The sequence below is a fragment of the Heptranchias perlo genome, chromosome 26, assembly GCF_035084215.1.
Source record: "Heptranchias perlo isolate sHepPer1 chromosome 26, sHepPer1.hap1, whole genome shotgun sequence".
Lineage (NCBI taxonomy): Eukaryota > Metazoa > Chordata > Chondrichthyes > Hexanchiformes > Hexanchidae > Heptranchias > Heptranchias perlo.
The window spans coordinates 32,597,605-32,741,783 of record NC_090350.1 but is presented as its reverse complement, the minus strand read 5'-3'; the positions used below and the strand labels follow the sequence as shown (position 1 = coordinate 32,741,783).

The 144,179-nt window shown below is 41.8% G+C and overlaps 2 protein-coding genes and 1 long non-coding RNA gene across 5 annotated transcripts; 1 reads left to right on the top strand and 2 right to left on the bottom strand.

The window, feature by feature from the left end:
- Nucleotides 1-6,414: 6,414 nt before the first annotated feature.
- On the bottom strand, nucleotides 6,415-20,350 carry ctsl.1 (cathepsin L.1). Its single transcript, XM_068006728.1, has 8 exons — nucleotides 20,284-20,350; nucleotides 20,085-20,182; nucleotides 16,301-16,443; nucleotides 15,401-15,592; nucleotides 14,724-14,915; nucleotides 12,425-12,590; nucleotides 11,050-11,155; nucleotides 6,415-7,169 (listed from the first exon to the last, which is right to left on the bottom strand). Exons 2-8 carry the CDS (start codon nucleotides 20,179-20,181, stop codon nucleotides 7,070-7,072), a joined length of 996 nt encoding a protein of 331 aa, XP_067862829.1. The 5' UTR covers nucleotide 20,182; nucleotides 20,284-20,350; the 3' UTR covers nucleotides 6,415-7,069.
- A 35,606-nt stretch (nucleotides 20,351-55,956) lies between these two features.
- LOC137342665 (uncharacterized) lies at nucleotides 55,957-134,680 on the bottom strand. The gene is made up of 4 exons (XR_010967317.1): nucleotides 134,620-134,680; nucleotides 133,906-133,986; nucleotides 84,858-84,894; nucleotides 55,957-58,152 (listed from the first exon to the last, which is right to left on the bottom strand). It is a non-coding gene; the product is annotated as an uncharacterized lncRNA (long non-coding RNA).
- Nucleotides 134,681-134,808: 128 nt separating this feature from the next.
- On the top strand, nucleotides 134,809-141,591 carry vgll2b (vestigial-like family member 2b). 3 transcript variants are annotated; one of them, XM_068006725.1, is made up of 4 exons: nucleotides 134,809-135,094; nucleotides 136,665-136,932; nucleotides 139,774-140,220; nucleotides 141,074-141,591. In XM_068006725.1, exons 1-4 carry the CDS (start codon nucleotides 135,005-135,007, stop codon nucleotides 141,115-141,117), a joined length of 849 nt encoding a protein of 282 aa, XP_067862826.1. In that variant the 5' UTR covers nucleotides 134,809-135,004; the 3' UTR covers nucleotides 141,118-141,591. The 3 variants fall into 3 exon arrangements, with proteins under 3 accessions (XP_067862826.1, XP_067862827.1, XP_067862828.1); XM_068006726.1 differs by having other exon boundaries at nucleotides 134,810-135,094; nucleotides 141,180-141,591; XM_068006727.1 differs by lacking the exon at nucleotides 134,809-135,094 and adding an exon at nucleotides 135,095-135,160.
- The last annotated feature ends 2,588 nt before the right edge of the window (nucleotides 141,592-144,179 follow it).

The following is a 144,179-nucleotide window of genomic DNA, read 5'->3' as shown; positions in this document are numbered from 1 at the left end:
TGGAATTCAGCTTTTTGTCCATGTTTGGACCAAGGCTGTAATGAGGTCTGGAGCCGAGTGGTCCTGGCGGAACCCAAACTGAGCATTGGTGAGCAGGTTATTGGTGAGTAAGTGCCGCTTGATAGCACTGTCAACAACACCTTCCATCACTTTGCTGATGATTGAGAGTGGACTGATGGGGCGGTAATTGGCCGGATTGGATTTGTCCTGCTTTTTGTGGACAGGGCATACCTGGCCAATTTTCCACATTGTCGGGTAGATGCCAGTGTTGTAGCTGTACTGGAACAGTTTGGCTAGAGGCACGGCTAGTTCTGGAGCACAAGTCTTCAGCATTACAGCCGGGATGTTGTCGGGGCCCATTGTCTTTGCTGTATCCAGTGCACTCAGCCGTTTCTTGATATCACGTGGAGTGAATCGAATTGGCTGAAGACTGGCTTCTGTGATGGTGGGGATATCGGGCGGAGGCCGAGATGGATCATCCATTCGGCACTTCTTGCTGAAGATGGTGAGAACTCAGCAGCGGGTAAATGGGAGACTCTGATGTTGGATAAATGAGAGTTCTTGGGCATGTAAAAGAGGAGCAGAATGCAGTAGGATCCACAAAGCTAACATTAATAAGAAATAGAGTTTCATCACACCAGGATTAGAAACTACTTCAAAAATAACTAGGAATCTGGTTAGTTCAGAACAAACGAAAACAGATTGAGGGAGTACAAATGAATAAGTGTAAGTTAGACCTTGTGTGCAAATCGCCTACTTTACTCACCATAATAAAAGTGACTACAATGTAAATGTAATCATTGGCTGTGAAGCACTTTGGGACATCCAGAGAACATGAAAGACATTATATAAATGAACATTCTTACTTTCTGTCTACTTTAATTTCTAATGAAATTCTTTTACAATTCCTGCAGATGGAGCCTGTAGATTAGGAATAGCGATTCGTTAAAGAATGGATTCTTTGTTAATGTCTGTTTGAATGCTATTATATATTTTTTTCTCCCATCCAGGCTGATGTTAACATGACTGGAATTTCAAAAGATAAAATGAGGTAAGGCTACATTTTAAAACTTATTTTTAAAATGTTTAAATAATATAAATGAATATACTACATATTAATGATAATTGGAAAGTTTAGTGGAGAAATTAGCTTCTCTGTGTGTTTCAGTTGGGACTCCCTTTTTGTTAGGTCAGTCACCTTGTGGTACAATAACGTCCTTCTTGAGAAAATGTGAAGAATTGATTTTATTATGCGTGTAGTTTTTGTTGAATAGAGCAGTAATGACTCTGAAGCTTGCACTCATGAATAATTATACAGTAACTTGACTGCTGTCGCCTATGCATTTCATTTTAAGTGCTTTAACTTCTGAAGTAATTTTGCAATATTTGGTTTAAGTAATTATTATAAGCAAAGCTTTTTCTGATTCAACCAAAAAAAGTTAATGGCCCATCGTCTATTAATGGGACCATTTGTTTAAAGTGAACATTTGATTAGCTTTAAACAAATTCACTATTAAATCTCATGGGTAAAATTGCTGAGTTTCAGGGAAAGTTGTTAGCCAGTATTTTTTAAACCAAAACAGCAGTCTGACTTTCATTTGATTAAAGTTAATCAAGTACAGTTAACCTTTGTGATGAGTGTTCCTGATATTGGAGTTTTCATGAAAAAGATGAAGTCTAGCTGGCATGACTGGATATACTTTGCATAGTGCCTCACAATCAGTGCCATTAGGTTAGAGTTTTTTCAATACATAAAAAAATTGAAGTGTTACATTTAAATTTCAAGTCACTCTAATATTCTTACATGGGCACCAGTCACATTTTGGTACCTCAACCAAGTGACCATTCTTTATATGGTGAGCTCGGACAATGAATGTCAACAGGCTATTTGACCATAAGGGGCATCACAGCTGAGCCAAGGTCCTGTCCTTACCCAAAGTCCACGCATGCTAGTAAAGATCACTGGATAACAATCAGGAGTTGGAACGCTTGCTGATTTTCACCTCCAAGTCTATTTGTAGCGCCTTTTCTGCTACCCCGATTAAGATCAGCTAACTCAACATAGATAGAATTAAACCTGGCACCTTCCCGCTCTCTGTGGCTCGGTAACCCATTGGCTTTACCAACTGAGTGAGCTGGGGAACTTGATTTTTTTAAAACAGTGTACTTTTTATCTGCATTTTCTCTCCCTTTTGACCTCTTAGTCTATCCATACAGGCCTCTGGCCAAGAGAATGGACAGGTGACTATGGGCATTTCTGCAGCTGCTCTGTTCTAAGTAGGGAGCACTTATGTAATACCTGAGCTGGTAGCCCTGATTCCCTTTCGTTTTTGTTGGGCTCAGGACCTCATCTGTCCTCCATGCTGCAGCTGATACTCAGCTGCGATCTTCTCCTTCACCATCTGGGAAAAGTTGGAGCGCTATCAGCTGAAGTTGGAATTCAGCACTGGCTCTAGTGGCCTTTGGTGCAGATCACTAATGTATCACACCACCTGGTTCCCTGATTTTGATTTTCAGGCTCATTTGTTTTCTACTTTCTGCAGTTCATCTGAACAAATTGAAAGGCAACATGAAAGTGACAGTGAAATATAGCACATTTTCTGGAGCGTGCTTTGCCTAAAGTCTTTATAATTACAGCTTGAAATGCTATTTTATCTTAATATTTTGATTGCATTATTCAAAGAGGGGTTCACTAAGTATTTGACAGCATCGTTTTTTTAATCGCATGCCATAGAAATCATAACTACATTTTTTGATGTTAAATTATTCATCAGAAAAATTCCACTGCTAGGGAGGTCTTATTCTTGGACCTCAGTGTCCGAAAGCACTGTTCAGATTCACACATAAAGAACGGCTACTTGGGTGAGTGACCAAAGGGTAAACAGTCCGTGTGGGATTTTTCCTCAGGAGGACTCAACATGGTCAAGAGAGGAGGATGGAGGAAAATTTGCAAAGCAAAAAAAAAAAATCTACTATTTCATAAACAGTCAAACAGAATGTCAGCCTCACAGAGATAGCATCAAGAGCGAAGGTCATTTGAAAATGAAATTATTGAAGCCTTACTTTACCACTGCTGAGTAAGAAAGTACTGCCAAATCCATCATAATTATTATTTTAGATGACCTCTCACGGTGTTACTAACAACAACTTGCATTTATAAAGCACCTTTAATGTAGAAAAACATCCCAAAGATCTACACAGAGGCATAATCAGAAATTGGGCACCAAGCCAAAGAAGGAGATATTAGGAATGGTGACCAAAAGCTTGGTCAAAGAGGAGGGTTTTAAAGGGGGAGAGGGAGGTGGAAAGGCAGAGGAGCTCAGGAAGGAAATTCCAGAACAAGAGGGCTAGGCGGCTGAAGGCACAGCTTCCAATGTCGGTTGAAGGGAGGGGAATGCACAGGAGGCCAGAGTCAGATGAGAGAAATGGAAAGCTTGGGAGTGGGGGGGGGGGGGCTGTTGAATTAGAGGAGGTTACAGAGATAGGACAGGGCAAGGCCATGAAGAAATTTAAACACAAAGATGAGAATTTTAAATTTGAGGAATTGGGGGACCGGGAGACAATGTAGGTCAATGAGAATAAGGGTGATGGGCAAGTGAAACTAAATAGGATATGGGCAGCAGGAGGTGGGTCTCATGGACAAGATGAACTCAAAGAGGGCATAAGCGAAGATAGGAGAATAACTCGTGAAAGACGTGAGAACGGGGCGAGGGCCAACACCTCTCCCTTGCTGTCTATATTAATGTACATAAGAACATAAGAAATAGGAGCAGGAATAGGCCATAGGCCCCTCGAGCCCGCTGCACCATTCAGTCAGATCATGGCTGATCTTCGACCTCAACTCCACTTTCCCGCCTGATCCCCACATCCCTTGATTCCCCTGGAGTCCAAAAATCTATCCATCTCAGCCGTGAATATATTCAATGACTCAGCATCTACAGCCCTCTGGGGTAGAGAATTCCAAAGATTCACAACCCTCTGTGTGAAGAAATTCCTCCTCATCTCAGTCTTGAATTGCCGACCCCTTATCCTGTGACTATGTTCCCTCGTTCTAGACTCTCTAGTCAGGGGAAACAATTTCTCAGCATCTACCCTGTCAAGCCCCCTCATCATCTTATTGTTTCAATGAGATCAACTCTTATTCTTCTAAACTCCAGAGATTATAGGGCCATTCTACTTAACCTCTCTTCATAGGACAATCCTCTCATCCCAGAATTAATCTAGTGAACCTTTATTGCACCACCTCTAAGGCAAGTATATCTTTCCTTAGATAAGGAGACTAAAACTGTAGACAGTATTCCAGGTGAGGTTTCACTAATGCCCTGTACAACTGTAGTAAGACATCCTTACTCTTGTACTCCAACCCCCTTGCAATAAAGGCCAACGTGCCATTTGCTTTCCTAATTGCCTGCCTTACCTGCATACTAACTCTTTGGGCTCGATTTTAGCGTCGGGTTTCCTGCGGGTGTCCAGCGGGGGGGGCCCCGAAAATCCCGATATCCAGTCACGTGACCGGATCGCGCCGAGATCCCGGCCACTTCCGGGTGCCGCGCTGACGTGCGGGGCTGCGTGCGCAGGCCCCGCTGGTGGGAATCCCGCAGGCAATTAAAGCCAGCGGGGTTCCACTTGAGTGTACTTACCTTGCTTGTTGAGGTCATTAAATGAGCTGAAGCAGCTGTCAAAACAGGAAGTGTGGGATTTTAGCTTCAAGGCAGTGAGTTTCACACACTGGGGGAAACAGTCTCCCTTCAACCGGTCGTGTTCCAGCCAGCAGCCTGTGGCAGCTGCCAAGGTGCACTCCACAGCGGGTGGGAGAGCCCTCACCCACGCAGGAGGCCACCGCGTCACGTAGGACAACCCCTGCCCTCCACCACCCCCCGCCAAGCCAGAGGACAGACCGATGTGAAACCGCAGCCCTAGTGCGAGGAACCACCCACCTACCCTGCACAACCCCTCAGACCAACACCTGCCAGATGGGTGGTGCGTTGACATCCTCGGAGGACGAACAGCATGACCAGCCCCAGCAGCCTCGCAGTCCACGCCGTCCGCCTCGGAGACGTGGAGCCCCCCAACACGGTGCTGTGGCACACCCACCTGCACAGCAGGAGGGAGGGCAACCGCAGAGAGAGATGCGTCGCAGGAGGCACTACCCTCCGCACAGGGTGTACAGACCGAGGCTCAGCTTCATGGACCTCTCCGAGGAGCAGTGCATACGTCGGCTCAGAGTCAATCGGCAGGTAGTCGCCGACATCTGCAGCCTCCTTAACGACGAGCTGCTCCCTGATGGACCAAGCAGCATCTTCTTACCTGTCGCCGTCAAAGTCACCACTGCCCTCAACTTCTTTGCATCCGGATCCTTCCAGGGTGCCACCGGGGACATCACCGGGGTCTGTCAGTCGTCTGCACACAAGTGCATAAGGCAGGTCACCGATGGGTTGTTCCGCAGGGCCTCGCACTACATCAACTTCGCCATGGACGAGCGCAGCCAGATGGAGAGGGCGGTTGGATTCCATGCCATGGCTGGCTTCCCACGGGTACATGGTGTAATCGACTGCACCCACATCGCAATAAGGGCACCTCCGCATGAGCCAGGGCTGTTCATCAACAGGAAGGGGCATCACTCCATGAACGCCCAGCTCATCTGTGACCACCGCCAGAGATTCCTACACGTGTGCGCCAGATACCCCGGCAGCTGCCACGATGCCTTCGTCCTCAGGGAGTCCACCGTCCTGCCCATTCTCCAGGCACCCAACGCCGGCAACGGCTGGCTCCTCGGCGACAAGGAGTATCCCCTACACACGTGGCTCATGACGCCTCTGAGGAACCCCATCACCGAGCCGGAGCGTCGGTACAATGACAGCCACACTGCTACCAGGTCTACAATTGAGCAGACCATAGGGCTGCTCAAGATGCGCTTCAGGTGCCTTGATCGTTCTGGGGGAGCGCTGCAATACACACCATTCAGAGTGGGATGAATCATAGTTGTCTGCTGTGCCCTGCATAACATGGCACTACAGAGAGGGGTGCCGCTGGAGGAGGCCCAATCCACACCCGCCACCCACATTGAGGACAGCGATGAGGAGGAGGAGGAGGAGGAGGAGGAAGACGTGGACGCGCCACAGGATGGTGGACAACCCATGCGCCGAACTACGACTCACCGGGATGCTCGCTGGGCCAGGGAGGCACTCGTACGTCAACGGTTCTCCTAGAGTCAGACAGTGCGAGGCGCTCGCATCTGCTCACCTGCACATGCGAGGGGCCATACCAGCCCCCTCCACTGAAGACTGTTGCCAGTACTCCTGCACCCACAGCAGTGTGCCCAATGGGCGGCAGCAGGTGTTCGCCGTCATGATGGGCTGCACGGAACGCACCTATTGCACAGGCCGCGGAAGAATGGACGAGAGGTGGCAGGAGTGGTGAGAATATAGTATTTAATATGTACAATGTGAGATAATATAAACAAAAAGTGTACAAATTAATAGACACCCTGGTGCATTCCCTTTGTGCTTATAACGCCTTTGGATTTCTTTTGCGGGTACCCCACGTGGTGCTACCCTTGTGGCTCCAGCAGAGGTAGTGGCAGGTTGCTCCTGTTCTCGCCCTGACCGGGTAGATGCTTTGGGCGGACGGCCCCTGGGTTTCGGTGCCCGTGAGGGCACCTCCACAGACTGCTCCTCCTGCACCGTTTGCCTATTCTGTGGCCGCTGTAGAGTTCTGACTGGGGCAAACCAGCACCTGCTCCACTCATTGTAAACAAATTTCCAGAGAGGTCCTTCATCAGGCATTAAGCCCCTTGCATATGTTAATTAGGAGCATAGATCGCCTAAAAAAAATGGACCCATTGAATTTAGCAGTGGCCCAAACGCATGTGCAGATTGGTAGTGGGCCGTCCCACTGCTAAATCTGTCAGCGTTGTGCACTTTTTACACCTGAAGAACGGGCACAACACGCACTAATTTCTATCCCCTCTCCCCCCGCCCCCCCACCCCCATCACTGATGTAACTCATTTTGTTTGGTGCATAAATTCACTTTAAAATAAACTGGACAAATAAAAAGAAATATTTAGATTTACACCAAAGGAAAGCTGGCAAGTGATGCGATTCCACATTGATTCTCCTTGTTCCTTGTCATGTATATGTATCCTTCATCACCCCACTCTGTACCCCAGCTAGCAAAAAAAAATATTAAAAGAGATTATTTAGAAAAGTTCAAATCAGGACTGCACAGAGAGATATATTACATGTTGCTAATCATAAACGCTATTATAGGTAATATTCTGCGACAAGTTAGATCTACTGGCTGTTGATAAAGTAAACACATAAGCTGCTAAGCAGAATGTTTGCTGAATGAATGAGCATTCCAGGACTTTTCCACAAGTTTATGTTTTGTAAACTTTGTACTTTGATTGGAAAGGAGTGTATTTTAATTTTTTATTTCTTTTATAAATTTTACATTTTATGAAATAAAATATGGGCACACTTTGATTATGTCAATTCAGCATCTTCCTTAATTCTGCATATTTTTTAACTAGAACATTATGAAGTTATTCTGTAACTTTGTAGTGGTGGAGTGGCAGATGGGGCACAAGTTCATTGGCACCACAGCTGTGTTGCTGCCAAATTCCTAATCTCTGCTGTGGAAAGGCAAATTGCTGGAGAATGGATGCCTCCCTATGGCAGAAGGAAATTCAAAGAGATTCATCACTTGTGTATTTTCTAGGGGAGGCCGCAAAGCAGCTTTGATAGAGGCCTGGAAAAATATCACCTGCCCACCCTCTTGATCATGAATTGTGCCTGGCCTGGGGAGACTAGAGAAACTGGGAAGAAAATAGAAAAATTTACACCCACACAAAGAAACTTTGCATAAATAAGCAAAGCATACCTGCACAAGTCATGGATCAACATTAATGTAAGAAAAGCCATGGAATGAAAAGGCCAGACGGCCCATCTAAGCTCATTCATCTAGTTACCAAGCTCTCCTATTTTAGCACCCAATGGCATTTTGAATATCCTAATGTTTTTCTCTGTGCCATTCTGCTTGGCAATTTATTCCAAACTCTCCTAACATACATGTTTTAAATTTAATTTTCACTCATTTAAATTTACTAACTCTGACGAAATATTTTGACAGTTAGAAATGAATTATAATGTACAGATTAGTTGATTTGAAATTTGAAATCATAACATGAAGGACGGAGAAATTAATCATGTTAAATTAATGCATCCCAGTCTCATTATAACACTCTCAGCTATAATGCATGCATTGTGGTTCGTATTTTTTTATTTTTTCCTGCATGTATGAGATATGGATTTTTGGTTCTTGCCTAAAAGTACCAGTTGCATATCTCAAGCAATATAAGGTACATTTTCTTCTGTTTGCTGATGTTAGTGAAAAATATACGTGATGTTCTTATATTTGCATATTTAATGGTACATCAGTAGCAGCCCAGAATCCAGCAGTAGTAAGGCACCTGGCATCAATCTGAGGTGTTTTTGTGGCCATTTATTCTGTATTCATAAAAAATGGCCACCAAGGTTCTCCAAAAATATTATACGATCCTGGCAACAAGCTGATCCCAGTGTCAGAGGATTGAGTTATGGAGAGATGACTGGTGAAACGGGAGCTCCTTAGCCTTGACTGAGAGGGGACCTTTATTAAATTGTATAGAAAAGGCAAATCCAGACAACAGCTATGATAGTAAGTCAAGGAGGCGTAAATTAAAATTGGTGAAAGTCAAATTTAGGACTGATGATATTTTTTCATACACTGAGTAACCATAACTTTCTCCAGCTTCATACTGGCAAATCAAAGCCATCCTCTTCAGCTCCCACTGACACCCATATACCCTCAGCCTCAGTTCCATCGAACTCCTGGCTGTCACCTCAAGCTGAGCCCAGAGATATGGATTCTTGGCATAAGGCTAGACCCTGAGCTGAGCTTCTCCCCTGCCTCCCCCTCCCCCCCCCCCACAACCCCCACATCTGATCAATCAGTAAGAGCACTTTCTTTCATTTCCAAAATATTGCCTGCTTCTGCCCCTCGCTCTCTCAAAACCCCAATCCACACTTTTATGGCCTCAAGACTGGATTTCCCCAGTGTCTCCTTGCTGATTTTCTAGCCTCCAATCTCCATAAACTATAAGCCATCCAGAACGCTATGGCTTGTATCCTTATCTGCACCAGGACCTGTACGGCCATCACCTCAGTTCTTGCTATGCTTCACTAGTTCCCAGTGCCTCTGACTTCAACATTTTCACCTTCCACTCTCTCCATGGCATTGCCCATTCCTTCTTTGTAATCTCTTCCAACAGTATGTCCTTGCACATACACTGATCTAGACTTTTGGGTAGAGTAGTGGAATCAAAAGCCTTTGTCATCCAAGAGCCAGTTGGATGCTCTGATGTGCTTTTCTTTCTGGATGGTTGTGCTAAGATAGGCCAAATGATTGACTTCACCTATATATATATATATATCTTGTGATTTTCTGTGCTTATTGTCTCTCATTTTTATGATGCCACTGCACTAAAGCCTGATTCACTGAAAAACAGCAACACACTAAGGCAGGATTCAACATTAAGTAGATTGACAGAAAAAAATTACTAAAAAAAAGACCAGAAAGAAAAAAAAAGAACCAAGTCAGCCAAGGGGAGACAGAGAGAAACCAAAAGGGAGGACTAAGGGGAAGGTTGAGAGGGAGAATAAGAGAGAGAAAAAAGTGAAGAGAAAGATGAAAAGATAAAATGTAAAAGGACAGAGAGAAGGCCAATAACAAAATTTAAATGGAGTAATCATAGAAAAAGTAATAAGAAAATAGGCAGCGCAACAATGAGACAGAGAAGATCAAAAAACCAAGAGGAAAAATAATTAAAGAGGAATAGCAAAAAAGAATAATCAGACAGTAGAGACAAAAAGATTTTCAAATTACACAGTGCAATATTAACATTGGAGTATTTAACACATGCAATTGAAAATTTTCTACAATTTTAATGGTATTAATACCTATGTTAGAAGACAAAGAAATTTCATACAGACTTGTTAAACCTGCCATTGCACTGGATCCTGACTCACTGAGAAGCACCAACATCCCAGAGCATGAGTTTGCGTTAAACATTCATTTGTTAATATTGCACGGTGTAATGTCAAGGTCAAGGAGAGACAGAGAAGCACATTAAGCAACAACCATTATAGATATAACTTGTTTTCTTTAAATATTCATTTCTCCCCCTATACTTTGTGGGTGATTTCCCTGTGTTTGCATACCTATAATCAAAATATTATGATAGCTTAATTGTTTCATGCTTTTCCCAAGGTGTTTTCTTTCTGAAATTTTTAAAATTAGGAACATACATCGTCTGTTTGCCTCACTTTCTGACAAACCAGCAAACCTTTGATAGAAATACAGGATAAACGTTCCAAAGTACAGGAACAACATAGGGGATAAAATGTGCAAGAGTAATCTGATCATGATCTTGGAACACTGGGAAAAGCTTGTCGATGCAGAGTCCAATCGGCAAAGTTGTTACGGAGATATCACTGTCACATCAGAATATACCGATGAGAGACATGGTGCAGTGTGGAAATAGAAATTAATATAATAGCTGAGCCTGAAAGAGGAAAGATTTAAAGAAAGCAAAAGGAAAAAAGTGTTGCTGAGCTCTTGGAAATATTTTCAAATAATAAATTCTAATTGTCTGTTTGTGGGCTCGCAGATCTTTATCAGTGAGTGGGTACAGAGGAGAAAATCTTTCTCTTATTTCCACACCGTATACAAGAAACTCGTTGGTAAGCGGACTGATCTCTTGTAATTAGTTTACTTTAATAATAATGGAAATTGGCACTCTATGATTCATCCCATTAATTGTTACTTATCAACTTTCTTGTACCAATATAAATGAACAATACAGATGATCTGTTAGTTTGTAATGAAACACAATAGATGTCGAATGTCAGAAGTGCATGAAAAATAAGAAAATAACATTACACAGAAGCAGGATCCAGGAAGTACATGCATTATATATAATATTTGCAAGCCATAGGTTTATGCTGTACCTGTTCTTCACCAGCCAGTAGTCACTTCCACCTAATGTTCCATAGCCAACAACTAGAACACCATGATCGAGTTCCTCGCTGCTGCACGATGGTTCATCATAGATTCCTGCATTTAAATAGAGCAAATATGCCAATAGTTTTTTCCAGTAGTAGAACTTAAAAATCACAAATGATTTGTAAACTTACAAATGTCCTGCTTAAGGTTTCTGAAAATCTGAGATAAGGATCTTGTTTTATTCAACAAATATTTCACATTGTTAAATGTGATCCCTAATGTTTTGATCCATCCATTCCAAAGAAATATGGATGGGCTTGTTATGCCTTTTCTTGGTCCTAAAACTTCTTGGCTGGGATTCTCCTTCTAGTGACAGTGTTCAGGTGGGGAGGGACTTCCGCCTGCTCCTCCAATACTGCCAGAACCTGGACCCAGGATACTGGCTTGGGGTTTATCTGATATGCATGGTGGGCACCTGGTGAGATTTCTATCATCAAGAGGCATCCCAGATGGAAAATCCGGGCAGTGAGGCCAATCGCCGTCTCAACGTCCAACCTCCATTTCTCAACCCTGCACCAAAAAGGGGCAGAACTGACAAAAGATCGGAGGACTGACAGGCCAGTAGGCCTCAGCAGCGACCAAGGCCTACAAAGTAAGGAAATGACGGCCAGAGGAGGAACTATATGGCCCTTTCCCTCCACACTCTCGCTTCCGGGTACGCCGCCTGCTTCGGGGCTCGGGCGCACTCGGGGCCATTATTTCAGTGAGCGCGTGGTCAATCTATGGAACAAGTTCCCCTAGGGAGTTGGTGGAAGCTGATAGTATTGATTCATTCAAATGTAAATTAGATAGATTTCTTTCAGAAAATAACATTTTGTGATACAATATATGAACAATTTGAGACATGACATGCGGTAAGTGTAGCATGTTTGTGTGGAACAGGTGACTTTGTAGCTATGATTCCCAAAGCTTTCCACCACTGGGGTTTTCCTCATCTCCTGCCTGGGTCTGCTGTAGACTAATTGATAGAGATTGATTGCTATGATTAGTCAACAACATTATCATTTTGTCATGCGACTACCAGGATGGTAGAAGACAAACTAGATGGACCCTGGTCTTTTTTCACCTAACAATTCCTGTATTCCTTTGAAATGGGGCAAGAATTACTAGAGACATATTTTCGCACAAGAGGAACATATAATGGAAATTTTTTGTCCATTCGTATAAGCCACAAATCTGATGCATTGACCTGTGCATCGAAATTCCTAATACCTGTCCTATGGGGCAAGGCTCTGTGCCCTGGATGTTAAATCATAAAACTTACCCATATGAACGGGCAAAGAAATATTAAAAGACAATATATTCCATCTAGATATCTACCTGAGGAATACAGCTGGAATGATAGGTGACCAGCATCAATACCAACAGAGATTGGCCCAACCGTTGCCACGGCATTCTGTAGAGTAGCTTCATTTCCCTTCGGGAGGTCAATAAATCCACCGCAAGTAGCACCAACAGTTTTTGAATCGAAGCTACAGGGTCCATCCTGAGAAAGCGGAACAAAAATAACAGCGCTTATTGTGCTGATGACTGACATGGATTGTGTTTTGTAAAATTTATTTCTGATATATTACATATTAGCAATATTCTCAATATTCTCGCCACATTTATATTGTTTCGGTTATTTCCATTGGGAATTGGGTTTGTGAATGAAAAGTGTTGGCATTATGCATTTTTTATATACTACTTGACATATTGGTCATTTCTGGTGCTTTGGAAACACAACACAACATGGATCTCGTGCAGTCAACAGCAAGTTCTATGATGGAACACAGAAGAGAACTGGTTAAAATACAAAGGTAGCTAAATGTGTTAATAAGTTGCAGGTTTGTATTCCAGAAGAGAACCTGCTAGTGACTCCACTTAGCAGATAAACTGAATTTGGTTGCAATTTTACATTAAAAGGTCTTTTAGAATATAACAGTATTAATTGCTGGCCAGCTCCTTGGAAGATGTAAAATACCTAATACTTCTATTAATACCAGGCAATCTTAGCCACTGCCTGAGAGGAGTACCACTCTCCAATTGTTCAACTTATTTTCATTGGCATGGAGCTTTCCAAATTAGGTGTACAGCTGGGAATCAGTTAGCTGCTTAGACTTGACATAACTCCTTAAGGCAGAAGTCACTTGCAATTATGCTATTTTTGTTTTCTTCTTTAAGACAACATGTAATGAAAAAAGTTAATACATTTACCTGGATACCGATGTTTCTAATGAAATACAATTTGCATTTACCCACTTACACCCTGTCTAGCACCATTGTGTGAGCACCAACACCATGAGGACTGCAGTGGTTCGAGAGGAAGGCCCACAACCTCTCATGGCAACTAGGATGGGCAACAAATACAACCTTCCCAGCGCCACCTACATCCCAAGGACAAATTAAAATAACTTTCAGCTGAAACAATGAAAACTGACGACAGTAGCACAATGAAGGAATATTTCAGTGATAAAACTGCACGTGATCAAAAAAAAATCAAAGAATTCAAGGAAAATGTTATACTGTTTGAAGGGCAAGTCATAGGCTAACAGTTCATTCAGCCATAGTCAGTGGTTTAACACAATGACAACCCTTTTACTTCCATAACCCAGGGATCCTGAGGCCAAAAGTTGTGCCCCGACCACTGCCATGATAGAGATTTGTAAACAATTTTACAACACCAAGTTATAGTCCAACAAATTTATTTTAAATTCCACAAGCTTTCGGAGGCTTCCTCCTTCCTCAGGTGAATGGTGTGGAAATCACCTGAGGAAGGAGGAAGCCTCCGAAAGCTTGTGGAATTTAAAATAAATTTGTTGGACTATAACTTGGTGTTGTAAAATTGTTTACAATTGTCAACCCCAGTCCATCACCGGCATCTCCACATCATGATAGAGATTGATTGTCATGCTTAGTCAACAACTCCATTATCGTTGTTTTATGCGACTACCAGGATGATCGGTCGAAGGACCTTGGTCTTTTTTCATCTAGCAATTCCTATGACCGATATCAGCTGGTGCAGTGCAGACTGGGGATCAAACCTGGCACCATACTGGACTTTATAACTGAGCTGTTTGCTTCCTGAACCATCTAAGCTATCAGAGCAGCTCAAATACATAACTTAAAAAATACAGTGCCACCCCACCAGCATGGTTCTGCAAACTCAATTATGCTACTTAAGAGACAATGTAGCATGTTAAAATTCACAGAAATCAACATTTTTTTGCCTTACACTCAAGGAAGAATGATCCTTTAAATAGGCTGGACTATGTAAAGTGATTAGCTCTCTGTGACTGTCATAATTCTGATATGCTGATGTAAAAGCCCACTAAAAATGCATTTAAATTAAAGGATCAATATTTATTTGATGTCAATAATTGCACTTCATACCATTGAGTAAACCTGACGTTTCAGTGTCGGAATGCTAGGTATTACGCTTAGTGTTTGTGTGAACACTGAAACAAACAACACAGATAAAGTCATGCCCTACGTGTGCTTTTGTGTTAACAGCTGGCAAGCTCTCATTTGATTAAGGGAGATTAGAGATTTTGTGTTGTGTGCATAAGAGTGTCTGTGTCTATTTGCACTGAAGCACTGATTTAATATGGAATACGTTATTAAGATTATCTTGGCTAACCTCTGCTGTATATGGATATGATTCTTCGGTGTCAACTCCTCCATTGTCAATTATATACTCAAATGCATAATCCATGAGTCCTCCATTACAGCCGTTATTTCCATATTTGCCAGAGCAGTCAACGAGCTGCTGCTCACTCAGGGAAACCAAGTTGCCAGTCTTCCTAAAGTGCTGTCCCTCCAAAGACCCTGTCTGTAAATGAAAATAACCATACAATCATGTACAGGTGAAATCAACTCAAAACACTGAAAATAACATATGATTTTGAATTTAAATATTATAAATTACTGACCAATCAGTCTTTCCCTCAGGAGAGACTCTAAAACTGTAGCAGTGCCTGGAACATAGCGTCACTATTAAACATGGACTGACTTATAAAATTTTACAAAGATGCTGATAGGTATTTGTTCCTGTACTGAAAGCACCTTAACCCCAATACACCAAACTGCAGAACTAATATCTTACAATTCCAAAGTGCAGAAGGAAATTATTATGCAATGACAGTCAACGTTGATGTAAGTTACTCAGAGTTCTGTCATAAAATTACATATTTTGATTTAGCCAAATACAAAGGTTTGCCTATCCAATATTCAATTTACCAGAATGTAGTGTCTTATTTTGACTAAGCACAATTTTTATCTTTAAATAAAATTGTACATCTTATAAATCAGACTTACAGCACTGAATGCCCAGCAGGAGCCACATTCCTGTTGGTCTTTGACATTTGTTACATAGCCTTTATCTCTCCAGTCAACTGTATTTGGAAGACTAACATTCTTGAAGGATAGTGAAGTGACTGCTGTGAACTTTGTGACACTGGAATTTCTCAAGCAGCTGCCAAGTACCAATTTTCTATATTCTTCATTTTCCTGCAAAAAAATCATTAAATATTAACATGTGAACCCTTTTAATGTTTATAAGTTAGGGCATGAAGTAATATCTTGACAATTAAGACTGACCAGATTACATAACATGAGTGACAAAAACAAGTGATTTATGGCCCTTCTCATAATGGGTACACGAAAATGTTATTCTTATTGGAAGACACCTTAGTAGATTTACTTTGAAAGAAATTTCCAAAGTTTATTGTAAGCACATACTAATTGTTCCTTGACTGGCTAAATCGAAACATGCATGCTGCATTTACACTGCCACTACCAGTTCCAGTCAGATTAAATCCTGTTTACACGACCTGGTGGAACTTCATTCTCCTCTCAAGGAGAGAGCTTACGTGCATGTGCAGAGTTCCACTCTCAGCAATTACATTTTAAATGCTTGGAGAGGGCAGTGGCCTCACTTTAGGTAGATTTTAAAAATGTCCAGGAGGTTCAAGACAACCCCTCGGCACCTTTTAAATCTGGCTTGGCATCGCAGTGGAGTCACACTCCATGGGATGTTGAACTGAAATGATGTGAGACTACCCCTCCCCCCACTTCTTCTCTCTGGAGTCAGGTAAAGCCACAACTCCAAACTAACAATACAACTGTAGCGTCAGTTCGAAACAGAAACCGCTTTGCTCCAGTGCTAAAGCTGTAGTGTAAATGCACCTTTAAAGAAAATAATAAACAATGAATTACCAGGTCAGCAAAGCTGTTCATTTCCAATCTGTAGGTATAAGTCCCCTGGTCTGCCAGCATATTGTGCACTATAACCGTCTTCAGGTTAGTCAGCCAGATCTCTTTACGATGGGCTACCTCTTCAGGAGGAAAGTACGATTTATCTTAGATTAAAGGAACAACATTACAGTTAGTGCAGTCACTTTGTGTTCTCACTTCCTGAAGTACAGTGAAGCCCCTGCCGCAGTACTGAAACAGCCCTTATCAAAGTCACAAGTGACATCCTATGTGACTGTGACAATGGTAAACTATCCCTCCTCATCCTTCATGACTTGTCTGCAGCCTTTGACCTGGTCGACCACACCATCCTCCTCTAACTCCTCTCCTCCGTCGTCCAGCTGGGTGGGACTGCGTTCGCCTGGTTCCATTCTTATCTATTCAGTTGTAGCCAGAGAATCACCTGCAATGGCTTCTCTTCCTGCTGTTACCTCTGGAATCCCCCAAGGATGTGTTCTGGGTCTCCTATTTCTCATCCACATGCTGCCCCATGGCAACAGCATCTAAAAAAACATCAGATTCCACATGTACGCTAACGACACCCAGCGCTACCTGACAACCACCTCCCTTGACCCCTCCACTGACTCTCATTTGTCACATTTAGTTGGAGCAAACATTTCCTTCAACTAAATATTGGGAAGACCGAAGCCATTGTCTTTGGTCCCCGCTGCAAACTCCGTTCCCTAGCCACCAACTCCATTCCTCTCCCTGGCCACTGTCTGAGGCTGAAGCAGACTGTTCTCAACCTTGATGTCCTATTTGACGCTAAGATGAGCTTCCGACCACATATCCATTCCATCACCAAGACCGCCTACTTCCACCTCCGTAAAATCGCCCATCTCCGTCCCTACCTCAGCTCATCTGCTGCTGAAACACTCATCCATGCATTTGTTACCTCCAGACTGGACTATTCCATTGCTTTCCTGGTTGGTCTCCCATCTTCCACCCTCCATAAACTTGAGCTCATCCAAAACTCTGCTGCCCACATCCTAACTCACACCACGTCCCGTTCTCCCATTACCCCTGTGCTCGCTGACCTACATTGGCTCCCGGTCCAGGAGCGCCTTGATTTTAAAATTCTCATCCTTGTTTTCAAATCCCTCCATGGCCTCGCCCCTCCCTATCTCTGTACCCTCCTCCAGTCCTACAACCCTCCGAGATCTCTGCGCTCCTCCAATTCTTGCCTCTTGCGCATCCCCGATTTTAATCGTTCCATCAGCTGCCTAGGCCATAAGCTCTGGAATTCCCTCCCTAAACCTGTCCACCTCGCTACCTCTCTCTCCTCCTTTAAGACGCTCCTTAAAACCTACCTCTTTGACTGTCACCTGTCCTAACACCACTTATGTGGCTTGGTGTCAAATTTTGTTTGATAACGCTCCTGTGAAGCGTCTTGGGACCTTTTACTATGTTAAAGGTGCTATATAAGTGCAAGTTCTTGTTGTTGTTGTTGATTAAGGGAGTTACTTTGACTTCAGTTAGCAGAACGATCCACAATCAATAATTTTTCTCTGGTGCAACGCACACATTTAAAATGCAATATAGACAAGGTGCAAATATCCATGGACATGAAGTGAAAAGTGGAGTAATATGAAATACATTATGTATCAAATATCTCCAAAATAAAACAGAATAACAAATTTTATCATGTTATAAAAGGTTACTATTTAATTCATTGAATATACTTAATAACAGAAAAATCTGAGGGAAATGTCTTATTGGTCCAGATTTTGCTATAGCAGGGCATCTAACGGTGTCTGCAATGCGAGGGAAACAGGGCATCTGGGACCTGAGTGAACAGGGCAAGCAACAGGGTATCTCCTTAACCAATGGGATTTAGGGATTGGGAAATAAACAGCGGAAGGATTGAGTGGAAGGGTGAATTAAAGCAGGGTGAATTCAATGTCATATTAAGTACAGAAAGAGGAATAAAAAGAGGGAAAGGAAGATTGGATTAAGAGAGAGTGCAAAAAGAGATAGAAAGGAAAAGTAAGAAGAAAACATTTTAACTTTAAAAATTGACATTTTTAAAATCTCCCTGAAAAATTCAAAACCTGAAGGAATGAGACTCCACACTTGTAAGAGTTCATTTTCAGTGCCAGAGAGGTTGATTGGCAGTAATTAACAATTATCACGTCGTTGAAAGAGTACTTACGCTATTAATTACTAGCGCTACATATCTGCAGCAGGTTTAGTTCGTATCTACTGCACGAATACAGCAAGTTAATGGCATTCAATGCATGTCAATGGTGAGGCCGTTTCCGCGAAGCTAATGGTGGAGCGGCACAAGTCAGACAGCAACTTTTGGATATTCACATTTAACCGTGCATCTGCTTCTCGCTTGAAGTTGTTGTACCATTTACGCATAAATAACAGCAAGTGTCGTTCGCCTCACCATTATTTTGACAGCAAAATCTGGCCCAATGCTATCTGCCTGAGTATTAAGTGTGTGTTAAATACTGGTATCTTTAATCAGTGATGTATTCTTTGCTGCTTTTCACCTGAACTACAGCATTACGTCATATCATTACATTACATCCACAGACACATCTAGGGTCTTTAATTAATTGTCGTTATGGGATGTTTCATTTTGACTGATTCCTGTGAATAGAATCTTGCGATTCCCTAAAACAGAGAAAAAAATGCAGTCTGTAGGAACAGATTAGACTTTTTTACTTTGATTCTGATAATCAAGATGTTTTCCATAATCACTGTTTCCCTTAATCAAATTTCACTGGGGTAGATCCTGACTTTGTGCAATAGTGTAAAACAGGTAATAGCGAGTTGGCAACCCGTTTTACATCTCACCCGATTTTGGGAAAGATGCAAAACAGACTGCCAATTCGCTATCACCCATTTTACACTATTGCACAAAGTCAAGCTCTACCTGACTGTATTTTGTTTCATAAGAAAAAGAAACTACATACTGCATCAGTTATACTGCAGTACCAGTCTGAGACAGATAGTTGTACTGTATAAACCACAACTAGCAATCCAGCTTGCAAATCCCCCCTGCCCATCAAGAGATAACTCTGTCTATGTATAGCATTAATCTCCGCTCTCCAATCCAACAGACCTCTTTTTAACCCTAGATTCACAACAAACTGGGGTTATATTCCTCACGGCATCAAGCCCAAATGGTGTGACACGGTCACCTCGAGGGAGTCTCACTGCACTTGGTTTTACTACATTTCAGAGTCAGACTGAGACTTAACTCCAGAGTTATGCTGCCACTTTTCTATCAATGCTCACTGAAAACTACTTGGCATCACAGTAAAATTGCAACTTTTGTAACCCACACTAAATGTGCTTAAGTCAGAAGGATGAGGGGTATATATTGCCCTCAATTTTTTTTGCATGGATTATGTACCCCTTTCCCTAGTTCCAAATTCTGAAATTCCCCCTGATGTCCCTCCCAACTTTTCATACATGATTGTACCTCTACAAGTGCTATGTGCACAGACTGACTGAACTTCAAACCTTTCTCCATCACCAACCTGCCCTTCAATTGCGTCGCCAAGTTGGAAAACTCCAAAATATTTTGCAATTATTAAAGAACACTATTGCAAAGACTTGTAAAGCTCTACAGTCTGATACCGTATTCATCAATGTCTCATAGCTAAAGTAGATCTCCTGCTCACTCAACATTTCAGTAGCAGATGAAGCAGGTTTGTAACATTGTAAGTTTTTAATATTTATCACAGCACTTATTTTATCAGCTAAACAAATAGAAAATAGGAATAAAAGATACCAAATTTCTTTTTCCAGGCAAGCCATTCCATATCTTCAACAGAGAGGCTGGCAGTACTTGCCAATGCTATGATAGCAGCTAATATCACAATCTTCATTCTGAATTGAAGAATTGAAAACAAATTATTGGACTGATAGTTTAGAAACCATCAAAGTTGGAATTTGGGTGTTTGTACAAGAATGTGGAAAATAATTCTCACCCGAGGCTTGCTTTTTACCAAAGTTCTGGTGAGGTTAGTCTCCAGTAAAATAAAATCTCGAGTGAAGGAATTGAGAAAAGGCAGAGAATTTATACACGTTTCCTTGTCATCTGCTCGTCATGAGGTTTTTGTTTACTTGTCAAAAAAAGAGGAAGTGGACACTTCTTCTCAGTGTAGTTCAAATCACGACACATCAACCAACAAAAAAGTTCCAAGACTTTACACTTTTAAATATTTGGGAATTCCAGTCGGTAATTCTTTGTTGAAAAAAATCACGCTTCCTTTTTTCAATTTTGCAACCAACTGTATAAACAACATTTTTTATCACTAAAAGTGTAACTTCTTTATTCCAAGCAAAAGACTTTTTTTAACTGTAAAAAAAATGTTTTAAAAATATTGGAGTGGCATAGTGTTTTTTTCTTACTTTTCCTTTCTATCTCTTTTTGCACTCTCTCTTAATCCAATCTTCCTTTCCCTCTTTTATTTCTCTTTTATTTCTCTTTTTGTGCAATAAAAACCCACAGTGACCTACATGAGCCATGTTATATTAATACTTAAAGTGAAACTATGTATGTACCAAAAACAAGGTCACAAGAACAAAACCTGTTCCAACACATTTAAGCAAAACAATCTGATTTCTCATCATCCAGGAAGTGAATTTTGCTGATTTAAGCAATTCACACATTCGTCTGTTCATGTGTTATCAATAGCAAGAGGCAGGTAAATGTCAAACTCCCTGACTGAAACAACTCTTGCCCTGAGATTGTTATCAAGAAAGTTGACGTTAATACAGAATGTAAAATATTAGAATTTTTTTTGATGTTGAGCAAGATAACTGAACGAGATTTTGTTATCTGATAGATGATCCCTTTCATCTCTCTGGCCTTCATAAAACAGATACTTAAAATGAGACGAGGTGACCCATTTTAGATGAAGATCATGTTGGTAGATAAATGTAACATAAAGCTGACTGCAATAGAAACATGAAATGCTTACATTGTGAAGTGATACCATTTTGAAGTAACAGGATGAAGTGATGTCCATTGCTGTACTTTGTAGAAGGGGAAAAAAGATTTGGAGGTGATTAGTGACCATTCAAGCTGTTAAGAAAGAAAAGTTAATTATATTCTGGCATGCATTTGAAGGATATTTGACTAAAAATCAAACCAAATTATTCTAATCTTACATAAATTATTGATGAGGCCACATTTGGGGTATTGCTTGTAGTTTTGGGACTACCTTCAAAGGAGCATTGATGTATTGGAGAAGATTCAGCAAAGAGCAATAAGGAGGAATCTGGGATCTGGGATCTCGGGGTGATTTTGGCTATAAGTCAAAACAAGCTTTCCTCATTTTACATAGATCATCAGTGAGACCAAATATGAATATTTGTGTGTTGTTTTAACGGAGATCATTATCCAAGTTTTAAAGTGCAGAACAGGATGGATCATTTAGAGGCAAGGAAATTATTTCACTCAGACTGTGAGCACAGAACTAAAGGGCATGAGTGTAAAGTAACAAGTCTCACGTTGGCTTGAGATTAGAAAGTGCTTGTACCCAATGTCTGAAATAGAGTCCCAGATAAAGCAGCTAATGCTGTTTTCAATTGTAACTTTAAAAAAAGTTTGGATAAATATCTGGTAAGGGATATAATTGAAGTTATAAGGATAAGTGCAGATAGAGATAAACATAAGTTCTGTGGAACATAATGGTTCATGGGACAATGGAAATATCATTTCAAGGAAGGCAAATCATCTAAAGAAAATCTAGGATGTACAATGTGGGGTGTAAAATTAAATAGGTATTCTGGACTTTTGCTTCATTTACTTTTAATGGACAGAGAGAACCTTTGCAGTGGAGTCTCTGATAGAATGAATTGCACATGAACTGTGGAAGGAAAGGACTTGCTGGGCTTTTCTTACTAAACATTTTCTTAAATTAGTTTCTTTAGATGAGTGGGTTGAAAAAATAATGGAAAACTACTTCTTGCAAACAGATACAAGTAATCTTATCAGAACTAGCTAAAAGGGAAAATTACAAGGACACAAGAGAGGCAGGTACCTTAGGCATCTGTTATCTGTATACTGTTCATTATATTTAGCATTTCTGTTTGTTTGGGGGTATAGATAGCACTGGTGTGTTCATGGAATGGCAGAATGTAAGGCCATCACTTATGCTAACCTTAACTCTAAGCAAGGTTTTATATTTTGGCAAACCCTGACCCCAATTGTATGGTAGCGATTGGAACAGTACTCAGGATAGTTCCCATTTTTATATTTATAATTTTTTTTGTATTTTCCAGGGTTGTAAATGTTCCATGTGAGTTAGGTAGTGGTACAGTTCCTTTATTATTTTACTGACCGAACAATAGACATTTACCATAACTGAAGAAGATCCCTTACTGCACCAATGTGACATATTCAGTTACTGCACCAGCCATCTTTATGAGATCTCTAAGTGAGAACAGCACTGTCGTGCCAGGTAGTAGTAAATTATGGGTAGTTGTACTTTGGACTACTGGATACTGGGGGTGGAGTTGATATAGGCCAAAGTCATTTCACTTGTCCTCCCTGTAGCCATCAAAAAGAGGAATCTTAATTCTTTGGGATAGAAACTTGTCCTGGGCAGTAGTGCAAAAATGGGTGGTATCGCATCAGTCGCCCGTTATACGCCCCGACCATTATGGCATCTTCCATAACTCCAGAAAGAACAGATATAAAGGTAATAGAGATAGTTGGAAGGACAAGCAGGATTACCTTTCTTAAGAATTGGGTGAACACATGCAAATTTTGAAAGAGAAGTGATATGTAGACTGGGAGTAACAGAGTTTGAAGAAACAGTATAAGATTGTGCCATGTTTGTCTGGCTCTCAGCTGTTAAGAGTTCCATTGAGGTCTTACAACGAGGTACCCTCTTGACGTGATGGTGTTGGGGTGGGGTGGGGTGGGGGGGTGGGGGTGCTGGGGGGAGCGGAGGGCTTGGGGGAAGGAATAAGGTGAGGACTCGACTGCTACCCCCAGACTAGAATTTACAGTGCTTCTTGCATAGACAGAATCCTGACAGAATAGGGTTCCACCCCAAATTTGGCCCACAAAACCCCCAAATCAGCATATACTTAGTCTGTCTAGTAACAGATTCTAGCAATTTTCCCATTAATATTAAACTCACTGGCTTGCAGTTATTCGGTTTGTTCTTTTCATCTTTTTGAGTTTTGTTGGTTTGAGAGTTTAGCACAGTTTGGCAATTTAGTTTTCCATGTGGATAGTGATTCAGCATTCAAATCTAAACATGGTGTTAAAGTAAGATCTGACTTCTGCCACCATGGGTGTAATCTTGGTATGCTTTTTAAATTTACATACAAAATGTTATTCTATTAGCTCATAATAAAAACTTTGAAATTTTATATTTGAAATGCTGTGATGTACAAGTCCAACATACGAAGGATATATTATAGCAGGTGAGAAATTGTGAAATCTCCTGTGTTTCTACTGATGCATGTACAGAAAGTTTGGGGATTTCCAGAGTGATGATAAAAATTCTTGTGATGTACATCACAAGTACAGTGTGCACGAAATACAATTACTGACATCCAGTAACAGAAATTCATGTTTAACACTACTATATCTTCCCTCCCTGCCTTTATTTCCAAGCTTTCTCAATCTCTGTTACAATTTATAATCTTCGAGATGGGATTTCAACAAAATAAAATCACTTCATTTAAGAATTCATTCTCATAAAATAGTGCAGTAAACATATGGGAAAATTAAATGTTCTGGGCTCATGGTCCAACAGTTCAGTGAAGTATTATCACATGCAGCTTCTGCTGCCGCAAAGGAACCACAAAGTGAAGTAATGATGCCACTATGTAACGCATTGGCCAATTTCAGGTCATTACCAGAGAAATAAGTCGACACCAAAACCCAGAAACTCTTAGTGCGATGTAATTTTGTTTATGTTTTTTACAATTTACAAACAGACTTTGGTTATCTATACCCCAGACAGATAGGGAGCTGTTTGAACTGGTTCTCTGTAGGAACTTATTGAAAAAATATATGGGGCTGAATGTGCAGCCCTATCACAATGCCAGCAGGACTGTTACAGACCATGTGCACAGCTAACCGTATAACATTCTGCAAAGTCAACTCACTTTATTAGTTTCCAAACACTTCCTGTGCAGATTGGCTGACATGTCGAGATTGTACTGGAATCACAGAGCAGCATAAATTTGGCTTGTGTTCCCTTGAGTAAAGAAGATTAGAACATAAGAAAGGAGTAGGCCTTTCTAGGTTGAATATATGTAAGGGATCTTACAACACCAGGTTATAGTCCAACAATTTTATTTTAAAATCACAAGCTTTCGGAGATTATCTCCTTCATCAGGTGAGTAGTGAATGAGAGGCTCTCAAATCGCATATCTGAGAACCTCTCATTCACTACTCACCTGACAAAGGAGATAATCTCCAAAAGCTTGTGATTTTAAAATAAAATTGTTGGACTATAACCTGGTGTTGTAAGATTCCTTACATTTGTCCACCCCAGTCCATCACCGGCATCTCCACATCATAGGTTGAATATACTCAATGACTGAGAATCCACAACCATCTGAGGTACAGAAGTCCAAAGATTCAGAGAGTGGAGAAATTTTTCCTCATTTCGGGCCTAAATGGCCAAGCCCTTATCTTGAGACTATGACCCCTAGTTCTAGAGCTACGGGAAACAGCCTCTTAGCATCTACACTGTCAAGCCCTCTAAGAATTTTATACATTTCAATGAGATCACCTCTCATTCTTCTAAACTCCGGAGAATATAGAACCATTTTACTCAATCTCTCCTCATAGGACAAACCTCTCATCCCAGGAATCAGTCCAGTGAACCTTCATTGCACCGCCTCTAAGGCAAGTATATCTTTCCTTAGGTTAGGAGACCAAAACTGTACACAGTACTCCAGGTATGGTCTCACCAGAGCCCTATATAATTACATCAAGACCTCTTTGCTCTTATACTCCAACCCCCTTGCAATAAAGGCGAACACACCATTTGCCTTCCTAATTGCTTGCTGCACCTGCATGTTAACTTTCTGTGATTTGTGTACAAGGACACCCAAATCCCTCTGACTACCAACATTTCTTAGTCTCTCACCTTTTAAAAAAATATTCTGCCTTTATATTCTTCCTACCAAAGTGGATAATTTCACATTTCCCCACAATATACTCCATCTGCCACCTTCCCGCCCACTCACTTAACTTGTTTATATCCCTTTGCAGCCTCTTTGCATCCTCCTCACAGCTTACTTTCCCACCTAGCTTTGTATCATCAGCAAACTTGGATACAATATATTTGGTCTCCTCATCTAAGTCATTGATATATATTGTAAACAGCTGAGGCCCAAGCATTGATCCTTGCAGCACCCCACTAGTTACAACCTGCCATCCTGAAAATAACCCATTTATTCCTAGTCTCTGTTTTCTGTCCATTAATCAATCCTCAATCTATGAGCCCCAATCTTGTGTAACAACCTCTTGTGTGGCACCGTGTCGAATGCCTTTTGAAAATCTAAATATACTACATCCACTGGTTCCCCCTTATTAACTCTGCTAGTTATACCCTCAAAAAACTCTAATAGATTTGTCAAACATGATTTCCCTTTCATAAAACCGTGTTGACTCTGCCCTGTTACTATGTCCTTAACAATTAGCATTTTCCCTACTACTGATGTCAGGCTAACTGATCTAATTGAGGTTTTAAAATGATGAAAGGATTCGAGAGGGTAAATAAAGAGAATCTATTTCTCTGGTGGGGGAATCCAGAACAAAAGGACATAATATCTTAAAATTAGAGCTAAGCCATTCAGGAGTGAAATCAGGAAGCACTTCTTTTGATGGTATTAGACTGGAACTATCAGAAGTTGATTGGGAGAGTCTGTTGGCAGGCAAAGTGACGTCTGGTAAGTGGGAGGCTTTCAAAAGTGTGTTAACCAGGGTTCAGGGTAAGCACATTCCTTATAAAGTGAAGGGAAAGGCAGGTAGAAGTAGGGAACCTTGGATGACTCGGGAGATTGAGGCCCCAGTCAAAAAGAAGAAGGAGGCATATGACATGCATAGGCAGCTGGGATCAAGTGGATCCCTTGAAGAATATAGAGATTGCCGGAGTAGAGTTAAGAGAGAAATCAGGAGGGCAAAAAGGGGACATGAGATTGCTTTGGCAGATAAGGCAAAGGAGAATCCAAAGAGCTTCTACAAATACATAAAGGGCAAAAGAGTAACTAGGGAGAGAGTAGGGCCTCTTAAGGATCAACAAGGTCATCTATGTGCGGAACCACAAGAGATGGGTGAGATCCTAAATGAATATTTCACATCGGTATTTACGGTTGAGAAAGGCATGGATGTTAGGGAACTTGGGGAAATAAATAGTGATGTCTTGAGGAGTGTACATATTACAGAGAGGGAGGTGCTGGAAGTCTTAACGCGCATCAAGGTAGATAAATCTCCGGGACCTGATGAAATGTATCCCAGGACATTATGGGAGGTTAGAGAGGAAATTGCGGGTGCCCTAGCAGAGATATTTGAATCATCGACAGCTACAGGTGAGGTGCCTGAAGATTGGAGGGTAGCAAATGTTGTGCCTTTGTTTAAGAAGGGCGGCAGGGAAAAGCCTGGGAACTACAGACCGGTGAGCCTGACATCTGCAGTGGGTAAGTTGTTAGAGGGTATTCTGAGAGACAGGATCTACAGGCATTTGGAGAGGCAGGGACTGATTAGGAACAGTCAGCATGGTTTTGTGAGAGGAAAATCATGTCTCACGAATTTGATTGAGTTTTTTGAAGGGGTAACCAAGAAGATAGATGAGGGCTGTGCAGTAGACATGGTCTACATGGACTTTAGCAAAGCCTTTGACAAGGTACCGCATGGTAGGTTGTTACATAAGGTTAAATCTCACGGGATCCAAGGTGAGGTAGCCAACTGGATACAAAATTGGCTTGACGACAGAAGACAGAGGGTGGTTGTAGAGGGTTGTTTTTCAAACTGGAGGCCTGTGACCAGCGGTGTGCCTCAGGGATCAGTGCTGGGTCCGCTGTTATTTGTTATTTATATTAATGATTTGGATGAGAATTTAGGAGGCATGGTTAGTAAGTTTGCAGATGACACCAAGATTGGTGGCATTGTGGACAGTGAAGAAGGTTATCTAGGATTGCAACGGGATCTTGATAAATTGGGCCAATGGGCCGATGAATGGCAGATGGAGTTTAATTTAGATAAATGTGAGGTGATGCATTTTGGTAGATCAAATCGGGCCAGGACCTACTCCGTTGATGGTAGGGCATTGGGGAGAGTTATAGAACAAAGAGATCTAGGAGTACAGGTTCATAGCTCCTTGAAAGTGGAGTCACAGGTGGATAGGGTGGTGAAGAAGGCATTCAGCATGCTTGGTTTCATTGGTCAGAACATTGAATACAGGAGTTGGGATGTCTTGTTGAAGTTGTACAAGACATTAGTAAGGCCACACTTGGAATACTGTGTACAGTTCTGGTCACCCTATTATAGAAAGGATATTATTAAACTAGAAAGAGTGCAGAAAAGATTTACTCGGATGCTACCGGGACTTGATGGTTTGACTTATAGGGAGAGGTTGGATAGACTGGGACTTTTTTCCCTGCAGAGTAGGAGGTTAAGGGGTGATCTTATAGAAGTCTATAAAATAATGAGGGGCATAGATAAGGTAGATAGTCAAAATCTTTTCCCAAAGGTAGGGGAGTCTATAACGAGGGGGCATAGATTTAAGGTGAGAGGGGAGAGATACAAAAGGGTCCAGAGGGGCAATTTTTTCACTCAAAGGGTGGTGAGTGTCTGGAACGAGCTGCCAGAGGCAGTAGTAGAGGCGGGTACAATTTTGTCTTTTAAAAAGCATTTGGACAGTTACATGGGTAAGATGGGTATAGAGGGATATGGGCCAAGTGCAGGCAATTGGGACTAGCTTAGTGGTATAAACTGGGCGACATGGACATGTTGAGCCGAAAGGCCTGTTTCCATGTTGTAAACTTCTATGATTCTATGATTCTATGATTCACACAAAGGATAGTAGAAATCTGGAACTCTCTCCCCCAAAAGGCTATGGATGCTGGGTCAATTGAAGCTTTCAAGACTGAAATCGACAGATTTTTGTTAGGTAAAGTTATCTTAAAGGGCTGCCATTCACAATGAAAAATGAGCTGCAAATATGTCAAATTCAATTTTTCCTGATAGCACTTGAGAATGGCAGCAAGGAGAGATGGCAGCAGGATAGGTCTGGAACATTCCCCTCTTTGGAGCTTTGGATCTCTCCAATCAGGAACCTGTTTTGAAATGCTTGGGTAGTGGTAGTATGGTGAGTTAATGCAATCTCCCATGTTGACAGATTATGGGAGCAGATACATAAGATCTTATCAGGGCTAATGAAGATGAATAAGGAGAAGCAAATGGAGATGACAGTGGAAATGCCAAAAGTTTCTGATCTGAACCCAGCTGAGCCCAGGATTTGGAGCCTCATGATGCCTGCTTAGAAAAAAAAAGTAATTTGAGAGTGTGCCAAGCACCATGAAAAGTCTAGGGATGACTATGGAGAAATCCATTAGCCACATCTGACTTCTCTAAGAAACTCCAAAGCACTGTGAAGAAAGTGGTCACTTTGGATTTTCAAAACGCATTCGGTAAGGAGCCACACAAAAAGTTGTTATGCAAGATAAGGGCTCGTGGGGTTGGGGGTAATATGTTAGCTTGGATAGAGGATTGGTTAACAGAGAAAACTGAGAGTAGGAATAAACAGGCCATTCTCAGGTTGGCAGGCAATAACTACTGGGGTGCCGCAAGGATCAGTGCTTGGGCCTCAGCTATTTACAATCTACATTAATGACTTAGATAAAGGGACCGAGTGTAATGTATCCAAATTTGCTGACAATACAAAGCTAGGTGGAAAAGTAAGCTGTGAAGAGGACACAAAGGGCCCGATTTTACCAGGGGTGCGGGTTCCCGGCGGGTGGGCCAGCGTGCCCGGTGAAATTAATGGGTTGCCCACGCGATTGTAGCAGGCAACACACTAATTGGATTCACTTACCTGCTCCTCCGGGTTCCCCGCTGCTGATCTGCGCGTTGGGCGGGCTGCGCATGCGCAGTAAGATCTGTCAGCTGGAGGCGCTCTATTTAAAGGGGCAGTCCTCCACTGACAGATGCTGCCACAAACAGCAAAAATTACAGCATGGAGCAGCCCAGGGGGAAGGCTGCTCCCAGTTTAAAGATGCCTCACCCCAGGTATCATTAGATGGGGTGAGGAGGAGGGGGAGGACAGAGATCTTCCACCCGGCGGGCGGGAGGAAGCAGCCTGCCTCTGCCATCAAGAAGGCCTGGCGCGAGGTGGCAGAAGAGGTCACCAGCGCCACCAACATATCGCCCACCTGCATACAGTGCAGGAGGCGCTCCAATGGCCTCAGTAGGTCAGCCACGGTGAGAACACGTAGTCTTTCCCCCACGCTCCGTCTGCCACAACACTGCCCCCACCCCACATCTCCTTCGGCACTGCCAACACTACTCTGTCACATGACCCCTCATACCCACTCAAACCTCATCCTCATCTTACCTGCACCTACTCACCTCGCCAGTACTCACCCCGCCACTACCACGCAACCCAATCCTCATACAATCTCATGGCTCTATCCCATACTCACCCTCTCGTGCATCTCTCTCACGGCCAGCCTCACTCAACCTGCCACCACCTGTGCTGCAGCCACAGGGCATGCATCACATATGTGCAGTAGGCAGCGTAAGGCAAACGTGTCGTGAGCATGAAGGGGATGCACAAGGGTGTTTGAGGGTTTGTCATGGTTGTTACTTCTATTGAATTTCAGAACAACTCACATCACACATTATATTGGCACCACTACTGCCATGTCTTCGCGAATCCTGTCCGGTTTGTGCAATAATGCCCGCTCCTGGGTATCCCTATGAGGACCCACCACTGATGCCACCCAGTGTGTCACTGCAGAGTGGGTGTAGGTGTATTTGCAGGGCTCTTCTGCGCAGACGACTGAGAGACATCGGGGATGTCCCTGGAAGGCTGTGGAGCAGAAGTTCGGGAGGGCAGTGGTGACTTTGACAGCGACAGGTAGGAAGATGGTGCACGGGCCAGCCAGGAGCAGCTCGGCATGAAAGAGGCTGCAGATGTCCACGGCTACATGTCGACTGACTCTGAGCCTCCGTGTGCACTGCTGCTCAGAGAGGTCCAGAAGGCTGAGCCTCGGTCTGTGGAACGTGTGGCGAGGGTAGTGCCCTCTGCGACACATCTCTCTCTGCGGTAGCCCTCCCTCCTGCTGTACAGGTGGATGTGTCACAGCACTCTGTTGTGGAGCTCCACGTGTCAGAGGTGGACGGCGTGGATGGCGAGGCTGGTGAGGCTGGTGATGCTGTTCGCCCTCCGAGGAGGTCATGACTGCAGCTACGACGGCCCCCATCTGCAAGATGTACATCTGAGGGGGTCCGCAAGGTAGGTACATGTCTCCGGACTCCGGGGCAAGTGTGCAGGTTGGTAACTTCGACCATCAGGAGGAGGGTGGTGGAGGCCAAACTTTGTCCCAAATGACAGAGCGGCCTCCTGCAATGGCTGAGGGTATCCCCCCACCCCCACCTGTCAAATGGACCTTTGCAGCTGCCACAGGCTGACGGCTGCAACACGTCCATTTCAACTGGGACTGTTTCCCCCAGTGTGTGAAACAGTCCCATGTTTATCCAAAATCACACACAGTCCCTTAATCAGGTCAGTTAATGACCTGAACAAGCAAAGTAAATACACTCAAGTGGCATCCTGCTGGCTTTAATTGCCTGCGGGATTCCCACCAGCGGGGGCTGCACACGCACCCCCGCACGTCAGCGCGGAACCCGGAAGTGGGCGGGATCGAGGCACGATCCGGTCCCGCACCTGGATTTCAGGATTTTCGGGGCCCCCCCGCCGAGAACGCACCCGGTAGCGGATGCTAAAATCGGGCCCAAAGAGTCTGCAAAGGGATATAGACAGGTTAAGTAAGTGGGCAAGAAGGTGGCAGATGGAGTATAATGTGGGGAAATGTAAGGTTGTTCACTTTGGTAGGAAGAATAGAAAAACAGAATATTTTTTAAATGGTGAGCAATTATTAAATGCTGGTGTTCAGAGAGATTTGGGTGTCCTTGTACATGAAACACAGAAAGTTAACATGCAGGTACTGCAAGCAATTAGGAAGGCAAATGGTTATGTTGGCCTTTATTGCAAGGGGGTTGGAGTACAAGAGTAAGGAAGTCTTGTTGCAATTGTAAAGGGCTTTGGTGAGACCTCACCTGGAGTACTGTGTACAGTTTTGGTCTCCTTACCTAAGGAAGGATATACTTGCCTTAGAGGTGGTCCAACAAAGGTTCATTAGATTGTTTCCTGGGATGAGAGGGTTGTCCTATGAGGAGAGATTGTGTAGAATGAGCCTATACTCTCTGGAGTTTCGAAGAATGAGAGGTGATCATATAAGATTCTGAGAGGGCTTGACAGGGTAGATGCTGAGAGGATGTTTCCCCTGGCTGGAGAGTCCAGAACAAGGGGGCATAGTCTCAGGATAAAGGGCTGGACATTTAGGACTGAGAGGAGGAGGAATTTCTTCACTCAGAAGGTTGTGAATCTTTGGAATTCTCTCCCCCAGAGGGCTGTGGATGCCCAGTCGTTGAGGATATTCAATAAGGAGATCAATGGATTTTTGGACTCTAAGGTAATCAAGGATATGAGGATCAAGCGGGAAAGTGGAGTTGAGGTTGAAGATCAGCCATGAACTTATTGAATGGCGAAGCAGGCTCGAGGGGCCATATGGCCTACTCCTGCTCCTATTTCTTATGTTCTTATGTTCAGGGTCACCTGCAGCGAAGCCCCATGACACAAGTCCTAAGTATAGTTTCTTTAAGGAATACTTCGACTGGACCTTTGGGCACCTTGGGTTCCAATATACTGGAGCCTCTCTTGTCGAGTCTCAACATGCTGGGGGATCAATCTGAGAAAGCCATATGCAGGGCTTTAATGACCGAATTGCTGCCCCAGCAGACTGCTCCCACATCAGTCATTGGATATGCTGAGTGAGTGACCTTCAGATGGGGAGTGGCAAGAATTGGCAATTGGCATCTCTGTTGATTGATGTAAGATAGAAGGAAATAGTATGAATAATGTATTGCTCCACTTTATTGGGCACACATGGATACAATTGAGCATTTGATGGAAAAGGCACCCGATAAAGGTCCTGTCAGTTAAAGCCTATCGTAAGACTCTTTGGCCTAGAAATTTGGGCATGCCCATTATTGGGCACGCAGGAGACGCAAGATTCAATCCCTGCGCCTGAATGGTGAGGCTCAAGGCACCCCCGATATTGAGCCCTAGGCCTCATTTACATGAACCGGGCAAGGTGCGGAGAGTAAGAGACAGCTTTTTTTTCAAAAAATATACTTTATTCATAAAATTTGTAGCAAAAACATACAAACAGTTGTCATATCACATTCCAAACATACACAATACAGATTATACAATTTTCAGGTTAAATCAAGTACAGTTCAATGAACACATTGTACATAATTACAGTTCATGACACTCGGGTGTCTCATTGCATTATACTCAATACAGATTATTAATTACAGATTCATTACAGGTACATTACAGATTCATTACAGGTACATTACAGCAATTTGAATTTTACATTCTGCCCGGGGGGTGTTTTCCCTGATTGCAACCCCTCGGTATACAATGGCGGGAAGGCTCTAAATGGTTGCCTTTCCCCACAGAGCCTTTGCGGCAGCTGCACCTAGCTTCAGTGCGTCTCTGAGCACGTAGTCCTGGACCTTGGAATGTGCCAGTCTGCAACACTCGGTCGAGGACAGCTCCGTGCACTGGAAGACCAGCAGGTTTCGGGCAGACCAAAGGGCGTCTTTCACCGAGTTAATGGTCTTCCAGCAACAGTTGATTTCTGTCTTGGTGTGCGTCCCCGGGAACAGCCCATAGAGCACAGAGTCCTGTGTTACGGAGCTGCTCGGGACGAACCTGGACAGTGCTTTTTTTTCAAAAAATATACTTTATTCATAAAATTTGTAGCAAAAACATACAATACAGTTGTCACATCACATTCCAAATGTACACAATACAGATTATACAATTTGCAGGTTAAATCAAGTACAGTTCAATGAACACATTGTACGTAATTACAGTTCATGACACTCTGGGGTGTCTCATTGCATTATACTCAATACAGATTATTGATTACAGATTCATTTCAGGTACATTACAGATTTATTACAAGAACGACAGCTTGCCCGGCAAAGCGTGTTTGAAGATTGGGCCATTGCAACACTAGCAGCGGCCCTCAGGTTTGTGAGGTAGGGAGTGACCAGGCTCCACATTCAGGTGAGTATATATTAAAAACTTACCTTGTTTGTTTGCACCCGCCAGCACTGATGTTGGCTGCCTCAGGGAAAACCAATCTTGCAGTGGGGGCCTCCAACAGATGTTAGACCCCTTATTTGCAAATGCAAACGGTCTAACATCTGTTTCAGGCGTGAGCTCTGTGCGCCTTTTTGGCTTTACCAATATGGTGGGTGGAGCACTTCTGGCTCATAAAAAGTGTGCATTGGATGTGGTGTACATGGATTTTCAGAAAGTCTTTGATAAGGTACCACACAGAAGACTATGGGAGAAGGTTAAGGGGCATGGAATATGGTGAAGAGTCGTAAATTGGATTGAATACTGATTAGAAAGTAGTTAAGAGCCGTTTCTTAGAATGGATGGAAGTAGGTAGCAGTGTCCAAATGGGTTCTGTGCTGGGACTGCTTCTGTTTACTATGTATATCAATGATTTGAATATCGGTCTAGAGGAAATGTGTACAAATTTGTATATGGTACCAAAATAGGAGGCATGAGGGAGAATTTTCTTGGGGCTTCTCCTGCTCCACCTTTGTAAGTTCAGCAGAAGTCCCGTTTGTGCGGGTAACATGCGCAGATGGGGATTCTGCTGCAGAACAGGAGATGCTTGAAGAAAATTCACCCCCATAGTGAATAGTTCTGGGGACCAAAGGAAGCTGTAAAGAGATACTGATAAGAAGGGGTAAAAAAGTGGCAAATGGAATTCAAGTGTGAGGTGGTATATTTTGTTTAAAAAGAGTAATAATTATACTTTGAATGGGGGAAAGCTAGGTGATGTGGAAGAGCGGAGGGATTTGTGAATTCAGGTTGACAAGGTATTAAAAGCAACACATTAAGTGGTTAAGCCCATTTTAAAAAAAGCTGATGGAACACTGGGCTTTATGGCAAGAGGTATTGAATATAAAAGTTAAGATGTAATGGTGAATCTTTATAAAACTTTAATAAGACCACAGGTACTCTGTGTAGTTTTGGGGTTCACACTATAGAAAGGATGATGAGACAATAGTAAAGGTACAGCACAGGTTCACTAGTTAGCTGCCTGGTATGAAAAAATACAAATATGACGAATGACAAACATTGGGGCTGCTTTCATTAAAACAGAGGAGATTACTGGATGATTTGACAGGTATTTAAAATTATGAAGGGATGGGACAGTGTGGATAGAAGCAGACTGTTTCTAGTGATTGAGGGGTCTAGAATGACGGGACAAAGATATATTAAATGTAAGAGATTTAGAACAGAGAGCAGGAGAAACTTTTTTTACACAGAGGGTTGTACGGCTGTGGAATGCATGTCTGGAGCTCGTGATTGAAACAGGAACTATGTCAACATTTAAGAATAGTTTAGACAGGTGATTGAAGGAAGGGGGGATAAAAGGCTAAAGGAACAGGGCAGGCATATAGGATTGGGACTACTGCATACACTGAGGCCAAATGGCCTGTTTCTGTGCTGTAATTTCCAAGTAATGTTGTTAAATATGAGAGTATCTTCTGTAGTACAAATCTGCAATGTGTTATTTTTGCAATCATCGTGGTTTTTGGCACACAATTTTAATACACTTTCTTGTTGCATAATACCTCCCCAGGACAGTGGGCCTTTAAATTTAAAGCAACCTGCTCTTGGTGGAATTTTTAAAAATGAGTTTTTTGAGGAGGTAATAGAGGTAACAGAGAGGGTTGATGAGGGCAATGCGTTTGTTGTGGTATATATGGACTTCCAAAAGGCGTTTGATAAAGTGCCGCATAATAGGCTTGTCATCAAAGTTGAAGCCCATGGAATAAAAGGGGCAGTGGCAGCACGGATACAAAATTGGCTAAGTGGCAGAAAACAGAGAGCAGTGGTAAACGGTTGTTTTTCGGACTGGAGGAAGGCACACAGTGGTGTTCCCCAGGGGTCGGTACTAAGACCACAGCTTTTCTTGATATATATTATTCTATGAATCTATGATAATAATTATAGCTGTTAACATATGAACCAGTTGAAAGATAGCTTAGCTGTGGAATTTTCATCGAAATTAAAATAGGTTATTCCAGAGTGTCAGCTCGCGTTGCTTAGGGTTGAAAGAGTACTTTTTAGTGCAATTTGGGATTTGTAGTTTTTCTTTGTATCTGACCGGGTTGGTGTCAGTGAGAGAGAGTGGCAGAGTCCCTTTAAGCAACACTGCAACTCCCACACTGCAGCGCACAGGCATGGGTTGAGTCAGGGGTAATCGCTGACAGTTAAGGAAGGTGTCGTGAGGTTCTTTGAGGTGAACATGCAGCGCAGATGAAAGCGGGGCCGCGGATGGCTGGGATCTTCATAACAAAGTAAAATTATTTATTTTAATAAAAAAAATAATAACCAAAAGAATGGCAACCTGACTATTTTAAAAGTCACTGTCCAAAGTGGGAAGAAGTGGTTCGTGCTTTCCAGTCAGCGACTCTTCTCCTCGTGAACTGTCAGTATACCCATCAACTGAGAACTTTCCATTCAATACGTGATGACTTTACTGACGGGAATTGTTGTCCTCTGCAATTTTTTTTGTGACGCAAAAATAAGTCCCTTTGATATTCTAGCAAGCAGTGGTTTATGGAAGTTGAGTTTCTACGTCATTTTGCAGTAGTTTTAAATTGACTACTGGAATTACTCGTGAGCTCCAAATAATGCATGCCCCAGTATAAAAAGATGATAAAATAATTGAAGTTTTCTCCTGTTTTTAGTTTAAATAGTGCTTTGAAACATCATAGACAAAATTGACATCTACAACATCATTATAAATCAGCACCTTCATAGAAGAAATAGGTTATTGCAACAGTACTTCAGAAGGGACGAAGTGTTTTGATGTACTAATGTCTTGTTGCATGCTTTTAAAGGGATAATATACCATAAGAACACTTACTGTAATCTTGTCAAGGAAGGCTGGGAGAAGAAGGTTGTATGCTTTTGATCAGAATTAATTCAAGTTGCTTTGGACCTGTTGTTGAAAGGACTGTGTTCATGTCTGTTATGGGTTGAAATTGCCCAAATCCAGATGATCCATATTTATAGTCCTTATCAGCAAACTCTTCAAAGGAATCATGAGTATAAAAAGCAACACAATTCATGTATTAACAGTATGTTTTGTATTGCCATGGAGCCTAGGGATGAATTATGCATTGTAAATTCACATTTATGTGGTTTTTACAAAGAATGTGCTCTGAATTGCATACTTCTTTTGAGAAAGTTCTGCAAAAAGATTCCAAAATAACTTGCTTGACTAGTTTATAGAATCATAGAATCATAGAAGTTACAACATGGAAACAGGCCCTTCGGCCCAACATGTCCATGTCGCTCAGTTTATACCACTAAGCTAGTCCCAATTGCCTGCACTTGGCCCATATCCCTCTATACCCATCTTACCCATGTAACTGTCCAAATGCTTTTTAAAAGACAAAACTGTACCCGCCTCTACTACTGCCTCTGGCAGCTCGTTCCAGACACTCACCACCCTTTGAGTGAAAAAATTGCCCCTCTGGACCCTTTTGTATCTCTCCCCTTTCACCTTAAATCTATGCCCCCTCGTTATAGACTCCCCTACCTTTGGGAAAAGATTTTGACTATCTACCTTATCTATGCCCCTCATTATTTTATAGACTTCTATAAGATCACCCCTTAACCTCCTACTCTCCAGGGAAAAAAGTCTCAGTCTATCCAACCTCTCCCTATAAGTCAAACCATCAAGTCCCGGTAGCATCCGAGTAAATCTTTTCTGCACTCTTTCTAGTTTAATAATATCCTTTCTATAATAGGGTGACCAGAACTGTACACAGTATTCCAAGTGTGGCCTTACCAATGTCCTGTACAACTTCAACAAGACATCCCAACTCCTGTATTCAATGTTCTGACCAATGAAACCAAGCATGCCGAATGCCTTCTTCACCACCCTATCCACCTGTGACTCCACTTTCAAGGAGCTATGAACCTGTACTCCTAGATCTCTTTGTTCCATAACTCTCCCCAACGCCCTACCATTAATGGAGTAGGTCCTGGCCCGATTTGATCTACCAAAATGCATCACCTCACATTTATCTAAATTAAACTCCATCTGCCATTCATCGGCCCACTGGCCCAATTTATCAAGATCCCGTTGCAATCCTAGATAACCTTCTTCACTGTCCACAATGCCACCAATCTTGGTGTCATCTGCAAACTTACTAACCATGCCTCCTAAATTCTCATCCAAATCATTAATATAAATAACAAATATCAGCGGACCCAGCACCGATCCCTGAGGCACACCGCTGGACACAGGCCTCCAGTTTGAAAAACAACCCTCTACAACCACCCTCTGTCTTCTGTTGTCAAGCCAATTTTGTATCCAATTGGCTACCTCACCTTGGATCCCATGAGATTTAACCTTATGTAACAACCTACCATGCGGTACCTTGTCAAAGGCTTTGCTGAAGTCCATGTAGACCACGTCTACTGCACAGCCCTCATCTGTCTTCTTGGTTACCCCTTCAAAAAACTCAATCAAATTCGTGAGACATGATTTTCCTCTCACAAAACCATGCTGACTGTTCCTAATCAGTCCCTGCCTCTCCAAATGCCTGTAGATCCTGTCTCTCAGAATACCCTCTAACAACTTACCCACTACAGATGTCAGGCTCACCGGTCTGTAGTTCCCAGGCTTTTCCCTGCCGCCCTTCTTAAACAAAGGCAAAACATTTGCTACCCTCCAATCTTCAGGCACCTCACCTGTAGCTGTCGATGATTCAAATATCTCTGCTAGGGCACCCGCAATTTCCTCCGTAACCTCCCATAACGTCCTGGGATACATTTCATCAGGTCCCGGAGATTTATCTACCTTGATGCGCGTTAAGACTTCCAGCACCTCCCTCTCTGTAATATGTACACTCCTCAAGACATCACTATTTATTTCCCCAAGTTCCCTAACATCCATGCCTTTCTCAACCGTAAATATCGATGTGAAATATTCATTCAGGATCTCACCCATCTCTTGTGGTTCCGCACATAGATGACCTTGTTGATCCTTAAGAGGCCCTACTCTCTCCCTAGTTACTCTTTTGCCCTTTATGTATTTGTAGAAGCTCTTTGGATTCTCCTTTGCCTTATCTGCCAAAGCAATCTCATGTCCCCTTTTTGCCCTCCTGATTTCTCTCTTAACTCTACTCCGGCAATCTCTATATTCTTCAAGGGATCCACTTGATCCCAGCTGCCTATGCATGTCATATGCCTCCTTCTTCTTTTTGACTAGGGCCTCAATCTCCCGAGTCATCCAAGGTACCCTACTTCTACCAGCCTTTCCCTTCACTTTATAAGGAATGTGCTTACCCTGAACCCTGGTTAACACACTTTTGAAAGCCTCCCACTTACCAGACGTCCCTTTGCCTGCCAACAGACTCTCCCAATCAACTTCTGAAAGTTCCTGTCTAATACCATCAAAATTGGCCTTTCCCCAATTTAGAATTTTAATTTTTGGGCCAGATCTATCATTCTCCATAGCTATCTTAAAACTAATGGAATTATGATCACTGGTCCCAAAGTGATCCCTCACTAACACTTCTGTCACCTGCCCTTCCTTATTTCCCAAGAGGAGGTCAAGTTTTGCCCCCTCCCTAGTCGGGCCACCCACATACTGAATGAGAAATTCCTCCTGAATACACTCAACAAATTTCTCTCCATCCAAGCCCCTAATGCTATGGCTGTCCCAGTCAATGTTGGGAAAGTTAAAGTCCCCTACTATTACCACCCTATTTTTCTTGCAGCTGTCTGTAATCTCCTTACATATTTGCTCCTCAATTTCCCGTTGACTATTTGGGGGTCTGTAGTACAATCCTATCAAAGTGATCTCTCCCTTCTTATTTTTCAGTTCTACCCATATGGACTCGGTGGGCAAACCCTCGGATATATCCCCTCTCACTACTGCCGTGATGTTCTCCCTAATCAAGAACGCAACTCCTCCTCCTCTCTTACCTCCTGCTCTATCTTTCCTATAGCATCTGTACCCTGGAACATTGAGCTGCCAGTCTTGCCCTTCCCTTAGCCATGTTTCAGTAATAGCTATAATATCCCAGTCCCATGTACCCATCCATGCCCTGAGTTCATCTGCCTTGCCCATCAGACTTCTTGCATTGAAATAAATGCAGTTTAATCTGGACTTCCCTTGGTCTTTGCCCTGCTTTCTCAGACCATCTGTCCGGTCATGTTTTGTACACTCTCCCTTACTGCCTTTTGTTTCTGTCACCACTTTACTTCCCACTGACTTCCTGCATCGGTTCCCATCCCCCTGCCACATTAGTTTAAACCCTCCCCGACAGCACTAGCAAACACTCCCCCTAGGACATTGGTTCCAGTCCTGCCCAGATGCAGACCGTCCAATTTGTACTGGTCCCACCTCCCCCAGAACCGGTTCCAATGGCCCAGGAATTTGAATCCCTCCCTCTTGCACCATTTCTCAAGCCACGTATTCATCCTAGCTATCCTGTCATTCCTACTCTGACTAGCCCGTGGCACTGGTAGCAATCCTGAGATTACTACCTTTGAGGTCCTACTCTTTAGTTTAACTCCTAACTCCCTAAATTCAGCTTGTAGGACCTCATCCTGTTTTTTACCTATATCGTTGGTGCCTATATGCACCACGACAACTGGCTGTTCACCCTCTCCCTCCAGAATGTCCTGCAGCCGCTCCGAGACATCCCTGACCCTTGCACCAGGGAGGCAACATACCATCCTGGAGTCTCGGTTGCGTCCGCAGAAACGCCTGTCTATTCCCCTTACAATCGAGTCCCCTATCACTATAGCTCTGCCACTCTTTTTCCTGCCCTCCTGTGCAGCAGAGCCAGCCACGGTGCCATGAACCTGGCCACTGCCACCTTCCCCTGGTGAGCCATCTCCCCCAACAGTATCCAAAACGGTATACCTGTTTTGGAGGGAGATGACCGCAGGGGACCCCAGCACTGCCTTCCTACTCTTCCTCTGTCTGTTGGTCACCCATTCACTATCTCCCTCAGTAATTTTTATCTGTAGTGTGACCAACTCACTGAACGTGCTATCCACGACTTCCTCAGCATCGCGGATGCCCCAAAGTGAGTCCATCCGCAGCTCCAGAGCCGTCAAGCGGTCAAACAGTAGCTGCAGCTGGACACACTTCCCGCAGGTGAAGGAATCAGGGACACAGGAAGGATCCCTGAATTCCCACATCCCACAAGAGGAACATGACACGGGTCTGGGATCTCCTGCCATGACTTAACCCTTAAGTTAGCTTAACAACAACTACAATGTCAAGAGAAAAAAAAGGAAAGAAAAACTACTTACCACTCCCTTTAAGGAGTTTACTCCTTTAAATTATTCTTAATTTAGAGAATGTTAACTTCACTAGGGACCTTGATTCACTAAAAAAACGCTACTTGCTCTAAGACCTGCAGAACTTACCTTTCTTTTTACTTTCGTTACTGTCGATCAGTAGAAATACTCACCTGAACCTACTCACCAATCAGGTGCCTCCCCTGTGTCGCGTCCCTTTCTGATTCCTGACGTCACTTCGAACTCCGTCGCAGCTCCCTCTGCTCCGATCCGCTCCCTCTCAGCTGTTATTTTGATTAACCCCTTGAAATCTGTCTCCAGATACCTAGTATTATATTTATATCTGTTCAATATCTCACCTATGCTGCTTGCTGTGGTAAATAATTCTGTTTTTTAAATAAACCTGTTTAGTACTTTTAGCCTGTTACAAAAAGTGTCCTGCATGGCTGACATACATGTTCTACAGTGACCAGAAGCAAAGTGGAATTTTGTGTACTATGCAATCACAAGTTTACAATAAAAGGGAGAGTGGTTTATCCTGTGGCACATTATATTCCATATACTAAATACATAAGGTTATGTTTCAGGTTATTGGTGTGCCTATGGAAATTACCTTTTGTGGTGATAATCAGTAAAATGTATTGGGAGTATAAGGGGTGGCATTGAATGAATGCTATAGTAGATTTCAGTAAACAACAAAGAAAAATATGGTAAAATCAGCTTTTGAGCATCCTGATGAAGAGGTCATGCTGTTTGGAAATGATAGAAGAGAACATTGATATTCTGGATGGTGGGGGGGATTGTAATGCATTTTTCTCATGATGTGGAAAGAAAAGCCAATAGTGTGAACAATGCAATTGAAAGACAATAACTTTCAACTTGCATGTATTTAATCTATATGGTGCCAGTGCATCCCTTCTAACTAATGTGGGTTACCTCAGGGATCAGTGTTGAGATCTCTATTTTTTTCTAATTTACATTAGTGACTGAGGTTCAGAAACTTAATGCAAATGGTTGAAATTTGCAGATGACAATAAACTAGGAGTTTTCAGTTGATGCTGAAAAGACAGTTCAGGAACTACAAAATGAATTGGACAAAATACCTAAGTGGAACAATGGGAGATGAAATTTAACATGGGCACGTGAAAATGACTGCACATTAGAAAAAAATGGGTGATATAAATACTGCATAAATGGTGTTGTTGTAGCTGACAAAGTTGAGAGATCTAGGTGTTTTAGTAGACTTAATGTTCAATTGCTGTGGAGCAACAATCAACTAAATAAATAGAATGCTGAACCTACATAGCCAAAGCAGTACTGTACAAGTTAAAGGATGGTAAGCGGAAAATTTATCATGCTCCAGTCAGAGCATACCTGGACACAGGACCAGTTCTGGTCACTGAGTCACAAGGGAGACATTTAAGCCAGGAGGCAGTTCAGAGAAGAGTCACAAGGCTGATCCCTAACATCCAAGGAATGAGGTATGAGGAAAGATTGGAGAAAGTTGAAAGCAGAAGAATGAGGGATCACCTTCGAGAGGTATATAAGATATTAAACAATGGAATAGTTAGATCCACAAAGCTAAATCTTGAGCGGAAGACAGGTCCAAACTAGTGAAGGGAAATTTAAGACTGATGTCAGGAAGCTCTTCACACAAAGTGACCAATATATATATAATGGACTTCTGCACAGAAAAATTGAAACAAAACCCTGGAATCATTTAAAAAAATAATGAGGTGCATTGATCGGGAGGGAGGTTACTATGGAGTCTTTCTGGGCAAATCAACTAAAATAGGCTTTCCTCATCAGTATTTATCTTGTGACTGCTGCCCACTTAAGTTTTAAAAAAATCATATCTAATTTGTGTGCAAAATATACAAATTGCGACATGTGCTTTATTACCATAGCAATCCATGATTGACACATATAATAATTAAACTAAAGAATCTATCTTTGCTGATATTGATGCAGCTATTTCAAACCCTCAGGGTAGCAGCTACTCCAATTCATGTTATCCTCGGCAGTTGGAATTTAAATAGCAATAATTGATAATATCAGTGGAATTAGAAAAAAATGGGATTAAAGCTAATTGTAGTTCATTGTAACTGATTTATAATCCACCAACTGATGGTGGATCTCCTTTAAATAATGTTTTATGAAGACAAAATTAGATATCCTCAATGGTGAGGCTTCTAATTATTTTTGTGTCCACTTAAATTATTTTTTTACTATGACTTCTCTGTTCTTTGACTTTGAAATGAGCTGAAAAACAATATGGTACGCTCACAATGAAAATCAGAAATAAATCTGCCTTTGTTTCTATGTCTTTTGTTCTTCCCTATTGCTGGGCTCGAAAATATCATAAGTATGGTTTGTGTGCAGTGAACTATTGCATCTGTTGCTGGGGCAACTTCAGTCATAATTTGTGCTTAGCCATTATATAGGCTGTGGTGAATGTGAATGCAGACACAAAAATGTTCATTCTATTATACTAGAGCTGAGGGTCATGAAATATTTTTTGTACTTCATGGGAATTATGTCATAATTGGGCACAGATGGCATGAAGATGCTGGTGACGACACTGGAACTGGTCTGCAAGCTACAAAACCATATAATTTGCACTCAAAACAAATACTTTCAACTAACATATTTGCCCAATATTTAGTGTAAACTGAATCCATGATGGAGAGTCATAGAATATGATTTGTTTCCATTGTTAAGATATGCTCAGTACTATAAGCGTGATATAAATTGTGCCATGCAGGTTTTGCTCATGTATCCACTATTTTCACCCATCCTGCATATTCTAATTAATTTAAATGTAATCTTACTACTAATGTGTTACTCTGACCTCTCTCTGACCTCCTGGCTCACGTCACGCACGCACTCTCTCTCATACCTCCTTGCTTGTGCCCACTTGTGCTTTCTTACCCTCTTGCTTGCATGCAATCTCAAATTCATTTCCAATAAAGTACAGCTCCAAAGCTGCTCCCTGTGTTTGCAATAGGTTTACAGATCAATTTAATTTCAGCTTTTATAATGTAACCTCATTATAATAGCTTCCTTTAAATTCCATTTTGGACAAAACTTGCACCTAGTCTCTTTAAAGATGACTTACTAGGCATAAAATTCAAAATAATAACCCAATTCTTGAAATTTCACAACATATTTAAATATTGGACAGAATGTGAAGTGTTTGATTAGGTGCGATGGAAACCTAGAAGTTTAAATAGAGAATAGATGAGGGTGAATAAAAAACGGTCATCTAGTTGACTGCCATAAACCATAAGAGGGAAGCTTGAGCATATTATAACCTAAATCTCGAGGTAAGATTGTTGCCTTGAAATCACTTCATGTTATTTGTTCTCAGGATGTGTGCGATAACATTTATTGCCTATCCCTAGTTGCCCTGAGAAGGTGGAAATGGGCCTTCTCCTTGAACCACTGCAGCCCTTGTGACGATGCACCACCATTCTCAACTGCGTGTGATAGGGCTGAAGATTGTTGCTGTTATCCATTGGTTGTGGGGCCACTTTGCTCTGTTTATAGCCTGTTGCTTTTGGTATTGAGCATGCAGGTAGTCCTGTGTAGTAGCTTCACTAGGTTTAATCATTTCATTCTAAGGTCCTGCTCCTGGCATGCCCTTCTACATTCTGCATGGAACCAGGGTTGGTTTCCTGGCTTGATTTTATATAATTCTGCTGCTGCTGATGGCCCATGATGCCTCATGGCTGCCATATTTTGGGCTGCTAGATCTGTCCTTAGTCTGCCCCACTTAGCACACTCGTAGTACCACACTACATGATGAAGGATGTTCTCACAGTGGAGATAAGACTTTGTCTTCACAAGGACTGTGCAGTGGTCAGTTTTACTAATGCTATCGTATCTGCGACAGGCAAGTTGGTGAGGACGAGATCAAGTAGTTTACTTCCTCATGTTGGCTGCCTCACCACCTGATGCAGGCCCAGTCTGGCAGCTGTACCCTTCAGGGCTCAGTCGGTGATGGTACTATCAAGTCACTCTTCGTGGTGGACATTGAAGTCCCCACCCAGAGTACATTTTGTGCCCTTGCATCCCTCAGAACTTCCTCCAAGTAATGTTCAACATGGAGGAATTCCTATTTGTCAGTTGAGGTGGGTAGTAATTAGTAATCAGGAGGTTTCCTTGACCTTATTTGACCTGAAGCCATGAGACGTCATGGTCTTTGGAGTTGATGTTTAGAACTCCCAGGGGCATTGCCAACTGATTATTTATCATTGTGGCCCACCTCTGATGGGTCTATCCTGCCGGTGGGAATTTTGTAGTGATTGTTTACAACTAAATGATTTGCTCGGCCACATCAGAGGGCATTAAGAACATAAGAACATAAGGAATAGGAGCATTCACAACCCTATGGGGGAAAGAATTCCAAAGATTTACAACTCTCTGAGTGAAGAAATTTCTCCTCATCTCAGTCCTAAATGGCTGACCCCTTATCCTGAGACTATGCCCCCTAGTTCTAGACTCTCCAGCCTGAGGAAACAGCCTCTCAGCATCTAGCCTGACAAGCTTTCTCAAAATCTTGTATGTTTCAATGAGATCACCTTTCATTCTTCTAAACTCCAGAGTATAGGCCCATTCTACTCAATCTCCCCTCAAAGGACAACCCTCTCATCCCAGGAATCAATCTGGTGAACCTTCTTTCCACCGCCTCTAAGGCAAGTATATCCTTTCTTAGGTAAGGAGACCAAAATTGTACATAGTACTCCAGGTGTGGGACTCAAATCACATGTAGGCCAGACCGGGTAGGGGTGGTAGGTTCCCTGCCCTGAAGGACATCAATGGGTTTTTACAATAATTTAAAGCTTTCATGGTTATTTTTCTGGTGCTAGCCTGCAAATTACCAGATTTATTGAATTCACTGTCACAACGTGCTATGGTGGGATATGAACTCATGACCTCGGGATTGCCAGTCCAGTACCATAACTACTATGTTATCATTTACTCTGGTTAGGATCCATTTTTATACCAGTATTGGGGCTTTTGTGCAAATGATGATTGATAATATGATCCTTGCCATTGCCTTTCTAACTTGAATACTTTAGAAAGTCTGCTCTCAGTCACCTTCCTTCAAGGCTAAAGTGGCCCAGTTTTTCTCTATCTGCAGTGAATGATTGTGATGTAAGTTTAAGAAATAATTTGCAGTTGATTACTGTAATTTTCTTTGGGCTTTGATATAATGCAGGAAACTTCACAAAAGACAATTCTAAATCTGACTCATCATCTTGTACGTAGGAGTTACCAATTATGAGGCCTGGAAACTATTCTTATAACAGGCAGGTTCACACCAGAAATGTTGTTCTTCATTTATGTGGTGGAAAGTGAGAAATTACTTAAAGTGTAAAAACTTTGTAAAAAGAGATGGAACGTTAATCAGTACATCCTGGCAATATGCATTTTTGGGGAAACCTTCACCACACGGACTGCAGCGGTTCAAGAAGGCGGCTCACCACCATCTTCTCAAGGGCAATAAATGCTGGCCTTGCCAGCAACGCCCACATCCCATGAACGGATAAAAATTTTTGTTGTCTGCCCTGAATTAGAACATAAGAATTTTTAGGAAAAGACTATTAGGTCAGCAAGTCCACCTCTTGTTTTGAAAAATGAGGGGTTGTGAGTTTTAGATCCCACCATACCCATTTATACTCCCTTCTCTTTAGCTGGGTCACCTCAATGTCTCCTCTTTTATAGTGAAAAGAAACGCAGCTCCCCATATCTTTCTTCATAACTAATTCCTGATCCCCATGATCATCATCGTTGCTCATCGATGTGCCTGAGCCAGAAGTTCTTGATATTGACTTAAAATCCCTGTTCCTCTTCCCTTAATACAATTGCTTTAAACAGGTCCAGTCTCTGACTATCTGGTGGGTGTCCCTCAATTCTTGGAAATGATTGCATTTAATGCAGAAGATCTTAACTGAGCAGATTGATTGTGTAAGTAGCAGTTCAATTAGAGATCATATATGAATAGTGTCTGAAAAATCTATAGTGGCTTAGTGCTACTCAGTTAGCCTACAAGACAAATAATCTAAGAATAGAGCATGCCTGTACGTAGCATAGTCTTAGTTTGAACAGCCTATTCGGCACAATTTGATTTGCTTTGTAAAATTTAAAGTGAACAGGTGTAATTATTTAATACCTTACTTTTGCTTTTCACATTGAAAATTAAATTTAAAACTTTTCATTTTTCTTGTGAATATTAAGCATATATATGCAAAAACAAATAACCCCCTATTCTGCGATTCTTGAATTGCAAGTTCTGAAGGAGTTATTGTTTCCATGATTGATGTTTCTGCTGTCAGCCAATTTATTTTTAAATTTCAGTTTCACAATATATTACTTTATGGGGGTGGAATGCAGTGAATTCTTCCCTTTTTGGTTTCCTGCACTAGTGGAACAGTAATTATAAGAAACCTCATTAGATTGCATAAAATAAATTACTTGGCATCGTTTGGGACTGACTAAAAATTCAGTGCATTCAGTTTTTCTTAAAAAACACATCCTTCAATTCATTTTATATTGTTTTATATATCAAAATTAGGACATTCCTGTTTTTTAGGGCTCAATTCCATGCTGGCCAATGCATTTAAACAACTGAGCCATCAGGGAGCATTAGTATATTTTAGATTTATAAGCATACAACATGTGTTTAATTTTTGTCTAGCGTCGATCTTGCCAGTAGACAGTGAACTGATCAGCTCTTTGAAAAAGGAAATGGATTGGGTTGATGTCAGTGTTGTAATGATTTAAACACTGAAGTGTCAGAAATCTTTCTTTAGTATAAAATAATAACCTTACCAGACACTTGTAATCTCTATGATGAATGTAGGGAAAGTGCTCTAGGACATAGACACAGTTGCAGATTTAAACATCCAAAATGTCCAGAAGCTGAGGAACAGCAGAATAATTCTGAACATTTGTGACTGTAAAAAGATTCCATGAGCTGTGTGAAGAGCCATGGGAACTTTTGCTATCGTGTGTGTTTAGTACACATTTTTGGTGCAAGAAATTCCCCAACTTCATTTGTTTAAATGTTTTACTTTCATATTTAGTCCACAAGTGTAATGGCTGACCTTTTACAAAAAAAAGGAATCAGAATGAAAACAGAACACTGAACTCCTGAATAATTTCCTATAATTCTGTCAGATACCACTGGAAAAAGTTACTTGATTTCCCATCTGTGTAACATTATATGATTGAAATTGTACTTTAGTGACCTTCCTTTACACAGTTGTAGGACATAATCCATTTTTAGAACTTTTTTGAGTGTCTATTTTATCATGAAAAATTATGTCAGTGCTGGGGAATAAAAAAACTTTCCATTTTGGATACCAGCACCAAGCACTCCCGAGTCAGGTATAGTGACATGGTTAGATGCAAAGTAAAACTTCCTGTACTTCAACAATATGACTCAGCCCCAACTGCAGAAGATCCCCCTCTACTGCATCAATTGGGAAGGGCAGGCCTTGATTGGAGGGATTCAAACAGAATTGTGCGAGAGATGGGCACAGATCTGGGAGGTGACAACATGTCCCAAGACCTTGGGGAGGAAAGGGAGTTTGAAGGTAGGCTGTTAGCTAGCAAGGACAGGATGGAATTTTTGAGGCGTTTTCAAAGGGAGGGGGACAACATTTAGGGATGCCTTAGAAAGTCAAATAACCATTGCTGCTAGGATTCATGGGATCCTCCCCCCGCCCAATCAGTGCTGTCAAGCATGGGATCCCCCTCCTACCCCCCAGCCGGTGGTGTCAGACCATCCCTGTCGCTTCCCTCACTGCTATCAGACATCATTGAGTCAAGCCTTCCATCTATTCCCCTCCAGTAGTGCCAAACCCTAGGTTTCCCTCCACAGTGATGCCAAATCAAAGCACACCCCATGCTGCCAAACTCCAGCAGCCTATTTTAGTTCTGCCAACCCCAGGACCCCCCCCCAAACCAAGTGTAGCACGCCAATTGCTGCAGGGGTTCTGAAAGCATCCCAAAGATGAAAGGAGCAGCAAGCCTCCCACGCCCAGACAATCTTCAGACCGCAGGGGTTTTCAGAGGCAGCCTGAAGGCCCCAATGCTAGTAGCCAGGATATCAGCTAACTCACAACAGTCTGGGAATCAAGCAATGGTCCTTTTGGACCTACACAAGCTTTGTACTGCAACATATTTGGAAGCTCTATATCCCAATTTCTGGACAACCATGTCCTCTCAGTATAGTATTACTGCAATCAGCAATAATAGGATTATTTACGTTCAATCTATTAGCTGAATTCTTGTGTTGGTAAACCAGTTAATTCATTAAAAATGTAATAGTCAAGAATTTGTACAAAGCAATAAAGCACAAGAACTAGGCCTTTGGGGCTAATGAACCTCTCTGTGCTTTTACTGTAATCGCCTGCTAACTATTTCCATACTACAACCTTTATTTTTACTTTAGATTTAATGTGATGATATCCAAAGAAGGACTCATTTCAATTTCACATCTGCTTTAATTTCTCTGTAGTTTCTCTTCTTTTTGCCACAAAGTTGCTTTAAAGGGGGATCTTTTTCTTGCTGCACTTGGCAACTAAACAGTCACTTGATTAAATCCTTTCATTAGCTCATGAGTTGATTGGCAAAATTGCAAATTAACAAAATATGTTGCAAGTAAGCCAACTGGAATATTTGCCATATATAGAAAGAATTTTTGTCCCTCCAAATGTTTTCTCCCATTATGGATGTACAAGATTACTTTGTGGTTAACTTCACAAAAATGGCTGTTGACTTTTTGCAAATATTGCAGTGATGCTTCGCAAGAAAAAATGAAAACTACTTAACTCACTGTAGTGCTGTTGGTGAAAGTGAGGAAAATAACAGCAGAACAAATAATATTCAGAATTATTGCCTACTTATTCCTGACTTTCTCAGCTCCAAATAATATACCATCCTATGTGGTCCGTCACCTCCCTGCATCCATAATGTGATGAAATGCTGACCCATATCATACTATCCCACTGTAACATGTTGTTTCTTGGGACCCTTTATATCTCCATTGGTCTTTCCTCTCATGAGATACAGAGAGACTTTCATCTGAATTTGAACCCAGGTCCCAGAGGTGAAAGGCCCATGTTGGACTCTCTGTACCATCCAATTCCATTGTACTTTGTTCAGTTTCCTGTACCCACTGTTGCCACAAGTTTGACTTTTTAGTGCATTCAGGCTCCCTACACTAGTCATAGTGCTTTTCAGAAATAAAGCTGAACAGCTTCTTTTGACTCCTAAACTGTTAATAATTGCCTTGGGAACTAATTTATAAACTCCATATTTGGTACTAATTAGCACTGCTTTAACAATTTCACTTTGCCTGGAGGAAGAAATGGTAAAGAATAACACTAATGCAGTAGTTGGAGCTCTTGAGGTTGAGGCTAATATATATTGCTGGGGAGTAGATAAAACTTTACTTTGCATCTAACTTTCTGCGTTTGACCTTGAGCTGCATGATGGTGGCTGACGAAAGCGTTCTATTTCCCAAAATTAACATGCTCATCCTGATGAACACAAAAAATCACAAAAAAATGTCATTAGGAGGGAACAGGTAGTGGGGTTTTTGCTCAATTTCGTAAATTGGAGCCACTGTTTGATATTTTAGTACCTATATTACATATCCAGCATATCTGTTTGAGAAGCACAATGTAATTTTAAGTTTCAGATTCCCTACACTATAGTTTACTGACTCCAACCAGCCATTATGGGAAGGTGCAGATGAGACCTGGTATTTCCCTATAGGGAGTTGGAGAAATGGTTGAAAGATGTACCTTGGGCTGCTCTGTCGGTCCATCTATTAACAAGTTATAGAACGGCACTTGACTGCCAGTTGTCTCTGCTGGGAATGAGGTATGGTTTATGGATGACTAGGACCGTGAAAGGAAGAGTGTAGTATATTATGGAAAAAAATGTGAGGATTTAGCACTGAATTGAAACTTTTGTGACGTAAACTTTGGAAATAGTAATCTGCAGCATAAGTGTTTGTTGTAGGAATATATGACTTCCAAAATTCGTACCTTTTTAATGAAGTGCGTGTTGAATGAATAATGAGAATAAGTTATTATTACTTTGGCGAATGTAAGAGCCAATTTTGTGCACTGCAGGACCCCATGAAAATTGAGAGAGGTGCTTTTTCCGATTCGTCTAGAAAACCAGCTTCTTTGCACTAGAGGGCACTATCACCTTAGTTACGCAACTAGAATTTCCATCTCACTTTAAATTGTGAACTAATGTAACTGTCTTCTATTATTTGTCAGGAGCTGTTAATCTTGAGAGATTCATAATGTGTATTTCTAGTTTTATTTAAAATTTCAGTTTGAGTTTTCAACTTGTACAGCACGTGACAGGAGATTTCCATGATACACCTCAAGATGAAATCATAGTGCAGTATGCACCATGGAGTTGTGAGAATTATATTGTGTGTGTGTGTATATGTGGTTCCCAGTAATCTACTGCCATACTAAACATTGTACGGGAAACGCAAATGCGAGTTGAGACTGGAATTCAGTTCTTAGTCAGGGTCCTTTTACGATAGTGCAGTAGGAACTGGGACCCAGTGATAATAGGTTCAGGTTCACTATTTCATGAACTGCTTTAAGCACAGATGTCCTTTCCTATGAACTGTATTTAAAAATGCTGAAAATGCAGTTTGAGAACTTTAGAATCAGTGAAACAAATGTATTTGATAGACTGATAGATTAAATCCACACTTTGAGATTGCTGGGAGATATCAAAAGATGGGGCACAGTTATCAAAACTCAAGTCTCGAGCATTAAAGTTGTGCAAACTGAGAATATTTTGGAATTGATCAGTGATGTCACCTAGCCTTTAATCATAGAATTGAGCCATGCACTATGTCACCAATTGCCTGACTTTCAGTGAGTTGATTTCATTAACACTTTTAACCTAATTTGCGGGGAAGCATTCATCCCTTTCCTCTTGTGCAGTTGTGTACGCGGCTGTTGAAGTGGTCCTAATATACAGCTTTTTGTGCTTTTCTCTGTCTTGTCAAAAACAAATATTTAACGCTTGGAGAATATTCTGAAACCATAGGTTCAATTCTGTGATTTTAAGGTATTTTACAGTGATTGTTTCTGTAGACCCCCATCTTTATTAGAATAAATAATAATACCACGCTATCTTTTCATGTCTATTGCTAAAAAACACAAAAGCACTTTTTAAAGTAGGAAGATGAACATCCACACTCTTATATCTGAATTATTAGCAAAAAGTGTTGTTTCCTTGTAGTTTAACTGAAATCCTTTGTGGTGAACAGCGTTTTGTTGGATTGGAGGAGTGAAGGGAGCTCAGTCATCATTTAACCTTGGGAAAGACAAAACGTATTCAAAAGAGAATACAGGTGTTCTTAAAGAATAGACATCTTTTCTTTTAAGTAAATTTGTTTCTGCACTAGGGCATCTTTTCAATGCTGTAATCGGGGTAATTGATTAGTAAAGAGATCAGTAATTAAACATAGGTATTAATCTGGCTATAAATAGAACCCTTCACAAATGACCCTTTCTTTCCTGCTTCATCCAACCTCGAATGTATCCCTGTGTCATTCAGAGATCCTGAGTTGCTTAATGGTTTTATTGCTGTAAATTCTCACATGTCCTCCTGGCAACCTTGCAACAGTAAAGCAATTATGCAGGGAAAAAGTAATGGAAGTGAATCAGTGAATTACAGGATGACTATATATGGGGGAAACACACTTTTGCTAAACAACCCCTATTAGAGCAGTCAATGTTTTCATACCATTCTTTTAAGGAATCGCTATATAACTGAAAAAAACAAAACAAAAACCGCATCCTTGAATAGAGCTTCAGCTGTTAGTTATCCCTCTGAAATTCCAGATTCAGTTGTTAATCAGGTCCTGAGGCTATTTTTCTGAAATGTAAAGAGATTGATTTAGTAGCATGTTGTAAAGACACCTTTATCTCTTTAATAAAGGGTTATAGGAGAAATGCCATGAAATTCCTTATTGATCTCCCTCCCCATTGGTCTCAAAAATGGTTTGTGTTGAAACCTTATTAATTTAAGAATTGACCAAGCAAAGGCATTAATAAGTAATTGTCATAAATTCTTATCTATTTTTCCTCTATGATCTGTTACAATATTAGATATCTGTAATTTAATATAGCCTTTTTCAAATTTTATTTAAGGCAAGACACTGCTCAGTAAATAGGAGAACAAAAGAACATATATTAATGACGGCCGGGAAAAGACCATCTGGTCCAACGATCCTGTCCCGTACTGTCATGGTGCAACTTAACAAAGAGCAGGCAGTTCTCCCGGTGTCCTGGCCAATATTTATCCCTCAACCAACATCACTAAAACAGGTTATTTGGTTATGTATCTCCTTGTTGTTTGTGGGACCTTGCTGTGCGCAAATTGGCTGCTGCCTTTCCCTACATTACAACAGTGACTGCACTTCAAAAGTACTTCATTGGCTGTAAAGCACTTTGGGACAGCCTGAGGTCGTGAAATGCGATATATAAATGTACGCCCTTTCCTTCATAAATATTCCCCCACCTACTTGCAGCTATGTAATCTACTGGTAGAGGGAAAAAGCCCTTGGCTAATTCAGGGGGTGAAAAAATCTGGGAAATTCCTCTCCCAACCCTGAAGGTTATCAATTATGAGCCTAGAGACCACAGTGATTAGGAGCCACTTTGCCCAATACCTCACTTACCTTTTGTATGCTATGATATCAACCATAATTAGGAACTTATCCTAATTTGACCCTTTTGAAAACTTATCAGTGAATCCACACTCACTGCACGAGCAGGTAATTTGGTCCAAAGTTCGAAGACCCTCTGTGGAAAAAAAACTTCTTCGTACATAAATTAATTTTATCTTTACATAACCTATTTGCATGCCCCCCCCCGGTACTCTCTAACCTATCTAATGCAGGATAATGCAACCAATTTCTTATCCAAACCAAGATGTGCCCTCCAATTCCAAGATTCTGACTTATTAAGTAGTATATTGTGTGACATCAAAATCTTTTTGAATATGTTGGTCAGAAATGACATTTTGAGAGTTTCTAATAACCCTTTCTCTGTCAAGGTAGTCAAATATGGTATATTTAATGATCCCTTCTAGCAACTAGCCTATAAACTGAAGTTAAGGTAATGGGCCTGTAATTTCCCAGTTCTGACTTGTTGCCCTTTTTGAACATTGGTATCACATGGTCCTCCCTCCAGTGCATGGAAAAGAAAGACCTTGCATTTATTTAGCACCTTTCATGACCTCAGGACGTCTCAGAGCGCTTTACAGCCAATTAAGTACTTTTGAAGTGTAGTCACCATTATGATATAAGGAACACAGCAGCCAATCTGTGCACAACAAGCTCCCACAAACAGCAATATGATAATGACCAGATAATCTGTTTATTTTTAGCAATGTTGATTGAGGGATAAATATTAACCAGGACAACATGGAACAATCCCAGTCCCTAGCGAGCTATTAAATATATGAGCAAGGGGCTTGCTGTGTGCAGCTCCCATTTCTTTGAGCACCCTTAGATGAATGCCATCAGGATCAGCATCCCGATCTCTCTTATTCTATTGGGGACTATATCCACAAACACTTTGTGATTTACATTGTTAGAGTCAACTGTACAATGCATTATTCGTAACTAAGCATCTTCTTCTGTAGTGAAGATTGATGCAAAGTAGCCATTTCAAACCAGTTGGACTGTCATATCCTCACAGTCCAACTGAATCTGCCCTGAGGAAACCTTCAACGGCCCTATGCAGTCCTCAATGGTCCTCTGACTCCTAACGTCGTTAAAAAAGATTTTACTATTGCTCTCACAATTATCTACTATCTTCTTCTCCAATGACTTTTTGATTGCTCTGATAGCAGCTTTTGTTGCCTTTTGCTGTGATTGATGTCTATTTCTGTTCTCCAGAGAACTATTTTAGTCTGTAAATGTATTTTTGCTTAAGTCTGATTTGTCCTTGCACATGATCCATTAGTAAATTTATAATGTATATAATTGATTTGATTTACAAAAGCCATGAAGCTTGTATGAAAAATATTTTTATTATGTGACTTTTAAGTACATGAGCTGCCAGTTTTCCTTATAAAGAAGGGAGGGAACCATTTTTTAAAATTTCATCCACAGCAAACAAATATTGGGACAAGGAAATTGAAATTTGCAAGTCTTTACTAAATATATACTTGACCACCATCTATAATATATAAGTTTCAACCTCTGCATGCACTTCTTTGCAACTTTTCTCCATTATAAATTCTTATGTCGACATTTATTATGCAGGGACTGCAGAATGCCCACTGGAAGCAGGTTGTAATCACAGTGTGATAAGTTTACACAGGCAGTTTCCATTGTAAAAGTGGACATAGGAATTTATAACAGAAATATAAAAATTAACATCTGCTTGCCAGTTATTCCCTGCTTCACCAGAAGACGACACTTGGTCTTGAATCTCTCTGTGTAATGCCATGGGAGATCCACTGGTCAACTGGTACAAGTAAAAATTCTATGGCAACGGTATTTGCGTTGAGGTCCTTCTGTGTCACTGAGGTGAATTAATGTTTGCACCAGGACTGAAGGAAATGCTGAGCTCAGACATTGTGGCTGGAGTCACAGGTCCAGACCAAGGCTGGTGTGTGTGTGTGTGTGTGAGAGAGAGATGCCACCTGTTCCAGGTGTTGGTCATTGGAGTCTTGACATTGAGAAGAACTTTCCTTACTATAGTTCTAATCAATAATGGCTTTAGTAAGCATTACAAATCTGCCATGAGAAGTAATGGGGAGAGTTAGTTTTTTAATCATGTATATAACATGAAAATAAGGAAGGAATTGGGGAGGAAGGAGGGAAGAATAAACAAACAAGCAAAGTACTTGCATTTTAAGCAAATAATGAAAATCCAAATAGAAGGTAGAGTAAAATAAATTTTATAATGCAGTAACAGAGGTTTTAGGGAAGGAAGCACAAAATGAGTTGCATCTTAAGCAAGTTTTGCAAAGTTTTAAGTAAATGTTTTAAATATTACATCTGTCGGGCTCTGCACCTCTCAGTATCAGTAAGATGTGTAATATATTTATTATGTCAGTCAGTGTGATATACTGCTTCAGTAAACTTGCCATATTAAAGTGATGAGTGAACTTTTGTGACAATTAAGCTGCAGTGTAAACTTCAGAAACCACACCCTGAGTTCCAGACTGCCACGAGCAACAGTACGGGAAATCTAAGAGTATATTATTGAAGATGGTGCAGAGCAAGAATAAGGTTGTAACATAAACTGGAGATTTAGATGACATCAGTAAACCATTTGCGTTTCATTCTAATGGTTTCTAATGTCATCTGTAGAGTAAAATACAGTCACAATACTCACTCCCAATTATTCATAAATTATAGGGACATTACAAGAAAAGGACATTTGGCCTTTCAGAAGTCTATATGTTTTTAGGACATAGTATATATCAGTTATTGCATCTGTCCACTTGAATTAAACAGTAACTTGTAGCTAGAAAAAAGCTCTCTAAAGGTACTTTTTTATTTGATGTGCCAAACTGTTTCTGAAAATATGTACTGGTACACGATGTTAGCCGTGCCTCAGGTTCTACAAACTTTGCAAATAAAAAAAGTGACAAAAATGACATGCTAGTACAGTATGAGCAGTAAATCTTGCATTATCATTGTAAACTCAAGTTTTAAAAAATTAAATTTTTACATCGTACAGGTGCAAAAGTTAAATTTACCGACACACGGTGGTTACGAACTGATTGTGCTAAATGAATTTGTGTGCCAAAGCAATCAAACTGTGGGTTTTGGTATAAGAAAAAATATTTCTCTTGAAACTGATTACAAACAGTATTTACATCAAATAGCTTCTACATGATTTCCTTCTACATTTGTTGCTAAGTGTTGCCAAGTATTGTGGCCACATCTGATTCTATCTCTTCCTTGATGGTTTCACTGGCTCCAGCAACAGGTACAATCTCATCTTCAGGCGCCACGTCCTTTCAAGTTCAATTTGTAGATCTTTGTACTTTATTGGCTTCTCAGTCTTTTTTCTGCAATCTTTTGGCTTGATGGGACTGCCACATCGATCATGAGGGAAGCTTATTGTGTCCTCGGCCTTGATCATCTGGCTGTGTTGTCCATGATCTTTCAATCAGTATAGGTTCTCATGGCTAAAATATTTTTATTTGTTATTACTCATGACTGCGATTGTAGTTCACACCTTTTCTACTGCAGATGAATACTATAGTGCTTGTAGGTATTGCAGTGGATGTACACTACATTATGCCTGCTGAAAAATCAAAAACAACACTGAACACCTTTCGAATAAGGTGGTCATAATGTATATATTACTCCAATTGTTTCTTAATTTACAGCACAGTCATGCATTCATACCTCATTTAAGTATGGTGGAGGAAGGCCTTTCGGCCCATCTGAATGCATCCAGAACAAGCCTGCATTCCCCCCATTGCTGGATCTAATAGTTTCTTAAATGTGTCTTCACCTCCACCACTCAGTCTGGATGTCCAGTCTGAAGAAGAAATTCCTGATATAAGTCCTAAACTTACCTTTTACTAGTTTGAACCGATGTCCTCTTGTCCTACTCCCACAGTTTAATTTAAAGTAGTGTTCCAGATTAATCCTGTCCATAACATTTAATGTTGCATACCTCTGCTAGATCACCCCTCAGACACCTATTTTTTTAAGCTGAAAATCCCAAGTTTCTCCAGTCTTCCCTCGTAACTCAGATACCTTACATTAAGGAATAGTCTTACGGTTCCTCTCTACACGGTTTCCAGTGCTTAAATGTCTCCATTGTTTCTCGGTGACCAGAACTGGACACAGTAGCCAAGGTGCAGTCTGATCAGTGCACTTTTTTTTTATTCATTCGTGGGATGTGGGCTTCGCTGGCAAGGCCAGCATTTATTGCCCATCCCTAACTGCCCTCGAGAAGATATTCTTCTTCATTTTGATCACAACTTCTTCTGACTTGTGTACTATTGCACTGGTTATGTGGTTCAAGATTCTATTGGCTTTGTTGATTGCTGTTGTATATTTATTGGACACGTTGACCGTTGAGTCTACGAAGACAACTAGGCATAGTTCTGCAATATAAAGCAGAGAAAGAGTGAGTGGGAGTGAAGCTTACATATTGCTCAATAGATAATCTAGGAGTCTGCTTCTGGTGAGTGATATTGGTACTTGAATATCGTTTTGTAGCTATCTGTTGCAGTGAGGTTCATGATCAGATTTTTTGAGCGCATCGCTATAAGCTTTGTGCAATATCACAAAAAGTTTAATTTGGCACATAGTCCTCTGGATTGTTGTCTGGGCTCTATGGCTTGCTGTCAGTGCGGGGATTGGGAGTAGGACAAGTACAGAATGCAGAATTTCTCTTCGGCCTCAGCAAGTATATTATTGTTAAAGATTGAGTGACTTTCAAGTATTTATCTCGATCATTGTGAAGTTGCACTTGCTAGCCCAATGTCTCCATGATCCTTGTTTATCACATATATTGATAGAGCTAAGTAGTATTACTGTTTAATAAATAGTGTGCACTATTTTCTCATAATATGGAGTGAAATTAAATCCAATATTGCTGCAATTCATCTCACATGATAAATAGCACTTCAGTTCAAATTACATGATTTAATCATACAAGCCTGTCACTGCCTACTACTGGCAAAAAGAAAGTACTGCCAAAACAGAATTAAAATTAACTCCATGAATTACAGTTGTATATGTTTTATATAGATGAAGGCAAGCCAAAATGTGTTTTAAGGACAATGCATCTCTGAGTTCAGTTCAAGTGATAAATCACTTTTATTGTCATAATTCATGGAGGTGATTTTACAAAATAACGCTCCTGGTGTGGAGCTTTGCTCACCGCGCGTGTATAGCAGGAATTCGGGCATGCAATCCCTATGATTCCCATCCATTAAAAATATCCCCGTCAGGAATGCAGTTTTGGAAAATCACTCCTTATAATGTCATTCAAACTTCTAAGGTGTAATACACTCTTTCAAGCTGTGTATCCAATGAGAGAGACACACTTTGCTTCTAATTCCTTTAAAAATGTACTTTATATCTACAGACTAATTCCTTTATTATACCGTGTGTGACCGTATTATTCTGAAGTTAGCATATCACAATAGTGAGTCAGAAAATGTCATCAGTAGAGAGCCTGCACTAATGCAGCATAACAATATAGCCTTATAGGCTTTCAGAATTTGTTCCCAATAGTAAAAAAATTACAAAGTATTAATGGTAACAGGCAAATATCAGTGTATATTATAATAAATAAAATGTGGTTTGCAGAGAGTAAAAAGTTGCAGTTCAATATTGGGATCTAGATGAGTCCATAATCATCTGACATTTTACATGTAACTGATTCTTTTCCCAACATTATGGAACTGCTTACATTCCTCAGATTTCTCTTTCTCCTACAATCTTTTAAAAACCAAGGTTGGAGTCACCTAACCACTACTTGTTGGTTTAATTTCTTTTTTAAACCTTGGGATGTCCTTTACTGTGGGTAGGGCAAGTGATTTGTTGCAATCAATGATTTGCTATTGCTCAGGGCCACTCATTTACACTGCTTCAGGGGTTTCTTATACAAAATTACTCCCAACTGTACTGTTTCAAAGAAAATCCCTGATGCTGCCTAACTAGGTTACAGCACAACAAGGAAAAGGACTGTGATTGTACACATGGCAAGGTTCATTCAGTAAGACATTAAATTGAGCCTTCTCCATCCCATTGTCCTTTCTTGGATGCAGTATATAAACCAGAAATGAGGACTTTTTAACCTTAAAATGTTAGTGGGAGTTTATGGCAAAGAATTTGCAGCATTGGCAACTGTGCTATATTCTACCAATGCATATTTCACAGCACAATTTCAATCAATTGTGCAAGGTCAGTTGCCACTCTTCATTCTGTGCTTCCCAGTTGCTGCTTGAAATAATCAACACATTTTTATTGTAAAGTCATAACTTAAAATGTTGTCATGAATGTAATCTTTCATTTATGATCATACAAAGCACTCTGTAACATGCTTGAAAAACTACAATGCCTGTACAAATTAAACCAGACATATTATAGGCCAGCAAAACTGCATTATATGAACCATGCAGATGTTTAAACTAATAAATGATAGTTGATTCAATCATTAGTATTTTACCCAGACAGGTATTTTGTTAATATATTGGTCAAAAAATTATCTCTACTCCACAGCCTTCTGCTTTTTTAATTTCTCTCATGTTGTATGATAAACAGTTCTTTTTACAGTATTATTATTTTGCAAAAATTTCCCATTCATGCACAGTGTATATTTTAACTATTGCTTTCCTGCAAATATTAGAAGTAATTCTGAATGTAAGCGATTATTTTCTCATTGTTTTAGATTAAGGGATGGAACACATTTTTTGGGAATTAATTTACTTATTTCTGACTGTTCAGTACTGCTGATCCATTTATGCAGTGCCATTGGTGGGGTTTAAGTCATGTAGAAGGGGATTAATGTGGTCAGTGGAGATTTTCTTTCGCTTGTCACTATAGTAACATTCAACTATTTCATGGTTTTTACTTAAGATAAAGCTCCATTAGCAAATACCGAAGGAACAATGATAATTGTTACTCTTTTCAAAAACACATAAACACTTAAACCCATTTGCTGTTACACTGCATTCCCAGCTGCTTACAATGATTGGTGATTTTCACCTTTATCCATTGCTAACCTTCAATAGTATTAAGAAATGTATAAAAGTCTAATTTTGTAATATTAGCATGCATCACTACATTCCTATTTACATTTCACATTTTTGTGTGGATCAGTAGTGATAAAATGAACTAAAAAGCTGACTATCAAAGGTTTATTCTTCTTCTTTCTCTTTACCCTTTATTCGTAAACTGCCGTTTTATGTTACTTTGCCTTCCCAATTCTTCTCCACCTCTCCTGAAAGGCTGACTCTTGCTAGGTACAGTTAAAGGTACAAGTCACCTTTCCTCATACATGAGCTTATACCAGTGATACTACATAAATGATGCTGGGGGTAACTCATAGCCAATTCACCTTCCATTAGCCTTTGGCAGTCTTGTTGCTCCATGTGCCTCTCATCCTCCACCCATGGCCTGCTCAGCTGTAGAATAATGACTGAGCTGATATTTTGTGTTGCACTCTCTTTTTCTTGTTTTTTAGCAAAAGAAGGCATGAGAATGCTATTAGCAGATATGGTTATCCCAGCTTCCTTGTAGCAAATGAAAGAAACCTACTGAAATACAACAGTTTGAGAACTATTTGTCCTATAGTTTTTTTAAAATTTTCTCTTCCTGTGAGGAAATGCCAGATTTCCACTAATCAACTTGTCACAGAAGCGTAACAGAATTGAGTTGATCGATGTATGGGGAGTCGCAGGTGAAGATTCACATTGCATCACCCCATGGTATAATGTGTTATATGAAGAACACATGTGGTGTTCAACAATAAGTCAGTGACTGACAATGGCCTAGGTAATTGTAGGGGGGAGGGGGCCACATCCAATCTGAACCTTCCTCATCTGACATTCACATATATGATCTTTTTAGCAGAGATAGATGGCAATTAGGGGTGGGAGCACCCCCTACCACCACCCAAGCTGTGAGCTAGCCTGCCTTTGCCTCCAGCTTCCTCAATGCAACAAAATGACCCATATCCTGGACCTAGATGGTCACTCCCTAAGGGAGATTAGATCATTGCAGGTTTGGAGCCATGAGTCTGGCTGCAGATCTCCATGACTGATAGGAGGAAAAGGAGAGAGTATGAAATATAGAAAAAGAGAGAGAGAGCCAGATATAAAGTGTGTTGAGAAGCATGCAGAGTACCAGACATTCGGAAATAAAATGAGAAAGAGCGACGAGGAGAAAATTCCAAGGAATGAGAAAGAATCCGAGACAAACCCAGAGATGACAACAAAAGTGTGGGAAGAAGAATGGGTCACCATTGTAGGGGTTTAGAGAGTTGGAAAGAGTGAAGAAGTATGTCACAAGTTGTAAAATTTATGCCTTTTCGTGACTTCAGGCAGATTCACGGTTTATCACTTCTGATCCACACAAAAAATCAAGGCAGACAGGGCCTCGGTTTAACATCTCATCCTGAAGGTGACGCCTCCGACAGTGCAGCACTCCCTCAGTGCTGCACTGAAGTACATAGGGATTATATAAAGCAAAATCCTTACAAAGTCAAGAGTGACAATACACTATATAATTCAATGGGGGAGGTGGGACCTGTACAAGCCAGATGGGTTGCACCTCAACAGGACTGGGACCAATATCCTTGTGGGGAGGTTTGCTAGTGCTGTTGGGGAGGGTTTAAACTAACTTGGCAGGGGGATGGGAACCTGAGAGGAGATTCAGAAAGAAGAGTAACAAAGCTGGAAGTGGAAGGCAGAAAAGTAGTAAGTGAAATTGGAAGGCAGCTGAAAAAAAAGCCAGCAGCAAATAAGGTCAAAATAGGAAAAAAGGTTAAAAAGGCAAAATTAAAGGCACTTTATCTGAATGCACGCAGCATTCGCAACAAGGTAAATGAATTGACAGCAAAAATAGAAGTAAATGGGTATGATCTAATTGCCATTACAGAGACGTGGCTGAAGGGTGACCAAGGCCGGGAACTGAATGTTCAAGGATATTCAACATTTAGGATGGACAGGGGTGGTGCTGTTAATAAAGGATGAGATCAGTACAATAGTGAGAAAGGATCTTGGCTCAGAAGATTAAGGTGTAGAATCAGTTTGGGTGGAGCTAAGAAGCAGTAAGGGGCAGAAAACATTGGTGGGAGTTGTTTATAGGCCACCAAACAGTAGTGGTAACGTAGGGCACGGTATAAAGCAGGAAATTTGAAGTGCATGTAACAAGGGTAATACAGTAATTATGAGGGACTTTAATCTACATATAGATTGGGCAATCCAAATTAGCACTAATACTGTGGAGGACGAATTCCTGGAAGGTATACAAGATGGTTTTCTAGATCAGTATGTTGAGGAACCAACTAGGCAACAGGCTATTTTAGATCTAGTATTGTGCAATGAGAAAAGGTGAATTAATAATCTTGTTGTGAAAGAACCCTTAGGGAAGAGTGACCATAATATGATAGAATTCTTCATTAAGTTTGAAAGTGATGTAGTTCAATCTAAAACTAGGGTTTTAAATCTAGACAAAGGAAACTACAAAGGTATGAGGAGCAAGTTGGCTATGGCTGACTGGAGAACTGCATTAAAAGGTATGATGGTAGACAGGCAATGGCAAGCATTTAAAGAATTAATACATAATTTGCAACAAATATATATTCCTTTATGGCACAAAAACCCAACAGGAAAAGTGGTCCAGCCGTGGCTAACAAGAGAAATTAAAGATAGTATTAAATCAAAGGAAGAGGCATATAAAGTTGCCAGAAAAAGCAGTAAGCCTGAGGATTGGGAGCATTTTAGAATTCAGCAAAGGAGGACCAAGAAATTGATAAAGAAAGGGAAAATAGAATATGAGAGTAAACTAGCAAGAAACATAAAAACAGACTGTAAAAGCTTCTATTGGTATGTAAAAAGGAAAAGACTGGCGAAGGCAAATGTGGGTCCCTTACTTACAGAGATGGGAGAATTTATAATGGGGAATAAGGAAATGGCAGAGAAATTAAACAAATACTTGTGTCTGTCTTCACAGAAGAAGACACAGAAAACCTCCCAGAAATACTAGAGAACCAAGGGTCTGGCGAGAATGAGGAACTGAAGGAGATCAGTATTAGTAAAAAAAATAGTATTCGAGCAATTAATGGGACTGAAAGTCGATAAATCCCAAGGACCTGATGATCTACATCCCAGGGTTTTGAAAGAGTTGGCTATAGAGATAGTGGATGCATTGGTTGTCATCTTCCAAAATTCTATAGATTCTGGAATGGTTCCTGCAGATTGTCATATGAGGAGAGATTGGGTAGACTAGGCCTGTATTCTCTAGAGTTTAGAAGAATGAGAGGTGATCTCATTGAAACATATATAAGTCTTACAGGACTCGACAAGGTAAATGCAAGGAGGATGTTTCCCCTGGCTGGGGAGTCTAGAACCAAGGGTCATAGTCTCAGAATAAGGGGTAGGCCATTTAGGACTGAGATGAGGAGAAATTTCTTCACTCAGAGGGTGGTGAATCTTTGGAATTCTCTACCCCAGAGGGCTGTGGAGGCTCAGTCATTGAGTACATTCAAAACAGAGATTGATAGATTTCTAGATATTAAAGGCATCAAGGGATATGGGATGGTGCAGGAAAATGGCATTGAGGTAGAAGATCAGCTATGATCTTGTTGAATGGCGGAGCAGGCTCGAGGGGCCGGATGGCCTACTCCTGCTCCTATTTCTTATGAAAAATATCGTAATCCAATGATGTTGCTGAATAACTCTCTTCCCATATTGCATGTATGTGATCATTGATCAAAATGAGTTCCTTGTAAAGATAAATATTTGTAGCCACCTCAATTTTCCCTCTCAGAATGGCTGAAAATTATGGTTCCCTAAATAAATGACAAATGGTTTTTAAATATTATCAACTTTACCTCACTTTTTATAATTAATTATTTAACAGTTTCTATTTTACATCATTTCACCTTTATGCTTTGAGATTTGGTTTTAAACTGAGTGCATTGAAGGCCCACACTAAGCTGATTGTGTCTTCTGGCAACTACAGAAGCCACTTTGGGTCTTCGCTGGGTTCTGTTATGAAGAATGGTAAGAACAACAAATGGCTGTTTGTAAATACAAGAAAATTCAAAGATGAAGGGGTAATGTATCCAACATGATTACTTAATTGCAATAGTTCCAATATTTGTCTTGTTTCTAATTGCAGGTTAATGTTTGCTTAAAATAGCACACACAAGAATGTAATATAAGCATTTTAAGTGTTCGTACATGAACTTGGCCAATTGGAATTTCTACCATTATATTTCTAATATGATGGAATTTTGGTAGATGGCCAGCTTGGGGCTACTTTAGTTTGCTGCCTGTATTTTTTTTCAAAATGGTTCCAACCATCATTTTTATTTCTGACCAAGCTGAATATATAGCTGTATAAATAATATTTATAAGAATAACTCATTAAAAAAAATAATACTCAAGAAAGAACGCTAACTTTGTTCCTAAAATCAGCCTGTTAGAAATGCTTCCAAGAAATTTCCCCCACACAGGCTTGCCCTTTTCTTTGAAGTTTGGGACTTGCATTTCCCAAGGTCTATTGAGTATCTGAATATCCCTGAATAAAAAAGCTCAGCCAAGTAGCAGGCCACCAGTGTCACTCTGTACATGTGCCCACCACTGTGCTTCACTCCTTGGTCTCTACATTATGGTTTACTCCCCAGTTTAGAATGGGGCCATATTCAGCATCGCAACTGTGCTTCAGACCCCCAAATCATGAGCAATGCCATAGGAAATCAGCTAGCTCATGACAGTTAGGTTTTGACGAACTTCCTACGTATAATCTAATACATACGATACAAAACTGAAGTTCACTCAGAAACAAGCAACATGATTTCAAATCATAAAGGAAAAATCTACTTTTGAAGACAAGTAACTTTACACATATACAATATTGGTACCTTTCTACAATAAGACCGCATTGTATATAATAAAACCAGAAAATGCTAGACACAAAGTTTTGGATAATAACTCGGAGCCAGGATAAGAGTGGGTGGGTGGAGGGTGAATTTTCGGACAGAAAACCTAGAAGTAAGGGTTTCCCGCATATCGTGACGATTTTGACGTTAGGACATCTTGTAAATTTTTTCAACAGATTTTGTTCCCGACAGCTGGCGGGAATACAGCCAGGGAGCAACTTGGGTGGGGGTTGGGGCCCAGACTTCGTGGGGGAAGTCAGACACCGTAGGATGGGGGGGTGGCGGAAGCAGCCAGAAATGACGGAGGGGGGATGCGATGGGGCTGGGGGGAGTTGGAGATCGCAGCGGGGTGTGGGGAGAGTCGGACATCACGGGTTCCAATCGGGGGGGGTCTGTAAAGAGGTTAGCTTGGGGGGTGGGGGGCAGGGAAAGCACTCCTGCTTCACCTGGTTCACAAGCTGTGACTTAAATGCACTTACCTCATGGATACGACCCTTCTCGTCTCTTTTTATCTGCCGGTAATCCTGCGGCCCGGGAAACCCGGCCTCCATGGGTTAAAAATAAAAATGGAGGTAAAATGGAGGCACGCAACCTCCTTAAAAGATTTTACTGGACCACCCCGCCTCCGGGGAGCAGGTTGGTCGCCCGCCCTCCGACCCGCCTCTCTTAAAACTGGAAGTGGTCCCGTTGGAGCCGGGTTGCATTCGTGCTGTAAATTTCTATTTTAACTTCCCACCCGCCCCTAACCCCCACCCGTTCTTGGGGGTTAAAATTCCCCCCTAACAGTCAGTATCTGAAAGAGAACGATATGGTAATGTTATGGGTGGGATCCTTCATCAGAGTCCTTGAACTGCACTTACACACTAGCTTGTGCACGGACCACGTATGGTACAGCGACTGACATGACAATCCACGAACCCATTTTTCTTTCTCGGTTGCCGACTGACCTGTACATTTCTGTTTTTATTCCAGGTTTTTTTTTTCTGCACATCGTATGTCAAGTCTAACTAGTTGTTATGAGGGGAGAGGGGGCATAACTATATTGGCCCATTCACTACATTACATTTAGCTGATTGCAACTGATTTAGTTATTACTTTTTGCAACAACAAACACGACAAATTCTGGTAAAAACACTTTAAAACCAAGGATCTCTGCAGTCTTAAGAATTGTGAGGAAGCATTCTGTTGACTGACCATTGAGTGTTCATCATGAGAACCCAGCCAACACCTGCCAACACCTGCAGAGCTTACTTTTATACATACGTCTGAATACATCAGTCAAAGTAAGGATGCCTGCTGATTTTTAAGACCCAGGAATGCACTAAGTGTATAAGTGATATTGGAAACAAATCCTAGCCTCTTTAGTGATTGACAGACACCTGGGCTCGGTATCGCATAGCTCATTGGTATTGTAGAGAGATGACATGGTGGGGTTGTCTCATCTGCGAAGGTCCTGTGTTAGAGTGACCCAGTGAGCATGTGATACTCCACATGGTATCTATGGCTTTTGAGACATTGTTTTGGTAAAGTGACAGCATGACAGACATCTGCAGCTGCACAGAAATGAGTTTATTTAACTCATTGTGTGACTGCGGGTTTAGTTGTGTGTATTCTAACCCCAACATACTTTTGTTTATTGTATTTTCTTACTGGTGTAAAATCGTTTGAAGTTTAGTCTTGGTTGGTTTTCTGCCTAAACTTTCAAAGGAGAAATGTACCTTAAGTTTTGTTGTGATGGTTGATTTGTTAATTTAGCAGTAAAAATATAAATTTCATTTAAAACATTATTTAATAAGTCATTGGAGCTGATCTGCCATTTTGACCTGCCTGAAGCTGGTTAGCTGCCGCAGCAGACCAGCTAAATACAGATAAGCCCCTGGAGTTAAAATAGACCAGGCCTCAAACAGATGACGCCAGGCAGGTTTGACGATGGACTTGCCCTGCCGTCCCCCTGAAACCTGCTCCCAGTTAAAATCCACCCCCACACCCCCCATAATCTTGTAAAGGTGTGAAGTTCAAAGTGACAGGAGTCAGATTCACCAGTAATGTATTGCACTATTTATTTGTAAAATATTCTCTCCTTTCTCTCTCTCTATCACCCTCTTATTTCTGCATTATAAAAGATAAACAATATTTTGAGCACATCCAAAGCTGGAACATAATCTCAGGATTCAGTGATGAGGTACCCTGTGATAGTTTTTACCATATTGCTGCTTTGCAAAACACTCCTTGCTATCAGTTAGTGCAAATGTGAAAAGACATTTTCAGTGACCGAGTCTATTTCCCCATGACCTAGCCTAAAATAGAAGAGTGCAGCATAACATCATCTTTGTATTATTATAGTAGTTCTTATGATGTGAAACTTAGAGAAGCAATTAAGGAATGGCTCCCTGCTGATTTACACATTTGTAGGTTATATTTTTATTGTTACTTTATCTTACTTTGCATCTGTCAATCTATATCAGACAACAGAAGATAAACCACAAGGTAATAATGCAGCTGAGGGGTCCTGATAAATCAGATTCTGAAAATCGACAGAACCATAACATTGATTTACTATCTATTCTAAACCCATTTCTAGGCATTTTTTCTTGTGTAGTCTAATGCTTGTGTTTAGGTTTCTTGCTGATAATCACTGGTTTCACTTAGCAAGATATAAGTGAAAGGATAATAAAGCCAGCAGTGGCTTGGGGATCTCATTGTTCGATATAATATAACTGGTACTGTAGTAGTATCATTTTTCCCCAATAGCAAATCATCAAGAATGTACACAGTAATATACTATGTGATGTAGATTATAATGTGTAATATGCTGCATATATGTTATGCAGAATATTACACATTATAATCTACATCACATAATTATTATAGTTATACAATATAGTATGTAGTGAATGGGCCAATATAGTTATCTAATGTACTAAATATAGTATATTATATGCTATATTAGATTCTCTATTATAATGGTAAGTTCACCGCCTAAGTTGGGGGGGAGTCCTCTTGATTTGACTAAGCCAGAGATCCCTGGATGACGAAGGAGCTAGAGAGTAAGATGAAGCAGAAAAAGGGGGCATATGACACATGTCAGGTTAATAATGCAACTGAGAGCCAGGCTGAATATGGAAAGCACAGAGGAGAAGCAAAAAAGGAAATAAGAGGGGCAAAGAGAGAGTATGAGAATAGACTGGTGGCTAACATAAAAGGGAATCCAAAAGTCATCTTTAGGCATATAAATAGTAAGAGGAGAGGTGGGGTCGATTAGGAACCAAAAAGGAGATCTACGCATGGAGGCAGAGGGCATGGCTGAGGTACTAAATGAGTACCTTGCATCTGTCTTTATCAAGGAAGAAGATGCTGCCAAAGTCACAGTAAAAGAGGAGGTAGTTGAGATACTGGATGGGCTAAAAATTGATAGAGGAGGTACTAGAAAGGCTGACTGTACTTAAAGTAGATAAGTCACCTGGTCCGGATGGGGTGCATCCTAGGTTGCTGAGGGAAGTAAGGGTGGAAATTGCAGAGGTACTGGCCATAATCTTCCAAATCCACCTAGTGGTGCCAGAGGACTGGAGAATTGCAAATGTTACACCCTTGTTCAAAAAAAGGGTGTAAGGATAAACCCGGCAACTACAGGCCAGTCAGTTCAACCTCGGTTGGGGAAGCTTTTAATTTTGTCCCAAGCGGTTGGGACAAAATTAATAGTCACTTAGACAAGTGTGGATTAATAAAGGAAAGGCAGGATGAATTTGTTAAAGATAAATCATGTTTAACTAACTTGATTGAGTTTTTTGATGAGGTAACAGAGGGTTGATGAGGGCAATGCGGTTGATGTTGTGTATATGGACTTTCGAAAGGCGTTTGATAAAGTGCCACTTAATATGCTCATCAGCAAAATTGATGCCTATGGAATAAAAGGAGCGGTGGCAGCATGGATATGAAATTGGCTAAGTGACAGGAAACAGAGAGCAGTGGTGAACGGTTGTGTTTTGGACTGGAGGAAGGTATACAGTGGTGTTCTCCAGGGGTCGGTACTAGGACCACTGCTTTTTTTGTTATATATTAATGACATGTACTTGCATGTACAGGGCACAATTTCAAAATTTGCAGATGACACAAAATTTGGAAGTGTCGTAAACAGTGAGAAGGATAGTAATAGACTTCAAGGGGACAGGCTGGTGGAATGGGCGAACACATGGCAGATGGAATTTAACGTAGAGAAGTGCGAAGTGATACATTTTGGCAGGAAGAACGAGGAGAGGCAATATAAACTAAATGGTACAATTCTAAAGGGGGTGCAAGAACAGAGAGACCTGGGGGTATGTGTGCACAAATCTTTGAAGGTGGCAGGACAGGTTGAGAAAGCGGTTAAAAAAGCATTTGGGTTCCTGGGCTTTATAAATAGAGGCATAGAGCACAAAAGCAAGGAAGTTATGTTAAACCTTTATAAAACACTGGTTCGGCCACAACTGGAGTATTGTGTCTAGTTCTGGGCACTGGACTTTAGGAAAGATGTGAAAGCCTTAGAGAGGGTGCAGAAAAGATTTACTAGAATGGTTCCAGGGATGAGGGAATTCAGTTATGTGGTTAGACTGGAGGAGCTGGGGTTGTTCTCCTTGGAGCAGAGAAGGTTGAGAAGAGATTTGACAGAAGAGTTCAAAATCATGAAGGGTTTAAAGTAAATAAAGAGAAACTGTTCCCATTGGCAGATGGGTCGAGAACCATAGGTCACAGATTTAAGATGATCGGCAAAAGAACCAAAGGCGACATGAGGAAAAACTTCTTTACGCAGCGAGTAGTTATGATCTGGAATGCGCTGCCTGAAATGGTGGTGGAAGCAGATTCAATCGTGGCTTTCAAAAAGGAATTGGATAAATACTTGAAGGGCAAAAATTTGCAAGGCTACAGGGAAAGAGCGGGGAATGGGACTGACTGGATTGCTCTTAGAGCTGGCACAGGCTCGATGGGCCGAATGGCCTCCTTCTGTGCTGTAACCATTCTATGATTCTATGAAGTAGTCTCAAGACTTACTCCTAGGTGCATAATAGTGAATCAATTGACACTACTCGCAAGTCTGAGGGAGCTCCTGCTCTTCGATTGAAAGTGCTTTTATAAGATTATGTAAATTATTGACAGCAAAAGTCTTTCAAAATTTCCATCATCGTGTTCCGACTCATCTGTCCCACTGCTCAGACTCCCATGTCTCTGCAGCTAATGTACAAAACAAAACAACTTTTGTCTCAGTATTACTCCCTAAGATACTTTGTTAATAAATTCTTACCTAACGGACCGAAAAACAGTCACTTGATTTTGATGCTGTGACAGAGTTCTCACTGAAGGAGCATCCTGCCACTGCCACAGAGATTTTATAGAAACTGAACGCCAATGGATACTTGCACTTCACACAGGCGAGTAGCACTGCTGAGGGAAAACTTTTAATTATTTACAGTACATGTAAGGCTGGATTTTTGTTACAACTGTAGTGTTGGTGCAAAGTGGTTGCACTTCATATTGCAGTTGTAGCGTAAATGTTGACACTGAAGTAAAGTGCCTCCCTGGATGAGGGAATCTCGTTCCACATGGCTTCAGTTCAGCCTTGACACAGTATTTAAGGTGGACAAGTTTAGTGACATTGTGATGCTAAAATCATTTCACCCCAATGTTAAATTTTCACTCTGAATGTTATTAGAAGTCCATAAAATACATTATTTAACTGAATGAGATAAAAAAGGATCTTTAACATTAATCGCATATGATTCATACCAAATCATTACAGAGGGGTAATAGCATAGATCAGCTGAAGACATGAGCAGGGGTCTTGCCTTTCCCAACCACCACCATATTGATATCATCTAACTTTGTTACAAACTTAACTTAACAAAATAGGCATCAAAGTGTGGAGCCAGGGCCCACTTGATTGTTTTCAAGAAAAAAGGTTCAAGAATAAGAATCAGATACATCTCTTGTAACCATGGGCCCGATTTTACCAGGCCTGCGGGTTTCCGGCGGGTTGGGTTTCGGGAGCGTGGTCAACACGCTCGGTGAAATTAGTGGGTTGCCCGCGCGATCGTAGCAGGCAACACACTAATGGGATCCAATTACCTGCTCCTCCGGGCTCCGCGCTGCTGGTCTGCGCGTCGGGCGGGCTGCGCATGCGCAGTACGATCTGTCAGCTGGAGGCTCTCTAGTTAAAGGGGCAGTCCTCCACTGACAGATGCTGCAACCAATAGAACACATTACAGCATGGAGCAGCCCAGGGGGAAGGCTGCTCCCAGTTTAATGATGCCTCACCCCAGGTATCATCAGATGGGGTGAGGAGGAGGGGGAGGACAGAGATCTTCCTCCCGGCGGGCGGGAGGAAGCGGCCTGCCTCTGCCACCAAGAAGGCCTGGCTTGAGGTGGCAGAGGAGGTCACCTGCACCACCAACATATCGCCCACCTGCATACAGTGCAGGAGGCGCTCCAATGACCGCAGTAGGTCAGCCACAGTGAGAACACGTAGTCTTTCCCCTGCACTCCGTCTGCCACAACACTGCCCCCACCCCACATCTCCTTCGGCACCGCCAACACCACTCTGTCACATCACCCCTCATACCCACTCAAACCCCATCCTCATCTTACCTGCACCTACTCACCTCGCGAGTACACACCCCGCCATTAACACGCAACCCAATCCTCATATAATCTCATGGCTCTATCCCATATGCACCCTCTCGGCCAGCCTCACGGCCAGCCTCACTCAACCTGCCACCACCTGTGCTGCAGCCACAGGGCATGCATCACATATGTGCAGTAGGCAGCGTAAGGCAAACGTGTCGTGAGCATGAAGGGGATGCACAAGGGTGTTTGAGGGTTTGTCATGGGTGTTACCTATATTGAATTTCAGAACAACTCACATCACACATTATATTGGCACCACCACTGCCATGTCTCCGCGAATCCTGTCTGTTTTGTGCAATAATGCCTGCTCCTGGGTATCACTATGAGGACCCACCACTGATGCCACCCATTGTGTCACTGCAGAGCAGGTGCAGGTGTATTTGCAGGGCTCTTCCGCGCAGACGACTGAGAGACATCGGCGGTGTACCCGGCTGCACCCTGGAAGGATGCGGAGGAGAAGTTGTGGAGGGCAGTGGTGACTTTGGCAGCGACAGGTAAGCAGATGGTGCTGGGGCCAGCCAGGAGCAGCTCGGCATGAAAGAGGCTGCAGATGTCCACGACTACATGTCGAGTGAATCTGCGCCTCCGTGTGCACTGCTGCTCAGAGAGGTCCGGGGAGCTGCGCCTTGGTCTGTGGACCCTGTGGTGAGGGTAGTGCCCTCTGCGACGCGTCTCTCTCTGCGGTAGCCCTCCCTCCTGCTGTACAGGTGGATGTGTCACAGCACTGTGTTGTGGAGCTCCACGTGTCAGAGGTGGACGGCGTGGATGGCGAGGCTGGTGATGCTGTTCGCCGTCCGAGGGGGTCATGACTGCAGCTACGGCGGCCCCCATCCGCAATATGTACATCTGAGGGGGTCCGCAAGGTAGGCACATGTCTCCGGACCCCGGGGTAAGTGTGCAGGTTGGTGACTTTGACCGTCAGGACGGGGGTGGTGGAGGCCAAACTGTGTCCCAAGTGACAGAGCGGCCTCCTGCAATGAGTGAGGGTCTCCCCCCACCCCCCCCCCCCACCCCCCCACCACCTGTCAAATGGACCTTTGCAGCTGCCACAGGCTGTCAGCTGCAACACGTCCAGTTCAACTAGGACTGTTTCCCCCAGTGTGTGAAACAGTCCCATGTTTCTCCAAAATCACACACAGTCCCTTAATCAGGTCAGTTAATGACCTGAACAAGCAAAATAAATACACTCAAGTGGCATCCCACTGGCTTTAATTGCCTGCGGGATTCCCACCAGCGGGGGCTGCGCACGCACCCCCGCACGTCATCGGGGAACCCGGAAGTGGGCGGGATCGTGGCGCGATCCGGTCACGTGCCTGGATATCGGGATTTTTGGGGCCCCCCTGCTGGAAACGCACAGGAAACCCGCCGGTAAAATCGAGCCCCATGTGTCAAAACTAATTTTCCGTCAACTCTGGAGGTCATATAATATTGGCAATGACTATCTCCAACAAGAGAGAGTCTAACCACCTCCCCTTGACATTCAATGGCATTACCATCGCTGAATCCCCCACCATCAACATCCTGGGGGTCACCATTGACCAGAAACTTAACTGGACCAGCCATATAAATACTGTGGCTACAAGAGCAGGTCAGAGGCTGGGTATTCTGTGGCGAGTGACTCACCTCCTGACTCCCCAAAGCCTTTCCACCATCTACAAGGCACAAGTCAAGAGTGTGATGGAATACTCTCCACTTGCCTGGATGAGTGCAGCTCCAACAACATTCAAGAAGCTCGACACCATCCAGGACAAAGCAGCCCGCTTGATTGGCACCCCATCCATCACCCTAAACATTCACTCCCTTCACCACCGGCGCACAGTGGCTGCAGTGTGCACCATCCACGGGTGCACTGCAGCAACTCGCCAAGGCTTCTTCGACAGCACCTCCCAAACCCGCGACCCCTACCACCTAGAAGGACAAGAGCAGCAGGCACATGGGAACAACACCACCTGCACGTTCCCCTCCAAGTCACACACCATCCCGACTTGGAAATATATCACCGTTCCTTCATTGTCGCTGGGTCAAAATCCTGGAACTCCCTTCCTAACAGCACTGTGGGAGAACCTTCACCACACGGACTGCAGCGGTTCAAGAAAGCAGCTCACCACCACCTTCTCAAGGGCAATTAGGGATGGGCAATAAATGCCGGCCTCGCCAGCGACGCCCACATCCCATGAACGAATAAAAAAAAAACATATTGATTTACAGCCAATTATAAGTAACTGTATAAATGTGCTGGATTCAGTAGAACACAAGGCATGTATATCCTTTTTCAGGATGGGTGTTGGAAGTGAGGTCAAATGTGATTGATCCCAATTCCTCTTTTAGGAATGCCCATGCGCTCAGGTTCTAACCACAGAGGTGTTATAGAGCTCTATAATTGTATGTAGCGTATTACAATTCTGTATTTATTTTAGGAACATTCAATATCATTGTAATTTTCTGTTATTCTTGAATACATTTATTTTTTTTAAAAATCTGTTTGAATAAATGTTGTATCTATCTTACACTGTTGTAACTTCGATGTCAGGAAATCTTAACTTAAATGTGAGGTGCCTAATCTCACTTAGCTTCACTTAGGTGAAGGGACCCTGAGAAAAATAACTGCGAAATCAGGATGGGCAGGGCAGCTCGTAAAAAGGACTAGATTATAGCATTAGCCATAGGAAATAGACAAATTAACTACTTCATGAAACCAAAGAGTAAAACTACGAAAGTGGGAAATCAGCTTGAAACAAACGAGATCCAGAGATTGCAAACTAATGACTGAAATTATAGAGTGAAGCTATTGGAACCAGGGAAGGTATCTGTCAAAGAAAGAAGAAAGAACTTGCATTTATACAGCACCCTTTACATCCAAAGCACTTCACAGCTAATGAATTACTTTTGAAGTGTAGTCACTATTATACAGTCAAATGGAGCAATCAATTTGTGCAAACCAAGGTCCCGCAAAAAGCAATGAGATAAATGACCAGTTCATTTATTTTTGCTGGTGTTGACCCAAGGATAAATATTGGCCAATACAGGAGGAGAACTCTCCCTATTTTCCTTCGAATAGTGACGTGGGATTTTTTTTATGTCCACCTGAGCAGTCTATGGGGCCTTGGTTTAATGTTCCACTTAAAAGGTGGCACCTCCGACAATGCCGCACTCCCTCAGTACTGCACTGAAGTGGCAGCCTACTCGGGTTTCTGGAATGGGGCTGGAACTCACAACCTTCTCATTAGACGCAAAAGTGCTACCACTGGGCCAACCTGACACCCAAAGGCAAATAAGGCAAGGAGTACAATAAAATCTGGAGGAGTTAAACATTATGTAAGACAGTGAAACGTGACACAACACTTATACTTATCACCATTTCTGAATGCATTTATTCCGTTCTACCCCAGTTACATGATGATTCCACAGTATAGGTCCTCATTGCATACGTGCATTTTATTCTGATTTACGGCAGGAAATGAGATTCACTACTTTGCAATATGGTCAGAGTCTACCTTTGTGGGAAAGCAGCAAGATGCTATCCTGAGGCCAAGCATAACACAATAAGTTTTTATGTTGCTTTCAAAGCAATGTTGAAAGCTTGTGTAGTTACATTTATAAAGCCACACTTGTGTTGTCTCTATTATGGTTTCATTCTGGTACAAAATTTGTAATTTTAAACTGAGAATTACCGTAAGTATATTAAAGGAACATTGTTTTTTTTATAAAATGATTGGAATTTAATTTTACCAGGTGTTTGTAAACATAGATGTGCAGTGATGTGATATTCTGATCGTGTTTGTGCTACAAAATACTTTTGAAGTTTATTTAAAAATAAATAAAGTGGCCCGTGAATACTGCATCATAGTAGTTTGCGTTGCAGCAATGTCATAACAGCGTAAACCTTGTGTGGCCAATACAGTAGCTGTAAAAGCGAGTTTTCAGAGCATACTGTTCCAGAAACTGAATCTGAAAACTCCACGAAAAGTCAACAATGTGCTTTAAACAGAGGATAGTCCATAATGTGACAGCACATAAGAAAATACTTGTCCTTTTTGCCTCCACCAATCCCAAATGCCATTTACACCCATTATACTGCACCTCTATCCATTCCAAGAGAGTGGAGACATCAAGTATATCATCAATATATCATCTTAACCACTCCATTCCCCAACACAAAGTAAGTTCTTTTATGTTCTCTCAAATACAATATGGATGTAGCTGAAAATCCATCTACCATCTTTTTATGTTTATCAAAAATATTTTCTTTTGTTATTTTACATGGATACAAACACAGACAGCCAGGGTCTGCATGATTTGGACCTTTACAGGCCTTGTTAATAAAGTTGACTGCAATTTGGACTAAGTGTTTTGATTTTTTAAAATAAATTAACATTTAATTCTAGACAGAAGATACACACCTCAGCTTTATTTTTTCATTAGACTTTTTTGTTTCTTACCAACGTGAACTTATTCTTAAACCTTTTGTTTACGCTCAGAAATAACAGAAGGTTGAAGGGCTGGAGGAGATTACAAAGATAGAGAGAGGTGAGACCATGAATGGATTTGAACACGAGGATAAGAATTTTAAATTGGAGGCATGGGGGATCTGGAGCTCATGCAGGCCAGTGAGCAAAGAAGTGATTGGTACAGGTGAGGATATGGGCTGCAGAGCTTTGGATGAACTAAATTTTATGGAGGGTGGGGGATGGGAGGCCGGCCAGGAGGGCATTGGAATAATAGAGGCTGGAGGTGACAAAGGCATGGATGAGTGTTTCAGCAGCAGATGGACTGAGGCAGGGGTCGAGATGGGCAATGTTGTGGAGGTGGAAATCGCTGGTCTTTATGATAGAGAGGATATGGGTCAGAAGCTCAGCTCAGGGACACCGAAGTTGCGAACAGTTTGGTTCAGCCTAAGACAATGGCCAGGGAGGGGGATGAGGGAGGGAACAGAATTTGTGGCAGGGGCCGAGCACATTGCTTTCTGCCTTCCTTGTGTTTAACTGGAGGAAATTTCTGCTCATCCAAAACTGGATGACAGACAAGCAGTCTGACAACACAGAGGTGGTGAAGAGGTAGAGCTGGGTATCATTGGCGTGCATGTGGAATCTGATGCCATGTCTTCGGATGGTGTCGCTGAGGGGCAGCATGTAAATGAGGAGATGGAGGTGGCCAAGGATAGATACTTAAGAGACTCAAGATGTAACAAAGCAGGGGTGGGAAGAGAAGCCATTGCTGGAGATGCTCTCGCTTCGATTAGAAAGTTAAGTATGGAAATGCTTTGCCACAGGCAGAGACTATTATTTTTTTTTAAGAGTAGATAAACATTTGAAGCAGCTGAAGATACATGGCTATGGGGAGGGAGCAGGGCAGTGGGATTAGTTTTGGATTACTCTTGCAAAGAGCTGGCACAGACACAATGGGCTGAATAGCCTCCTCCTGCATTGTAAATTTCTAAAGATCTAGGACTCCTGCTCTGTGGGAAGATGTAACATCACTCGAGTGCATGAAACCCAGCTTGCTGATTTAACAGCATTGAAGCACCAGTGCTGTAGTCCTTTGTTTATGATGTTTGGGGAGTCATTCATCAAGTCAGTATTCTTTGTGCTGCTTTCCTTTTTCCCTGACTGTAAAGGATAGAAAAGAGTAAATGAAAAGTCCAACATCTATAAAGAAAATATAATGAAACATTTTTTTTAAAGCTAATTGTTGTAGAAGTTCTTGTGTGTAGCGCCCATTTTGTAGACATTGTGCGGCCAATTAAGACTTGAAAATGGGGTCCGAGATGCGCGCTCAAACTTCCGACGGGAAGTGTTATCTTGTTAAAGGGGTTTGTGCGCGTGCACCTAATGACTGCCGGCAGCACGCAGAGAAGGGAGATTATGACGTGAATCAGTGTGCAACGCTGATTTGAAGCCACTGCTGCCATTTTGCAACTCCACACTCCAACCAACGCCCTGTCTTAACCTCGCACAGCTGAACACGATGTTAAACGGCATGAAGGACCCCCCACTCCCCCTCCCTCCCACCAGCGCTATTTAAAGGGATCGTGAAATACTTACAAGTTAGTTGCTGGATTATTTCTTCTGGCTGCTGGTGCAATTATACACATTTTTGGAAGTTTCCTACACTTGGCTAAAGTTTAAGTAAGTACTCTACTGGGAGTGGTCTGGCTGATCTTGCATACTTTTCTGTGTAATTTAAAATATTGTGCTGTAAAGTTGCTTCCAGACATGGATGGGCTGGTAGGGCTTCCTCTGGGAATTGAACATGACTGGGAGACTGAAGAGAGGCCATGCAGAGCAGGGCAAGCTGCTAGAAGAGAGAGGAGGAGGAAGTAGAGGATGGGAGGCTACAGCATAGACAGGCCCTTTCTGCCAGGGGTCTGTATGATCAAATTATTTATGAGTGATACCAGTAACCTCAACTATACCTCCCCATTCACCAACAGTCCCACACTCCTTACCTTTCCTCCATCACTGACAATCACATTGCCCTCTTTCTGACAACACATGTTAATTCCTCCCTCAGTTCACCACAGAAATAAAAACCACCACCAAAACCAAATCCAAATTTATCAATTCACTCATTAAATAATGCATACAAAATGAAACTATTCACCCTTGTGCATTCCCTTAGTTGCCTGTCTTCCATGTGCCTTTCCTAGTGCTCCTACGAGGTGCTTCCCCAATGGCTGCAGCGTGGGAGGTGGAAGGCTGCTGACCCTCAATTGAGGAGACTGCAGATGGCCTTGGAGGACGACCTCGAGCAGCTTGGGCCTTGACTGCACCATCACCGCCCGGGCCGCGGCAGCCTGGGCTGGCTGGCTGACAGACAACAGCAAGGGTACTGGCGGAGTGGCAGGGGTGGGAACAGGAATGTTGTCATCCTGAGAGAGGACAGCAGATTCCTCTTCCATGCAGCCCTCGGGGCAGCGCCTCAGCAATCCTGGTGATCTGTTGGAGAACAGATTGCTGGACTGCTGTGATGCCCTGGAAGCCCCTTTCAACAGTGGTACCCAGAGCCATGATGGCAGCTGTCTGAGCTTCCAAGGCAGCAGTCAGACCTTTGATGTTGGTCATCAGATGCTGCATCGTGGTGGGTTCCACAGGTGCGCTGATGGAGGTGATCACCCATTCCATGTTGGAAAGGATGGGCTGCAAACTCTGTGCAAAACCCTGTGCCAAGTTGGAGCTGGATTTCTCCATGCTCCTTAACATTGTGCGCAGGCTTTCCAGTGCACCAAGCATTTGGTTGTGTAAGCCCATCAGCCTTCTTCTGTAGCCTGCGCCATCAAAGTCCTCATCTGACTCCTCTGCAGCAGAACTAGTGTGCAACCTCGCCCTCCGGTGAGCTGGCACCTGCGCTATCCTTTCCCCCTGCCCTGGCTCCTGCGCACTTGTGCCCAGTGTCTCACCATGTGCAGATCCCTCCTCTATCCTAGCCTCTAAAGTACGTGCAGTGTCAGTCTCTGAGTTGGTGGCTGCATGTAGATGATCGAGTGACGGTGTCACTTCATCATCATTGTCTTCATCCTCTTCCTCTTCCTCTTACTGGGAAGGTTTCAATTCTTGGGTATATGAAACGAAAAAGTGATAAGGGTTGGGTTGTGGTGAGGGGGGAGGAGAAAGTAAGAAATGCGTGCTTGCACCATCTGCAGCACATGAGTCAGAAAAGATTGTGGGATGAGGGAGAAGTGGGAAGAGAGAAGGGGGATTAGGAACACAGAGACCCTTATCATCGATCCCTCCAGCGCCACCAGTAGCCACAATCTCAGCAATGCCCCTTCCCATAATGGCCAGCACTGTCTTCTCCATGGGGGTTAAAATGTGTAGGCATGCCTGTCCTTCTCCAGTTGTTCATTGCTGCCTCCTGTTATGCTTCACCTTCTCCTGCAAGAAAGAGGGAAGTGTGTCAGTGAGTGTCCTGCAAGATGTTTGGATGATGTGGCTGTTATGGTTGAATAGCTGCCAGTGTGTGTGAGCTGTGAGTTGTGGGTGTGAGGCTTGCAACAATGCTAACAGTATTAGGGTGAGGTAAACCATATGAATTGAAGGGTTGAGTACTGATTGATAGAGATTGTTGGTAGTTGGGTGTTGGGGGTGTAGTGAATTGAGCAGTGGATGAGGCTCGTGGTGCAGGTGGTAGGAGGTGCCATTTGAAGATTGAACTCACTCGCCTTGACAACTCTTGTCAGATCTTTGAACTTTTTCCTGCACTACATCTATGTTCTTGGAGCTATGCTGCTGGCATTGACCTCCGCCGTTACTTCCTCCCACTGCCTCCTGAGCATATGTCTGGAGGGCTGCCTGGCCCCCTGCAGAGACAGGACATCCTTCCTTCTCTCTACCTTTTGCACCTCTGAGGAGACAGGGCTGAAGTTTTTTGTGCTTTATATTCTCTGCAGGTCCAAGAATTTTTTTTGTGTAGAAATTGCAAGTCCATTTTTATACCAAGCATGGCATATTGTATATCATTCTACTCAGTTCAGCTCACCCCAAACTGTACATGCGAAATTAAATTGAAATTATTTCCCAAATGCAAAGTAAAATTATAGAAGAAATCATATTGAACAAAATAATGTATGACTTGGCATAATTTGTTTTAAAATGTGCCTGAAAAATGTAGTTAAACATTTCCTAACCAGCACCAACTACTGAATATCACCTTTTTTGGTGTTGATGTCACATGATCAGTGAGGTACCCTATCTCGTAACCTTGTTGAAAATGCTTTCCAACTATGTCTTACAACAGCTGCTAAATTACAATACCCTTAATCTTAAGGCAAAAGTGTTCATTTTTTGAGTACTTATGTACATTAATGGAGCAATTCCATGGGTCCTTTGAAACTGAGTTCAACCAGCAGCTCTTCATGAGTCAATTGGGCATTTATTCCATGAGCTATTTAACTGTGAAGGCCATCAACTCTGAACTTAACTCTATACTCACCGTCCACACGTGCATGGGGTCACTATGATCGTGATTGGGACTAAGTAAAACTAAGGCCAATTGGAGCATTACCAATACCTTCTCAACTGAGGTTAGCTAACTCAACACAGACTGGGATAAACCTGCACCTTCTTGGTCCTCCGCATAGTTCATTGAGTTATTGTGTGAAGGGGACAAGAGCATGTGTGAGTCTAGGAAAGAAAAGTGCAGCATTACACTCGCTGCTATGATTAAAAACAAACATTTATTCCTTTTTAAATTAAGCCCTACAGTCTGTGAATATTGGTTATAGTGTTTATTAAAATAAAAAATCAAGCAGATAAATGCCTTTGTATATTACTATGAACATTGCCAAAGTTTTGCTGTAATTTTGGTAGCCTGAGGCCTTTTATCTCACTTACTAAATGCCTACCACAAGCTTAGAACGAGGTTAAGATTTTCCCCTGCATGTTCAGCACAATTGTACTTTGTTCCATTTTCCAAGCTTAGCAGAAGCTTCGATGAGGCTTTCAGCTAGTCCCAAGATTTTACCCTTTGTTTTGTAGACTCACTACAAAATGTGAATAAGCCAGTCAGCAAAAGCTGAAACTGTTCAATTTTATCACTAATGATACAATAGCATGGCACAGGCTTGTTTTTCAGTTGTCTTCACCTTCAATACAGATCAAAATGCACCTCCCCTTTAAGAAGTGCAGGCTGCTTTTAAGTAGCGCCAGCCACTCCTGATATCGGGCCCCCTGCTGATGCGTGCAGTCACTGAACAGCACAGGTAGCGCTGGCTGCACGCATCAATCATGAAAACCAGCAGGCAGCACCAATTTAACGTACTGCCTGCAGCGCAATGAACAGGCGTGGGTTAATGGCATACCCCGTTTTCAGGCATTATCCAATTTAAGCCCCAATGTAGCCTCTGCAAAGAAATCTCTGGCTGAGGTGTCTACTAAGACTAAGATTTGATCCTTCAGTGTTTTGCAAAGTTCAACATGGGGATCATTATGTGCAATTGCCAAAGCATTTTTTCCACAACATGAGCAATGCTACACTGTTCAGAGCCAACATTCATGATATCTGTGGTGAATTGTTCCTATAGTTCCTAGTTGGCTCTTCAACTAAGCCTACCACTTAACTTGCCTTGTAGTGTACTAGGGTGCTCCATTTCAGGAGGCAACACCCTCAAAAATAGGGTCAAATGAAATGTTCTGTCACACCCAGCAAAATTCTTTGATTTTTTTTTAAATGGAAATTTTTTTTTGCACATTAAACCAGAAAAACAATAGTCAGCACTCAAGCCCCCTAAACAAGCCTTCCAATAAAAATGTTCAAATTAAATCAACATGACATTACTAATCTTCAGGAAATTTGCCAAAACTGAAAGAGTTGAAAATGTTGGGTCTCGATTTGACCTCTGTTGGAGAACAAATAACAATGTAAAACTAAAAGCTACAATCAACAGCACTGGGAGAAAGTACTGAAGCACAAACATAGCTGTCAAAATAAACCCTGTTGGTTTCAGATTGAGAACAATAATATAAGTGCAGAAGATGCTTTAATTGAAGACAGCATTATAAACACTCAAGACAAAAGCAATAGTAATATAGCCAGTACAAGGTTTGATGAAAATCTGACTTTCAGCACTATTGAACAGAAGTTCCACAAAATGAAGAATGAACTTACTCTTGCATATACCTGATTTTCATCGCTCCACCATTGGCGGCCATGCCTTCAGCTGCCTAGGCCCTAAGCTCTGGAATTCCCTTCCTAAACTTCTCCGCCACTCTACATCTCCCTTCTCCTTTAAGTCGCTCCTTAAAAACTACATCTTTGACCAAGCTTTTGGTCACGTGTCCTAATATCTCCTTATGTGGCTCGGAGTCAAATTTTGTCTGCTAACACTCCTGTGAAGCATCTTGGGAGGTTTTTACGACATTAAAGGCGTTATATAAATGCAAGGTGTTGTTGATGCAGACTGCAAGAAAAAAATCCACAAATTGAGTTAGCCCCCAATTCGATACCAAACATATTGCCAGAAACAGTTACATTTTTTTAAGTCATGCTGCTTTTGGAAAATTATTCTAAAAGGGTGCCCTGTGAATGGTCAGAAGTGTCAGTGAGAAGACAACAATATGTTTGTATTTTTACTTTTTGAGTAAAACTAACCTTATAACTTGTGCATCCAAGTTATAGCGAACTCACTTGTGACTGGTTTGTGAGGTGTACTTTTTTTTATTCGTTCATGGGATGTGGGCGTCGCTGGCGAGGCCGGCATTTATTGCCCATCCCTAATTGCCCCTGATAAGGTGATGGTGAGCTGCCTGCTTGAACCGCTGCAGTCCGTGTGGTGAAGGTTCTCCCACAGTGCTGTTAGGAAGGGAGTTCCAGGATGTTGACCCAGCGACGATGGAGGAACGGCGATATATTTCCAAGTCGGGATGGTGTGTGACTTGGAGGGGAACGTGCAGGTGGTGTTGTTCCCATGTGCCTGCTGCCCTTGTCCTTCTAGTCATGATGTGGAGATGCCGGTGATGGACTGGGGTTGACAATTGTAAACAATTTTACAACACCAAGTTATAGTCCAGCAATTTTATTTTAAATTCACAAGCTTTCGGAGGCTTCCCCCTTCGTCAGGTGAACGATGTGAAAATCGTTCACCTGACGAAGGGGGAAGCCTCTGAAAGCTTGTGAATTTAAAATAAAATTGCTGGACTATAACTTGGTGTTGTAAATTTGTTTACACTTGTCCTTCTAGGTGGTAGAGGTCACTGGTTTGGGAGGTGCTGTCAAAGAAGCCTTGGCTAGTTGCTGCAGTGCATCCTGTGGATGGTACACACTGCAGCCACTGTGCGCTGGTGGTGAAGGGAGTGAATGTTTAGGGTGGTGGATGGGGTGCCAATCAAGCGGGATGCTTTGTCCTGGATGGTGTCGAGCTTCTTGAGTGTTGTTGGAGCTGCACTTGTGCTATATAACTTTCCAAAATATTTAAATTCTAATCCAAAACCTATCATTTTATAGAACCCAAATTCTGTGGATGGTACATAGTAAAAATTGGTTATAGTGATTCATCCACAATGAACTTCATGAAGCAGAACCAATATTACAAGTAGCCTGACTCTATAACACAGAGCAGGGATTGCCTGTATTGTGCAATCTTAAAACATTCTCTTAAAAAAATCATTATTAGTAGCCATATTGACTATTGAGTCCAGAAGAGCTTTGTAAGGAACTTGAATATCGGAGCGGGGGGGAGGGGGGGGTGCGTAATGCATCATAATATGCCTTCAAAGGGCACTAACTGGCACAGGGGGTTAGCACAGTGTCCTTTCATTTCTGGGAGCTGAGTTCCAATCTTGTACAGAACACAGAATGTGAGCCTCTGTCTCTGCTGATTATAAGAAACTGACTGTAATTAATTCAGGCATTTTCAATCAAGATTTGAGTGGATGAAAATGTACAACACATAGCACTAATTGGAAAATCTTACTCAGGAAGGCCATCAGGAATGGCTGGTGTAGAAAATGGAAACACACAACTAGTGCAGTACGAGGTGACTTTCTATGGTTGAAGTTAGGGCTGTGGGGAGGGAGCGTTACCTTGTCACTCGTTTATTACCTTGACAATATTCCATTCCTCAGCACATGTTCTTCACCTGGATAAGCAGGAAAAAACAAATTACCCATATGACAACTGCATTTCAGTGAAATATTTAAATATTACAGTAATCATTTTATATACTTACTATCAAATCATTTTTAATTCGCTCAAGTCTACATCACTTACCATTGTTCAGTCTTCACACTCTAGCATGCTGCCTTGTAAAGTCTCCATACTATACAACACTGCCTTGTACAGCATTCAGTCCACACACTCTATCACAAAACCTCATGTCGGCAGATATTGGTGACAATCTGTTATTAACAAATATAGTTTAAATGATTTATTTTAATCTGGTGAATTATGTGAATATTTTATTTGTCTTTGCATCTAAAGGATGAGAAAAGGGAAACGACAGAAGTTGTGTGACAGTGAAAAATAAGTTTAAATTTGAAAGACTTCTACAAAATGTGCAATTTGTTCAAGTCGTATGTTGTTATTTTATGGTGTTAATGTAACTTCATAGTGATTGGTATTATTATTGAGATTAAGCTAGCGGCCTCTTACCTAGCAACAATGTCCCAGTTCTTTATACATATATGGACTCAGGTCATTCCACAGCAGATGAGATAACTGACTTATCTTGGTGCATCCCTAAAATAACCACAGTCAGTTAAAGCATCTGATTTAACTTGTTCCTAACACTGTGTTTGCACCCTGCAGTGGGGACAGATGTCACATAAATAGCCAAAGTGTACAGTTGAAGCAACCTAAAATTCTACCTGCACTTCTATGGGTTGGGGGGGGCGGGGAGAATTCAGTTCCCCATTTATACTTATCAATCAATATTATTCTATGCTTGTAGCATCCCACTACTCCCCCACGCATTTTTACAAATGAACTACCTTTACAGAATGACTGACCTGTAAAGAGGTATCACCATTGTTTTGACAGAGATTTTGTATGCACTTGACAAAGAGGAAAATAGTTTGATTGTTTGAGCTGATAAAATTCACCTGCTCAAAACAGTGTCCTGTTTCTTGTTTTACAAACCCACACATCCAACACCGAGTATAAATCAAGCTGTTAAGTCTGTCACTGTTCAATCATGCACTTTGGGAACAATATCTGAACAACTGTGATCATCAAATGTTAAATAATCAGAAGAACTATTACAGATCCTATTAGAAGGTTAATTTTAACCCTTTGAATACTGAAGTTCCAAGCTAATTTTCAAAATAGCTTCTGCTATTCAACATTCACAAAACCCTGGGCCCAGAATTTCCTGATCACAATTAGACAGAAATAACCCCAAAATTTACACTCTGTCTTTACACCGGTCTTGCCGATGACAACTTACATCAAAATTTCTTGAGAATCTTATTGAGAAATACAGGAACGTAAAACAAGCAGAAATCACTGTAAAAAAAAAACAGGGCTCGAGGAATGCGCAGAGCACCTTATTCCTTCTTTAAGTCTCTCCTTATCTTATAGATGTTATGAAAATTAAAATTTGAAGCTATCAAACAATCATTTATGCACAATAAGCACAGCGTGTTTAAGAAAATGCAATTGTGCGAAACTTTTTTATGTAACAGATTCTGACAGTAAAATAAAGCAGTCAAAGATATAGAAAACACAGTGCAGGTCTCAGTAAGGCGAAATAAAGAAAACATTAAAGAAAATCTCTTTAAAACATCAGAATGATGACTTCGGGTCCTGTTGCGCCTAAAATTTTAGGCAAAGTTTATGCCTGTTCAGAATAGATGTAAATGCAGGAAACTTGCATTCTCTGGTCTTTTGCATGGGGAGTGGAGCTATGTTAATGAGCTAAGTGGAGTTTTAGCAGACATAATTTTGGAGTGGCGCAAATGATCGAGGAAATTGACACGTAGCGAAGTTTCGGTGTAAAATCAGTTTAAATCAGTTACGCGCAAATTTCTTCAGAAATAAACAACGCAACTCTGCACTTATGCTGAAACTTTCCAGGAAATTCCGGGCCCATAACTTCAGTATCTAATGTTCTGTTTTAATTGGGACACCCTAACATTAAGCAGCACAGCTGAGCAAAGCAATAGTGGCATGCCAGAATCCTAAGCTAGCAAAATCAGCTGAATGCCAGTCCTATAGAAAACTATGTTCCTGCCCCAAACAGTGACCCAAATTCCATCCTTTCAACATATTGCTGATTGAAAGGTATGTTCAAAACTGATCCTCTGTGAGGCTTCATTGGTGAGCTTTCTTAACCAGAATTAAAGGACAAAATGGAACTAGAGAGGATCTTTATGCTCCCGATTTTATCTAAGAAAAATCAATGGCCAAAAAGTGTTGCAATTTTTTTATTGGTTAAAATGTGACTATAAACTACAAATGGATTACATTTCTTCCATCTTTAGGCAGAATTTTTAATTATATACATATATACAAATATAATAGTTAACATAAATATGCCTTCATACTGATAGTATTATCAATGTGATTGGAACAAAGTTTGAAATTTTTCATATCTTAAAATCGATGGTTTGAAATTACTGCAGGAAAGAGCTAAGGTAATAAAAACAGGCTGTGGCCAGACTTTCAAAGACAAATTAGAAATGCACAGGAGGTAAAACAACATCTGAAAGATAAAAGTTAGTCCTAATGAAAGGTTACACCCAAAATGTTAACCTGTCTTTCTCTTTCAGATGCTACCTGACCTGCTGTACATTTGCAACATTTCTGTTTTTATTTCAGATTTCCATCGTACAGTTTGTCTAAGTGTGTGAAATTCCTCCAGTTGATGATTTTAGCAGCATGAGTACAAAAGTAGAAAATCATGATTTTTTTTCCACTAAAATTATCAGGCGAAGGTCCATCTGTCCGTTATGTTCTACCCCAGGGCAGGTCCTAACTCAAGTCTCACTCTTGAGGTGCTTAAATCACTTACTAAGGAAGAGTAGCTGAGGTGGTTCCTCACGTTTTTTTTAATCTTCAGAGTACCTTCTCCTTAGTTGGCTGCAACCAAAGCTAAAGAGACCTTTTACAACGGGGGAGGGGGGGACCACCTGCACCCATCGGACACAAGTACCCCCGCTGGACATCAACCCAGTATTGGGGTCAGCGCTCCAGTCTCCATTTGCCGGGTCTGTCTGGAGCGGAGCCCAAACCCAACCCTTCTGATTCAGAGGCGGAAATACTACCAGTGAGCCAGTGGTCACTCCATCTAGATGTCAGTACCCCGGTGGATGTCAACCCAGTATTTAAAGACCATGGGGAAAATTTTAACTGGGAGCCGGGAAGAGGGTGGGGTGGGGTGGGGGGAATTCCTGACGGGAAACCTAGAAGTACATGTTGCCCGGACGTCCTTTCAGATTGACAGGCTGGCCGTCAGTCGGACGGGAGAACAGCCAAGGAACGGGTGCCAACAAGTCTTAGATCGGGGAGGGGGGGGGGTTAGATCATCAGGGGGTCGGAGGTCACTGAGGAGTCGGTCATCAGGATCAGGGAGGTCGGAGATCGGGCTGGGGGGGGGTCGGTCGATCCTCTTTGTGGGGTTGTGGCAGGTAGGCTTCTGCTCCTGCCCCTCCTGGCCCACAGGTAGTGCAACAAAGGCACTTACCTGCTGATGTGGGCCTTCTCGCCTCCTCTTACATGGCATGAAGTCGAAGGCCTGGGAATCCTGGCCTCCAGGAGTTAAAAATAAAAAAGCTGTCAAAATGAAGGCCTGCAGCATCCTCAAAAGCTTCCACCGACCGATCCGCCTCCTGGGAGTGGGTTGGTCATCCGTCCCTCGACCCACCCCCGTTAAAACCAGAAATGGGCAGTTTGGAGGCGGGTTGGGGTCGGGTTTTAGTATTTTACAATTTTTACCTTCCCACCCAGTCCCAACCTAACCGTTCGTGGGAATAAAATTTACCCCTATATTCTAGTCTCCGCTCGCTGTCTGGAGTGGGTCTTGAAGCCTTTGTCTTCTGACTCCTCCTATATCTTTTCAAAGTCAAATGGAGCAATGTGGTACAGTTCTGATATTCGATTACAACCCTAATTGTTCATATTTTCAATGATGACTGAAATCTCCACCTATCACAGCCCTTGCCATGTTAAGGCATAAAGAATGAATTTGCTTATATATAGCACTTTATCACATCTCTCAAACATTCCAAGTTGCTTCGCATAGAATGAATCATATTATTAGTCACTTCTTGTTATGGGGGTAAACACAACAGATATTTGTGTAGAGCAAGATCCTGGAAACAGCAATGAATAAATAATCTGTGGTAAAAACAGGAAGTGCTGGAAACGCTCAGCAGATCAGGCAGTATTTGTGGAGAAATGAAGGCAAGGTTAACATTTCAGGTCTATGATCCTTAGTCAGAAATGAATAGCTTATAAGGAGGAACAGAGCCAGGGAAAAGGGAGCGGGGAGAAAATGACCGCATACACGAGAAAATAAAAAGAATGATCTCTCCGCCAAGATAAAAAAAAGTAAGGTTTTTTCCTTTCAAATAATCTGTGGTGTTGGCTTGGCAGAATCCCTGCTCTCAAATAATGTCATGGGATCTGTAACAATATCCTGAGCCACCAGATGGGGCCTCCACTTAAAATCTCAATTGAAAGGTGGTACCTCTGGCAGTGCAGCATTCCCTCAGTACAATGCTGTCAGCCTAGATTATGTGCTCCAGTTCTGGAGTGGGGCTTGAACTCAACCTTTTGATTCAGAGGCTTCCAACTGATCAAGCTGACAAAGTAATAGCTGCCATGGAAGGAATTACAAACTTTAATTAACACAGAGAGATTTAAATGGTGATCAAAAAGGCTGATAAACCTAAACGGAGCCGAAAGTTTGAATTCTAATCTTTAACTCCCTCACTAAGACCTGTGGTCCATTTATACCGGCTTTAAATTGCTGCATTTTCATAGTTGTAGCTATGCCATGAAAGTTTTTAAGTGGCAGCTTTTGATCGACAACCGCAGTGTATGGCAGCTGTCCAGATATATCTGTTACATTGGTGACAGTTGAGCATAACGCAGCCCGACATCAGAAAAAGGGCAAAATGATGCTACTCTGCAGTTTCCAATCTCACCCACGCCACTTGCGAGATGTTGCTGTGCTGGGTCCGGGCACTTTCAGACACTGAGAGGAGGGAGACCTATCATGCATCTCATGCGCCTTCTAGTGGCTGATTTCAGAGTATCACTAGCACAGGTCTTAAGGCCAGAAATCCCACCCAAACCAAAATCCAGAAGGTGGGCTATTTGTCAGCTCTAATACAATGCAGGATGAATTCATGAGTGAGAAAATTAATTCGTGAGACCCTTCGGTCTTGGTGAACTATTTAAATAGATCTCACAAAGTTTATAAATATATGTGGTGATTGGTGAAAATTGGAATAAAATCACAGATCATTTAAGATTAGCTTTTTTTTTTGCCAGGGGAGTGTATGGCACAGGGAGACCCAAGAAAGCCATGAGGGGAAAATACCTGAGGGATTCTCACCTGGCAAGGTATAAAACAAATTTTGATATCATCACCTATATCGTTATCTGAGAGGCAAAAAAAGTGTAATGAGCCTTTTTCTATAGCGAATCAGTGTTGCACTTTGTACGTAATGTAATTGTAAACAATTTTACAACACCAAGTTATAGTCCAGCAATTTTATTTTAAATTCACAAGCTTTCGGAGATTTTCTCCTTCCTCAGGCAAATGTTTCAAGATCTCCAGTCCATCACCGGCATCTCCACATCATACGTAATGTAATGTATTTTGTAAGCTGATCATCAAAACATGAAAAAGTTTAATCTGGCCAAGATAAATTATAATAAATTTCGTGATTTTATTCCACTTTCTTTCTATCACTACTTAATTTTAAATTTTAAAAGAAAGACTTAGGTTCACTAGGACTTATGGCATTCAGGAGCTAACTATTCATTCATGAATTTACTGAGTATTGGAGCTGGCAGTAAAAATCCATGTTTAAGATTTTTACTTGGGAACAAAGCACTAGAGTTACTAGGATATCTAATCCACAGTGATAAATAAATCCTATCAACTTTTAGGGAAGTTGTTTGTCACTCCATTTGGGCAGGTAGAGCTTGGTATTGATATGTGCTTTAAGACTTAAAGTGCTGGAATAAATCTCAGTGCTGGGACTTCCTACTGAAATTAGTGGTGTATACAAACTGTGGGGTAATTCGATACTGCCTGTTCACAGTCTTTTCTAACTGGGCTCTGAAGCATGTTACTGCAGGAAGCTAGTTGTAGAGACGTGCTTAAAGTTCTTTATCTGCTAGCTTTTAGTGGACACCTGAGATCAGTGGGGTCAAGGGTCCAGTTTGAAAAAGAATGTTCTTGTGGAAGGGTGGAGAAAAAAACACCTTGAATTGTGCGATGCAACACAAATGCGACTGACGCAGAACATTGTTAAACACAGGCAAAAGTGTAAACACCAAGGGCTTAAGTGATATCTCCCCAGACTTATTTTAATTCACGCTGCTGTTGGGGGTTGAAAAAGTTATAAACAATCTTTGTGCGAGAGAGCTTGTATCTTTTAAGGAGCATCCAATATCCAGACAGTACGCAGTAAGATAATTCTACTGACAACTTTTCTTTAGTCAATTGATGTGACCATTTTTACTCTAAAGATATGTGTTTTTGTCTTATATATGTGGGTAATTTTGGGAGGCTCAGGACAGAGTGTTACTGACAATGGGATGAGTGCAGAGAATTGGAACCCGACCTTGCATGTCCAATTCAAAGCACACCCAATTTTCTGCGGTGCGAATTTTGGGGTCGGCAAAGAACTAGCAAGCAAAGTCCACATTTCTGTAAGGAAATTAAGCAAATTAGGTCCCACGCTAAATTTCACGTGTGTGGCTGAAACATTCAGACCTATAATCTTTCCTCGTGCATGAATGTTTAGATGATTTGATATTTTGAAAGTTTGAACTACAACGATACTATTCCAAAAAATCAATCTTTAAATAAATAATTTAATGCCGTTTCATAGCTCTGGTTTTGCAGTGTTGGGCTTCCAGCCAATTGGCTTGTGAATTCTAGGCTTGATTGACAGATAGGTTCTACCTCACTGGGAAATGTCCGCTAATTTTCAACCAGACTCCTTATTAGAACACAAAGTACCAAATGATCTATATCTGAGGAAGGAGAGACTCATTAAAGACCAGCATACCTCTCCAACAGAAGCTATGGTATTTGCATACTTGTAGTCTTTCCATGCGATATTTGCTTAGAATTACCTTCTGATGGTGCAGATATCACTGTGACTTGTAGCAACAGTATAATATTTTAATATTTAAAATATATGTATATTTAAATCCATTGCAGCCTAAACTGCTTTTGCCTGCAAATGCAGAATCACAATACTCTTCAAACTGCTGGAAAATGTACCAAAAATGTCAAAAATCAAATTTTCACGAGGATACTTTAGGTTTCTTTCCCTATATTACAACTGATGGATTATTGGATATAGCTGCAGCTTAAGTCATATTAAGTTCATATCGCACTGCACTCCCTTTGTAATTATTTCTTTTCATATGTCATGCATGAAGGTTTTTACAGAAAAACAAATTGAATTGCAGAATGTGATCCCAAAACACTAATAAAAATCCTGTAATCCAGTGTAATAAAGAAGAATTTACTTTATTCAGTAGTCTTGAAAGCTTTGGTTATAGGCTCTTATTCAGAGCTATTTTTCAGTCGTATGTTGTATTTTGAATTGTCAGCTTCTTTGAATTGTCAGCTTTTTGGAAACTGTTCATCGGTGTTTCTGAGTTTTGTAGGCTGACATATATGTGTTATTGTCCCTCACTACAAATGTCCAGCTTCCTTGAATGAATGGAGAACTGTTGCAAAAAATGGTTCATAGAAGAATGGCAGGCATCTCCTCTTTAAAGGGGAGTAGCAACCCTTTAAGTACTGCTGGCTCATCCAATTTTCCAACTTGTAGCCACCCAGCTTCCAGGCCCACCTCCTAATGTGTACATTTTCTATCCACAGGGGGCCTGTCAAAATTTTGAAAAACCAGTCCTTCCTGCTGTTGGTGCAGGCGCACAGGCCATGGGCAGGCATTGCCCTGATTTTAACAAACTCGCAAAATCAAGGCTATTGTTTATATTGCACTGTATATTCCCCCCAAAAATTGTCTTTGGTTAACTCAATTTTGTTGCTTAAACTTCATAGACAATTAAGTTGTTGGCACCTTCCCATTATTCTTTGAATGAGATAATCACCAATGATCCACCTACCTGTTCAGGTGGATGAAAAATCTCATAGTGCTATTTGAAGAAGAGCAGGAGGTTCTCTTAATGTACAACATTCAGCCCTCAATACCACCGAAATAACAATGCAACTGCTTGTTTGCCTCATTGCAGTTTATGGGACATTGTTGGTATAAAAGGACTGCCACCTTTCCCTACAGATGGTGACTACAATCCAAAAGTAATTCATTGTATGCAGCGCTTTGCGATGTTTTGATGACCTGGTTTAATTCTGTATTGATGCAAGTATTTTTAGAGTTATCAGGTGCAAACAGGGAGGCAAATTTGAGTAGCATCAGTGCCAAGGTACATATAGGCACCTTTGTATACATGCATACTCTTCCTTGATACAAGGCATGAACACAATGTAAATGTTCATTTGCTACACCCTCAGGGAGGTGAGCTGCAAAGCATGCAAAAAGCATTGATTTTATTTTTCTAACTGTTCTTGATGCATTCACTGGAAGCTGCAAGGCACATTTACAGTCCGGGCGATGATACATACATGCCAACCTACAAATGAACCTCCTCAACATCATCATTGTACTTACTAGAGGAATAGCTGATTTATTTTATTTGTGCCATTCTGGAAATGCTAATTTGAAAATTGGCTTTTTTTTATTTGTTTGGTGCAGCTTTGCAGCGAGGCATGTTTGTGTGGCACTGGTTCACTTACTGGTTTATGTTGAAACTATGTTGATTATCATGTTTCAGGATTTTTGGACCAATTTTTGCACAGAAAGGATTAGAAAAAGAGTAATGGTGTTTTAAAGCATAATGTACTACTGCAAGGTTAAAAAAAAGTGAGTCTGGGACATAGGTAGGTAAGATGCTAAACAGTTAGGCCCCAGTACGTAACATTTGATGATCAGTGGAGGTGGTCTTGGGTGTTCAGTTATTGAGGGGCCTGTGCAATGGCTCTCAGGGTGCCGCCATACACAGGCTCCAGCGGCAGGATGAAATATTTTGCCAAAAGCATTTTTATTTTCTAAAAGCAGCTCCGGTTACTGCTGAGGCCCATCACAGCAAGCCTCCATCACCGGCACCCCCCCCCCCACACCTCCCCAGTCTGGCAAGACTCCCCGGCAAAGGTTGGGGACCCCATCTCCAGATCTCCAGTATGTAAATGATCCAGGTTGGGGCATCTCCGTGGCAGACTTTAGGCCTGTTAATTTCTCTCCTGAGCCCTCTAGTCTGTGCTCATAGTCTCATTCAGACAATGGTGTTCTTGGAACAGGTTGCTCAGGAAACTGAAATGCCTAAAAACCTCCTTTAGCCTTGGCCTTTCACCAAAGTCAGTCAGAAACAGTAGTGCAACAGGAGATTTATTCTTCAAAATAGTCTTTAAATACTTTCTCGCTGTAGTTCTGATAGAAACCTCCAAAGACTGTCTGTAATGCGTAATATATTGGGGCAAAGGTCATCTACCACTGAAGCTGAAGTGAATAGAGACAAATTCTTTCTGACAAAGGTATCACTGATCCGTCATGTATATAAATCAGTAAGGCTAACTGCTTTTTTCGTACCTACAGGCACCGTTGATCTCTACTCTTCCTGTCCTATAATAATATCCACAAACCATGTGAAAAGTGGACAACCCTACTCAGTGAGATTGAGCAAGGAGGCACTTTTCGAAAAGTCACTTCTGTCAGACAGGGATTTGTCTACAGCTGTAGCCAAATGTTTTCAGAGCTTAACTACAGTGGAACCCTGTCAACATCAACTCAGTTCTGCCAAAGAAACAAATGTCCATGCGCAGTAAAATGATCCTATCCTGGATGAAATTGATATCTAAAAATAGATGGCAGCATCTGAGAAAACATATGTTCTGCAAGGATCAGGTCGGTCAGAAAAATCTGATTGCTAATAGGGTTAAGAGGGAAGTGATCTTAAAAGTGTTCTATTGTAAGGATGAAGTGAAATTTAATTCAAACTGAACTCACCTGCAGTAAAAATAACCAGGAACAACTTGTCTAGTTTCTTGAAGTCTAACCATTTATAACCCCATATAATACTTGATGCTAATCCCACTGGGCTAAAGGGATTGTCCATTCCTGTTCCGCTACTGTATCCAGTTGTAGGTCATTCTGACAGTAAATGTAACACATTAATGGTTCAAATTTCCATTAGATCGTTGTAAAATAAATTCAGTGTTCCAATCATCACAGCAGTTTAAGTACATTGACTCACTTAGGGGTCGAATTCCTCTTTTAAAGAAAAGTGGGAGAATGTCTGCTTTCTCTACAACTAACGGTCATCTAATGAAATCACGTTTTCAGTAGAAAGAAGCATTAGTGTTCTATGCCTCTAGCCCTGGTGTGCAAATCCACACATTCCCACAATGTTGTCATTGGGCTGTTAATCACAGAGAAAATCAAGCATTCTCCAATTCTTCCAAAGAGTGGTTCCAAGTTTCTTTTCGAATTGTTATTGTGTCGTATGTGCATCTCTGTATAAACACTCCTGCTGTTCCTAGCCCAACTATCAGAACTGTATCTTGAATCTATTTGATATTAGTCTTAACTTGTTATTTGCATCTTGTCATATAATTCAGTTGTGTTGGAAAATTAACTACCATCAAGAATACGCCACAAGACATGTGCATCATCTAGCATTTTCTGTTTTTATTTATGAGCATCACCATGTTTTACCACAGCAGTGATCGTTTAATATATGTGTGGACAGTTACTGGAGGTTGTCAATAACTTGAACCTTCTAATTTATTGTTATCTAATCATATTTAAAACGATGTTATCACCACTTTAGAGAGATTTTTGATCATCTGTAAAAGTTTCAAATGACACTGCATTGGCAGAGTTTTGCTATAGTAGACCCAACATCTCATTCAGTAGGAATGTTTGCAATGTGTTTGTTTCGCAACAAACTTCAGTAATTTATGAAGGCAGATGTAATCAGCAAAGCGATGGCATCACTGAGTCAACTGCGGGACTTTTACATTGCCTTTTAGCTCCCAGAAGAGCTGTGCTCTAGCAGACATCTGCAACCTCTGAACCATGCTCTTTTTTTTATTACCCTTGCATAGCACTGGATGCTGGTTGAAAAGCCAATCAGAAAGATGCACTTGCTTACTACACCTCTAATCTCTGTTCTCTAGACCCACCAAAGGTTGGATCCCATGCACCACCTAAAGTGCAGAGTGTCACCTGTTTTGTTAGTACGATATGCCATTTACTGCAGGAGTACCACATCAGTGTCAGCAGTGACACACTAGCAGTGGAGAAGTGCCTAAACCATAACACTGCTCATTCCTCTGTTTACAAGCCTGGTTAAAACATTTATCCCATTTTGTACGATGGTAGATGAGCTTCCTAGTATCTGGAGTGTGGAGTTGGAAACGGTGCCTTATGCAGAAAGAATTGTTAGGACAGAGGTGAAACTCATTGACTTCCAATGCATGGAATGGTAGGACATGGATTGATTTTATAAAAATGCATTCAAAATACAATCAAATGTATTCTGGAATGAAAAGGGATTGAGATTGAAAGATAAGTTTAGATAGTGGGTAAGTGGAGGGGTTGGTCTATCAAAAATGCTTGGACTACACTAGAGTGAAATCTAATTTGCATGTTGTATAGTTTCCACTGTCATATTAGTTATGCATTTAGATATTTTAAATATATTAACTACCGTTGGAATGCTGCTGTACCTTGGTGCTTAAAACCAGGCATTCTTACATTATGATGTGATTGTTGTAATAAATCATAAGGTGATGACTTGGGCTGCCAAGTTGTCTAACTGCTGTCAAACATATTCACAGCACTGGCTGACATCATGTCCTTGTGATTTCTCTTCAGCTGTCCCACCAATGCCACTCTACTAGAATTACAGGGCAAGTTTCTAAGTTTACGCTTGGGCCCCAGGTCACCAGGATGCAAGCATATGACTGGGTGATTTAAAACACCAACCGTGCTGTCACATCAGAGGCAGATGCTGAGGGGCTGGCAACAAGACTCTAGTTATAAATGGAAGGTGACCTCATTCAGACACACTGTAATGTGGTGACACCCATCTATGGAGGCAACTCTCTGATGAATATGACATTTAAACCATCATGAATTATTATCGATCAAACGTATGACAGTTCGCATTTACTAAACAATCTAAATCTGCCTAAGGGCAGTTTATGTGGCTGTTTAGCATTTGTTTTTGCCTTGAGTACAGAATGAACTCTTCTTGACCCTATACATACATCTAAACCGTTTTCATCCAAGATGGCTCCATAGAGTCCTTTAGGATCCTTACTCATTCTTTGCTGTTTTTATTTCCTATTCCTGAAGGAGTACTAACATTAAAAATGCTTTCCAAGAGCTAACTGCACTTCAGGCATTCTTTTGCTTGACAGCAGAGGAACTACTGCAAAATCCTTGGATGCCATTTACAATTGGAAAAATTGATGCTGAATAATCTGAAGTCCTAACTTGCAATTACTTGAAGTCCAAGGTACAACTTTTGTTTGAACTGTTTCATTCTTTCACTGGTGTAACTTTATAACTGTAGCTATGGGATGGCATTAACTTGCACTAAAGTTGGTAATGCTTTGTGGGAAATTTATTTTTATTAAATTTTTTCATACTAAAATTCAGATTTTGCAACATAAATTTTTACTCTAAATGTGAAGTTGGCTCTCTAGGAATTGCTTTTGGCTCTGGTGTCCATACAGTTTGGATTTTTGTGAACTGTGTATCTCCCTAGATTGTCAGGAAAGTGGTTGCATACTTCTGTCCCTAATAAATTTCTAAACAGCTGATGCATAATTTTATATATATATATATATATATATATACACACACAAACACACAGGCAGATTAATATGCCAATGTCAATAGAGGAAATGGACAAACCTTAATCATCTCATGAGACATTTGGGTGAACCATCATGAAAGCAGGATATACACAATGAAGGTGCATGATCTCAGAGGAATATTTATTATTTCCGTTGTGAATAGGTGTCTGTTTTAATGGGTACTCTAACCCAAATCCAAACCAACCTGGATTGGACAAGATTCAGATTGTCGCAAAATTACACAAAATGGTCAAATTGGGTCGCTTTGAGACCTGAATTAAGTTTGACTCCCACCTCTCTCAAGTTTCCAGAAATTATCATACAAAATGCACTGCTTAAGGAAATGGACAGCATGGTAGAATTCAAGATAGAAAGACCATCATTTAGAAATTGCAGTTGGTGTCCTATTTGTGGATTGGCCATGGATTATTAATAGTTTTTGGAAGTAACAAAAGCTGCTGGTTCACACACGATTTTGGTGTCTTCAATCTGTGAGCTAAATCTCCCACACAATGGGCCAGCCAATGAAAAGGGAAAACCACTAACCCTTTACATGAGCTGTGAACTTCAATTAGGAAGCATTTAAATAGCTTCACTGGTTATGAGAAGGCAAACACAGAGACGTTCACTGAGAAAAATTGCTGTACAATGGACAGTAGAGTGAAAGAAGTCAATGTTACTGACAATACCTTGGAAGCCTACGACAAAGAGTTGGGGATAGGAGCTACACACTTTAGGGCACTGATAACCAGCCCCAGAAGTGGCTGGTGTGTCAGACATGGGAGGAAGTGACAGTAAGCTGCAGAACCAAAGTCCCAGATTTAATTGACTCACATGCCAGTCCCTTACAATTCACACCCCATGAAGGCCTGGAACATCAGAATCCCAGTGGGCTGTAAGTGAAACCCTGCAGGCAGTTCGTCAATGGAAAAGAAAACCTGGCAAGGTGTAAAACAGGCTGCCGATTCGCTATTGCCTGTGTGTCGTCCGGCGATTAAAGTTAAAATTATCCCCTTCGTCCTTCCACAAGGCAATCATTTAGAAGAAGTGGTAAGTTAGATGTCAAACATCTGGGGGAAATAGCACAAGCACCAAGGTACCGCATCATGTTAACTCAAGCTGCCATTATCAACATACTAGTATATAAATGCACTATACTTGATTTGAACATCATGCTGAGCATTTATCATCGGTTACAATATAATGGCCATCTATCGTAAGATGGCAATAGATGCTATTTGAAAAACTGAGCAGGAATGTGTAGGACAAGGTGTTTTGCGCACAGCTACTTTGCAGATGTGGTATGCTCTTTTAGGAATTAGTGCAGTTGTATTAGAATTAATACATTGTACACCGGCCTTCCTTGCTGCATTGTTGCTGCCACTGCTAATTCCTCATTGGCATTTTCTCCTCTTACTCGAGCAGGGTCTTTCCATCGCAGCCATCATGCTGAGGCCTCTTCTCGGGACAAAGTTAAGGAGAATGCAGCAGGCAGGAATTATTCTGGAAACCTTGGTTCGGGGTAGGAAATGACACATTTTATTGCAAGGCTGCCTCTAATTGGTCCAGACTTGTGAAGCAAAGCTTTTAAGATACCAGTGGTACATTCAATAATAGTATGGTCATAGCTCGAGCTTCATTGTACCTGTGCACTACTTCTGTCCATTGGTGCATAGGGTACATTTGGTCTCCCTTGACTCATTCTTCACTGTCCCTTCATTTTCCAAAAAGGGTGGCATGGATGCAGTGTGAGGCGATGCATGTTGATAAACAAAGTTAACAGCAGTAATTCTACTCTGAATGTATACGCTTGATGTGGGCATGGTCTTGTGGAAGAGCAGAAGGACTTGGGAGCATAGGGTCACAGGACATCAAAGGCAGCACCTCAGATTGATAAGACTGTTAACAAAAAAGCTAATGGGATTGCAGGTTTTATCTCGAGGTATAGAATATAAAAGCCAAGAGGTAATGATGAGCCTATATAAAACCTTACGAAGACCGCAGTTAGAGTACTGTGTGCAATATTGGGCCCCACGCTATAGGAAGGATAACAAGGCTTTAGAGAGGGTACAACACGGATCCACTAGGACGCTGCCTGGTATGATGAAATACAAATACAAAAAAAAGACGTGAAATGTTTTTTTTATGTTAGAAAAACGCAGATTACAGGCAATATGATAGAAGTGTTTATGAAAGGATGGGCCAAGGTAGACAGAAGCAGACTGTTTCCAGTAGTTGAGGGGTCAAGAATGAGGGGCCACAGAAACAACATTAAGTGTTAAAGATTTAAACAGAACCATAGAACCATAGAAAAGATACAGCAGAGAAGGGGGCCATTCGGCCCATCGTGTCCGCGCCAGGTTGAAGAACAACCAGGTGCCCATTCTAATCCCACCTTCCAGCATCCGGCCGGTGCCCTGCAGCTTACAGCACTTTAGGTTCAGGTCCAGGTACTTTTTTAAAGAGTTGAGGGTCCCTGCCTCTACCATCAATTCGGGCAGTGAATTCCATACACCCACCACCCTCTGGGTAAAAAGTTTTTCCTCATGTCCCCTCTAATCCTTCCGCCGATCATCTTAAATCTATGCCCTCTAGTTCTTGAACTCTCCGCTAGGGGAAACAGGTACTTCCTGTCTACTCTATCTGGGCCCCTCATAATTTTGTACACCTCAATCAAGTCACCCCTCAGCCTCCTCTGCTCCAAGGAAAACAGCCCCAGCCTATCCGATCTCTCCTCGTAGCTGCAATTTTCAAGCCCTGGCAACATTCTTGTAAATCTTCTCTGCACTCTCTCCAGAGCAATTACTTCCTTCCTGTAATGTGGTGACCAGAACTGCGCACAATACTCCAGCTGTGGCCTTACCAGCGTTTTATACAGTTCCATCATTACATCCCTGCTTTTGTATTCTATACCTCGGCTAATAATGGAGAGCATTCTGTATGCCTTCTTCGCAACCTTATCTACCTGTACTGCCACCTTCAGGGACCTGTGCACATGCACTCCAAGGTCTCTCACTTCCTCTACCCCTCTCAATATATTCCCGTTTACTGTGTATTCCCTTTTACTGTTTGCCCTCCCTAAGTGCATTACCTCACACTTCTCCGGATTGAACTCCATTTGCCACTTTTCTACCCACTCCACCAACCCAAGTATCTTCTTGGAGTCTGCGGCAATCCTCTTCACTATCAACTACACGGCCAATTTTTGTGTCGTCTGCAAATTTGCCAATCACGCCCCCTACATTCAAGTCCAAATCATTAATATATACCACAAACAGCAAGGGACCCAACACTGAGCCCTGTGGCACATCACTGGAAACGGATTTCTATTCGCAAAGACATCCAGCGACTTTTACCTTTTGTTTCCTGTTACTGAGCCACTTTTGGATCCAATTCACCACATTTCCCTGTATCCCATGGGCTTTTACCTTTCTGATCAGTCTGCCATGTGGGACCATGTCAAATGCCTTACTAAAATCCATGTTGACAACATCCACTGCACTACCCTCATCAATCCTCCTTGTCACTTCCTCAAAGAATTCAATCAGATTTGTAAGGCATGACCTTCTCTGAACAAATCCATGCTGACTATCCCTGATTAAACCATGCCTTTCCAGTGACAGTTTATCCTATCTCTCAATATTGATTCTAATAGTTTGCCCACCACCGAGGTAAGACTGACCGGCCTATAATTATTCGGCCTTTCCCTCGTACCCTTTTTAAACAATGGTACTACGTTTGCAGTCTTCCAGTCCTCCGGTACCTCCCCTGTATCTGGTGAGGATTGGAAAATGATCCTCAGAGGATCCGCTAGTTCCTCCCTGGCTTCCTTCAATAACCCAGGAAACAATCCATCCGGCCCTAGTGACTTATCAACTTTCAAGGATTCCAGTCCCTCTAATACTTCCTCTCTCGTTATGTTTACCTTATCCAATATTTCACACCTCTCCTCTTTAACTACTATGTCCAGATCATCCCTTTCCTTTGTGAATATGGAGACAAAATATTAATTTAAAACCCTACCCGCATCCTCTGCTTCTACACACAAGTTACCCTTATCATCCCTGATAGGTCCCATCTTTTCCTTAGCTATCCTCTTATAACTTGGTGTTATAAAATTGTTTACAATTGTCAACCCCAGTCCATCACTGGCATCTCCACATCTTAGCTATCCTCTTGTTCTTAATGTACTGATAAACCATCTTTGGGTTTTCTTTAATCTTACTAGCTAATATTTTTTCATGCCCTCTCTTTGCTCTCCTTATTTCCTTTTTTACGTCATCCCTGTACTTTCTATACTCGTCTAGGCTTTCTGCAGTATTTACTTTTCTGTGACAGTCATAAGCTTTCTTTTTCTGCTTTATCTTGCCCCATATACTTCTAGTCAACCAGGGGGCTCTAGATTTGGCAGTGCCACCCTTTTTCTTTGAGGGGATGTGTCTGCATTGTACCTGTAGAATTTCATTTTTTAGTGCCTCCCACTGGCTTGCCACTGATTTCTCCTCAAGTAGTTGTGTCCAGTCCACTTCTGCCAAATCACCTCTTAGTTCTGTAAAATTTGCCTTCCCCCAATTTAAAACGTTTACTCCTGATTTAACTCTGTCCTTTTTCATAATAATGCTAAAACTTACTGAATTGTGGTCACTATCCCCAATATGGTCACCCAATGTCACTTCACCCACTTGCCCATCTTCATTTCCCAGGACTAAATCTAGAATTGCATCCCCTCTTGTTGGGCTTATCACGTACTGGCTAAAAAAGTTCTCCTGGACACCGATCAAGAATTTTGTGTCCTCTGTGCCCCTCACGCTGTTTGAATCCCAGTTGATGTTAGGGTAGTTGAAGTCCCCTACTATAATTGCCCTCTTATTTTTGCACTCAAATTCCTACATATTTGTCCTTCTATCTCCCTTTCGCTATTCGGGGGTCTATAGTACACTCCTAGTAGTGTGACTGCCCCTTTTTTATTTCTTAGCTCAACCCATATGGCCTCGATTGATGATCCATTTAGCATATCATCCCTTCTCACAACTGTAATTGATTCTTTAACCAATATTGCTACCCCTCCTCCTTTTTTATCACCCACTCTATCCTACCTAAAAACTCTATATCCAGGGATACTGAGCTGCCAATTATCCCCCTCTTTAAGCCAGAGGGCGGGAGAAACTTCTTTACACAGAGAGTTGTGTGGAATTCACTTCTAGGGTTAGTGGTTGAGACAGAAACTATGTCGGCATTCAACATTAGATTGGATATAATGGATAGAGGAAAATGAGTTGCAGGGATATGGGAACGGGATGGGTAAATGCGATCAGAACTATTTGCTCGCAGGGAGGGTAAACACTGACATGGGCTGGTAGGGCTAAATGGTCTTTATCCATGTTGTAACTTCTATGTATTTCTATGTGTATTAAGTTTCTGTTTAGAAGCTCAGGGTTTTCATGACTGCTGTTTTGGGTGGATGTGGAGAGCCTATATCAATCCAAACTGTTTCTAGTAGCTAAGGCCTTGAAATTATTCACAGGTTCAACTGTAGGAAAATTGGAACCAGCTGCCATTTTGATTGGCAAACATTAAAATCTACAAAAAAGCATTAAAATATTTCCTGCCAAAAGAAGAAAATAACTCCTAAATATCTTAGGCCTTGAAATTACACCATGAGATAATTGTGTAGAAGCACTTAACATTTGTATGAAATTTCTTCCTCTACTATTTTAACTGAGGCATTAACCCAGCATTAACCCATTTATTTTAAACAGATGATGCTTTCATTAAAATAGCAGAGGAAGGCATTTGACGTGAACATGTTAAGCATTCGTACAACATTATCCTACAGCCATTTCAAGACCTTAATGATTTAAGGAGATATTTTGGCAGGAAATAGCTTTTATGTTTTTTTTATAGATTTTAATGTCCGTCAATCAAAATGGCAGCTGGTCATAATTTTCCTGCACTTGATTCATGAAACGCAAATTTGATAGGGAACAGCAGAAAAGCAGTCAATCATGATGCACCTATATAAATGCTACTTTCTCACTTAGGCATCTAAGTTGTCATTTAACTGGTAGCTTGTCCAGCAATGCATAATCCATGGGGAGAACAAAACTGTACAGTTAAGTCTTAGTCTCCAATTCATAAAGCTGAATGACTGAAAAAGGGACGTACTGGTATATGATATAGTGGTGAAAAGAATTCTTCTTTTTGACGCTGCAGGGCAACTAGCTACAATTTAACATAGAAGCATAGCAAAATGTGACAGACTATGTAAACTTGGAATCTAATAAGGACCCCAAAGGACGTCTGGAAGAAATTTCACAATGTAAAAGATCACAAAAGTATGCCTACATTACTAATGTGCAGTATCAACAAAGGACAGCATAGGCGCGGTGGATGTACATATATCTGAATTATAAATGTAAAGGTCTCATTTTTACTGAGAGTTAATAATGAATTTATTTCATTGTGAGAAAGTATCCTTTCCTGATATGGGCATAATTGAACATAAGTACACATAAATTCAAAGGGCTTCCTTGACAAAAATGAAGCATTTTGTCTATGAGATTTTATATTATTGACCTCTTTCTTGTCGTTGTGGTAGCTTTGGAGCTGAAATGAGGTTCAGTTGAAGGAATGAAATAAAGAAAGACTTGCATTTATATAGCGCCTTTCATGACCTCAGGACGTCCCAAACTGCTTTACAACCAATGAAGTACTTTTGAATTGCAGTCACTGTTGTAATGTGGAGAACTCCAATTGGCTGATGTACATCAGAACCTTGGTCCAGAGACAATGTGGCGATAAACTGCTGCTCTGAGGCCAAGTGACTTTGTTATGTTAAGTCATTTTGTATTGATATCACTGATAGCTGCTGGCTTTGTTCTGAAACAATCCAGTCTCACAGGCCAACCAATGCTAGATACAGTTTAAACCTGGTAGGGTGCTAAGTTTTCCCTTCAAATCTATTGGCCCACAGGAGGTGCAGGCTCGGCCTACAAGCATTGGTTGTATTTGAACTGTGCGAATGTTTAACCGCCTAATATAGTTATGATGGATACATTTGTAATTTACTTTGTTTCAGTCTATGTTCAAAGGATTTGTACACTGTGAGACTTTGTTGTGCACAAATTCGCTGCTTCATTTCTCTACATTACGACAGTGACTACACTTCAAAAGTACTTCATTGGCTGTAGTGTGCTTGGGGCATCCTGAGGTTGTGAAAGGCGCTATATAAATGCAAGTTCTTCCTTTCTATAAGTGCAAGTTGTTATTGTTCATTATGTTTACAGGGTTACGGGCAGTAAATTTAAAGGGCTAGGTTTTAACTCAAAAATATCGAAATTTCAAACTCCCAATTCACTGCTCCGATTGCTAAAAGAAAAAGTGACACATAATAGAAGGTTACAGGCTGTAACAGGTGAAACCATAAACTGCCTAATTTGCTGGCCCATTTCCTCAGCCGTTGTTTAATTTGCTGACTTGCTCCTACAAAGTTCAATTTTATTTCTTCAGTTGCATTTCATTTAATTGCTTAATTGGCTCATTTGTTCTCTTCCTCTCCCCACCCCCCCCCCAGCCAGATTTTATTTATGCAGCAATCCTCACCAGCCAATTAAACCCTGATTGATCTCAGGTTCTATTTACTTAACAATTAAAAACTTTGCACTCTTAAAGGGATATTGCTCTTCCGTAGCAGCAGAATAATAGATTTAGCATGTGTTTGTGTCAGTCGCACTTAGTTAATGCATTTGCTGGTGTGCTCCCCTTAAAGCCAAGTTAATTTCCTCAGTCACCATTTACTCAATTGATTCATTCACAGAAACTTGATTTCCTTTAATTAATTTATTATTTGCTAGTCTGCTGAAGACCGATTAAATTAATTAGTTCAGGGGATTTCAATTAAAAGTTGGATTCATTTTTTGAAGATTTCAAAAAAATAGCAAACACCTTAGTGGCAGGAGAGCTGAGAGATAAGGTTTAGAGGCCACACTGCACCACCTGGCATTGAGTGGCCTGTACAGTAAGTAATTGTAAGTCTATTCTGGATTTCACATGGTTACACCCAGGAATAACTCAAATTAAAAGTGATGCTAGGTGTTTCCAGGCGTGACAAAATTATGTCACAGGAAGTGCATGCTAGGCACAAGACATTTAATATATTATATAGATATATTAGAAGATCTCCCATAATAATGCTTACGGTAAGTTGGATGATATCTGATTTTATAAGGACAGGAGTGTTATACTATGCAATACACAATATAGTATTCTGGTGCTCAGGTAAAGCTCTGCCTTTTTAAGTTCATAAATTTTGATTGTTAAGAAAGCACATGTTAAGGTCAATCAGAGCTTAATTGCTGTTTCATGAAACTCTAAAGATTTGAAAGTGCTTCTAAGTTTCAGGCACCAGGTGAATGATGAGCTTTCTATTGTTTTTAAAGGGTACTTTGCGTAGTATTGAATGCGACAGATGCATGCTAGCTGCAACACTTTTTATATATTAAAAAATCCCATGTCTATGTGTACTTCCTATGAACTTCTTGTCAGCTTTTTTGATTATAAATTCCTATGTCGACATTTATAATGGAATCCACTTGCACAAACTTGCCATGCTGTAATTACACTCTCCTGCCTGTGGAGGTGTTGCAGTGCCACCACTGGTGGGAGGGTGTATTTATAGAGACGGGGAGTCAGTGACTCTGTACAGTGACTTACATCGGAGATTTTCATTATAAATGTGGACATAGGAATTTATAATGGAAATATAAAAATGACAGACCATATGACTTTAAAATGGGGGTTGAATTATGTCTGTATGCCCTAGTTCAATTATCTCCCACCCTCTACTCCCACTTTACCTGAAGACTACACTTAGTCTTGGCTCGCCATGTGCAATGCCACAGGAGATTGACTAATATATAATGTATTATTTCCCCTACTCACCTGTAAATGCTGACTCATGCAAGTGCACAGTTCCACACACACACCAGCAGCCCTCTGTGCTATCTCGCTAAGATAGCCATTCTTCACTTGTGAGACTAAATAATGTATATCAGCAAGCTATTTGCACATGAGATCTTTAAAGCCAGCGCTGATCCAAACCTCACCCAATATTCGCAGCATCACACATGGCAGCAGGGGTCACTGGCTCGCAATCATGAACGGAACTTTTCTTCCCACTCACTAGCCCAAGGGCACTCAAGCCAATTGTAGTGTCGCCATCATTGCCCTGCTTAACATCAGCTAACTTGGTACAGGCCAAGGGCTAAACCTGAGACCTTTCTTATCTGCCTACCTCAGTACCATACCATACCAGATAGCACATTTACTGAGCAATTGGGGAGCCCGATTACATTTAAATTAGATGGCATTATTTATCCATCATTGTTAGCAGAGCCTCAATGGGAGGATGAGCTCCTGTAGATTGTGTACACCATTGCCCGATTTTGTATTGATTTTTATGTGAAAATAATATTTTGTTCCTTTTTGTGTTGGGATAAGATTAGCTCTCAGCTGGTTCTATATATATCCCATAATTCCTGCCGTCAGATGGCTGGATACTAAAAAAAGGTCAGCCCTCAGCTCTGCAGAGCGAGATCTGTGCAGGGAAGTTGGATAAAAAAGCTTCAGCCACAGTTTTGTTTTCCTGCACAGCCTTGATTTCAACCAGTAACAGAGGCCAAAATCAGTCTGTGCTGGCAAAAAGTGGACATGTTGTTACACAAAGCCAAATGTTTTGCCCCGGGTCACATATCTGGTTTCTAGTACACCACACATTTAACAAGCCACAACTGGATACTTGGAAAACTGCATTTCAAAACACATACTGCAGCTGTAAACATCCTTCTAAGCTTCGCTGTTTAACCGAGTACTTCATTTATCACATAAGTCACTGTCCTTTAAGTGAGATGTTAAAACCAGGTCCTCTCTGTCTCCCACGATTATAATTGTACAGAACAGAGGGTCACCCCAGGGCAATACTCCCCCCAAGAAATCCATCCATTACCCCGTTTCACTGGTAATACCAGTTTTAATCATATGAGACGTTATGGTTCATTTAGAGGCAGAAGCCGAGAAATTATTTTTGCTGTTATTAGTGAACAAATGCTTAATATGATACACTTTGTCCTCTATTTTCACAAAAAGTGTTGAATTGTTTTTTTAAAAAATGGGTTAACACTACTTTAAAATCACGGAGTAATATCAGCAACAGTAATTAATAGATTACCACAACATACCTGATTCACAAAGATGTGAATATATCGAGCTTTGTGGGATGTATTCTATCAGATAAAGTAGCATGCATATCCAAAAAAACATCACAACCAAAATATTATATCTGGCTTTGCTCACTGCAAGTAAGGGGGAAGTGGTCCATTGAAGTCAGACATGTTGAAGTGGGATGCGATGTTTTGGTGGGGCAACAGGAGGCCCAGGATGCAAACATTATGGTATAAAAATAGCTATTCATTACAATGTCTGTCTGTCAGAGCCTTACGGTCTTCATAAGAAGATGACTGCCCATTTGGTCTTGACCTTGACGCCATTTGCTATCTTGTACTTTTGGAGCCAGGATCTGCTGTACTACTTTGGGTCCCACAAGGGAGGAAGTGGCCTATTCAGGTTTACAATTAGTGAGTTTGAATGCTTGAGATGAGGAATGCTATTCTATTGTCACATCTCTTTGTCCTTCATCATATTAGAATTATTCTGTGCCTTTGTTAATATCTAGCTTCTTAAAATTTGAGTTCGACAAAACTAAAAGTGGATGAACGAGTTTGCTGAAAAATGTATATAGTTTTATTTGAAAAATTAGAGGATTTCATTCCAAGGAGGACGAACACAGTCAAGGATGAGATGTACCTAAACCATTAATCAGATGTCAAGTTTGAGCGATAGGTGGAGATAAATTAATTTATGTGCCACATACCATTCATAATTATCCATTTAATAGTGGGGTGGGATTTCTTATCAGCCTAATAATTCAGTTTAAGGGGGAAAATGTTATCTTGTGAAAACATGAAATATATATATAATATGAATAAGGATTAAGTGTAGTATGTAATAGTAATGGGATTATATATCCATGTTGATTCTGACATCAGTAATAAAATGGGGATAAGGTATCAATGAGGATTAAACGTAGTGGGGGTAATTTTAATCTAACCCGCCCAGCAGGAATAGGGCAGGTTCGGGTCGGGCGCCCATTTTACATCTCGCCCGTTTTTACGTTCCATCGACTTAAAATTACCGCCAGTGTGTATTTGTTATATGGAAGATATGTTGATGGGGACTAAGCATAGTACAGTATGTTTAATCCTCATTCATAACTTAGCCTTGAAAAATAAAAAACGTGGCTATGCCCTGTATATGCTCACTTTCTCTCCTTTCTCCTTCTCTCCCTCTCGTGCTCTCTCTGTATAATTTCCTTTCTCTGTATATTTCTCTCTATAATTTTAACATTTGTGTGCATTGAATCCTTTAATCATTTTCTTTATAAATGTTAAAAGCCATCTTACATACTCACAGCTCCAGCTCAGACACAATCTCAAAGTTATGCATGGTAATGATCGCACAGAACAATATGAACTTAGCAGACCGAAATTATACTGCCAACTGCAAAGCACTAGTCTTGGTTGTGTCTCTCCCAACATTAAAAATTACCTGAGCGCTTTTAAAGTATGGCTGCACCCTGGGCTAGAGTTACAAACCAATGTGAGACTACCTACTGAAGTGGTCCCACATCTCTTGCTTTAATGTAATTTTGTATCCGATTGCTGACCTTGCTCCCAAGTTTTGCTGCCACTTTTGTATTAACACACATTGGAAACCATTCTGCATCAATGCCAAAATGCCAGTCCAACTGCACTCTTCAAAATATTTGTACAGTTTATTGAGTGTAATCCCACGAGGAGCACGTCAATGTAACTGAAACAGATATTGCTTGAGATATTTCCTCAATCTGTTGATGCTAAAACATTTTCAGTTTGTCCTATAAACAGCTAATGTATGATGAACAGCTTCAAATGAAGTAAAAGCTATTTGTTTCTAAATTGTGTCTTTATATTTGGCATTTATCACCAAGTGTTGGGATTGATTAGTGTTTTCAAGACTGAAAATGGTAGCTTGTATGATAGCTTTCCAGCTTTAAGGAATTTGACTGTGTTGAAACTATGTCTGTGATAAATGTTTGCTTAATTCACTAAATTGTAACAGCATTCAAATCCTGTGTCACAAAACATGCACCTTTTTCAATTTCACCTGAAGCTTATGAATTTTCAGATCATTTTCCTTCTTTATGATACTTGTGATTTTGCTACATGTTAACTGCATGACCATTGTCCATTATGAACTCACCCTTAAAATATTTCCTCAAATTGTTGAACAGTGTCCAGTTATTCAGTGTTTATTGCACTCTGACTGTCTATTAAATTGCTGTAAATCTTTAAATCATGATCAGTAACCACGACACAAGCCATCCCTCTTCAATTTTCTCCTCTCCTGTCCTGAAGTAAGCAACTCTCCCTGGATTAGACCCAAGGGTGCCGGAAAGCCCCTCCCCGCCCCCAGTATCTTACACAAGTGGCCAGTTATCATGTGAGAGTCTAGGTATTTAATGTTACCGGGCGATTTGAACACAAGGGAAATACCAGCGGAGCTCAATCCTACAAGGACAAGGGCAGCAGGCACATGGGAACAACACCACCTGCACGTTCCCTTCCAAGTCACACACCATCCCGACTTGGAAATATATCACCGTTCCTTCATCGTCGCTGGGTCAAAATCCTGGAACTCCCTACGTAACGGCACTGTGGGAGAACCTTCACCACACGGACTGCAGCGGTTCAAGAAGGCGGCTCACCACCACCTTCTCCAGGGCAATTAGGGATGAGCAATAAATGCTGGCCTTGCCAGCGACGCCCACATCCCATGAACGAATAAAAAAACAAAGTCTGCCAACGTCCTCAGACACACTCTTTGCAGCAAAGGTTACTGAATAATGAACGGGAGTAATAAACCTAGTAGATCTTTTCTGCTCCCTGGTCCAGGGGCACTGAAACCAATTAGTTACGCCAACTGCTACCCCAGCTCACAGCAGCTAACTCAGCACAGGCTAGGAATCAAACATGGGACCTTTAGATCATCTTGTAAAAGTGTCTTGCAAGATGAAAAATTCACTGAGGAAATATGGGGAGTATCCAACACTGTGAGTTTACTGTAATCTACAGCAGTTTTTGTAACTATTCCGTGCTGTATTTGGGCCCATGGGCTTTTCATCTTGCAAAGTACTTGTGCAAGATATTACAGCCCTTTTAAAAAAGAGTTCCTAAATGTTCTCAGTGCAATATATCTCTCAATAATGGTAGTTTCTCTGTTAGTTATTCCAAATAAGTATGTGATTATTCCTTCAGTTGCATTATTATTGCACCTAATACTTATCCAAAATTGACTCCAGCAGCCTGTAGGAAGCACCTGAGGTCAGGCTAGTGGCTGACCTGATGACGTTTCCTCCTTTTCCTCTGAGCAGTTGGCAGGCCTGTACATGTTGCCTCCCTGATAATGAGGCCAAGATCAGAGACTCACTATGTGGACAATCACAGACGTAAACCTACATCCTCCTTCTCTGTGATGGAGTAAATTGGAGCACCGACCACTGCCGCCAGCCCACTGCTACAATATATTTTAAAACAGAAAGTTAAATGAAATAGGACACTGAAGACTGAAATAACATCAGTGCTTCTTGTCAAAAATAAAATTCAACACAAAGTCAGAAAATTTCCAGTGTGCTGCAAAGTAACCAAGTGTGACCCGGATCAAACCTCCTTCAGATTGAGGAGCCAATAATATGATCCCGGCTGCACAGCCCTGGGATCATTGCTCCAGAGGCATTCTGTGCACCTGTCCTCATTATGCAAATTCAGCTCATTATAATAATTATATTTTGCTACCAACGCTTTGCTAAGAACATGCTGGATTTCACAGGGGTAGCCTGCAGTGCTTTACCTGGAATTTTTCTTGAGGGAAGGGGAGGGGAGGATGAATGATTATGACAGGAAGAATGATGATGGCAACAGGAGCATTGTGGCCTTTGAGGCCAACATCTGCAAAAGGAAGAGGTAAGCTGGATGACCGTAGTGAAAGGTCAGGGCCATCCAAGGGGAAACTAAATATTCCAAATGGGCATTGTGCATCTGGAGCTCCAGTCAATTCATGGGGAGGCCCCCTCATTTCCACATCATATGGGGAGGCCCCCTCATTTCCACATCTTGTAGGCTCCCAGCTGGTCAGCAATCTTTGAGCACACTGAGCACCTTGGTACCTTTAAGGCATCACACCCAACAATACATGGCACCCACCATTGCATTATCAACCCTTAAATATTTGAGGCAGAAGGAAAGTGATATATTGTTAGAACTTAACAGATGTGCCATGATGCATGTTTCCAATGCCTCTACCAATCTTAAATCTATACTAATGTATTTAACTATATTAATGAGCCTCACTAACTCAGTTACAAATTAGTACAGATAACCCGATTGCAAACTATGGGGAAAGATTTATTCTATTCACCATTTACAGCAAAATCTTAAGCACACTTATAAAAATTACATTTATGAGTTCAGTATAAATAACAAATAGCAGAAATCTTCCTCATAAATGTCATTCATATATTTGATTAAATTGCAATTTATTTTCTTTCCCAAATGTGATTGAGTTTTTAACTATATTTTTTAAATTACTGTCTTTCATTAACTTCACATATTTATAAAAAAACAAAATGTTCATTTTGGATTCTGTTTTTGTAACAGCCCAGTATTGGTAATGGTTATCAGTGTACATCATTCAATTAATCAATTTAAGCTCCTTTGGCTACAGTTAGTCTGGCCATTCATCACTAATGCGCAATTCCCTTATTAATGTATCTTTATTGCACGTAAAACATATATCAGCATGTTACACTTTTCTAACAGAACTTTGCTATACCAATCAGCCTGAAGTAAACAAATTGCAGCCACTTTGTAACACATGTAAACACTTCAACCTGCAGATATCTCTGTATAGAAATGTCTGTGTCAAAATTTTTACTGAGCTGTACAGCTGACTTCTGTTAACCAACCCAAAGCCAGTCTACCAACAGTTCAAATGCATCCACCTTAAAGTTAAATCAAGAAATCTTGACCATGTAGACCTTATGAATGAAATATTAAAATTGCTACACTTTTGATTTGTGTGGATGACATTTGTCCTTTGAAAAGTGTTTTAGTTCGAACAAACTGACAAAGAGCAACTAGTCACTGTCAACTAGTCTTGAACCCCGTAGTGTTATGAAGCTCTCTTGTTTATTTTCAATCCATCGATTTAGTTTATTGGTTTATTTTTAACCTGAGTATGTTTTGATCTGCTTCAGATTGGATTCCCACTTTACAAAAGTCTGTCACCGCCCTAACTTGTTTCCTAGTTTGGTCACTTTGTGGGTAATCAGTCCTTATGAAAAATTGAAGGCAGACAGCAAAGACAAATGATTTGAAACAGCTGTTGCAGTTGCTGGCTGTAGGTTGGGGCAATTAATAAGTTTACTGTCATTGCAACTGTTACTGCATCTCTGCAAAGGTTCCGTTAGTCTGATCGACTGTCAGCAGCTGTCCTTCACGTCCTCACGCTCCTGTCTTTAAATTTATCAACACGTGTTTATGATGGCTATCATGACAGCCATTGTATGGCTTGTGCATCCTTATTAAATTGGAATGAATTACCATGAGTTTTTAAAATCATGTTTCCATCCAATATTTCTGTGCAGCATATCATATGTCAGCCATTCTTTCAATTCCTTGTTTTAGCATCTTTTTAAAGTTTTAATATTTTGAAGTGAAGCATTCTTTTTCCATTCGCCTTCAAAGTTTAATTTTACAATCTTTGAGTATTTTCTTTCCATGTGAGGGTGGACAGTGTCAGCTAGTCATTCAACCATGAGGCTCGCGTAGCCAAGCCCAATCCTGTCCTTATTTGATAACCACACACGCACAGTTTTCAGCTGAAGTCATGGGATAACCATTGGCAGTGTACACCGTGGCTAATATTTTCCCCCTCACTAGTCCAGAGACCACAGAGGCCAATTGTTATAGCCACACCACCAGCCTTTCAGAGAGCACCTAACACAACACAGACTGGGGGGTTGAAGCTGGTGACTTCCTGGTCAATATAATTCTGTACAAAAATGATGGTGCATTTACTACTAAGCCATCAGGGGAACTTTATCTTTACGTCAAAACAATGTACTAGCAGTATTACTGAACACCTTAGTAAACACCAAACAACGCATCTTGACAGCTATTATTTTTCCTTAGGTCTGTAAAAATGTGCTGTAGTTAATTTCAAATGAACAATTGTGAGCAATTCAAAAGGAGCCTACAGTAAGAGAAAAGATCTGTCATGTTGAGCAGACTTTTTTTTAAATGTAATTGGTGAAATCAAAAGGACCCTGCTGAACTGGAACCTGCGTGACCCAGAAGAGCACCTAATGGGTGACTGGCCCCCTCATTGATTTACCCTTCCTTGCAATGGGAAAGCATATGGCTGCTGCTCGTATTCCCCCCTTCCCTAATAATCTAACTATGTAGTGAATCACCTGCATGACACATCTCTTTAACACTTTGTAACTGGACTCTTACTGTTCCAACATGCAGCAGGGATCTGCCACTGGATTTTACTTGCTAATATAATTAGTATTTCAATGTATAGCATTGACAAATGTGTCCAAAATTGTCAAATTATATTATATGATCTACTGAATAACCTTAAAATGTGCATATTTCCCAGTCCTTCTGCCATACTCCCATCAAGCTTGCAGTGGAATGCACTAGAAGGCCCATGGAACTTCAGGGTCAGTCTCTTAAAGTGTTCAACCTTTAAAAGGAATGAACTCCACCACAGTTAGCCAACTAGGTCAGATTAGTTTAAATTGGGGAACCTCTCCTGATCCCGCAGCAGAGGTTCACAGTGGGTGCATTCCAAAACTTATGCCAGGATTTCGGCCCTGCAGATTTTCAGCCACACTATTCTCAGTTTCTATGGACTCAAATCAAATATTTCCAGAATTACTTTCATTATTCACTGTTTTTTATGTACACCTGCAGCTGAACTCACCAAACATCTGTGCAATTGCATATGCATTATGGCAGTATAGATGAGTATGGACCGTCCTCTGATTTATAATAGAGAACTACTTTGAATTTTTTTTTTGCCAATTTCTTCCCTTTTCTCCCTTTACTTCCCTCCTGAAAGTGCTGTCTCCTGCTGGGGTATGATTTGGTATGAGCCAGGCACCCTAGATCATGAGTGTTAGCAAGCTATTCCACTATGAGGGGGAATTCTAGCCAAGTCCAATTGTGTCCTCACCCAACATTCAACGTCGAGGTGACAGTTGAGACTCAGTGGGTAACCCTATTGCCTCTGATTCAGATAGTTATGGGTTTAAGTCCCACTCCAGAGACAAGAGCACAAAATCTAGGCTGACATTTAGTGCAATACTGAGGGAGTGCTGCAGTGTCGGAGGTGCTGTCTTTCAGTTGAGACATTAAACCGAAGCCCAGTCTGCCCTCTTAGGTGGACGTAAAAGATCCCATGGCATTATTTCAAAGAAAACCAGGGGAGTTTTCCCTGGTATCCTGGCTAATATTTATCCCTCAACCAACATCACTAAAACAGATTATCTGGTCATTATCACGTTGCTGTTTGTGGGACCTTGCAGTGTGCAAATTAGCTGCCGTGTTTCCTAAATTACAACAGTGACTACACTTCAAAAATACTTCATTGTCGTAAAGCACTTTAGGATGCCTTGAGGTCGTGAATGGCGTTATATAAATGCAAGCCTTTCTTTCTTTCTATCCACACCTTTTAGCAAGGATCTCTGAATAGTGACCAGGAGTCCTGGATCACCATTTCTGCCACTTCAGCTAACTCAGCACAGACTGGGAGTCAAACCTGAGATTTTATTGGCTCACTTACTCACTGTCATTACCACTTGAGGTACTGGAGGAGTTCCTTGAATACTTTTCTAGCCGTATTAACAATCGTTTAAATGATTACTCTTTGGGCTCAAAGAACTGTTTTTTTCCTAACAGTGTGCAATGCAATTAAAAGAACTTGTGCACTTTTTATATGAGGAATTTAATTATGAATAACATCAATTCTAAGCACCATTAACATACTTCAAAACATACCTCACAGTAGGAAACCAATTTACAAATGCTTTCACTTTTAAACAGACAATGTGGAGAAAATGTTGAACTGATAAACTACATTTAACAACTTGCCTCTATAGCAGTTTTAGGATTTTATTGTAAGTTTTCGAAATGGGATATGCGACTAAAATATATAGGGCTGCATTCTCTAGATCTTTTGCATTGCTCAAGCCCAGTTTATAATTCTGTGAACTGCAAGTTGAACATAAATACAGCAACTAACTTTCTGCTCCAGATGAATATACCATGTTCCTACCATACATGTTTGTCTTTTTGACACAAGTTTAATTCCTTGTTTTAAAGTTTATGTCAGCACGACTAAAGGTAAGACAGGGATACCCATTCAGAGGAATAATGTAAAACACATTGCTTGTAGCTTTATTTGCAGAACTTAGAATATTCCCGGATCCCTTATTGGTGCTGACTTGGTTGATCTCAGCCAGGAGGGTTACAATTGGCCTCAGCAACCCTCTGGTTAGGGATGGGGAGAAAATCAGCCAGAATTCCTGCTCCTCATCACTTTTTATTGACTCCTGCTGGAAAGCGCACCTGAGTAGGCTTCCCGTGAGGATGGGATTGAGCATGGTATGATGCCTTCCACAGTGAATTAACCTACCAACGCTGACGCAGCTCATGGAGAAAGAATGGCTACTCAAATGAGATACCAGAGGGCCTATAAGAACCGTACCCTGGCACATCAGTACCTTCAGGAGGAGAGGGAAGAAAATTGGAGGGCAGGTGGGTGAAAACAGAAAATTCCTGGAAAATCTTCACCTTTCAAAAAGAAAGGCCGATTTTACAAATGTGACTACTGGCACTTCCTGATATCTGCAGCCAGTGGGCAGGGCACCCTGAAGATGGTGTCCTTTCATACAATCAGCCCTACTATCTTTTGGAAAAGGTTCAGCAGTGGGCTACAAGGTTAATACCAGAACTCAGAGGATTGAGCTACAAAGAGAAGTTATACACCCTGGCACTTCTATTTCAGAAGAGAAAAATACAAGCTTTTAAGATTATGGAGGGGTTCAGTAGGAGGAAAACCACTGAGTTTTTCTGCCATAGACATTGGGAGCACAGATTCTAGATAAGGAAAACTAAAGTAAATAGGCAACTCAGACAAAATTTCCTCAGCAAAATAATGATCAATGTATGGAATGAACTACCAGTGCAAATAGCTGAGCAGGAAAATCTTTTTATTGAATTCTCAAAAAGGTACATTCTCGTATATATTTTGTGAATCCATTGTACATTTTTGATTGCACAATGCTTGTGGGAGTGCATTGATACATCCAGGTTTCTTGACATAACATTGCTTGTGCTGGGTGCAATGTGAGTGAAAGAGCTGAGGCAGTTTGTTTAGTTTTGGTTTCTGAGGATTAGTTAGGCCTGAGTACAGGAAGGAAGGCCCTGCATGCTGCTGGTCATGTTGATTGGGTTGTTGCCTTTCATGGTCAGTGGGTGGGAGGGGGCAGTGTGTGTTGGGGGGGCCTCCAAGATAGCCCCACACTGCTTGATTTTTCTTTAGTTCCAGTCAGAGGTCGAACATCCCTTGTGCTGTTTGGACTATGTCCTATGAGTGCTTCAGCCATGTTTGTTGTGGAGAAGGACACACTTCACCATAGAGGGGAGAGGCACTTTTTTTGCTAGTCAATGTAAGGGGTTTCAAAAAGAAATGGACAAATCCCTAGCATCTGAAAGGATTCATGCTTATGAAAATGATGGAGATATCTTGCATGAGAAATTGGATGGGGAGGTGCGATGGACCAAAGCTCTCATGCCTGAAATACATTACTGTGTTACTACCTAATGGTATCAGCCTAATTTTCCTAAAACACAGATGAACAGCCTGCAGTTTAAAAGATGAACACAACGGTAAACTATATTAAGGAATCTGTCAGTTTATCAGGATGTAACTGACTACCATTGTCCTTTTAAAGTGTGATTAAAATCTCGCAAAGTTCTGCTTCACAGATGCTTGAAGATCTAGAAATCAATTTAAGGAAATGGTTTAAGGCCTTAAGGATTGGATAGTCTTTGTGATAACCTCCGTGAAGATTTGACTGCTACAGTGCTTTCAAGATTATATAAAGGGCATTACCAAAACTGATTCAGACAAATTGTTCAGTACATTGATGGGTTCAAATACCAAGAGACACAAGTTACAAATTAGGAAATTAGAAGTAAGAAAATAAATCTGATGAAATTTTTGTTTTTTTAATTTGCACAAAGAATAATGGACTTTTCCTTAATGCTTCTGTGAAATGCTTTGGGACGTTTTGCAACATTAAAGTGCTTTATCACTGCCAGTTGTTGTGGTAGTAGAAGAACTTACCAGGAAAGGCTATTAAAGTGGACAATATCTGTGGATCGAAGTGGCAATTAGATGTGTTTCTAGAGAGAATGGATTGAGGGATAAGGTGAGAAAGAGAGTAGGTAGGGTTGAGATCTATCAAAAAGGGACAAGCTTAATGGCATTTTCTGATGCTACAAGTTTCTATGTTCCTATTACAAAAGAAGTGGTAAGATAATAAGAATTCCAAAGAGGAAAGATGGGTCGTTGAACTCAAAATCAATCAGTATCTCCACAACTTCTGGGGAAGAGTGGGTCCCACCTGAGAAATAACTATACATGCCACAGTAACAGCAAATGGATCAGGTTATACATCTCAGCCAGATGGAAAACCTGTGAGGTTAGAAACTGTATTTGGTTCTTTCACTATATTTGCTTTAATTATTTCTTTTTAATTTCGTTATAAACAGTAACAAACAATATAAAGATATCGCCTCAACAAAGCCTTGGGAAAATTCCAAATGGATTTGGTAAACCTAGCATGAATCCTAGGGATCATAGAATAGATTTTTGAAATAAAATCATCCTCTATGATTGATCAGTAACAACAACAACAACTTGCATTTACATAGCGCCTTTAATGTAGTAAAACATCCCAAGGTGCTTCAAAGGAGCATTATCAAACAAAATTTGACACTGAGCCACATAAGGAGATATTAGGACAAGTGATCAAAAACTTGGTCAAAGAGGTAGGTTTTAAGGAATGCCTTTAAAGGAGGAGAGAGAGGTGGAGAGGTTTAGGGAGGGAGTTCCAGAGTTTAGGGCCTAGGCAGCTGAAGACACAGCTGCCAATGGTGGAGTGATTAAAATCGGGGATGCACAAGAGGCTAGATTTGGAGGAGCAGAGATCTCAAAGGGCTGCAGGACTGGAGGAGATTAGAGATTGGGAGGGATGAGGCCACGGAGGGATTTGAAAACAAGGATGAGAATTTTAAAATCGAGGCGTTGTCAGACCAGGAGCCAATTTAGGTCAGCGAACACAAGGGTGATGGGGAAATGGGACTTGGTGCGAGTCGGGATACAGGCAGCGAGTTTTGGATGAGCTCAAATTTATGGAGGGTGGAAGATGGGAGGCCGGCCAGGAGAGCATTAGAATAGTCAAGTCTACAAGTAACAAAGGCATGGAAGAGACGAAAGGGTGTTGGATTTTTGGAATTCTCACAGAAAAGGGGGGAGGAGGGCGCTGATAATATAGCACTACTGAACGATTCACTAGGGTACTTGGGAAATCTCTCATTTACCCATATGGCCAGTCTGCACCTGGTAAGAGATAAGTTCTGAGAAAAGGCAAATAGCTTTTCATGGGTGAGACTAATTTTGGTAAATGCTGAATCATTTTTAGAAGACTGATAGAGATAATTATGTATTTAAAAACTAATTTGTGAAATTTGCAATTGTGCGTAGATCAGAACCAACTGAGCTTAATTTGAACATGTTGCATCATACTTTCATTTAAATGGACCAATATGAAACAGAAGATCCTTAACCCCACCCCTGCACTGTTATAGTCGAGCTACTATATTTGTGTGTTACTAGTTCTCAGATTACAAACCAGCTTGTTTCTTCGGTCAGTTGACAAGCAAAGAACCTTTTTAGTCAGTAAAAAATGTACCAAATGCACCAGCCTTTCAGTGCTTGGTTTACATCCTGCTTTTCAGGATTTTATTCACATTTAACATTACCCAATTCCATTTCATTTAATGTTACCTTATTGCTAAAATGCAACAATAAAACAATGAGTCACAATTAACCTCTTGATTTTAAATTGGACTGTTATAGTTACTTGAATTTACAGTTTCTTTGGGCTTTGTTGCTTTTTTTTCAGCTTTAGCATCAAATGCCTTGAAATTACTCTGTCTGAATGTTAATATATGGACACTTGACTCATTTATGTGCAATTTATTTGCTATTTTAACTAGACATTAACATGTTTAAAATGAACAGGTTAATACCTTCATTAAGATAGCAGAGAAAGGAACTGCACACAAATGAGCTAAGAGTTTGCAAGCTAATATTTACAACATTTCAAGGTTAATGTATACATCTTTTTCATGTTCTCATTCTTAACCTACCCTATTGCAAATTCAAAATGAGGTTTTTTTAATGTAGATGTCATTAAAATTAAAATTATATGGAAGTTTCTAATTATTAGTGAAGGACTTTATTTATCAAACTGCCCCAAAACTTTTGAATTTTAAAAATGACACAAATGCACTTTTAGTTCAGATCCCATAAATTTAACATATGAAAGAATACAAATAACAGTTTGCATGTAAACAGATGCTATGGAAACCATTTGGAGATTCCAGAAAAATATACTAGACATCCAGATGTGGCATCATCTGTGCTGCTGCTATCATTGAGAGCAAATTTGAAGATTATTCTATTTTCTGCCATTCGCCTCTAATACTGATGAACACATGCACAAAAAATGGTAAAATACATTTACTGGAAATTCAATATAATACTTCTACTTCCAGCTCCTTCATTCAACAACTTACATACATGTAGCGATTCTCATTCAGAACAGCATCTCAGAGCACTTTAAAAGGGAGAGAATTGGACATCAACTAGCAAGTTATGGAACTTAGGATTGGGGAGCAAAGAAATAGGCTTTTGAGGGGAAGAAGCGAGAAAGTGAGGTGTAGTAGCTTTAGAAGACAATTCCAAAGGGCACACGCATGACGGCTGAATTATGGGCCTTGAGTGGAGTGAATGGGCAACACAGAGTAATCCAGAGTCGGAGGAATAGAGGGTGAAAACTAAGACGCATGGCTGGAGACGCTGTCTGAGATAGGGTGCAGAAAGGTCATGGAGAGATTGATTGATGAGTATAAGGATCTTGAAATCAGTTTGCTGGGGCAGTGAGGAGCCAGTGGCGGTTAATGGGAGCATGAGAGGACATGAGCAACAGAGTCCTGGATTAGCATTCGTGGAAACTACTAGCTGTTGACTCACTGGCTGTTCACTTTCTATTGGAAATATCTCTTCAGTTACTATAACCTCATGGTAAGCCTAGCAAAACATAATGTCAGTTCAGTATTTATAGCAATTATTCAGTTGACTGTAAGTATTCTCATTTATCTTTTTATTTTCTGATTTTCTTCCATCCTGTCCTGAAGGCACTGACCTATGTTGGTGTATGGTACCATATGCATTAACAGCCTTGCCCAATTGTCTGTTCCTCAGGTGTGAGCTTAGAGTGTGCTAGCAAGTTATTCAACTGTGGAAGACATCACAGCCAAACCCCATCCTGTCCTCATTTAGCATTTCCACACGTGCACTTTACTGCAGAGGATAGAGATGAGGAGGACAACCCTGGCTGTTTGTTTTCTTCCCCCTCTCTTCCCAGGGTGACTGACACCAACTGTAGAGTTGTATTTTGATTTATTATTAGTGTTAGCACTGGTTAGTAATGGAAAGAGATCATGACTCTGTATGGCAGTGCCTCAAAGCAACACAGCTCGATCCTCAATCACAAATAGAATAAAGTGATAGCCACGTGGTTTCTGGAGATGTAGGTGGCAATGGGCCAAACCCCATAACCCAATATGTAATGTCTTCATCCAGTCAAAATGCAGTGCTAATCACAGCTACTCCTGCCTCTGCAGCCTCAAAATTACACATGATCCAGCAGCTGTTTTGCTGAATGCCTTGCCATGCCTTTCTAATTGCAATTGTAAACAATTTTACAACACCAAGTTATAGTCCAGCAATTTTATTTTAAATTCACAAGCTTTCGGAGATTTTCTCCTTCCTCAGGCAAATGTTTCAAGATCTCCTTGAAGCCTACGCATTTATACATATACTTGGTGTTGTAAAATTGTTTACAATTGTCAACCCCAGTCCATCACCGGCATCTCCACATCATTTCTAATTGCAGGGAGTTTCCTAGTAATCTTATTTGGGAAATTAATATTATTGTTAATGCATCACATTGTGTCAAGGATTAACTATCTGTGCAAATATTATGCCCACATCTGAGAGGTGGAAATTAACTGTTGGCAAACAGCTCTCTCACACTGTCTTCCACATCTCTGGAATTAGATGCTAAACATCCTCCATGCACACACAGGAAGTTGGGAACTTCTAATTATTACAGGTCATTAAAGTATTTTTTAATATAACATGCATCAAGGCAATAATTTCCATTTTGATGTGCACGTTCAAATGGCTACGACACATTGTTGAGTCAAGGCAGAGAGAACTTCACCATTATTCTATGCAGGAGTGCTTGATGCTAACACGTGAAAGTGAAAAAGTGTCCCGTTCCACAGAAGTGACATTCCTCACCTTGTGAAACACAAAGGTAATGCAAAATATTTTAAAATTGTGAATATGTCACTGGCTCCATCATCACCCTGAAAAATGCCCCCAAATTGGATTTTTCTGCCATTTAATGTACTGAGTGTGAGTTTGTGGGTTATTCCATGGTGTCATTTTAATTGACTCTGTATTTAAGGCATTTGCTTCCCTGCTGATCCAAGGAGGCTGGGAAGGGGCTGGGGGGTGGTGTGAGGAGGTTTGGGTGTACATCTCAAACACTTGCGTTTCCAGTCTGCTTCAAAGGCTATGTGGTGACAGTGTTTGTACCTCTGGTGGGCGAGTAGGCCTGCCTCCCCCATAACCCCTCCCCCAACTTCTTACAGACCATCATTTTTTAAAGAGTTTAAAGTCAGTTTGGATCCCAAATGCCCAGCCAATTGTAAACTTGATAGTTTTGAAATCATGTATTCTGTTGCAACAAATATTTTTATGCACAAACCAACATTAAAATAGTGGTGCTTTGTACTTCAAAGTCTGTTGATGTCACATTGAAATAGCCTTACATTATTCGGGTTACATTTTTCAGTCAGTACATGTCGACTGCTCACTTAATAAATAATAGTAAATATCATGGTTTGTTTTGCTGTTACAATAGTGTGTAAAGCAAGCTCTGAATGATTAGGTCAAATGTTTGTACACTACTATGTAATGTCCATTGGATTAATAGCTTCACGAAATGGAGATTAATTATTTAATATTCCGCTGAGAAAATCAACATAGCTCTAAACTTAATTTCATTCCTTTACTCCCAACTATGCTGAAATAGTGAATAGAGAGGTCATTAAAGCACATGGATGAGAGTTAATGTTTGAATTATGTTAAATTCTAAACCAGCAGAGGGCCTATTAATTTTCAATGCAGCCATTCTTATATGATTTTTTTGAACCTGTATTTTCCAGATTTGTTATATTAAATATTTTTGCATCAATGCAAAGTGGTTTTGGTTTTGTACTGACATGCAATCTGTGGTACAACTTGGTGCGAAGTCACTTAAGGCTGCGTTTATTCTTGAGCTACCAGTAGACTCAATAGATGTAGAATAGATTCCATCCTCTTAGAGCGTGATTTATGTTGTCTGGCTGCAAATTGAATTGGATCAAAAACAGAGCTCTGCACATGCTTACAACGGCCTAGAGTTTCCGTTTGTTTGCGCTAATTATATCAACACAATCCACCGAACCAGTGAAAAAGATCGCAGAATCACTTACGCTTGGGTTTCCGAGATCTCTGACTGGTTTAAAAGCATTGCGCCTGAAGCCGGCCCTGCCCACAAAACTGGCCACGCCCCCAGATCAAAATAACGAGGCTAGCGAGTTTCCGCCAATTGCAGCTGCTTGAAGAGAGTCTTCAAATTGAGCTCGTTTTTTAGGTGCACATGCTCTAGTAGGCACGTTTTAAAAGTTTTTACATATTAAAAAATATTAATTTACTAAGAAACTGACTAGTGTACACCAATTAAACTAGTAAATGGTTCAGTATAGTTTTTTAAAGTCATTTTCATTGATTTAAAATCAGGTTACTCACAGGTGGAGGAGTGGACACCCTTATTAAAAATGTTTCTTTTTTGTGATAAACCCATTTTCAGCTGTATTAATAAACTGCACCAGGTTACCACTCTTAATGACATCAATATATATTTTTTAATGTAAACAAAAATAATTACGTTCTATTACGTTGATCTATTGCGCTGGTTCATGGAAGATTTTAGGTTTGTGATTATGCAAATGCATTTTAGCAGAAACGTGAACTGTAACCTAACCCGCACAATTTCAAGCTCAATTTGCGCCCAACTTCCTGATTGCGCCTAAAGTGGAAACTCTACCCCAATATGTACAGATCTCTGTTTCTAATCATTAAACTTTAAATATGCTGACAAGACAAGCAGCAGCATCCACATCCTCAAAACATTTAAAACAATTCTACATAAGCTTATAAAATGACATAGGGATCCAAGAGCAGGACCATTCCAAGTGGACTTAAACTCTACATGATGCCAAACTTAAGTGTGACGATCTCCTGAGGAGATCTCATGCTGCTGCCTTACAGAGTCAGATTGGAACCTGACTCTGGGGTTATACTGTGACTTTTACATTATTGAGAAGCAGAAACAGATTCATGATGATGCAAAAATAGCAGTATAACTGCACCCTAAATCCAGTTTTGAGGGGATAATGTCTTTGCCTTCAAAGCAACGGCTGTATAACTGCAGCTGGTGCAGAGTAAATTTTAAAACTTGCCACGTGATGCAACTCACTATCTGAGAACTTGTTAAACTTAATCTTCCACATTTTGTAAAGTTTGCAGACAGCTGACTCTCCCATTCACTATCTGACACACAAAAGCTTTCACCCATAAACAGAGTTCCATTATCCCTTGCCAGAGAGCAATGCAAAGCCAGTAGTATAACTCAGATCAGCCAGCACCACATTGCCCTAAACCAGTCTCAAACTGACACATGCAATATATCTGTGCCCTTTATGTAAATAGCTTTATTCCACTTTTTCTAGTAGGCATTTAAGAATTTGGAGTGTGGCTTTAAAATGCTACTTTTTGTGCAAGTTTTTCTTTCTGTTGATGGGTTAGGAATGTGGAATTTATCCAATGGTTGCAGATTTGCTGATCAGCTCTTTTATCTGACTTTCAAATTTTAGAATTTGATTTTCAACCGAATAATTTTACCAGGAGCCAGCTATTGGTCAGCCAATCCAAATCCTGAACTTTCCACAACCAATTACTCGTCTTGAATAACTGTCATTAAAGCTCTGTCTCACAGCCAGGGCTATTTCCAATGATCACTATAGCTTGGCAATTACTATTGGTAATACAGGTGGATGAATGCTTAACACATTCATACAACATTCTTTTGTCCACTATTTTTGTGGAGGGTTTATCCAATTTAAAATATGCATCAAGCATTTATCCAGTAATGTTGCAAACACACATTTCTAGGCTCATGTCTCCTTAACTCAGAGCTACAAGGCAAGTGTACATGGCTGAATGTATGAGCTCAATACTCAGCAATAAACTGGGAGCAGGCTACTTGTCTAACCCTTCTAGACCAGAGAATGATGCACAGGCAGGGATAAAATTAAAATGGATTCAGCCAGGTGGAGGATAAGCACAGAGACCACAATGGAGCTGAATACTAACTCCTTGCTGGACCAGCAAATAATTTGACACTTACCCAACACTAAATTTTGAGGGAATAAGACACATACCACAATAAATTCACACCAGACAACAGATGTTTACCAACCACAACATCACCATGAAAACAGACACATTCAGACTAGACCACAATGAACAAAAATATAATTCAGAAAATATCATGTCTTCAGAGGAGATGCTTCCTTTCTAATTGACAACAATCCATTTCTCATCCAAGATAGTGAAGATAAGGTAGTATCACCCATTTCAAGGAAGGCACAAATTAGCATATGTCCTACCATTTTTAAAGAAACAGATATGCTCAATTCAAACTGGTTTAAATTGTTTTGTTTTACATATAATTAAATCTGAATTGGCCTAATTCCGATTTCTTCTTTTGGGGGAATATGTTACCAAATTTGTAAACATACCTGACAGATTTCTTCTGATTTCTAGCAAAATCATAGACATCTTCTTAATTCACTAGAAATAGTAATCAGGGAGAATCTTCGCACCATGTTTAGCAGTTGGTAACACAGTGGAAATCATCCCCTGTGGTTCCATACTCAGCAACAACTTGCATTTATATAGCACCTTTTAATGTAGAAAAATGTGCCAAGGTGCTTCACAGAAGTGTAATCAAAAACAATAGATGCTGGGTTAAAGGAGATATAATCAAGAAGGCTAATGGAATGCTGGCCTTTATATCGAGAGGACTAGAGTACAAGGGGGCAGAAGTTATGCTGCAGCTATACAAAACCCTGGTTAGACCGCACCTGAAGTACTGTGAGCAGTTCTGGGCACCGCACCTTCGGAAGGACATATTGGCCTTGGAGGGAGTGCAGCGTAGATTTACTAGAATGATACCCGGACTTCAAGGGTTAAGTTACGAGGAGAGATTACACAAATTGGGGTTGTATTCTCTAGAGTTTCTAAGGTTAAGGGGTGATCTGATCGCAGTTTATAAGATATTAAGGGCAACAGATAGGGTGGATAGGGAGAAACTATTTCCGCTGGTTGGGGATTTTAGGAGTAGGGGGTACAGTCTAAAAATTAGAGCCAGACCTTTCAGGAGCGAGATTAGAAAACATTTCTACACACAAAGGGTTGTAGAAGTTTGGAACTCTCTTCTGCAAACGGCAGTTGATATTAGCTCAATTGCTAAATTTAAATCTGAGATAGATAGCTTTTTGGCAACCAAAGGTATTAAGGGATATGGGCCAAAGGCAGGTATATGGGGCTCGATTTTAGCAGGCCTGCGGGTTCCCAGCGGGTGGTCCTCCGGGAGCGTGGAAAACGCGGACGGCTAATTGCGTGCGCCCCCCGCGCGATCACGGGATAATTGAACTGATTAAGCCCTGCTTCCGGGTTCTCCGCTCCCCAGCTGCGTGCCGGCCGGCTGCGCATGCGCAGTACCGTCGACGCGATGTAGGAGCTCCACTTAAAGGGGCAGTCTCCCAAAGCCCCTCCTGCTGCAATCAGTAGGCTGGAGATGATGGCTCACCCGAGGGGAAAGGCTGCGCCACGTTTTTCAGACCTTGCGCTGCAGCTGATGCTGGAGGGCGTGAGGAGGAGGAGGGACACGCTCTTCCCCGCGGATGGACGCAAGTGCCCTGCCGCCGCCACCAGGAAGGCATGGGCAGAGGTGGTGGCGGAGGTCAGCAGCAGGGCCAACACCCCAAGGACATGGGAGCAGTGCCGCAAGCACTTCAATGACCTCACTAGGTCTGGCAAGGTGAGTACACCAACGCACCCTCCCACAGCCCGTCCCCACCATCACGCCAAACAGATCACAACCCCTCCTGCAGAGCCACCACAGCGCTCCCGCAGCAATCCTCACAGCCACTCACACCATCCTCGCCATGCCCGCAAGTACCCACCGTCCCTGTCCCCACCCGAACACTACCACACACCCCAATCCCTATGCAATGGGATGGGCATGTGGCACACGCATCCTCCCATCCATCTGCCCCACGCTCAACCCACCCACACCGATGCTCGATGCATCTCACTATGCAATACGCACCCACTCACGCATCTGTGTTTTGCCTTGACAGGAGAAGAGGAGCAAGAACAACAGGGAAAGGGCACGCACCGGAGGTGGCCCGCCGCACGTGGTAGACCTCACCGACGCAGAGGTGGAGGCGCTCGACCTCGCCCGCACGCCACATTGCCTGTCGGTGGCTGATGGCGAGTGTGTCGCTGCAGAAACGGCCGGTAAGGGAAAGCTGACACTCAACACCCATGATCGCGAGTGACCGTATCATCACCTGCCATCAGGCGCACCGTAACGTTGGTGCACATGCCTCATAGTGCCCTCTGTTCTCTTGCAGGGCCGTCTGCGAGCGATGCGATTGAGGAGGGCGATTCCTCAGAGGACATGGCGGTCTCTGAGGGTGCATCGTCACATCTGAGCCAACCATCCACCAGAGCCAGAGACACGCACCTCGGTGGGTCCCCCTCGCCAACTAGTTGGGGTAGCACTTGGTGATTCACCGCGCACGAGTGAGCATGAGCAGACCCTGGTGGCAGGGGCAGCCGCGGAGGGTCCGCGTCGGTGGGAGCACTCATCTCCAGGCTCTGCTCAACCGGACCCAGATGCTGAACCCAGGGGGCCACCAGTGAAAAGGAGAGTCGTCGAGGGGCACCAGCTAATTGCTGAGGTACTGGGAGAGGTGCCGCACGCATTGTCCACAATTGCGCAGGCGATGGAGGAGTCCAACTCCTGCATGAGGGCATTGGTGGCGCAGGTACAGGAGGGTACCGGCGACACATTGTCGCGGGTAGGTGCGGGAATGTCTGCGGTGGAGGACAGGCTGGCCTCCCTCGAGCGTCACGCACAGCTCCACATCGAGTCCGTGCAGGCCCTGACAACGGCTGTACGGATTCAGGGTGAGCAACATTCCGCCGCCATAAACAGGCTGACGGATACACTAGGGGTGGCCTTGCAAGGCCTCACACATGCCATCCAAACTGCCGTCCAGCAGGGTGGAAGGGGTGATGTGGGCCGAGGCCACGAGAGGGATGATGGTGACCGGGGACATGGAAGCGGGGACGCTTCTCAAGGCGCCCCCACGTCCCACCCGTTGCCCCCCTCTCAACCAGTACCCGCAATGGTGCCTCCTCTCCAGGTGGCCGAGTCTGCCCCTGCCCCGGTGCAGGAGGAGCAGTCTGTGGAGGTGCCCTCACGGGCACCGAAACCCAGGGGCCGTCCGCCCAAAGCATCTACCCGGTCAAGGCGAGAACACGAGCAACCTGCCACTACCTCTGCTGGAGCCACAGGGGTAGCACCACGTAGGGGTACCCACAAAAGAAATCCAAAGGCGTTATAAGCACAAAGGGAATGCACCAGGGTGTCTATTAATTTGTACACTTTTTGTTTATATTATCTCACATTGTACATATTAAAGACTATATTCTCACCACTCCTGCCACCTCTCGTCCATTCTTCCGCGGCCTGTGCAATAGATGCGTTCCGTGGAGGCCATCATGACGGCGAACACCTGCTGCCGCCCATTGGGCACACTGCTGTGGGTGCAGGAGTACTGGCAACAGTCTTCAGTGGAGGGGGCTGGTATGGCCCCTCGCATGTGCAGGTGAGCAGATGCGAGCGCCTCGCACTGTCTGACTCTAGGAGAACCGTTGACGTACGAGTGCCTCCCTGGCCCGGCGAGCATCCCGGTGAGTCGTGGTTCGGCGCATGGGTTGTCCACCATCCTGTGGCGCGTCCGCGTCCTCCTCCTCCTCCTCCTCATCGCTGTCCTCAATGTGGGTGGCAGGTGTGGATTGGGCCTCCTCCAGCGGCACCCCTCTCTGTAGTGCCATGTTATGCAGGGCACAGCAGACAACTATGATTCGTCCCACTCTGAATGGTGTGTATTGCAGCGCTCCCCCAGAACGATCAAGGCACCTGAAGCGCATCTTGAGCAGCCCTGTGGTCTGCTCAATTGTAGACCTGGTAGCAGTGTGGCTGTCATTGTACCGACGCTCCGGCTCGGTGATGGGGTTCCTCAGAGGCGTCATGAGCCACGTGTGTAGGGGATACCCCTTGTCGCCGAGGAGCCAGCCGTTGCCGGCGTTGGGTGCCTGGAGGATGGGTGGGACGGTGGACTCCCTGAGGACGAAGGCATCATGGCAGCTGCCGGGGTATCTGGCGCACACGTGTAGGAATCTCTGGCGGTGGTCACAGATGAGCTGGGCGTTCATGGAGTGATACCCCTTCCTGTTGATGAACAGCCCTGGCTCATGCGGAGGTGCCCGTATTGCGATGTGGGTGCAGTCGATTACACCATGTACCCGTGGGAAGCCAGCCATGGCATGGAATCCAACCGCCCTCTCCATCTGGCTGCGCTCGTCCATGGCGAAGTTGATGTAGTGCGAGGCCCTGCGGAACAACCCATCGGTGACCTGCCTTATGCACTTGTGTGCAGACGACTGACAGACCCCGGTGATGTCCCCGGTGGCACCCTGGAAGGATCCGGATGCAAAGAAGTTGAGGGCAGTGGTGACTTTGACGGCAACAGGTAAGAAGATGCTGCTTGGTCCATCAGGGAGCAGCTCGTCGTTAAGGAGGCTGCAGATGTCGGCGACTACCTGGCGATTGACTCTGAGCCGACGTATGCACTGCTCCTCGGAGAGGTCCATGAAGCTGAGCCTCGGTCTGTGCACCCTGTGCGGAGGGTAGTGCCTCCTGCGACGCATCTCTCTCTGCGGTTGCCCTCCCTCCTGCTGTGCAGGTGGGTGTGCCACAGCACCGTGTTGGGGGGCTCCACGTCTCCGAGGCGGACGGCGTGGACTGCGAGGCTGCTGGGGCTGGTCATGCTGTTCGTCCTCCGAGGATGTCAACGCACCACCCATCTGGCAGGTGTTGGTCTGAGGGGTTGTGCAGGGTAGGTGGGTGGTTCCTCGCACTGGGGCTGCGGTTTCACGTCGGTCTGTCCTCTGGCTTGGCGGGGGGTGGTGGAGGGCAGGGGTTGCCCTACGTGACGCGGTGGCCTCCTGCGTGGGTGAGGGCTCTCCCACCCGCTGTGGAGTGCACCTTGGCAGCTGCCACAGGCTGCTGGCTGGAACACGACCGGTTGGAGAGAGACTGTTTCCCCCAGTGTGTGAAACTCACTGCCTTGAAGCTAAAATCCCACACTTCCTGTTTTGACAGCTGCTTCAGCTCATTTAATGACCTCAACAAGCAAGGTAAGTACACTCAAGTGGAACCCCGCTGGCTTTAATTGCCTGTGGGATTCCCACCAGCGGGGCCTGCGCACGCAGCCCCGCACGTCAGCGCGGCACCCGGAAGTGGCCGGGATCTCGGCGCGATCCGGTCACGTGACTGGATATCGGGATTTTCGGGGCCCCCCCGCTGGAAACCCGCAGGAAACCCGACGCGAAAATCGAGCCCATGGAGTTAGATCACAGATCAGCCATGATCTTATCAAATGGCAGAGCAGGCACAAGGGGCTGAATGGCCTACTCCTGTTCCTATGCCCCTATATTAGGAAGGGTGACAAAATGCTTGATCAAAGAGATGGGTTTTAAGGACAGTCATAAAAAAGAAGCGGAAGATGGAGGTGAAAAGGGAGAGGCAAAGGGGTTTAGGGAGGGAATTCTAGAGCATGGGCCCTATGAAGCTGAAGGCATGGCTACCAAAGGTGGGGCGAAGGTAAGGGGGGATACATAAGAGACCAGAGCCAGATGAATGGAGAGTTCAGCGGGAGACTGCAGAGCTGACGGAGTTAGAGATGGGGCAGGTCAAGACCATGAAGGAATTTAAACATGGGAGGAGAATTTTAATTTGAGGCACTGGGGGACAAGGAACCAATGTGAGGTGAGTGAGGACAGATGATGGGTGAGTGGGATTGATGCAGAATAGGATAGGGGTAGCAGAGTTCTGTATGAGCTGAAGTTTATGCAGGATGAGCCAGCTGAGCATTAGAATAGTCAAGTCTGGAGGTGACAACAGCATGAATGAGGATTTTGGCAGACTGAGGTCGGAGCAGAGGTTATGGAGGTGATCCTAGGCTGTCTTTGTGATGGAATGTTGTGGGGTTCCATAGGATGTGGAGGTTGCAAACTCATCCCTAGTTTGCAGTACATTGTTTCATAAAATGCAATGTGCAGGAGAACATGTGGCTTAGTCTGTCTTTTTTTTAAATTGAGAAACTCGGGTGAAGATCCAAGTCCCGTAGGCTATGTTGAACATCACCAAGGCTGCAAAGAGCAGGAGAGAAGACAAGATAAATGAAGAAAAAGTGCTTGAGTAATTTCAAGCCTGGTATTTAAAAACTTGTATATTGTAAACTGAATTGAATACTGGAGATAAGGAATTCCACAGTTTTAAAGTACTGAGAAAATGGGAAGGAATGAGTTAGAGTGGGGGACAGTGGGATGAGTTTTGATTTCAATACTGCGAATGCAATGAGGTGGAAAAGCATGTTCGGCGTGTCTGTGATGTGTTTACCTTATTTTCCTAAAAGAAAATAACAACCAGAAACAGAGTTATGTAGTCTTTTATTTTGAGAGCAAAAGTTAGAAGTAAAAAAAAAGACCCACCCTTATTAATAATCTGGCAGGAATGTAACTGCAAAGATTTTCTTGTCATTGGGTCTTAAATCAAAAGTGACACAAAGTTGGGACCACACCAAATAAATCCTGGATATTTCGCGCTCCTCAGCCTAGTGGGAGAGGTCCCTTTCTGGTTTTCAGTAATCCCCCTGACAACTTAACACACAAGAAAGTATTGCGTTTGTCAGACTGTCAGAGAAAAATCTTAAAAGCACAGAATATATTGCCATGCGTTTTATTTTGTATAATACAACCCGTTCCCCCAAAATATTGTAGCCTACGTAATTTTTGTTAGACTGTAAAATAATATTTTTCTTTAATTTTACAGCCACTGCTGCTTATAAACTTAATAAAGAGTTGTAAACAATTTTACAACACCAAGTTATAGTCCAGCAATTTTATTTTAAATTCACAAGCTTTCGGAGTCTACCTCCTTCCTCAGGTGAACGATGTGAAAATGAAATCCTCGAAAATTTTCACATCGTTCACCTGAGGAAGGAGGTAGCCTCCGAAAGCTTGTGAATTTAAAATAAAATTGCTGGACTATAACTTGGTGTTGTAAAATTGTTTACAATTGTCAACCCCAGTCCATCACCGGCATCTCCACATCATTAATAAAGAGTGTCCAATGTCTCTAAATCGTTTAATTCATTGTATTATTTGATTAAATATTGTGTTAGTCATCAGCAGATAGATTAGTTTCAAAGAATAATTTGGCATATTTTAAAAATGTGTTTGATTGATGAGGCGCTGCTACTGTGGGTCAATTTTACCCTTTTTTAAAAACATAAAACAACGTTGGCTTTAAAATTAAGCAACGCAATAATAGCCTACCGATGATTAACGTGTTTATTTGAATTTCCTCTGTGCACTATTTTACCTGGAAATTTAATTAATGCCTCCGTTATAATAGCAGCAAAAAATTCACAAACACTCAACCATTAGTACCTGACTATTTATTGCACAGTATAGTTTCAAGGCATTTGTTTCTAAATTATGACTGACCCTTCTCCTGGTGACCGCTTATCCTCCCAACGTTTTACTTCTAATAATGTTTTTGTTGCATTAATACATTTGCTGTCCGCCTCCTTAACAAAAAGTATTGTTTAATTTCAAAGATAAAAAGCTCATGCAAAATGTGATGAAACATATTTTTTGCAAAAGCAAGCTATGCAAAACTTCAGAGAAGCGAATAAGAATATTTAAATAGTCCTGTCTTAAATTCACTGGCCGTTTTATGTGCGTGTAACAATCGCCCTATTTGGGTGACTGAAATAATGTTAAACGATGTTTTCCTACTGATTATAACGGTTACATTACAGCAATACATTTATTGCTTGTAAATGAGCGCCAATTCACATAAACAGTTTCCGAGGTTATGAAACTAACCTGAAATTGACAACCAGTCCATATTTAGCTGCTGTGCTGTCACGAGGTTGAACCCCTGGCTGCTGATGGTGTCAGGCTGCCCTGTATTTATAAACTAAAGTTAAGTCAACACTTGATGACATCATTACAAGATATTTGCCGCCAGATTGTAAACTTTGCAGGAGGGAAATGTTCCTTTTTAAATGAAAATAAATATTGTAGCTCGGGTTTTACGTGAATAAACATTTTATTAGTTTATTTAATTATCCAAGAAAAAATAGAATTATCATCTTGATTGACAAAACCATCTAGACTTGGAGCATAGAGTACATTAAATTGAATTCGAAGACAGAAGAGCTTAGGGTGAAGAAAATTCGATGGTTTATAGAAAATCTTTTTGCGAGCAAAATAAAATGCGGTATGTTTGTTTCCCATTCTACCTACCTTTTAAAAAGCTGTGTGTTCGGAGAATGGTCATTAGGTTGCTAATCACACAATAAAATGGTTTATTTCCACAAAGAAGTAAAAACAAGCAGTGTTAATCTTACAATCCCACAACTGTTGGTGGAAAAAGCTGTACTCAAAGTTCAAATGCAAACATTCTTCAGAACGGGCGCTTTTATTTTTGTGTACTTGTGATTTAGTTTTGTTTCCCAAAATGTTTAAGTTTTCATATGTAACCGTCTCATTTGGAGGGTTTATTATTGCATTCTCACACAAACAACGGCCACTTACTTAACTGCAGATCGGTGTCTGTTCCCCGCTCGATACGTCCAAGGAGCGGATTAGAACTAACCCCCCTCCCCCCGCAAAAAAAAACCCTTCCATGTGCGTGTTTCTGCTGAAGGCGATTGGTTTCGGGGCTGCAGAGGAACTCTCTCTGGGAGGAGCTGAATACTGGAGACGAAAGAAAACTTGTTTCCGACTCTTTAGTGCGTGTTGACCGGGTTCCGGCTGCAGACAGTTGCTTTGACCGTGGTGCTGTCACTCAGATGTTGGGGTTTCTCTCAGTATACGAGCAGTGGCTGATCACCGAGTGTCTGCTCGCACTCTGAGACCATGGAGCTGTCACCTGTCTGAACCTGGAGCCTTTCCAGTCCATGTATTCTGTGTTCTCACCATGAGCTGTTTGGATGTTATGTACCACACGTATGGAGCACATCATCCTTACTTTACAACCACTGCAGCATATGCAACACATTGCCCACAGGTAGGAGCACAGAGAGATGAGCAGCTCCGGCTATAAATCTATCATTTGTCGCACAGACGGTTCCTGGTAAACATGTTTATTACAATATTGCTGGAATAGTCTCTTGTCAGAAATGTTTAATTATTAGCCGGGACAATTGGAGCTTTCAAGACTGGGATGGATAGATTTTTGTTAGGTAAGGGTATCAGGGGATATGGGGCTAAGGAGGGTAAATGGCGTTGAGGTACAGATCAGGTACAGATCAGCCATGATCAAATTGAATGGCGGAGCAGGCTCGAGGGGCTGAATGGCCTACTCCTGTTCTTATGTTTGGAATCTGTCATTTTAACTGATCTCTTCCGTCTTTCTCAAAAAGTCGTAGTTACAAACTTGTTTAAACTTGATGATCTCATAAAGTGAGCGCTGCTGCTTTTTGTCAGAAGAACCCGCCTGGTGTTTCCTACTTAAAGCCCCTGACACGCCTGTTTCAGGTATAAAAACACCAAACCCGGCTGATTGGTGTGTCGAAATGTTATCACTGAATCGGACCTCTGGTCCTGAGCTATTTATCCAGAGTATAAAACACGGGAAAAGTTAACTTGTGTGGACCGCTCTTTTACATTTTTTCTTAAGTTAAACCTCTTTTAAAAGTGTCCGCAACATTGTTTTCTTTGGTTTAAATGATTCATTTTAATTTGCTGTTTTCGCGATGGGCAAGTGCTGATCCGGGAGTTATATGTTTATTATACACGGCTGTCTGCTGGTGAGTGTTGGCTGCGCGCTCTGAGAAAAGTTTTCGTAGGACTTAGTTTGTGCTAAACTTTACATTTTTTACAAAATCGATACTTTGTAATGACGGCAGAGCCTGCGAAGACAACCAGTGATCTGCATGATACCGATTGTGGAATCAGAGGCTTGCCCTTTCCCAAGTGGAAACAGTACTGCACTGATCTGGGAATCAATCTTCCTTTCGCTCTCACCTATCTCAGTATCTCAGTATATATAGGAGTGACATCCAGGACCGTCAGACTCGGTTTTAGTGAGTGGCCAACACTGGCACGGGAATTGTTTTAAAGCGAGGAAGTTTTATTCCTGGAATCGAGTCGTGTCAGGTCCTACACGTCTGTATTTAAAAAGGGAAACTGGGTAATAGAATCGGAACGAATTTCTCGGAGAGTTGAACGGTTTGAATTTATCAAACTCTATCCGAGTACGGGGCAGGGTAAAATCACAGAGGACAGATTTCTGTGTGTAGAAAAGCTCAGAAAAAGACATTTCTGTCACAGTTTAGTATCTTAGTATAACCTGGGCTCACAGATGTGTGTTCAAGGTTCTGGACAGATTCGTGTCCTTTCACGGAAAGTTTCCTCCAGTTCGTTAATAAACATCTTGCAGTGAAATTGATGAAGTTGGAATATGTCTAACTGAAGAAGTTCACACCTGTACTATAATTAAAGGAATCACCAATCCCAAATTACACCTTCAATGTCCTGTTGCTGCAGCCTAGGTTGAACTATTAACTCCAGAGTATGTGTCTAACCCTCGCCGTTTACTGTGATCATTCTAACGTTCTGTAATCTGATTTTTACAGACTTTATCAGTTTACCCCCGAGTGCAGGAAGTCGCGATGGAAGTCATCCCCGGCAGCGCGCCTCATCCCCCAGCCCCAAGTAAAGAGGATGCCCTAAGGGAGAAGGAGAGACCCGAGGCAGAGTACATTAACTCCAAATGTGTCTTGTTCACGTATTTCAATGGGGATATCAGCAGTGTTGTGGATGAACATTTTACCCGAGCTCTGAGTAACTACAACCCAGAAAGTAGGAGCTGCAAACCTAGGAGAGGAAGTACGGGATCATCAGGTAAAATGTAATGGGATCGCGCAATGCGGACTGGACTGTCTGAACAGCCGACACTTCTTCCTCTTGTATCCGACGGTGACAATTTGCCTCTTGCTTTCCTTTTTTTTGTTTGCCGAACGCAGGCATCAACGGTTTTTTTTCCCCACCGTTTTTTTTTATTTTCAATTGTATTATCACTAAGACAATCTATCTATCCAAACATTGTCGACTGTTTGCTCTCTGTCTATCGGGTATTTGTGTGTGTGTGTGTGTGTGGGGGCTCCAAGGGGCTGAAGTTACCGCCAAGTACAGAGAAGTCTTCCAAACATAAGTCCCTGATGCTGAGTAGAGATTAAAAGAAAAAGTGGGAAATCTAAATAGGAACGAAACGTGCAGACAGGAGGTCGGTCAACATCTGAAAAGGAACATTCGTTTGTTTGCTCTCTGGGGTAATTATGACAAATATTCACAGCCACACGTTGACCGTTTGGTCTTTCTGGTGCTCATTGACCTGCTGCGCATTTTCAGCGTTTTCTGGTCTACACCTGACGTCTTTATTACTTGATCTTGGGGTCAATGAAATCCTGGGGAATGGAATTATAAACAAAAAAACAGGTTAAATGAGTATGGGCTTCTAAAATAAAGACAGACTTGCATTTATATAGTGCCTTTCACGACATCAGGACGTCCCAAATTGCTTTACAGCCAATTAAGTACTTTTTAAAGTGAAGTCACTGTTGTAATGTGGGAAAACGAGCAGCCAATTTGTGCACAAGGTCCCACAAACAATAATATGATAATAACCAGATAATCTCTTTTTTAAACAAATTGATGTTGGTTGATGGATAAATGAACTAAAGCCAAATAAGGCTTATATCGGATAAAACTGTACACAACTATTTTGTTTCACTGAAATGCACTATTTTAAAATCAAAGTTTTTTTTTAATAAAAGCACCGCCGAGTTTAGTGGGTGTGTACAGGGGACGTATTGCTAATTGTGGGAACATGGAGACTTCGGATTCTTCTAGCCACATGGTAAACGCGATGATCACGCCTCTACATGTAACCACCACAACAGTTCTTCCTCGTAGTGTTGTGAAAGCGAGGTGCTATCTCTGGGATCTCCTGCTACTTTATCTAGGTTTGAGTATTATAGGAATTTAAAACGTTAAAAAAGCGTTAATCAGTATAATGCTTAAAATAGACCAAGTGCACGAGGATCCTATTATTAGCCAGTATCCAGCAGCCACGGCAAGGTCAAGTAAGAATCAATTAACATAAAATCATTTTTGGAAACACACGTTATATTTAGAAGGGTGTATTATTGAAAATGACTGTCTGATCAGAGATACTGTTATAGCAAATCTGCTGACTTCTGACATTACTCACCGTGTCCTCGCCATTAAATAACACAAGATGCATCGAAAACATATAAATGAAGAGAGTTTGTAGTGTGTCCATCACTGGTTAACCATTAGGTCCTCCAGAGCCATTCATTCGGAAACTTGTCCTTACTTTGTGTTTTTGCATTATCTTTGTTTTTCTAATTTTGATTCGTCAATGCAGGAGGGATACAAAAATCCCAGTAAGGGATATTCAATTACTGTTTGTTGTGTAGTCGAGCCATTTTAAAGATGGGTAAAATAATGCATAAATCTCTTGAACATTCTAGAAAGATTTGTGAGAATCTCAAAAATATAACCGCAGTAAAATGATTATCATGATGTGCGGGTGTGTATTTTCACTAAAAGTGTTAGTCCAGGTGCTGGGAATCCTTATAAATTTGCCGGTTTTATTTATTTATTTGCATATCAGATATAAACATCCATATAGATCAAAGTCTTTCTTCCCTCGTGTCATCCTCACAAAATACCTATGTCAAAAAAAAACAGCTGGATAAATTGACATTTGTTAACGACGACAGTCTGGATTTATACTGCACTCTTAGGGAACTCAAACAGGTGTGAGATGGTGTCCTACAAGGGTGGTGGGAATGGGGGGGGAGGGGGAGGTCGGCCCCTTCAGGGTTTTGGTGGGCAGTTTGTGTTTTATGTTGATGCGCACGCAAAAACTAAGTCCACTTATCCTCACAGCTATTGTATTTGGAGATAAAACAGCGTTCTAATTAATAACAGTAACAGTGCTGGATTGCTCTTGCAGAGAGCCGGCACGGACTCGATGGGCCGAGTGGCCGCCTTCCGTGCTGTAACCATTCTATATGATTCTGTCAAATTATCCCTGATCCAGATTTTCAAGCAAGTGTCCACGGACCCTTAGAGATCAGCAAAGGCGTACAGTCAGCTCATCACATTTCTGTCTGTCTGAGGCCGGGCATTCCATGTGCTCCGACAGTGTCTGGACAATCCAATATTCTGCTCTGTGTTTGTTGACTTATTGGCCTGTTATTTCTGTTGCTGTGTACTAATAAAGAGCGGGTTTTTTTTCACACAATGCTGTGTTTTTCTATGGATATCTGACACCATCTTTTAGGACAGGAGGGGTGGGAGGTTCTGGGGAGATTGTATCAACATTTACAATGTTAACAGTGGAGTTGTATCCAAATATTGACATATTTGGAAGGAGGTTGGAGTGTGTCGGAAACATAACATCAACTTAATTATTACACGTGAACAATACAACAGCAAAATATGCTTTGTATAACGGATCCCTTCAAAGTAAAAGCAAGATGGTTTGTTTTGTAAATTGTAGCAATTTCGCAGTAATATTGAGACCGATTCGCTCATGCAATTATTGCTGGACATTCTTATTAATAGTGTCTTTATTTAACACTATAATGCAGGGTGGAGTATGTATGTCAGTCTGATGTCTGTATGCAACTCATGCTTTACTTTGTTTTTCAGAGGGCCCTTCTTCCCTCACCCAGCGCAATTTTCCTGCTTCTTTCTGGGACAGTAATTACCAGGCACCCCCCGCCCCAGCTTCGGCCTCGGCCTCAGCAGCAAGCAGTAGCAGCTTGAGCTCCCCACACTCCGAGCTCCATTTCGCATCGACAGAGCCGTACCCGGCCGCACTGCACCCTCACCTGGCCCAGCCGCCGGAACATTGGCACTACCCGCTGGGCGGTCCCCTCAGCCCGCAGAGCTCGGCTTACCATCACCCCAGGACTATACACGAACTCTACCCTCTCAACCCCAACCTCGACCCTCGCTACAGCTCTTTGCTCGTCCCGGCCCTCCGGTCCAGCAGACTGCAACCGGCCATCGCCGGCCAAGAGCCCACGTCTCCGTGGACGGGAGTCTTCCCTACCGCTGAAGTGACACAGACTTTAAACATAAATGTGGATACAGGTAAGGCTCTTTACATTTTTATATAAAAAGTCCACACTATAGACGTGGATTGTGATTGGAAATGTAACGTGTAAGAATCACTATAATCGCTGTATATAATATACTATAAATCGATGATCAGCAATAGAATTGGGCGTGTTCTCTGTACTTTTCACTATCAATGATCATTATTGCGTCTTACAGACTTTTAAAAAAAAGACAATTCATTGAATCTACTGTTTTTATTCTAATCTTCAATTTCTTGTTGGAGGAACGTTGTTCAAATTGTATTTGAAAGGATTTTTTTTTAAATTGTGAAGATATTAAAAACTAACATTCACCTGTTCCTGTTTACTCTGATCCGTGTTGTTAACATTGAATCTTTATTGTGGAGACGGTTCGCATTAAAGGCTTCACTTTCCAGCCACACTTTTGTGTAATCCATTAACGAGTGGTTTCAGTTTTTTTTAAAAAATACGACATTTTGGCCAATAATTACTTGTCGCTCTTGTTTTTCATTCATCCAATAACTGTATAACTTTATGACATATGGCAACTGATAATCTATATCTTTTTTTCTGGGAATCCACTTTTCGTTGTGGAGTTGGGGGCCCATTAATTGCTCCCCTTTACAGAAAAGGTTTGAGGCTTGTATGTGCTAGATTTGTACCTGATAGAGCAAAGCGGTTTTTAGAGTTAGAACTATGGAAATCGGTCCTTTTCTGTGGGATGGAAGGGGTACAGTGACTTCATTTATTTAAATCATTTATCACAAATTGGCTCCTGGACTGTGTGTTTCCGCTGGGATGCAGTTCATTTCTTTATCTGGTTTCTTTTATTCTTTTTTTTCCCCCCCGTCTTTCTTTCTTATCAGGTCTTCAGCACCACGACAAAGCCAAGGATGTGTTCTGGTTTTAGACATATGTGGCAACCGTGTTAAGTGTTCAAGCTGTAATAATGTACTGTGATCTCGGTTACAGCTCGTCGCTACTGTTTACCTGGCGGATCTCTCTTCAGCTGATTTCTGAAAGACTTGGGGCAACATACAGAAAACCTCCCAACAAAAAAAAATCTGTTTGTACATAATCCCTGTCAGCAACGGACGCGGGTTTAGGTTAGCTCATATTGTGAGTGGGGGACTCACGGAAAAAAAATTGTTGTGAAGATCATTCGTTAAGATATTCCAGGGGAAGATTTCTACAGCGGGGTAACAATCTCACGGCATCTATTTATTTTACTCTTCAACTGACTCTTAAACCGAGAAACAGGACTAAAAAAAAAAATTAAAAATTCGCAATTTTTACCTTCATGCAATTCAATTTTGTTTTTTTGTGATTTTGTTTTTTGATGTGAAGAATCTCGCAGTGATTAAAGGAAAAAAACATGACGCTGCATCAGTGGAACATTGTATTATTTGGGTTCTGTTTTTTCATCGGTTTTGCTGAGAGGGAGTCACCACACCCAAGAGTTGGAACTTCTGCAGTTATAACAGAGAGAGTGGCGCAAATGGTACCGCGAATAAAGGTGATTAGATTTTTTAAAAATTCTCCAAAACAGATATTATGAAAAAAATAACCTTTACCAGGGATGCATGCATCGATATTTTTTTCAATTCAAGAGCTGCGACATGAATCGAGAATATTATTTTACCAAAGAGTGCATGGTGGATTGATTGGGTTGCACTGGAGACCAAGCAAGGTGAACCACCCAGGCCCGGCGTGCAGGTAGGGTTGCCAACTCTGGTTGGAGGTATTCCAGGAGGCTTGATTACGTGACGTCTGCCAGAGTTAATTGACTTTGCCTTTATAAAGGTTGCATCCTCTGTAGTTGGGTGTCTTTACTCTGGGTTTCGCCAGCAGCTGTAATGCCACAAGTTCCCGAGAACCAGGAGGAGAAGAGGGGAAAGGGAAGATGGGGGGAAGGATTTGCAGGGGGGAAACCAAAGGTGGCAGGAACTTTATTTCCACCAGTAACTAATAATAACTCTCATAAATTGCACTGATAAATAACAGTAATACTAGTAATGTAACTGGTAGTAACAGGTGTAGCGCCCTGTTGTAACTCCCCTATCCTACCTGTAACTAGTGGTAGTCATATAACTAGCTAATATTCACCCTTTAACTACAGCCAGAATCCCCTGGCACTGCACAAGATGCGGTCAGGTTCCCCAGATTATGCCACTTTAACAGACCCCATCTCGCTCCTTATCTCCTTGGACTCTGGTCTGGACTTGGGTTCTGTGTGAAGATGACAACTCTGAACTGGGAGCCTCAGTCAGAGCAAATCTGTACTTGGACTTCACACATCAAAGCCCGCTGGCACAGATCGAACTGAACCAAACCAAGAGATCACACAAAGGGCAGTGGGCCACTGTCTCCCCGATCCCCATTCCGCAGTCTCCCTCTCTTCCCGCCCCAATCCCCTTTTACCCTCTCCCCTGACTTCCAGTCCGCTGTCACTTTCTCTCCCCACTCCAAGCCCCAATCTCCAATCACTAGCCCCCTACTCCTTGTTCACCGTAGCCCCACCCCTCCATCTCACTCTTCCCTTCGCCCCCAACTCCCAGCAACCAGCTGGTCCCGTTTCCAATCACCTGATGACATCACCAAGCCAGAGGCTTCTCTGCAGTGGCAGCTGGTGATGCAACAGATAATTTAAAGTGCAAACTTCTTCAGTTCTGCTAATAGCAGCGCATGAGAGATTTATGTTCCATTCCGGGAGACGCCCAGGCACTCTGAGAGGGTTAGCTACCCTTAAGTGCAGGACACTACCAAGATTGAAACATGTAGCAAAGAGGAGGAAGCAGAAATTAGGTGAGGCCAAATTTGGATTTTAAAGCCTGTAGATTGTAGGAAGTAGGAAAGAGGGAAGGATACGTTGATTCAAAGGAGCTTTGGCATAGCAGGAACATCAGAATGAACAAATGCACATGCATCTCTTTTGGATTGAAAGTAGGCATAGAAAATGCAATAAGGAAATTGGAAGGCATAGAGTCCAGAGAGTTGAAACTTAGGCTTCAGTGAGAAACAAAAGGTGCGAGGGCAGGATGTCTAGAAATGGATAAGACAGATTCCAGGAGATGGCACAAATTTGCAGAAGTGCAGTATAAAGCAAGAAGAGAGAGCAACATGTGTAGTTTTCGATTTCTCAGAAATCTTGGTAAATGGAAATCTTCAGGCTGTACTTTCTTATCAAGATATTAATAGAGAGAAGAGAAAGCAAGTGTAAGGAGCCATCAGCGAGTGAGCTGGTAGATCCAAAACACTGTGCCCTGCGACCTATCAATAGTTCACTCTGAACATAACTACATGGTTGCGAATGCACAGTATAGCTATGATATGATTTTCATCTGCTGATAGGACAACTTCCCAAAATGCTGCCAATAGGTTCAGGCCCCTAACAGCCAACTGGCTTGCTTCTTTAAATCCAAATAGCTCTTTTGCTGCCCCTAACCATCTTGAATAAGCACAGCTGGCATATTCCTGCGTTACCATGGAAGCTGTTCGCAATTAGGAGCTAGTGGTTGAGTCAGAGTTCCCTCTAATTTATAGCCTTCATCCAGCTCTTTTGCTACCCCTTGTCTTTTGGGAATGATTCTCAGTAATCCAACATCTTTGTAGAATAGTGTAAAAACTATTCCCAGTCAAGCACTGGTGGTTCCATCACAGCCCTTTGTGGCAAAAAACTCTTTTGCTACCCGTAGACTTCTTGGAAAGTCACTCGGGGAACTGGCATCTTCCAAGGTAGCTGATGTGCTGGCGGTTCAGTCCAAACCCCCTCTGGCTCATGGTGTACAGTACGTAGCCTGAAATTAGCATCTCCCTGGTGTTGAGCCACAGCATTGCCAAGAGGCACTCAATAAGATCTACATTTGGTCTTAGCCAAAAGTCCAAACAGTTCTGTTGATACTCTTAGACCTTTGGGAAAGACCTTGAGAGAGCTGACATCTTCAGAGAATGACATGGAACCTGTTCTCAATC

Coding starts and splice junctions, on each gene's coding strand:
- ctsl.1 (XM_068006728.1), bottom strand. CDS start 20,181: ATGAAGATTGTGATATTAGCTGCTATCATAGCATTGGCAAGTACTGCC. Junction 15,593..16,300: donor TGAACAGCTTTGCTGACCTG/GTAATTCATTGT, acceptor ATTTTTTTGCAG/GAAAATGAAGAATATAGAAA. Junction 14,916..15,400: donor CCTGCTGGGCATTCAGTGCT/GTAAGTCTGATT, acceptor TTTCATTTACAG/ACAGGGTCTTTGGAGGGACA.
- vgll2b (XM_068006725.1), top strand. CDS start 135,005: ATGAGCTGTTTGGATGTTATGTACCACACGTATGGAGCACATCATCCT. Junction 136,933..139,773: donor AGGAAGTACGGGATCATCAG/GTAAAATGTAAT, acceptor TTTGTTTTTCAG/AGGGCCCTTCTTCCCTCACC. Junction 140,221..141,073: donor AAACATAAATGTGGATACAG/GTAAGGCTCTTT, acceptor CTTTCTTATCAG/GTCTTCAGCACCACGACAAA.